General features: G+C 44.5%; 1 protein-coding gene across 3 annotated transcripts; it reads left to right on the forward strand.

Annotated features, from left to right (window-relative positions):
- Window positions 1-13,201: 13,201 nt before the first annotated feature.
- Window positions 13,202-108,841, forward strand: UGT8 (UDP glycosyltransferase 8). 3 transcript variants are annotated; one of them, XM_030192724.1, is made up of 3 exons: window positions 13,202-13,506; window positions 63,066-63,892; window positions 108,690-108,841. In XM_030192724.1, the coding sequence occupies exons 2-3, from the start codon at window positions 63,068-63,070 to the stop codon at window positions 108,834-108,836; spliced, it is 972 nt and encodes a 323-aa protein (XP_030048584.1). In that variant the 5' UTR covers window positions 13,202-13,506; window positions 63,066-63,067; the 3' UTR covers window positions 108,837-108,841. The 3 variants fall into 3 exon arrangements, with proteins under 3 accessions (XP_030048584.1, XP_030048586.1, XP_030048585.1); XM_030192726.1 differs by lacking the exon at window positions 13,202-13,506 and adding an exon at window positions 41,439-41,481; XM_030192725.1 differs by lacking the exon at window positions 13,202-13,506 and adding an exon at window positions 58,943-59,044.
- Window positions 108,842-137,789: the final 28,948 nt, after the last annotated feature.

Raw genomic sequence — 137,789 nt, forward strand, 5'->3', positions numbered from 1 at the left:
ATTGGATAGCTTCCTAAAGAAAAGTCCATAAGCCATTATTAAAATGGGCTTGGGGAAAATCCATTGCTTATTTCTAGGATAATCAGCTTAAAATGTATTGTACTATTTAGGGATCTTGCCAGGTGCTTTTAACCTGGATTGGCCACTGTTGGAGACAGGATGCTGGGCTTGATGGGCCTTTGGTCTGTCCCAGTATGGCATTAGTTATGTTCTTATGATAGCCAGCATGGTTAAAAGGTGAAGTAAAAAAGGCTATTACAGCCAAAAGATTGTCCTTCAAAGAATGGAAAAAGGACCCAAATGAAGAAAATAAGAAGCAACATAAGTACTGGCAAGTCAGATGCAAAGGATTAATATAGGATTAAAAGAGAATAGGAAAAGAAACTTGCTGCAGAGGCTAAAACTCACAGTAACAACTTTTTCAGGTACCTCAGAAGCATAAAGCCTACACGGGAGTCCGTGGGCCTTTAGATCATGAAGAAGCAAAAGGAGCGCTCAGGGAGGACAAGGCCATAGTGGAGAAACTGATGGAATTCTTTACTTCTGTCTTTATGGAAGAAGATATAAGAGATCTGCCTATTCCAGAAATGGTTTTCAAGGGTGATGATGCTAAGGAACTGAAAGAAATCTTAGTGAACCTGGAAGATGTACTGAGCCAAACTGACAAATTAAAGAGTAGTAAATCTCCTGGACCGGATGGAATACATCCAAGGGTACTCAAAGAACTCAAGCATGAAATTGCTGATCTGTTGTTAGTAATATATAACCTGTCGTTAAAATCATCCGTAGTAACTGAGGGTTGGAGGGTGGCCAATGTGATGCCGATTTGTAAAAAGGGTTCTAGAGGTGATGAGCAATAAGCACAAATGCTCGTAGTCTAAGTAAAAAGGTTCAAGACTTGCAAGACCTGATGTTTGAAGAAAACTTGGATATTGTTCCTATTACAGAGACGTGGTTCAATGATTCCCATGAATGGCATGTGACCATACTGGGCTATAATCTTTTTAGGAATGATAGAGAGGGCTGAAGAGGTGGAGTGGCACTGTATGTGAGAGACAATGTCAGAGTGGCTGAAATACGGGGAACCTGGGGAAAGGAAGAATTTTTTTGTCAGGTTTTCAAGGCAGAAACTAGGTTTGTGAGCCCTTGGGCCACTGCTGAAGAGCGGCAGTGGTAGGCAAAACCACCCCACACCAGAGACAAGGCAGAACTCTGACTGAAACAGCTAGACTTCACCTGCACTTGACCGTCCTTCCCCAGGAGTTGAGCCCCTGGGTGCAGGCAGCCGGCAGGACTTACCAGACAGGGCAGGAACTGAATACCAACTAGGCTGAACAGAGACTGAGGGTCAGAGGGAAAGGAATATACATGGGCAACAAAGCAGGAAACTGGGCTAGGAGTCACAGACAGACAAAACTACACAAAGCAGGAAATGGACAAGCTAAAGGACAGGAACTGAAAGCTGCCAGGCAGCCACTAGCAAGAAACACAGACAGAAAAGAATCAGGACTGAAAGCTGCCAGGCAGCCACTAGCAAGAAACACAGACAGAAAAGAATCAGGACTGAAAGCTGCCAGGCAGCCACTAGCAAGAGACACAGACAAACAGAAACTAGACCAAGAAATACAAACAAGAAACAAGACTAGGAAACAAGCAATAAACCTAAGCTAAACTACACACAGACTAACTAGAATCAGACAAGGAACTATACAAGAAACCAGACTAGGCAGAAGTGCAACAAAGCACCAACAAACCAGGGACCTTAGACGATGCAAAGGTAAACACAGAAGTTTCCAGGTGATTAATAAAGCCCATCAGCTGCTGAAGCTCAGCTGCAGGAATCACAAGGCATCTACGAATGCTGTTCAGGCACAAAACAAGAAAAGCAAGTCTGGAAGTTCGGAAGATCTGGACCGGACTGGGCTGAAGTCTGGAACGGGTGACAGTCCATAGCAGCCACCGGTTCTGGCCACCAGAGCACAAACAAGGAAACATTCACATACGTGACACTTTATGGATCATTCTGGAAAGAGAAGACGGAACCTATATCCACACGGGGTTATCTACAGACCTCCAGCACAAACAGAGAAGTTAGACAAAGATCTGATAGAAGATATTCATAAGTACATAACTCTTGCCATACTGGGAAAGACCAAAGGTCCATCAAGCCCAGCATCCTGTTTCCAACAGTGGCCAATCCAGGTCACAAATACCCGGCAAGATCGCAAATATGTACAAAACATTTTATACTGCTTATCCCAGAAATAGTGAATAGTGGATTTTCCCCAAGTCCATTTAATAACTGTCTATGGACTTTTCCTTTAGGAAGCTGTCCAAACCTTTTTTAAACTCCGCTAAGCTAACCGCCTTTACCACATTCTCTGGCAACGAATTCTACGTTGAGTGATGAAAAATTTTCTCCGATTCGTTTTAAATTTACTACATTGTAGTTTCATCGCATGCCCCTTAGTCCTAGTATTTTTGGAAAGCGTGAACAGACACTTCACATCTACCCTTTCTACTCCACTCATTATTTTATAGACCTCTATCATAGCTCCCCTCGGCCGCCTTTTCTCCAAGCTGAAGAGCCCTAGCCGCTTTAGCCTTTCCTCATAGGGAAGTCGTCCCATCCCCTTTATCATTTTTGTCGCCCTTCTCCGCACCTTTTCTAATTCCACTATATCTTTTTTGAGATGCGCTAACCAGGGGCGTATCTGGACTCCGGCGGTAGGGGGGGCCAGAGCCAGAGGGAGGGGGCACATTTTAGCGCCCCCCCCGCCCCCCCCGCCGCCGCCGCCGCCGCCGCCGAGCCCCCACCGCCACCAATAACTTAGTCTCTCCACCCCCCTCCCGCCGCCAACCCTCCCCCGCTGCCGTTCTTACTTTTGCTGGCGGGGGACCCCAACCCCCGCCAGCCGAGGTCTGCTTCCACCTGCCGCTGCCTTCAAAACTTCTTCTTCAGCCGGCGGGGGACCCCAAACCCCCGCCAGCCGCCCCGCGCTGTTTAAAATTCATCTTCGGCCTCCGTGGCCGTGCTGCTGGGATAGGCGGCGCTGTTGAAATCCACTTCGGAGTCTGACGTCGTTGTACGTTGTACGTGCTGCGACGTCAGACTCCGAAGTGGATTTCAACAGCGCCGCCTATCCCAGCAGCACGGCCACGGAGGCCGAAGATGAATTTTAAACAGCGCGGGGCGGCTGGCGGGGGTTTGGGGTCCCCCGCCGGCTGAAGAAGAAGTTTTGAAGGCAGCGGCAGGTGGAAGCAGACCTCGGCTGGCGGGGGTTGGGGTCCCCCGCCAGCAAAAGTAAGAACGGCAGCGGGGGAGGGTTGATGGCGGTAGGGGGGTCCAGGGCAAAATCTGCGGGGGCCCAGGCCCCTGAGGCCCCACGCAGATACGCCCCTGGCGCTAACCACAATTGAACACAATATTTGAGGTGCGGTCGCACCATGGAGCGATACAAAGGCATTATAACATCCTCATTTTTGTTTTCTATTCCTTTCCTAATAATAGCTAACATTCTATTTGCTTTCTTAGCCGCAGCAGCACACTGAGCAGAAGGTTTCAACGTATCATCAACGACGACACCTAGATCCCTTTCTTGGTCTGTGACTCCTAACGTGGAATCTTGCATGACATAGCTATAATTCGGGTTCCTCTTTCCCACATGCATCACTTTGCACTTGCTCACATTAAATGTCATCTGCCATCAAAAGATTGGTATGAAAGAGGAGGTGCTACTGTTGGGACATTTCAATTTGTCTGACGTGGATTGGAACGTCTCGTCTGCAGAGTCGGAAAGAAGTAGGGAGATTGTGGATGCCTGCCAAAGTGCTTTGCTCAGACAAATGGTGACAGAACCCACGAGGGAAGGGTTGATGCTGGATCTAGTGCTCACGAATAGAGGGAGTGTTTCCAATATCTGGGTGGGTGCCCACCTATGTAATAGTGATCATCACACCATATGGTTTGATATAAGGGCAAAGGCGAAAAGTGCAAATGCACAAGTACTGGATTTCAGACGTACTGATTTTGATAAAATGGGGGAATACCTGAAGAAGGAGCTGTTGGCATGGGAAGGCGTAGGAGATGTGGAATATCAGTGGTCAAAGCTAAAGGCTGCTATAAATATGGCAACTGATCTTTATGCAAGGAAAGTAAACAAGAGAAGCAGGAAGCCTATATGGTTCTTCAAACAAGTCGCTGAAAAAAATAAGAGCAACAGAGGCTGTGTTCAAGAAATGCAACAAGATTATTGGATTAAACTCAAAGAAGCCAAGAGGGAAATATAGCTAGTGAAAGCGTAAGAAAAAATAGCTAAAGATGTAAAGAGAGGTGACAAGACATTTTCAGATATATTGGAGAAAGGAGAAGAGATAGGAATGGAATTGCGATACTGAAAGATAATGGGAATGGCTATCGGAGAATGATGAAGATAAAGCAAACATGCTAAACAATTATTTCTCTTCGGTGTTCATGGAGGAAAATCCTGGAGAAGGACCATGGTCAGCTGCCGAGGGAACATCTGGGAATGGAGTGGATACTGGGCCGTTTACGGAAGAAAGAGTTTGTAAACAACTTGAGAACCTGAAGGTGGACAAAGCTATGGAGCCGGATGGGATACATTCCAGGATACTGAAGGAGCTCAGAGAGGTCCAGGCGGGACCACTTAAAGATTTATGTAATAGCTCTTTAGGGATGGAAGAGGTTCCACAGGATTGAAGATGATCGGATGTTGTCCCTCTTCACAAAAGTGGAGACAGGGAAGAAGTGGGAAACTACAGACCGGTAAGTCTCACTTCGGTGGTAGGAAAAGTAATGGTGTCACTGCTGAAAGAAAAGATAGTTAACTTTCTAGAAGCCAGTGGGTTACAGGACCCAAGGCAACATGGCTTTACCAAAGGAAAGTCCTGCCAAACAAATCTTATTGACTTCTTTGACTGGGTGACCAAGAAATGGTTGAAGGATATGCGCTAGATGTAATCTACTTGGATTTCAGCAAAGCCTTTGGTACGGTCTCCCACAGAAGATTCGTGAATAAGTTGAAAGGGTTGAACTTAGGACCAAAAGTGGTGAACTGGATTGGAAACTGGTTGACTGACAGGTGGCAGAGGGTGGTGGTAAATGGAATCCACTCGGAGGAAAGGAAGTGGAGTTCCTCAGGCAAATGAGTGGATACTATTTTAAAGAATAAAATTACAGAACACATAGACAAACATGGTTTAATGGGACAGTCAGCATGGGTTCAGCTGAGGGAAGTCTTGCCTCACCAATCTGCTTCATTTCTTTGAAGGTATCAATAAACATGTGGATAAAGGTGAGCCAGTTGATGTCATATATCTAGATTTTCAGAAAGCTTTTGATAAAGTTCCTTCTGAGAAAATTAGAGTCATAGGATAGGAAGCAAGGTTCTGGTGTAGATTAGGAATTGGTTATTTGACAGAAAACAGAGGGTAGGGTTAAATGGTGATTTCTCTCAATGGAGGAGGCTGTAGTGTCGTAGGGATCTGTATTGGGAATGGTGCTATTTAATATATTTATGATATAGAAATCAGAACGAGTGAGGTGATTAAATTTGCAGATGATACAAAACTATTCATCTGCTCGCCATAACAGAAATATGGCTCTGCCCTGATGACTCTGCTTCAGTCGCAGCCCTCTGCCATGGCGGTTATCTTTTTTCACATACTCTTCGCCCTGCTGGTCGAGGGGGCGGTGTTGGACTACTTCTCTCTCCCTCCTCCAGATTTCAACCCCTTCTTCCACCTCAATCTCACTGTTTTTCCTCCTTTGAAGTCCACTCTATCCGCCTTTTCTCTCCTCTGCCTCTTCGAATAGCGGTCATTTATCGTCCCCCTGATAAGTCCCTTTCATCCTTTCTTAGTGACTTTGATGCCTGGCTTGCCTTCTTCCATGATCCTTCCTCCCCCTCTCTCATCCTTGGTGACTTTAATATTCCTGCTAATGATCCTTCCAACTCTTATATTTCCAAGTTACTCACTTTAACATCCTCCTTTAATCTCCAACTATGCTCCACCTCCCCCACTCATCAAAATGGTCACTGTCTTGATCTCATCTTCTCCTCCAACTGTTCACCCTCTAGTTTCCTTGCCTCTGATCTTCCCCTCTCTGATCACCATCTTATAACTTTCACACTTAAATCTCCTCCCTCCCAGTCCCATCCTATCTTATCTAATTTATCTAGGAATCTTCACGATATTGACCCTTCATCTCTATCCTCCCATGTTTCAAACCTCCTCTCTACTGTGGCACCAACCACGTCTGTCAACGAGGCTGTTTCTTCTTACAACATTACTCTATCCTCTGCCTTAGACACTCTTGCACCTTTGATGACCCGCCCTATAAGGCATACAAAACCCCAGCCTTGGCTGACTTCTAATATCCGCTACCTAAGTTCCTGTACCCGCTCTGCCGAACGCCTCTGGCAGAAATCTCGGGCCCTTGCTGATTTCTTACACTTTAAGTTCATGCTGACCTCCTTCCAATCTGCTCTTTTACGCGCCAAACAGGATTATTATATCCAACTGACCAACTCTCTTGGCTCTAACCCTCGACTTCTCTTCACCACATTGAACTCTCTCCTCAAGGTGCCCCCTCCCCCAACTCCCCCTTCATTATCTCCTCAGACCCTTGCTGAATTCTTTCACGACAAGGTTCAAAAGATAAACCTTGCATTCTCTACCTCGCCACCTCTCCCTCCACTAGTCCATTCCCCTCTCTCTCCTTCCCCTCATTCCCTTTCCTCCTTTCCTGAAGTTACTATTGAGGAAACTACACTTCTCCTTTCTTCCTCAAAATGTACCACCTGTTCCTCTGATCCCATTCCCACCCACCTTCTTAATGCCATCTCTCCTGCTCTTATTCCTTTTATGTGTCACATTCTCAACCTCTCACTTTCCACTGCGACTGTCCCTGCTGCCTTTAAACATGCTGTGGTCACACCTCTCCTTAAGAATCCTTCACTAGACCCTACTTGTCCCTCTAATTACCGACCCATCTCCCTCCTTCCCTTTCTCTCCAAATTACTTGAGCGTGCTGTTCACCGCCGCTGCCTTGATTTTCTGTCCTCACATGCTATTCTTGACCCACTACAATCTGGTTTTCGCCCTCTCCACTCAACCGAAACTGCGCTTACCAAAGTCTCCAATGACCTATTACTGGCTAAATCCAGAGGTCTCTATTCCATCCTCATTCTTCTTGATCTTTCCGCTGCTTTTGACCCTGTTGATCACAGCATACTCCTCGATACCCTGTCCTCACTTGGATTCCAGGGCTCTGTCCTTTCCTGGTTCTCTTCCTACCTCTCCCTCCGCACCTTCAGTGTTCACTCTGGTGGTGGATCCTCTTCTACTTCTATCCCTCTGCCTGTCGGCGTACCTCAGGGTTCTGTTCTTGGTCCCCTCCTCTTTTCTATCTACACTTCTTCCCTTGGTTCATTAATCTCATCCCATGGCTTTTCCTACCATCTCTATGCTGATGACTCCCAAATCTACCTTTCTACCCCTGAAATCTCACCTTGCATCCAAACCAAAGTTTCAGCGTGCTTGTCTGACATTGCTGTCTGGATGTCTCAACGCCACCTGAAATTAAACATGACCAAAACCGAGCTTCTCATTTTTCCCCCCAAACCCACCTCCCCACTCCCCCCGTTTTCTATTTCTGTTGATGGCTCTCTCATTCTCCCTGTCTCCTCAGCTCGAAACCTTGGGGTCATCTTTGACTCTTCTCTCTCCTTCTCTGATCATATCCAGGAGATCACCAAGACCTGTCGTTTCTTTCTTTACAACATCTGTAAAATCCGCCCCTTTCTTTCCGAGCACTCTACCAAAACCTTCATCCACACCCTTGTCACCTCTCGTTTAGACTACTGCAATCTGCTTCTTGCTGGCCTCCCACTTAGTCACCTCTCCCCTCTCCAATCGGTTCAAAACTCTGCTGCCCGTCTCATCTTCCGCCAGGGTCGCTTTACTCATACTACCCCTCTCCTCAAGTCGCTTCACTGGCTCCCTATCCGTTTTCATATCCTGTTCAAACTTCTTCTGCTAACCTATAAATGTACTCACTCTGCTGCTCCCCAGTATCTCTCCACACTCGTCCTTCCCTACACCCCTTCCCGTGCACTCCGCTCCATGGATAAATCCTTCTTATCTGTTCTCTTCTCCACTACTGCCAACTCCAGACTTCGCGCCTTCTGTCTCGCTGCACCCTACGCCTGGAATAAACTTCCTGAGCCCCTACGTCTTGCCCCATCCTTGGCCACCTTTAAATCTAGACTGAAAGCCCACCTCTTTAACATTGCTTTTGACTCGTAACCACTTGTAACCACTCGCCTCCACCTACCCTCCTCTCCTCCTTCCTGTACACATTAATTGATTTGATTTGCTTACTTTATTTTTTGTCTATTAGATTGTAAGCTCTTTGAGCAGGGACTGTCATTCTTCTATGTTTGTGCAGCGCTGCGTACGCCTTGTAGCACTATAGAAATGCTAAATAGTAGTAGTAGTAGTAGTTAAAACACGTGCGGACTGTGAAATATTGCTGGAAAACCTTAAGAAAATTGGAAGGCTGAGATACGGTGACCAGAACTGAATGCAATATGCAAGGAGCACCATGGAGCGAAACAAAGGCATTATAGTATTTTTGGTCTTATTTACCATCCCTTTCCTAATAATTCCTAGCATCCTTTTTGCTTTTTTGGCTGTTGCTGCACGCTGAGCACAAGATTTCAGCGTGTTATCTACAATGACACCCAGATCTTTTTCCTGAGTGCTCACCCCCCAAAGTGGACCCTAGCATCAGGTAACTGTGATTCAGATTATTCTTTCCAATGTGCATCACCTTGCATTTGTCCACATTAAATTTCATCTTCCATTTGGATGCCCGGTCTTCCAGTTTCCTAAGGTCTTCCTGTAATATTTCAGTCTGCACGTGTTTTAACAACCTTGAATATTTTTCTGTTATCTGTAAATTTGATCACCTCACTCGTTCCAATTTCCATATCATTTATAAATATGTTAAATAGCACTGGTCCCAGTACAGATCCCTGCGGCACTCCACTCTCCTCCGTTGAGAAATTACCATTTAACCCTACCCTCTGTTTTCTGTCCAATAACCAATTCCTAATCCACACCTGAACCTTGCCTCCTATCCCATGACTCTTTAATTTTCTCAGGAGTATCTCTTGAGGAACTTTAGCAAAAGCTTTCTGAAAATCTAGATATACTCAGATCGGTTGGTTGTAGTGTATCAGTACACACCCACCGTAAAATACTTACCTGTGGAAAGTTGGGGTGTGTGTGAATTCGCTGAAACCTGTAAAGGAAAATTAAGATTTAGAACAAAGAATCAGGTTCCTAGTGGACAGAATTGGAATTACGTTAAGGCAAAAGTAGTGTGGAAGCGTATTTTCAAAGCAGTTAGACTTATAAAGTTATGTGGAGGGGCATTTTCGAGAGGGACGCCCACATTTTGATTTGGACGTCCTCGCAAAACGTCCCGATCCAGGGGTGGGGAAACCCATATTTTCAAAATAAGATGGATGCCCATCTTTCGTTTCCATAACACGGTCAGGGACGTCCAAATCCTGAAATTTGGTCATTCTGAGAGATGTTTGGACCTAGACATGGACGTTTCTGATTTTCTGCAATTTTCAAAACCAAGGACCCCCATCTCAGAAACAACCAAATGCAAGCCCTTTGGTCATGGGAGGAGCCAGCATTTCTAGTGCACTGGTCCCCCTAATATGCCAGGACACCAACCGGGCACCCTAGGGGGCACTGCAGTGGACTTCATAAATTGCTCCCAGGAACATAGCTCCCTTACCTTGTGTGCTGAGCCCCACAAAACCCACTACCCACAACTGTACACCACTACCCTAGATTGTAAGCTCTTTGAGCAGGGACTGTCTTTCTTCTATGTTTGTGCAGCACTGCGTATGCCTTGTAGCGCTATAGAAATGCTAAATAGTAGTAGTAGTAAGGGGGCACCTATATATGGGTATAGTGGGTTTGTGGTGGGTTTTGGAAAGCTCGCTGTTCCCTCCACAAATGTAACAGGTAGGGAGGGTATGGGCCTGGGTCCGCCTTTCAGAAGTGCACTGCAGTACCCACTAAAACTGCTCCTGGGACCTGCATGTGCTGTCACAGACCTGAGTATGACATCTGAGGCTGGCACAACATATTTGAAAAGATGTTTTTTGAGGGTGGGAGGGAGTTAGTGACCACTGGGGGAGTAACAGGAGGTCATCCCCAATTCTCTCCGGTGGTCATCTGGTCATTTCAGGCACCTTTTTGTGCCTTAGTCGTAAGAAAAACAGGTCCGGGTGGAAACATCCAAATGTTCGTCAGGGACGTCCTTGTTTTTTTCGATTATGGGTCAAGGACGTCCAAGTGTTAGGCACGCCCAAGTCCCGCCTTCGCTACACCTCCGACATACCCCCTTGAACTTTGGCCATCCTTGTGATGGAGTGCAGTTGGAGATGTCCTAAATCGGGTTTCCACTATACCGATTTGGACATCTCTGGGAGAAGGATGCCCATCTTCCTATTTATGTCACAAGATAGACGTCCTTCTCTATTGAAAATGAGCCCAATAGTAGCCTATGCAACTTTGTAAGTCTAAGGGCCCAAATGCTCAGAAGCAAATGCAGGTGCTTGAGTCCAGATTAATGCCCGCATTTGCCAACACATAAAGTTCAGAAGGCCCTTACCGGGGCAAAAAGGAGCTTACCAGCGATCAGCGCTAATCACACGCTAATGTAGGCAACAGAGGTCATATTGCATTCCCTCTGATGCTCAGAAAACAGCACCGTGAATTAGGGTGCCCATACCATGCAAAACCCTATGCCAGCTTGGGGTCGGTATTAGGTTTGTGAAGCTGCTTGGCCAACCTGGAAACTCTGCTGGATTGGGTGAAACTTGGAGGGGCGGATGAGATCCGCTGCTCTCTGCCCTCTGCTTCCCATCCAGGCGTGCTCGGCTGTCTGAGGGCAGTCAAATACGTGATGGTTGCTCCCCTTTCTCCTCTGCTGCCAAAGCTGCAAAAACAGTAGAACTTTTATTTTTGTAGGTAGGCGTTGGTAACACTGCACTGCCTCGACCCCCCTCCCCCCCCCGTTAGAAACCAGCACCTCTTCCTCCTCCTTCCCTCTTCCCGTCTCGCTGTTCTTGAATACGCGCTGAAGAGCTGTGCTTAACCCAAAAGTCTTGAGCACCTGCGGCTGGCACCATTCTTCCCCTTACTTCCTAATGCTCGAAGCTAATAGTGTGCATATCATTTGCATACTGCTAGCATTGAGTATTAGGAAGTAATTTCTCAGTGCTGTTGTGGTGGTATTTTCCAGAGCTTTTTCGTACAGCGCCAGAGTTTTGAGCATCTGCACCTAAGTGCTTTGAAAATGAGCCCCTTATGTACTTCTGTGATTCTCCTGTGGTCATGGAAAGCTGCTGACTTCAGTTACTGATACCCTTATGATCAAAAGCAAATGCCGGTGGTAGAGGCTGTTAGCGCCATACTAGTGCCGGCGTTTGCTAGCCTCGCATGATCAGAGCCCTCGAGCACGTGAAACAACGCACTCGAGGGCTCGTAGCGCAAGTAACATGCGAATGCATGCTAAACAGGGCTTTAGGTATTCCTCCCCAATGATCAGCGGCCAGTGCACCAAAATTTGGGTCACTGGCTGCGGCAAACCCTAAGCCAGCTCCGAGCTGGCATTAGGGTTTGCCGAACATTGGGGAGGAATGGTGAGCCCTGTCCAGCATGCAGTTGCATGCTGGCAGGCCCCCGTTCCCCCCCAAAGCAAACGCCAACAGGGAGCTGGAGGTCCGGTGGACCTCCGATCCCCCCGACTATCCCACCCCCCCCAGGTTCAGGGAGGGCTGGAGATCCGGTGGGTCTCCAGCCCCTCAAACCCCCAGAAAATGTCCATTGGCCACCGGCCAAACCCTCTCCCACCCAGTGAGCGACGGGGGGGGGGGGGGGGGGGGCTGGAGGTCCTGGGATGCGCTGGGCGGGGCTACAGACCATATCCTTATATGGTCTGTAGCCCCGCCCAGCACATCCCAGAATGCACTGGATGGAGCTGGGCGCCGCCATTTTGTGGCAGCGTCACCCATGGAAGAGGAGGGAAGCAGGCTACCTCCCTCCTCCAACCAAGGTAGGGGGGCTGGGGGGGTATCTTTTACTACCACTGCTGGACCACCAGGGAATTTGGTAGTCAACGCTGGAGGGAGGAGTTGGGGTGGGCCGGAGGTCCGCTGGATCTCCAGCCCCCCCCTCTCACCCAGCGAGATCCATGCTCAGCACAATTCGCCTGCACTTCTATCTGATGATGAGAGATAATTGCGCTGCTTAAATTTGCATGCATTATCTCTGATCCTCCACGCGGTAAAGCCCTGCGGTGTTCCAGTGGTATTTTTAGAGCGCTGTTTGGAACAGCGCGGGGCTTTGATCATCTGCCTGTGAGTTCCAGTAGCCAAGGTACCGAGGGAACCAAGCAACAACTAAGTTTTGTGCAAACATTTGGGATTTTTGTGTGTTAGTACAGAAGTTAAATGGAAATTGTGGTAACTTTAATTGCAAAGTTGAACATCATGTTGCCTTTGTAATTAATTGCAAAGTATTTAACAGCTTGCACCATTTTCTTTAATACCATCAAAACTTTAACAATTGGTACTAACTTAAAGAAAATATTCAACTGTTTCCATTTATTACTACTTAATAAAATATCTAAAAGTTTTTCTAGTCAAATCCCTTGGTTGTGAGGAGAATTTTTAAAGAGCTTTCACTTTGGCTGATTCTTTTCAGTTTTCTGGATGTCTTGATAAAATGAATAAACCAGCCACTATTTTTCCTGCTTGGGCTGTCTGTAGGTTAACCTTGGTGTGCAGTGAGCAGAGATCTTCCTCGGGGAAGGTTCGGATTTACATGCATAATTTGGGATTTCTTATTGCAAGAATTTTCAAGACCGCTTTTGCCCATGCTAAAAAGCGGGTGCACACAGCCTGCTGTATTTTTTTGTGGGTTCTGTTTGAAAGATTACGTGCGTACTTTCACGTTGAAAACAGGTGTATTTTAATCACGTGTTAGCTTTGGGGAGAGCTGAGACTCCAGATAAAGGAAGAGCGGAGGGAGGGGAGGATTAAGAGGGTGGGGTGGAAGGGGAAGCGCAGGTGGGGAATTAGAGGCGGGCAGTTAGGAGCGAGACAGAGACAGAGACGAGACAGAGACACGCAGGGCAAGAAGAAAGCAGAGACAGAGACAGAGACACGCAGGGCAAGAAGAAAGCAGAGACAGAAGGATATTTGTACCCACGAACTGGAAGAGGAAGATGAAGCACTAGAAATTGTGGGAGCTTCAGCATTTTTCTGAGAAGAAAAGATCTGCCTTAACTTCAAATTGTTTAAAGAGACAAGGACATTTCCTTCCAACTCACAGACAGAGAAAGTGAAAAAAAATAAGAGAGAGCAGAACGGAGAGCCAGGAAACAAGGTAAGACACTGGCAGTTACTGGAGAATGAGCTCAGATATTAGTATTTTTGAAAGAAAATGTCCCAGAGTGGCAGGGCTTCTTTCCCTACAAGTCCTCATCCCCTTTATGTTGCTGTGTAGTTCATAAATAAATCTTCCAGTGATTACCTAAGCTATACCGGTCCGATCTATCCTGGTGATATTCAGACCCTCCTGGGACTCTGGGTTGCACTAGTGATTTTCAGACCCCCCCCCCCTGAACTGTGCTGCTGATATTCAGACCCTCCTGGGACTCTCTGAGTTGCACTAGTGATAGTCTGACACTCCTGATCTATGCCGGTGATATTCAGACCTCCCTGATTTCTTTGTGTTGTCAGTGAAGTTGAGGAGTGTGGTAGCCGTGTTAGTCCACTCTTAAGGTTATCAATAGAAATCAAACAAAATAAAACATGGAAAAGAAAATAAGATGATACCTTTTTTTATTGGACATAACTTAATACATTTCTTGATTAGCTTTCGAAGTTGAAACCCTTCTGGTGATCTAAGTGCTGGAGTTTGTATTATCATTTCAGTATTTAAAAACTACTTTTAAATACCACACTTTACAACAAAATACAGTCATATTCCCTGAATCTGTGTTCAGTCTAAGGGTAATGAAGTGGCTTTGCCTAAGGTTATGCCTTGTTTCAGTGCTGCTTGATGAAATGATTATTATTATTTTTTGCATATGGTGATTTTTCTGGGGATCTAGAAACATCAGGTGGATTCTTCTGGATTCTGTAAGTCAGGTGCTTATTGTACTGATGTAGAAATGACAGATTCCTGTGACAAGCAATCCAAATTACAGACATCGCAAAGCCTTTGCGTTGAAGAGAATATGGACATTGAATCTTAGCCAAGATCAGTGAATCATGAGAATATGGCTGTGTCAGGCAGCTAAGGTCTGATATGTCCAAAACTTGAACATAACCCACAGCTTATCTCATTATACACTGAATGTCACACCTTTAAGGTTTTAGATATGCAGGATATTATGTGGTCACACTTTCAAGGAAGTTCAGAAGGAATGGATCCTAAGGAGCTTAGCCGAGATTGGGTGGCAGAGCCAGAGCCAGAGGCGGGGATGGTGCTGGGCAGACTTATATGGTCTGTGCCCTGAAAAGGACAGGTACAAATCAAGGTAAGGTATACACAAAAAGTAGCACATATGAGTTATCTTGTTGGGCAGACTGGATGGACCATGCAGGTCTTTTTCTGCCGTCATTTACTATGTTACTATGAAAGCAGTATGGATCAAAGGGTCTGTAGTCTCATTTTCAATTAATCATTCCACATTTCAATATATTAATGGCTTTGCATATTGTTACATCCCTTATTACTATTAATTTGTTTATTTTTTACAGGGGGGGACTATCTTTTTTGTATCCCAAAAATCTTGTGCATGTCAATAACCTGTGTCACAATGTTACAAAAACTAGAGGTAGAAGTAATTATCTTAACATTTTATTTATTTATTTGTAGCATTTTTATCCCACATTTTCCCACCTATTTGCAGGCTGAATGTGGCTTACATTGTTCCATAATGGCGATCACCAATTCCAGAATGAGAAATACATAGTTATACTGCAGGTGACAGAATGGATTAGGCAATCAAGTAAAGAGAATTCATTTTTGTAAGAAGAAATAAAAGGTATTGGGTTAAATTCAATCATGATAAATTAGCTTAAACAGTTCTGGTATGAATTTTGTTCTCTGGTGCCTTATTGAATAGGTTGGTTTTTAGTAATTTTCAAAAAGTACTGAACATGAGTTCCTGCTTCAGGAAACAGAAGAACATATTCTCAGATAAGTGGTATGAAAGAATGTGATCTTACTCGTTCATATTGTGTGTCTTATAGGTCCCCTCTTTTTGTTACATTTGTACCCCGTGCTTTCCCACTCATGGCAGGCTCAATGCAGCTTTGTTTAGCATCTCATATGAGACTTGGTCCTGCTTCCCATGTGCTCACTAATCCTTCCTATCCACACCCCTAGCAGGTCTGTGAGTCAGGGGTGTGTTTCTCTGTGTTGCATGTGGTGATTCAGTAATTGCATAAAATGTTTTGTACTTTTTTTTTGGGATCTTGCCAGGTATTTCTGACCTGGATTGGCCTCTGCTGGAAACGGGATGCTGGGCTTGATGGACCTTTGGGCTGTTTTTTTTTTTTGTTTTGTTTTGTTACATTTGTACCCCGCGCTTTCCCACTCATGGCAGGCTCTATGCGGCAGGCAATGGAGGGTTAAGTGACTTGCGCAGAGTCACAAGGAGCTACCTGTGCCGGGAATCGAACTCAGTTCCTCAGGACCAAAGTCCACCACCCTAACCACTAGGCCACTCCTCCACTGTCCCAGTATGGCAGCACTTATGTACTTGTGTGTGTGTGTGGTGACTGGCTAATATCACTGATTGGTGGGGGAAGGGCATGCCTAACTTTTTATAGCTGTTGTAATTGCTGGTGCATGAATGTGATGAGATCACACGTATTCTGTGAGTTTTGCATGTAGCTGGGAGCTCTTTCTGTCCTGTTCCCTTACAGAATACTGCCTGCGGTACTAATGCACATACGTGTTTCTCAGCGTTTACATGCACAGGTGTCACACCATTTTAGCAGAGAATTACAGAAGAGTATTTTGACTTGTTATTGGATGGCAGCAGGCTATAAATTTAAAGAATGAGGGGGATAATGGCATTTACCTGGACAAATGAGCTATGACAAAATGGTTAAAAGTGTTTGGTGATAGCTTTTTCACTTATTTCTTTCATTTGGCTGTGGCTGCTCCTTATTGCTTCCTGGAAGCTGCCCTTCCAGGCAGTCACCTACTCTGCCTAATAGTTGTCAGCCCTGAGGACCTCTTTTCTTCTCACAGGGCAAGTAACTCTTACCTCTGCCCTCTCTTCCCCACCAGCTGCTGACTCACTGCACCAGACACCCATGTGCACATCCACTCCCTGAAAATCTTACCCCTCTTTCTTCTGATCCCAGCCTCATTGGCGTTTTAGCCATTCAGTTCATCAATTAAATTTACAAAGTCTTTTCTGTATGTTTTTCATAAATATATTGTATGATCTATTGAGCGGGGATTTTCTTTTACAAGTACTGTATTTGCATAGTTCTAAGTACAGAAATGATAAGCAACCCCCCCCCCCCCCAATTCCTTATGGTGAGTAATGACAAATCCAAACCCAGGTAACAGAAGTAGCATAGTCTGGATCTGAGAAGTCACTCTAAATGCTTGCTTTCATGGTCTTGTCCTCAATGTTTTTTTACATTCTGCAATAACTAGTAGCAAACTAAGTTCTCTTTAATGAGAATTGACAGAGGTCATAACATTTTAAAAAGAATTAGAAAGAATCCCAGTAACATTATCCAGACTCTTGCATTCAAGCCACCTTTCCTCTGCCTACACAGCATCTGCTCGCCCCACTGTCTGGCTTCTCTTTTCTACATCTTTACTTTCATCTCATCTCCCCTCCTTTCATCTTCCTGCACCCTCTCCATCCCTCCTTGTCCAGCTTCTTCCCTCTGTTTTCATCCTCTTATTTACATACTGGGACAGACTGTGAAGGTCCATCAACCCCAGCATCCTATTTCCAACAGTGGCCAATCTCGGTCACAAGCACCTGGCAAGATCCCAAAACAGTACAATACATTTTATGCTGCTTATAAGCAGTGGATTTTCCCCAAGTCCATTTTAATAATGTATTATGAACTTTTCCTTTAGGAAACCATCCAAACCTTTTTTTAAACCCCACTAAGCTAACCACTTTTACTACATTCTCTGGCAACGAATTCCAACGTTTAATTACATGTTGAGTGAAGAAATATTTTCTCCAATTTATTTTAAATTTACTACTACTTAGCTTCATTGCGTGCCCCCTAGTCCTAGTATTTTTGCAAAGAGTAAACAAGTGATTCACGTCTACCCGTTCTACTCCACTCATTATTTTAAAGACATCTATCATATCTCCCCTCAGCTCTCTTCTCCAAGCTGAAGAGCCCTTTCTGCTTTAGCCATTCCTCATAGTGAAGTTCTCCCATCCCCTTTATCATTTTCGTAAACCTTCTCTGTACCTTTTCTAATTCCACTATATCTTTTTTTTGAGATGCAGTGACAGAATTGAACACAATATTCGAGGTGTGGTCGCACCATGGAGTGATAAAAAGACATAATGTCCTCATTTTTGTTTTCCATTCCTTTCCTAATACCTAACATTCTATTTGCTTTTTTAGCGGCCGCCACACACTGAGCAGAGGCAGGGCCGGTCTTAGCAATTGTAGGGCCCTGTGCAGACTAGTTCAGGGAGGCCCCACGCCCACCCCCACCCGACCACCCCCGTCAACATAAGCCATAATTTATCAGAGTTTAAAAGTAGGTTTAGAGCTATCAGAACCCCATCTCACCCCGTACCATGATGTGCATCCACCATGTTTCAGTACAGAGCGGCACACAGCGGAAGTGATTTTCATATCCCATCAGCTGCCGATCCCAGAGCCTCCACTGCTGCATACCGCCCTTGCAGAAGCAGGATGTGACATCAAAAGGGGGCGGGACGTAGCAGCAAAAAGGCTCTGGGCTCGGCTGCCGCTGCCTAATTCTCTCTATTAAAATGTGGATGCACATTAAGGTACGGAGCAGGGAGGTGTTCCAAGACTGAGGAAAGATGTGCCAAAGTTGCGGGGTCCCTAAAAGCACAGGGCCCTGTGCGACTACCCCTGCCTAAGACCAGTCCTGAGCAGAGGGTTTCAATGTATCAACGAAGATGCCTAGATCCATTTACTTGCCGGTGACTCCTAATGTGGAAACTTACATTGCATTACATAACTATAATTTGGGTTCTTCTTTCCCATATGCATCACTTTCCACTTGCTCACATTAAACATCATCTGATATTTAGATGCCCAGTTTCGTAAGGTCCTCTTGTAATTTTTCACAATCCTCTTGCGATTTAACAACTTTGAATAACTTTGTGTCGTCAGCAAACTTAATTACCTCACTAGTTACTCCCATCTCTAGGTCATTTATAAATATGTTGAAAAGCAGCGGACCCAGCACAGATCCCTGGGGAACCCCACTAATTACCCTTCTCCATTGAGAATAATGACCATTTAATCCTACTCTCTGTTTTCTATCTTTTAACCAGTTTTTAATCCACAATAGGACACTAACTCCTATCCCATGACTCTCCAGTTTCCTCTGGAGTCTTTCATGAGGTACTTTAACAAACGCTTTTTGAAAATCCAGATACACAATATCGACCGGCTCACCTTTATCCACATATTTGTTCACTCCTTCAAAGAAATGTAGTAGATTGGTGAGGCAAGATTTCCCTTCACTAAATCCATGTTGACTTTGTCTCATTATTCCATGCATTTGAATATGCTCTATAACTTTATTCTTTATAATAGTCTCTACCGTTTTGCCCAGCACTGACGTCAGGCTCTCCAGTCTATAATTTCCCGAATCACCCTGGAACCTTTTTCCTTTCCTGAGTTCTCCTTTCCCATATCTTTCCTTATGTACTCATCTCCCTTCCCACCTTTTTTCTCATCCTTCTCCTCTCCTCCCTTCCCTTGCCTAACTATGCTTTCCCTTGCCTGCCTTTCCTATCCATCCTTTCTCTTATCCCCCTTCCACTCCCCTTCTCTTCCCTCCTCCTCCTGTCCCCTTCCCTTTCTTTCCTGCTCTGTTCTGTCCCATTCTTTCTTTCTTCCCACATTTTGGTTTTTTTCTTCATTTCCTCTTTCCTTCTTCCTATTTACTCTCTGCAGTCTCTTCCCTTCCCTCTTCTCTGCCCCTGCATTTTTTAAATTTGAGGACAGCACCATTAATAATAGAGCAGTCAGTGCTGTTACTACCTGTTTGTCCAAGGTATATTATTACCCACAGTGAGCTCAAGTTCCTTCCCAGGCAGACTGCAGCTCCTGGAATGAAGGCAGCCAACACCCACCATGAATTCCTGCATATTCAAAGATTTCTGCCTCTGCCCTTTTCTTGCAGTGGTGGGACAAGGCTTTGATTCTTGCTTTTCATTCCTCCTATGTGGCACTAAGTCCTCTTACTTCCCCTCCTTCCAGCTCAAGTTCTATATAATGAGATTGTTGTGGCATCACAATCAGAATTGCCAACTCATAGATTTGATTTTTACAGAGACTAGTTTTAATATTAGAAATTTGTGCATAATATAAAATATTATTTCAAACCACTAAATCCATGTTGGCTTTGTCTGATTAATCCATGCTTGTGTATAAGCTCTGTAATATTGTTCTTTATAATAGTCTCTACCATTTTGCCTGGCACCGAGATCAGGGTCACAGGTCTACAATTTCCTGGTTCACCTCTGGAACCCTTTTAAGTCCTGGACCTTGTGAAATATCTTTAATTTGGTGGCATTCCATCCTTATGTCCTGAATCATTAAAATTTGCTGTTGCTGGAGAGTAGTTCTGCCCTCTGAGTGCCAGGTCTGCAGGATGGATTTAATGCCAAACACCAAGCACCACAAAAACCAGTTGCTCCCTTGCCTTGTTGGAGTTCCCAGTGTATAAGCCCCAAACAGGAATATTGGGGTGTTCGCTACTGATAAAGACCACAAAATCTTATAATCGGATACGCTCAGAACATGCCCAAGATTTTTTTTTGTTACATTTGTACCCCGCGCTTTCCCACTCATGGCAGGCTCAATGCGGTAGGCAATGGAGGGTTAAGTGACTTGCCCAGAGTCACAAGGAGCTGCCTGTGCTGGGAATCGAACTCAGTTCCTCAGGACTAGGCCACTCCTCCACTCTAGATGAGCTGCAGGAGCTCTACACTTGGGGCATTGTCCTGTGGACTCAAAGCCCATCCTACAGGCAGGGCCGGTCTTAGGGCGAGGAGACCGAGGCGGCCGCATAGGGCCCCGCGCTCAAGGGGGCCCCGCGCGGCGGGCCTGGGGTCGCCCCGCCTGCCGCTCGATTGCTCTTCAGTAAAAAAATTGAGAAGCGCCGAGTAGCAGGCAGCGCCTCGTGTCTGCCCTGCTACAAATCTCCTGCACATCGTCGGGCCGGCCTTTCCGCATTAAGTCCCGCCCTCCTCTGAGGTAATAGGCTATTACCTCAGAGGAGGGCGGGACTTAATGCAGAAAGGCCGGCCCGACGATGTGCAGGAGATTTGTAGCAGGGCAGACACGAGGCGCTGCCTGCTACTCGGCGCTTCTCAATTTTTTTTTTTAAGTTAGTGGGTGCAGCAGAACAGAGTTCTTAGGTGGGTGGGGTCGGGGGGGGACTCAGATGGGAGAAGGGTGTGGATGGGGGTTCTCAGTTGGGGGAAGGGGGTAAGGGGGACTCAGATGGGAGAGGGTGTGGGATGGGGGTTCTCAGATGGGAGAAGGGGGCTGGAACTGGGGTTTGAGAAGGGCCATATGGGAAATGGGGGCCATGCATGGGGCTGGTGGGAAAATGGGGCATGCATGGGTCAGGTGGGAGAATGGTTCTGGGGCTGAAAAGGGTGGTTCTAATACAAGGCATGTGGATGAAGGGGGCTGATAAGGGGGCTAGTACTGGGACTGGAGGCGGAAAAGGGGCAGGGGCTGAAACTGTGGGTACTGGGGGCTGAAAAGGAGATAGGGAGAAGTGGCTGGGGCTGAAGCTTGGGACTGGTGAGAGAAAAGGGCTGGGGACTGCGGTTGAAACTGGGGGCTGAAAAGGGGACAGGGAGGAGTGGTTGGGGGCTGAAGCTCGGGACTGGTGGGAGAAAAGGGCTGGGGCTGAAACGGGGGACTGGTGGGATAGTGGGGCTGGAACTGGGGGCTGAAAAAAGGGGCAGAGAGAGGGGCAGATCCTAGATGGAAGGGGGAGCGAGAGGGAGGGCAGACCCGGATGGATGGGAGAGGGAGGGCAAATGGTGGATTGAAGGGGCAGAGAGAAGGGGAAGACAGTGGATGGAAGGGATAGAAAGGGCAGGACAGTGAATGGAAGGGGCAGAGATAGAGGGCAGATGTGCACGGAAGGGGCAGGGAGAGAGGGCAGACATTGGATGGAGGGGACAGCAGAGAGGGCAGACACTGGATGGCAGAGAGGGATGGAAGACAGTGAAAAGAAGATGAGGAAAGCAGAAACCAGAGACGACAAACTGTAAATAAAATATATATTTTTATTTTTTTGCTTTAGGATATTAGTATTGTAGCTGTGTTAATAAATGTTTATAATGGAACATGTAAATAAGGTAATCTTTTTATTGGACTAATTTTAATACATTTTGACAAACTTTCAGAGAACAAAGCCCCCTTCCTCAGGTCAGGATAGGATACTGTAACAGCTCTATACTGTATTGACCTGAGGACGGAGGTTTTGGCCTCTGAAAGCTAAATGTATTAGTCCAATAAAATGGTATTATTTTATTTTCTATATTTGTTTTATTTCTATTGTTAATTTGTAAAGTGGTGATTGGTATTTGTTAGTTTTTTTTTTCAAATTTACATCTGTTGTCTTTATATTTTGCACAGTACTAGGGGACATTTTCTGTTTCTGTGGTGTTGTATGCAGAGTCTGGCATCTTGGGGGTTCAGTTTAATTTTTGTCTAAATAGAAAGTTTAAATATTACTACTTATTCTATAGTGGATTAGGGTGTATCTGTGTTTGTGAAAAAGACATGGTTTTCAGTTGGCATTGACTGTGCAGGATCGACAAGCCCTGGAGCTGGGGGCCTTGGAGCTCGGAGGGAGGGGTGGCCGGCTCTGGAGCTAGGGTGGGGCGGAGCTAGGGTGGGGCCCCGTCAAATTGGTCTGCATAGGGCCCCGCACTTGCTAAGACCGGCCCTGCCTACAGGTGCTATGGGACGGTATGTATAAGCATAAAGCATTTACACTCCAGTCGATCGGTATCTATTCAGTCATGATCAGGGCACAGACCGTAGCAGTCTGCCCAGCATTGGTTTTATTTATTTATATTTTATTTATTTATTGCATTTGTATCCCACATTATCCCACCTATTTGCAGGCTCAATGTGGCTTACATAGTTTTGTTATGACATTTTACTCTCCAATTACTGGCATTGCCACTCAATCTTGTTAAGAGTCCAAAGATCCATTCCTTTGTGTTTATCCCACGCATGTTTGAATTCCATTACCATTTTCATCTCCACCAGGGCATTCCACATATCTACCACCCTTTCTGTGAAAAAATACTTCCTGACATTACTCCTGAGTCTGCCCCCCTTCAACCTGTTGGAAACAGGATGCTGGGCTTGATGGACCTTTGGTCTTTCCCAGTATGGCACTACTTATGTACTTATGTACTAACCTCAATTCATGTCCTCTAGTTCTAACACCTTCCCGTCTCTGGAAAAGGTTAGTTTGCGGATTAATACCTTTCAAATGTTTGAACGTCTGTATCATGTCACCCCTGTTTCTCCTTTCCTCCAAGTCTCTCCTATGTTTTGCAAGGCAAATCCCATACCATTTTTGTAGCTTTTCTTTGCACCACTTCCAGCCTTTTCACATCTTTAGCAAGATACGGCCTCCAAAACCTCACTTGTAGAGGGGCATCAACACCTCCCTTTCTTCTGCTGGTTGTACCCCTCTCTATTCAGCCTAGCATCCTTCTGGCCATGGCTGTCGCCTTGTCACATTGTTTCTTCACCTTCAGATCCTCGGACACCAACAACCCAAGGTCTCTCTCCTGAGTTGAGCTTACTAATCTCTCCCCTCCTATTCGGTATCTCTCTCTTGGGTTTCTGCACCCAAAATGCATCACTCTTCACTTATTACCATAAACTTTAACTGCCAGACCCTCGGCCATTCTAAGTTTGGGAGATCCCTTCTCATCGTTTCTACTCCCTCCAGGGTATCTACGCTTTTGGCTACCTTCATGTCATCCGCAAAAAGGCAAACCCTCCCCAAGCTTCTGGAATGCTCTCTGTGCTGTAAACTTGCTATTGTTAGCCAGGTCATTTGTCCCCAGTTGAATTACAACATCAGTATTTGAAGCCTTGCTCTCTTCTCGAATCATTTTCAGTATTTGGTCAGTACATCTGATAGAAGATCCTGGAAGGCATTTCACTAGGTTGGAACACTTGAACTGTGTTCCTAAGTTAATGACTCTGATAATGGAGTCTCAGAGCAGTAAGAATTTTCTGTTTTCACCAATCTGTCATTGTTTGGGGAATGTTTCTTGGGTTGTGCTACTTTCATTGCCCCTGGTTCCACCACAGTAGTTATTTTGTCAGCATCAAAATGATGCAACACAGCAAAAGAATTTGACAGGGGCAAAGTTTGGGAAGGTGAGTGCTTCTTTGTCACAGATCTTACTCTACCAGAGTCTCCACTTATTATTTTATAGACCTCCGTCTTTTCTCCAAGCTAAAGAGCCCTAGCCTCTTTAGCCTTTCCTCATAGGAAAGTCGTCCCATCCCCTTTATCATTTGTCGCCCTTCTCTTCAGCTTTGAATACCATTCTGGCATTGGTATCTCTCCCAAATCTTCCTTGGTGAAGACCTGTCATGGTTGTGGCCATGCCCTTATGTTCAGACCTACTGTTTCTCAGTATCTAGCTCTGTGACCTCTCCAGACTGCCTTTTTCCCTATTGTTGTTCTTCCTGTAATCCAAGCCTCGATTTGGTCTCCCTGCTTCTGCTTCATTTCCTACTTGTGACATCATCAGCAAGTCCTTTATAAGCACCTGGGAACCATCATGCTTTGCCTTTGCAAGAGGTCTCTTAATCTTGTGTTACCTGTTTAGAGCATTTCCCTGCTTGGCTCCTGAGTGGCTTGCTCCTGAAGGTCTGTTCTGTGTTCCTCAGAATCTTGTGTTTCAATGCTTTGCTTTGTTTCTGTGTGTTTTGCTTTTGTACCTTGATCCTGAAAGCCTGGCTCTAGAGCCACACCCTGCCCTTGGTGTCTGTATCTGTTTAACTCTACCCTTGGCTCCTGCTTTTAGCCTAGCCCTGCTTTTGACTCTTGCTATAGTTAAGCTCTGTGTTTTAGCTAAGCTCTATTCCTATTTCCCCTGTTCTGTTTCCTGTGTGTGTAGTTCTTGTCTGTTAATTCTGACAGTCTGTAGAAGCCAGCATTGTCCCTAATTAACTCACTGCTATGCAGCTGGATCTGCTGCTTATCAATCTGCCTGGCCTCTCCCTTTCCAACTGTGGATGCTGGTAAGCACATTGCTTCTTTGTTTTTGTCTTCCCTTAGTCTGCTTAATCCTTTGCCTGCTATGTTGCTTCCTGGCTCTTGAGCTCTGTTTCTGTTGTGTGTTTGATCCAGGTTCTGCTCCTGCTTTGTTTGAGCTAGTTCTGCGCCAGTTTCCTGCTAAGCCAAGTCCCTTTCAGTAGCCTATTCCAGAATCCGGTTCCAGAATTCAGTTCCCGCCAAGCCTATTTGAGAATCCTGAATCCTGTTCCTCCCCTGTTTATTGTCTTCTGTTATTCTTGTTGCCTAGCTCCTACCCTGTCTTGCCTGTCTAGGTGTGCTTTGTCTTGTCTCTTTCAGTCTTGTCTGGATCCAGTTCTTGTCTTGCCCTTTTCTGGACCCAGTTTTAATCTACTTCCGTGTGTTGTCTTGTCTTGCATTTCTGGGTCCCAGTTTTAATCCAGTTCAGAGTTTTGCCTTGTCCTGTCTAGGTTCCAGTTCTGCCCTCTACCTTCTTTTCCTTGCCTCGTCTGGATCTGGTTCTTGTTGTCCATTGTGTTTAGTTATCTCTGTCCTGCCTTGTTGAGTCTGTTCTGATTCCTGCCTGTGCCAGCCCAGGTGATTTTCTCTGCCAAAGCTCTGGCTTTGGTCTAAGGGCTCACCATTCCTGACAGTTGTGACAACACCAAAGCAAAGAATTCATTTAATCTCTCCACTTTGGCTTTGTCTACCATGAGCACCCCTTTTATCCCCTCTGTCATCTAGTGGTCCAACTGACTCTTTTGCCGGCTTCTTGCTTTTAATATACTTTAAAAAAATGTTACTATTTAATTTTGCCTCCAAAGCAAATTTTTTTTTTTTCAAACTCCTCTTTGTCTTCCTTATCAGCGCTTTGCATTTGACTTGCCGTTCCGTATGTTGTTGTTATTTTCAGTCAGTTCCTTCTTCCATTTTCTGAAGGATTTTCTTTTAGCTGTAATAGCTTCCTTCACCTCACTTTGTAAACCATGCCAGCTGTTGTTTAGTCTTCCTTCCTCCTTTTTTAATATATGTAATATATTTGGCTTGGGATTCCAGGATGGTATTTTTGAACAGCATCCATGCCTGATGTAAATTTTGACCTTCACAGCTGCTCCTCTAATTTTTTTCACCATTCTTCTCATTTTATCATATTCTCTTTTTTGAAAGTTAAATGCTAACATAATGGATTTCCTGTGTGAATTTACTTCAAAGCCGATAACAGATCTGATCATATTATAATCACAGTTATCAAGCGGCCCCAGCACCATTACCTCCTGCACCGGATCATGTGCTCCACTAAGGACTAGATCTAGAATTTTTCCTTCTCTAGTTGTCTCCTGTACCAGCTGCTCCATAAAGCAGTCCTTGATTTCGTCAAGTAATTTTACCTCCCTAGCATGCCCTGATGTTACATTTACTAAGTCAATATTGGGGTAATTGAAATCACCCATTATTATAGTGTTGTCCAGTTTGTTAGCCTCCCAAATTTTTGATAACATTTCTACATCAGTCTGTCCATCCTGGCCAGGTGGACAGTAGTATACTCCTATCACTATCCTTTTCCCTTTTACACATGGAATTTCAATCCATAGGGATTCCAAGATGTGTGTTGTTTCCTGCAGAATTTTCAATCTATTTGATTCAAGGCCTTCCTTTACATACAATGCTACCCCTCCACCAATTTGATTCACTCTATCACTACGATATAGTTTGTACCCCGGTATGATGATGTCCCACTGGTTATCCTCCTTCCAGCAGGTCTCAGAGATGCCTGTTGTATCTAGTTTTTCATTCATCAGTGAATACATTAGCTTTTCTTATCCGTGAATTACTATTCTTCACGTTGATACTCATAATATTTTATTTATTTTATTCAAAAACTTATATCCCACCAATCTACTATTCTTCGCAGATCACAATCGCACATTATAAAAGAAATACTAACATTATATATCTCTAAATGCATACACAATATTCATCTATCCATTGCAAATATCTTATTAAATCTCTCTGAGAAAAGTATTGGTAGCAAGCTCTCAATAAATTAGAATATTGTACTACTGACAGCAGGCATTGACGCCAAAATACGGCCGTGACGAGTCTGGTTTTTCAATTTGTGAGCTTTGATTTGCCCCATGGACACTGTCTTTCATTGTGTTTTATAAAGAAATAGAAGTGACCTTTATACATATTTTGGACTACTTGGTTCTCCTTTCTTGACCTCATTGCAGTTCTATTCTGGTTGCTACCCATGAGGATCTTGTTTTGTTCTGCTGTTCATAATTTGGACATTTTAGTTTATAAAATGGATGTTCATGCTATACCTTTCCAGTGCATGGACATCCACCTCACAAGTATTTCAGAACAGGCCGCGTCAATTTGTGACCTTCAGAGTTGGATACTCTTTCTAAAACGCCTCTTCACATCCGGCAAATATCAAGTTTTGAGTCTTGGAATTGTGTTGGATTTGCAATTAACCATGGAAGCTCATGACTGGAATTCTAGTCACTTGTTTCAGCTTTGTGTGCAAAGTAAGAAAAGACCATATGTATCTAAAAATGGCTTTCATATAGTGGTGCTGAGTTTTAGTCCTGTCAAAATTAGACTTTTGTAGTGTTTTTTATATTTGTGTTCAATACAACATCCGCTCTAAGAATCCTTGTACATGGGTAATCCCCCATTAGAATGTGGATTATGAAAGATCATAAACTCTCCAGATTTTCTTAGGGGAGGAGTCTGGAGTTGTGTGTGGTAAAAGATCCAACCCAAAGGGGGTGGGTCCTGAGAAAATTAGTCATGGGATAGGGGGCAAGGTTCTGGTGCAGATTCGGAATTGGTTATCGGACAGAAAACAGAGGGTAGGGTTAAATGGTCATTTCTCTCAATGGAGGAGGGTGAACTGTGCAGTGCCGCAGGGATCTGTACTGGGACCGGTACTATTTGACACATTTATAAATTATATGGAAATCGGAACGAGTGAGGTGATCAAATTTGCAGATGATAGAAAACTATTCAAGGTTGTTAAAACATGTGAGGACAGTGAAATATTGCAGGAAGACCTTAGGAATTTGGAAGACCGGGCATCCAAATGCCAGTTGAAATTAAATGTGGACAAATGCAAGGTGATGCACATTGGAAAGAATAATCTGAATCATAGTTACCTGATGCTAGGGTCCACCTTGGGGGTCAGCGCTCAAGAAAAAGATCTGGGTGTCGTTGTAGATATGATGAAATCTTCTGCTCGGTGTGCGGCAGTGGCCAAAAAAACAGGATGCTAGGAATTAGGAAAGGGATGGTGAATAAGACAGAAAATACTATAATGCCTTTGTATCACACCATGGTGCGTCTACACCTTGAGTATTATGTTCAGTTCTGGTCGCCGTATCTCAAAGATATAGCAGAATTAGAAAAGGTTCAAAGAAGAGTGATCAAAATGATAAAGGGGTTGGAACGCCTCTTGTATGAGGAAAGGCTAAAGAGGTTAGGGTTGTTCAGCTTGGAAAAGAGACAGATAAGTAGAGATGATTTGAGGTCTACAAAATCCTGAGTGGTGTAGAAGTAAGTCGATTTTTTTTTTTTTTTTTTTACTCGTTCCAAAAGTGCAAAGGCTAGGGGACACTTGAGGCAGTTACATGGAAATACTTTAAAAACAAATAGGAAATATTTTTTTCACTCAACGAATAGTTAAGCTCTGGAACTCTTTGCCGGAGGATGTGGTAACAGCGGTTAGCGTATCTGGGTTTAAAAAACGGTTTGGACAAATTCCTGGAGGAAAGGTTCATAGTTTGCTATTGAGACAGACATGGGGAGGCAGCTGCTTGTCCCAGGACTGATAGCATGGAGTGTTGCTAGTAATTGGGTTTCTGCCAGGTACTTGTGACCTGACGGCCACTGTTTGGAAACAGGATACTGGGCTAGATGGACCATTGGTCTGACCCATTATGGCTTCTCTTATGTTCTTATGAAATAACTAATGTTGGAGTGCACGTGGTCTTTGGTTGACTGTACCCCCACCAGGACCCTAGGTGGAGAGGGGGAGTCCTGGATGGACTCAAGAAACTAAGGCTGACCAAAAAGGAGGTTTTTGCAGATTCCAGCATTAACCGTTAGAAGGAGGCATGCTCCAGGTGGGAAATAGGGGATCCCAGCCTGGGAGCAGAAAGAGTGAAGAGCTATTTGGAGTCAAAGGTGGTAGCCTGTAGGGGTTCTTCTTTGAAGGCGAGGAGTGTGGACAGACAAGGAAGTCTGATCCAAAAGGACATCCGCTTGCTGCAGAAATGCTGCAGGCCCAGCCTTAGGTTGTTTCACTCGGAAGGAATGGGGATGAACAGGAGGAGCTGTAAGATTATAAATGAGAGAACATACCTCATATCCCTATGTTTGTTTTGGATTTAGTTTGCATCTGTTAAGATGGATTATGAATTGACTGTTTTGAACTGCCTTGCAGAATATTAGTAAAGACTGGTTATTTTGCATAACTCTCTGGATTACTGGAGTCTTTTCTTTGAGTGAGGGAGACTTATTTTACTGCTGGACATGCAAAGGAAAGATTAGATAATAAAAGAGAGAAGAAAAGCTCCTGCTCTTAACCCTGTGGCCTCCCAGATTTTTATCTGGCCCTGGCCTTTGCCCAACGTAATGTTTGTGACTAGAAAAGCAGCATTGCCTTTGAAAGAAAGATTTAGTCTGGTCTCTGGTGCTGACCTGCAACAAGTTAGTTGATGTCGGGACAGTGTCCTGTGAAACTAGGGTTACAATGCTTTTGTAATCAGCTGCTTAGATTATTGCAACATAAGTAATGCCAAACTGTGACAGACCAAAGGTCCATCAAGCCCAGTATCCTGTTTTCAACACTGGCCAATGCAGGTCACAAATACCTGGCAAGATCCAAAAAAGTACAAAACATTTTAAACTGCTTATCCCAGAAATAGTGGATTTTCCCCAAGTCCAATTTAATAATGTTCTATGGACTTTTCCTTTAGGAAGCCATCCAAACCTTTTTTAAACTCTTCTACCACATTCTCTGTCAACGAATTCCAGATAATTGCACGTTGAGTGAAGAAAATTGCTCCGATTTGTAGCTATCATATCTCCCCTCCGCCATCTTTTTTCCAAGCTGAAGAGTCCCAGCCACTTTAGCCTTTCTTCATAAAGAACTTGTCCCATCCCCTTTATCATTTTCGTTGCCCTTCTCTGAACCCCTTTTAATTCCACTATATCTTTTTTGAGATGCTGTGACCAGAATTGAACACAGTATTCAAGGTGTGGTCGCACCATGGAGCGATACAAAGGCATTATAACATCCTCATTTTTGTTTTCCATTCCTTTCCTAATACCTAACATTCTGTATGCTTTCTTAGCCGCCGCCACCACACACTTAGCCGAGGATATCAACGATGATGCCTAGATTCCTTTCCTGGTCGGTGGCTCCTAATGTGAAACCTTGCATTGCATAGCTATAATTCGGGTTCCTGTTTTCCACATGTATCACTTTGCACTTGCTCACAGTACATGGCATTTGCCATTTAGATGTCCAGTCTCCCAGTCTCGTAAGGTCCTCTTGTAATCTTTCACAATCCTCTCGCGATTTGACAACTTTGAATATCTTAGTGTTGTCCACTAATTTTAATTACCTCACTAGTTACTCCCACCTCTAGACCATTTATAAATATGTTAAAGCAGCTGTCCCAGCACAGACCCTTGGGGAACCCCACTATCTACCCTTCTCCATTGAGAATACTGACCATTTAACCCTACTCTGTTTTCTATCCTTTAACCAGTTTTTAATCCACAAAAGGAGACTACCTCCTATCCCATGACTCTCCAGTTTCCTCTGGATTCTTTCATGAGGCACTTTGTCAAATGCCTTTTGAAAATCCAGACACACAATATGACCGACTCACCTTTATCCACATGTTTGTTCACCCCTTCAAAAAATATAACAGATAGTGAGGCAAGATTTCCCGTCACTAAATCTATGTTGACTATCAGGCTTATTTTCGAAAGAGAAGGACGCCCATGATTTCGACACAAATCGGAAGATGGGCGTCCTTCTCACAATAGAACACTACCTCCTATCCCATGACTCTCCAATTTCCTTTGGAGTCTTTCATGAGGTACTTTGTCAAACACCTTCTGAAAATCCAGATACACAATATCAACCAGCTCACCTTTATCAACATGTTTGTTCACCCCTTCAAAGAATTGTAATAGATTGGTGAGGTAAGATTTCCCTTAACTAAATCTGTTTTGGCTTAGTCTCATTAATCCATGCTTTTGAATATGCTCTGTAATTTTGTTCTTTATAATAGTCTCTACCATTTGCCCAGCACCGACGTCAGACTCACCGGTTTATAATTTCCTGGGTCTCCTCTGGAACCTTTTTTAAAAATGGGCGTTACATTGGCCACCCGCCAATCTTCTGGAGCCATTCTTGATTTTAAAGATAAATTATATATTACTAACAATAGTTCCACAAGTTCATTTTTTAGCTCTATCAGTATTCTGGGATGAACACCATCTGGTCCAGGAGATTTGCTTCTCTTCAAGTTGTAGAACTGCCCCATTACATCCTCCAGGTTTATAGAGATTTGATTCAGTTTCTCCGACTCCTCCGCTTTGAATACCATTTCTAGCACCGGTATCTCTTCCAAATCTTGCTCGATGGAGACTGAAGCAAAGAATTCATTTAATCTCTCTGCTATGGCTTTGTCTTTCTTGATCACCCCTTTTACCCTTTGGTCATCTAGTGGTCCGACCGATTCTTTTGCCGTCTTCCTGCTTTTAATATACCTTAAGTTTTTACTATGTGCGTTTGCCTCCAATGCAACTTTTTTTCAAAGTTCCTCTTTGCCTTCCTTATCAGTGCTTTGCATTTGACTTGACATTCCTTATGCTGTTTCTTATCAGTCGGTTCCTTCCTTCAATTTCTGATGGATTTTCTTTTAGTTCTAATATTTCCTTCACCTTACTTTTTAACCATGCCGGCTGTCGTTTGTCTTCCGTCCTTTTTTACTATGTGGAATATATTTGGCCTGGCCTTCCAGGATGGTGTTTTTGAACAGAATTCACGCCTGATGTAACTTTTTGACCCATGAAGGTGCTCCTCTTCTTTCCCCCCCCCCCCCCCCCCCCCCCCCCACCGTTCTCCTCATTTTATCATAGTCTCCTTTTTTAAACGCTAATATTTTGGATTTCCTGTGTATACTTCAAAGCTAATATCAAATCTGATCATATTATGATCACTGTTATCAAGCGGCCCCAACACCATTACCTCCCACACCAGATCATGCACTCCACTAAGGACTAGGTCTAGAATTTTTCCTTCTCTCATCGGCTCGAACTCCCATCTTATTTCTTAGGCTCCTGGCATTCGCATATAGACATTTCAAAGTATGTTGTTTGTTCCTATTTACATCATGCTTAGTACTTGACAGTAGTAATTTGCAATCTTTTGTCTGATTTTTTTATTTTTATTTAAGGACACCTGATCTACTACGGTCTCTTTTGCAACCTCACTATCTGGATACCTTATCTTTCCTGTTTTGGTGATATCTTTGAAAGATACCTTATCACGAACCATGCACTTTTGAGCGACTGTTGGCCTTCCCCCCAGTTTCTGGTTTTAAAGCTGCTCTATCTCCTTTTTAAATGCCCATGCCAGCAGCCTGGTTCCACCCTGGTTAAGGTGGAGCCCATTCTTTCAGAATAGGCTCCCCCTTTCCCAGAATGTTGCCCAGTTCCTAATAAATCTAAAACCTTCCTCCCTGCACAATCGTCTCATTCACATTGATACTGTCAGCCTGCACCTCTCCGTGCTGTCCGCTTTCCACTCAACACCTCTCCGTGCTGTCTGGTCTCGACTTAACACCTCTTCGTGATGTCCGCCTTCACCCACACAATTGGGGCTAATCCACCTAAGAGGAACTGTTTCTGCTCACTTGCAAAAAGTAATTATTCACAGTATTATATTTATTCTGCAGAGTACTTTATTTCACAGCGGTACCAGCGGGAAAACAGTATGGCCACTGTACTACAGCTGCTGGCCTCTGTGCACCTTGCTTCCCTTCTCCAACACACCGCAATCAACAACAGTTCAGAACAGTTCAGTCTTAGAACTCGCTAACAACTTGGGATAAACCTGTGGATCAGTCTATTCCTCCTCTCTTTTCTTCTACTGCCTAGGAGTTGGAGGCATTTTCTCCACCCTCATTTGCCAGACACCAACCCTCTGACAACCTCCCACAAATGTTCAGACTGACCTCCTTCAGGTAATTAATTCCCACAGTTCTATGAAGCCAGACCGCATCTAGGCAATGTCACTTAGCGGCCTCAAATCTCTGGCTTCTCTCTCTCTGCAGTCTCTTCCTTTTCCACCTCTTTGTCCTGAGCAAAAGAACTCCATTTGCTCCTCCTCAACCTCTTTCCTTTCGCTTTCCTCCCCTAGTTCTGCTCCTCCCCCTGATTATCCTCCATCTCCCAATCACCCCCTGACTCTACTACCTGCTGGGAGTTATGGTACTGTTTCTCTTGTTCCCTCCTCCCTTGCAAGTGTTGCTGGGCTCTGTAGTTCTCTTCTCTTTTCATCAGTCTCCTACTCCCTTTTCCCCTCTGAGGGTTTTTCTCCTTTCCTCGCTTACTGTCCCTATCAGCTCTTCTCTGCCTTCTTTCTACCTCCTCCTTACAATACTCTGGAGCTCTGCCTATGTCTTTGGCCCTGCGCGTAGAACGGGTAGCACTTCAGAAAATTCTATCCTAGAGGTTCTGGATTTGAGCTTTCTTCCTAAGAGCCTAAATTTGGCTTCCAGAACTTCTCTCCCACATTCTCCTAGGTCATTGGTACCCACATGTACCAATAAAGCTGGTCTATAGTGATAGAAAACAACAACATAAGATATAAGGCATCCTGAAATAAAAAGTTTTTAATTTCTTTTTAAATGGGGGGAGTGGTCAAGATGGCGCCGGCACGCTGAGAGAAGTGAGAGAGCCAACGCTTAGCTGTACAAAATTCTTCGTTGAAAAATGCCCCATACTAAAAGAAAAGGGGTGGTAAGAGCTTTACCTTCTCCAGCTCTTGCTTCTTCTCCAAAACAGCGAACGCTGGATACTTTCACACTCCGACGCCCACTTATTGAATCTGGAGTCGAGATTCCTTTAGACGCCGGGGAAGGGAACCAGACGTCTCTGGAACATGAAACCACGCTCTCTTCTCCGACAGCTGGAGCACCGCCGTGCCCCGCCGAAACACGAGAAGAGAAGGCAGGCTCACAGGATGCGGAAGGCGTGAAGACTGGGACCTGCAGAGAGGGTTCTTTCTCTGAATTGCCTTCAGCAATTACTATCAACTTGGCTGGGAAAGGAGTTTTGAATCCTCCCGCGGTGGTGACTCTTGAGATACTATTTGGCAGGCTATGGAAAGTATGAAAGTGATGATAACAAAATCTACTCAAACGAAGAATCTGGTAGTTACGGTGGAACAACTTTCTAAATCAGTGGATATCAATAGAAATCAAACAAAAGAAAATAAGAGACCTTTTTTATTGGACATAACTTAATACATTTCTTGATTAGCTTTCGAAGGTTGCCCTTCTTCCTCAGATCGGAAATAAGCAAATGTGCTAGCTGACAGTGTATATAAGTGAAAACATTCAAGCATTACTATGACAGTCTGACAGGGTGGGAGGATGGGGGTGGGTAGGAGGTATGCATGGGGACATCAAAGCATATCATTGCTATTCTAACATGATGGGTGTGGGTAGGTGAGGGGTGGGGTGATCAACAGAGACATACAGCTTTATGGTTTATAATGGGCTAGGAATCCCAATAAAAAAGGTATCATCTTATTTTCTTTTCCATGTTTTATTTTGTTTGATTTCTATTGATAACCTTAAGAGTGGACTAACATGGCTACCACACTCCTCTACTTAAATCAGTGGACAAATTGAAACCAGAATTTCAACGATCAGGTACAGAAATCTCAAAAAGATATTTCTAATTTTAAAGAAAATGTATCAGCGCTTACAAAAGAATTCCATTATTTGTCAAAAAGTAGAACAAATAGAGAACTATAATAGACCTCTGAATATGAGGATTTTGAACTTTCCAAGACCAATAGGAATCCTCCCTATAGAATTGTTTAAAAAATACCTAGTTGTGATTTTGAAAATTTCTCCTCAAAATATTCCTCCAATAAATAAAATATTTTTTACCTGAAAAAAAGAATCAGGGAGGGAGTCCTGAAGAATTGAAGGACATTTCATTGATTTTAGAGGACTCATTGACCGAAGTGACAAATAATAGCTACACTTCTGATCTCATTTGTCTTTGAGCAAGACTTTAATGCTATATTGAAACTGTATTTTAAAAATACGCATCAACAGTTTTGTGGTCAAAAATTAAGGATTTTTCCTGATGTAACTAAAGTTACTCAAGAGAGAAGAGAGAAATTCCTAGATATGAGAGAAGAGACGAGGTCCTTAGGGGCAACTTTCCTGTTAGTATACCCATGCAAATGTATGGTGAAATATTTGGGAATTTTTAAATGTTTTCTTTCTACCAGATCAATTGAGATTTTTCATAGACCTGAACAAAGTAACAAGATAATAACATCAGTACGGCATAAGAAATAGAAGGTGGGAGGGCATTGAGCCTTTTCTTTAATTTTGATATATTCGTTGTTTACATAAGTAATGCCACACTGGGAAAAGACCAAGGGTCCATCGAGCCCAGCATCCCGTCCACGACAGCGGCCAATCCAGGCCAAGGGCACCTGGCAAGCTTCCCAAACGTACAAACATTCTATACGTGTTGTTCCTGGGATTTTGGATTTTTCCAAGTCCGTTTAGTAGCGGTTTATGGACTTGTCCTTTAGGAAACCGTCCAACCCCTTTTTAAACTCTGCTAAGCTAAGCTGATCTATTTTCCACTCCCCCTTTGCTTTTTGTGGTCTAAGGAAGAGACAAAAGAGGTTTTTTTTATTTCCTGGTTTGAACAAATCTCTATGTAAGAGTATATGCTATGTATTTGAACTCTTTTGTTTCCTGTGTTGCATGTAACAAGTTGATTTGTGTATATAATTATTGCATAAAAAAAGTTAAACGCTAACGTATTTGATTTCCTATGTATACTTCGAGCTAATATCAGATCCGATCATATTATGATCACTGTTATCAAGCGGCCCCAGCACCATATCATGCGCTCCACTAAGGACTAGGTCTAGAATTTTTCCTTCATTCGTCGGCTCTTGTACCAGCTGCTCCATAAAGCTGTCCTTGATTACATCAAGGAATTTTACCTCCCTAGCATGCCCCTATGTTTATTTATTAGGATTTATTTACCGCCTTTTTGAAGGAATTCACTCAAGGCGGTGTACAGTAAATAGATCAAACATGAGCAGTAGGCAATTAGAGCAGTAAAAATATTCGAACAATACAAAATATGGCATGGTTCACTGCTTGGAAAACAAATGCAGAGTGGAAGAAAATCCAATCCAAGAAACCAGTCAGTACTTACGGAATGAGAACTCCAAATAGACTTTATTAGGACCCTACACGGTCCGTGTTTCGGCTATATAGCTTTCATCAGGGGTCTAAAAACATAACATACAAATAGAATGAGAATAATATATATGTTAAAAATCAAAAATTAAAATCATGTTAAACACAACATGAAGAATATTGTTTCAAGCAAAAGCATATTACACATAACATAGGAAACAATGTCTCAAAATAAAAACTGATATTTAAAAACTAATGTTTAAAAAAACACAGAAAATATAACATTAGCCGTGTAAAATGTCCATATGCCGCCTAATGAATTTAATTTAGAACATCTTTGAATTGTATAAATTCAATACACTATGGCATTTGGATGAACCCACAAGCCGAGAATAAATGACATCCAGAATATCTCTACAAATGTCTTTATATTTATTAATCATACATTGCTCCATTTTTGTTACAGTACAAAAATGCTGGAATATATTAATCATAGAGGGGCATAATTGAACAAAAACGTCTATCTCCATGGGCGTTTATCTCCGAGAAGGGGCGGACCGAACCGTATTTTCGAAAAAAATAGACGTCCATGTTTTATTTGACAATTTGTGAGCTGGGCGTTTTTGTTTTTCAGTGATAATGGAAAATGAAAGCGCCCAGCTCAAAAACGAATAAATCCAAGGCATTTGTTCGTGGGAGGGGCCAGGATTCGTAGTGCACTGGTCCCCCTCACATGCCAGGACACCAACCGGGCACCCTAGGGGACACTTTTACAAAAACAAAAAAAAAGGTAAAAGAGCTCCCAGGTGCATAGCACCCTTCCCTTGGGTGTTGAGCCCCCCCAAATCCCCCTCAAAACCCACCGCCCACAAGTGTACACCATTACTATAGCCCTAAGGGGTGAAGGGGGGCACCTACATGTGGGTACAGTGGGTTTGGGAGGCGGTTTGGAGGGCTCCCATTTACCAGCACAAGTGTAACAGGTGGGGGGGGGGGGGGATGGGCCTGGGTCCACCTTCCTGAAGTCCACTGCACCCCCTAATAACTGCTCCAGTGACCTGCATACTGCTGCCAGGGAGGTGGGTTTGACATTTGAGGGTGAAAATAAAAAGTTGTGAAATGGCATATTTTGTGGTGGGAGGGGGTTTGTGACCACTGGGGGAGTCAGGGGAGGTCATCCCCGATTCCCTCCAGTGGTCATCTGGTCATTTAGGGCACTTTTTGGGGCCTTATTCGTGGAAAAACAGGGTCCAGGAAAAGTGCCCTAAATTCTCGCTAAAAACTCATATTTTTCTTCCATTATCGGCGAAAGGCGCCCATCTCTGATCGCCAGATAACCACGCCCCAGTTCCGCCTTCGACATGCCCTCATCAACTTTGTCCGCATCCGCGACGGAGTGCAGTTCAAAACGTCCAAATTCGGCTTTCGATTATACCGCTTTATTCGTTTTTGTGAGATAAACGTCTATCTCCCAATTTGGGTCGCAATATAGGCGTTTTTCTTTTTCAATTATAAGCTGGATAGTGAACTATAATAATGTATTACTGGTATGTATATATGTTGGTGTATAAACTAATCATATTATTGAAAAACATAATAAAATACAAATGTATATAATGAAAACATATGTATGTAATTATATGTATAAATCAAAATTTATACGTATAATTTTATTTTACAATTTTTATTTTGGAGTTATGATTTTTTTCATTTCTATCACTACTTTTGACTTTTTACCATTTATTAAAACACTAGTAAAAAAGGCCCGTTTCTGACACAAATGAAACGGGCGCTAGCAAGGTTTTCTTCGGAGTATGTATGTTTGGGAGAGTGTATGTGAGAGTGAGTGTTTGAGAGTCAGAGTGAAAGTGAGTCTGGGTGTGAGTGTGAGAATGAGAGTGTGTGCAAGTGTGTATGTGAGACACAGTGTGATAGAGAGTGTGTGTGTGTGGCCATCCATGCTCCTCTGTCCCCTGCCCCCTCCATTCATCCCTTTCCAGCATTTCCCCTCTTTGCCTGAGGTCTGTCCTGCAATCCATATCCATCCATGCCCATCTGTCCCCTCCATTCATCCGTATGCAGCAATTCCCCTTTCCCTGAGCCCTGCCGTCCCAATCCATGGCCATCCATGTTACTCTGTCACCTGCCCCCTCCATTCATCCCTATCCAGCATTTCCCCTCTCTGGCTGAGGCCTGCCCTGCAATCCATGCTCCTCTGTCCCCTGCCCCCTCCATTCATCCCTTTCCAGCATTTCCCCTCTCTGCCTGAGGCCTGTCCTGCAATCCATATCCATCCATGGCCATCTGTCCCCTTCATTCATCCCTATCCAGCAATTCCCCTTTCCCTGAGCTCTGCCCTCCCAATCCATGGCCATCCATGTTACTCTGTCCCCTGCCCCCTCTATTCATCCCTTTCCAGCATTTCCCCTCTGTGCCTGAGGCCTGCCCTGCAATCCATATCCATCCATGCCCATCTGTCCCCTCCATTCATCCGTATGCAGCAATTCCCCTTTCCCTGAGCCCTGCCGTCCCAATCCATGGCCATCCATGTTACTCTGTCACCTGCCCCCTCCATTCATCCCTATCCAGCATTCCCGTCTCTGCCTGAGGCCTGCCCTGCAATCCATGCTCCTCTGTCCCCTGCCCCCTCCATTCATCCCTTTCCAGCATTTCCCCTCTCTGCCTGAGGCCTGTCCTGCAATCCATATCCATCCATGGCCATCTGTCCCCTTCATTCATCCCTATCCAGCAATTCCCCTTTCCCTGAGCCCTGCCCTCCCAATCCATGGCCATCCATGTTACTCTGTCCCCTGCCCCCTCTATTCATCCCTTTCCAGCATTTCCCCTCTGTGCCTGAGGCCTGCCCTGCAATCCATATCCATCCATGCCCATCTGTCCCCTCCATTCATCCGTATGCAGCAATTCCCCTTTCCCTGAGCCCTGCCGTCCCAATCCATGGCCATCCATGTTACTCTGTCACCTGCCCCCTCCATTCATCCCTATCCAGCATTTCCCCTCTCTGGCTGAGGCCTGCCCTGCAATCCATGCTCCTCTGTCCCCTGCCCCCTCCATTCATCCCTTTCCAGCATTTCCCCTCTGCCTGAGGCCTGTCCTGCAATCCATATCCATCCATGGCCATCTGTCCCCTTCATTCATCCCTATCCAGCAATTCCCCTTTCCCTGAGCTCTGCCCTCCCAATCCATGGCCATCCATGTTACTCTGTCCCCTGCCCCCTCTATTCATCCCTTTCCAGCATTTCCCCTCTGTGCCTGAGGCCTGCCCTGCAATCCATATCCATCCATGCCCATCTGTCCCCTCCATTCATCCGTATGCAGCAATTCCCCTTTCCCTGAGCCCTGCCGTCCCAATCCATGGCCATCCATGTTACTCTGTCACCTGCCCCCTCCATTCATCCCTATCCAGCATTCCCGTCTCTGCCTGAGGCCTGCCCTGCAATCCATGCTCCTCTGTCCCCTGCCCCCTCCATTCATCCCTTTCCAGCATTTCCCCTCTCTGCCTGAGGCCTGTCCTACAATCCATATCCATCCATGGCCATCTGTCCCCTTCATTCATCCCTATCCAGCAATTCCCCTTTCCCTGAGCCCTGCCCTCCCAATCCATGGCCATCCATGTTACTCTGTCCCCTGCCCCCTCTATTCATCCCTTTCCAGCATTTCCCCTCTGTGCCTGAGGCCTGCCCTGCAATCCATATCCATCCATGCCCATCTGTCCCCTCCATTCATCCGTATGCAGCAATTCCCCTTTCCCTGATCCCTGCCGTCCCAATCCATGGCCATCCATGTTACTCTGTCACCTGCCCCCTCCATTCATCCCTATCCAGCATTCCCGTCTCTGCCTGAGGCCTGCCCTGCAATCCATGCTCCTCTGTTCCCTGCCCCCTCCATTCATCCCTTTCCAGCATTTCCCCTCTCTGCCTGAGGCCTGTCCTGCAATCCATATCCATCCATGCCCATCTGTCCCCTTCATTCATCCCTATCCAGCAATTCCCCTTTCCCTGAGCCCTGCCCTTCCAATCCATGGCCATCCATGTAACTCTGTCTCCTGCCCCCTCCATTCATCCCTTTCCAGCATTTCCCCTCTCTGCCTGAGGCCTGCCCTGCAATCCATATCCATCCATGCCCATCTGTCCCCTCCATTCATCCCTATCCAGCAATTCCCCTTTCCCTGAGCCCTGCCGTCCCATTCCATGACCATCCGTGTTACTCTGTCACCTGCCCCCTCCATTCATCCCTATCCAGCATTTCCCCTCTCTGCCTGAGGCCTGCCCTGCAATCCATGCTCCTCTGTCCCCTGCCGCCTCCATTCATCCTTTTCCAGCAAGTCCCCTGTCTCCCTTCCATGACCCCTCCTCGCATCCATGCTCCTCTCTCTCCCATGTCCCAGCCTGGCCCGCCCTCTTCTCCTCCTCCCCTTCGCTTCCATGCCCCCCCCCCCTTCGCATCCATGCCCCCCCCTTCGCATCCATGCATTGGGTTTTGTTTTTTTTTTTCTTCTTTTAAAATGTACCTCCGTGGCGGTTCCGGCAGCGAAGCGTCAGGGAAGGAGGCGGCGCTCTCGGCGTCTAGCCTTCCCTTCGCTGTGTTCCGCCTTCTTTTGACGTCATCCTTGACGTCAGAAGAAGGCGGAACACAGCGAAGGGAAGGCTAGACGCCGAGAGCGCCGCCTCCTTCCCTGACGCTTCGCTGCCGAGCGATGCGATTGGTTGAGTGTCATTGCTCCGCCCTCGACGTCATCACGTTTGACGCGTGGGCGGGGCAGACACAATGGGATCTCACCCCCTTCACCTTTGGCTAAAAGAGGCTTCATAGAACGTTGGAGGTGCGTTTTATATAGAGAGATTTTTCACCAATATTTTTTTCACCCTTTATTTTTATTTTTAATTTTATTTTTAATTTTCATTTTATTATAATTTATTCATCTCTTTTGCAGGTCTATTTTCCTTTTTATTTTATTTACATTTATATTTTTATGGTTTTCTATATTTGGATGTATAGGTTCTGAAGGATATGTGTTTCATACATACACATACAGCTAGTACCCGATGGTGATTACAGCTCAGTGGTGATGTCATTTTGAATATTAGGAGAGGTTTATGTTTTCATTGGACCGCAGTTCTGTCAATCAGGTTTAAGATTGATGTTGCATTCTCCTTTTGTATTGGACATGAGATCCATCAGTTTGGATTAAGCCTGTTGGTGGGTGACACATCATTTGTAGCTGGTATATATTCTGGGATGTTCCATTCCAGTGGCCATCTTTTCTTTGCAGTTGTATTAGTTCGCAATGACCTACTATCTCTCTCTGATTTTGACTTTGGTAAGTTCCCCTTATAGGGGAGTTTTTAATTGTCATTTCAAAACTTTGGTCATTGAGGGAAACCACATGATTCATACCTTGGTTTTTAATTTATTGGTATATTTTGTTGTTAATGGGGTTTCATCTTGCAGTTCTTTTTAAATGACGTGCTTTGGATGTGCTATTTTTAGAGATTTAGTTTTCTGCTGTTCTTTTTAAGAGGTTTTCATCAGCACTGTATGATTTTAATCTGGAACTTTCTGGTGATGGTTTTTATTTTATAGCCATGTATACTTCCCACATACTGGTTATCCACCATTTTGGTTAATTAGCAGCACTTGGTTTTAAGTGACATGTCCGGCACATAGTGGTGTCTTGTATTGTTACTGTTCATTTTGTTGTTTCCTCTTTTTACTTTTATCTTTACCATTTCACAGTGTTATTTTCAGTGCTCCAGTAGTATCATATGCTCAACAGAACATCAGCATATCGATGTGTGTGTTTTTGGAATATCCATATTTTTTGCAATTTCTAATTTTTGTAATTTCAAAATTTGATTTATACGTATAATTACATACATTTTCATTTTATACATTTATATTTGTATTTTTATTATGTTTTTCAATAATATGAATTGTTAGTTTATACACCCACATATATACATACCAGTAATACATTAATAATTATAATATATTCCAGCATTTTTGTACTGGGAACTAAAATGGAGCAATGTATGATTAATAATTATATAGAGAGATTTGTAGAGAGATTCTGAAAATGGTAACTGAATTGAAACATGCGTGGGATAAACATAAAGGAATCCTCCTCAGAAGGAAGGGATTCCCCAGAAGCTTAGCCGGCGGTGGGAGGCAGGGCTGGTGGTTGGGAGGTGGGGAGAGTGTTGGGCAGACTTATATGGTCTGTGCCCTGAAAAAGACAAGTAGAAATCAAGGTAAGGTATTGTGAGGAATGGGTGGATAAGCAGAAGCGGCAGGGGAGAAAAGGTGCCCTTCTTCCATGTAGGGAGGAAAAGGGGAAAGAGGGAGACTACAGAAACTACCGAACCCAGAAGGCCGAGCAGGGCCGAGGGAGGGAGGAGAGGGGAAACTACAAGTCCCAGGAGCCTGAGTTGAGGAAGAAACAAGAGAGGGAGGACTTTCCTTCGCAGAGGAGCCAGGGGGAGGAGGCTGATTGGGAAATGAGATCTGAGGAAGGGAATGAGGAACACCTGCTGGGGGAGGGAGGGACCGAGCATATGGACTGGCAAGTGGGAGAAGAGGAAGGGGGGCAAGAGGAGATGGATATCTCAGCTTTTGCTCGTGGCCAGAGGGAAACTGAAGAAAAGTAAGTCCTGGAAAACACACGGTATGAATTCTAGACCTGAGCAGGAGGTTGTCAGGAGTGAGTGCTGACAAATGAGGGAGGTGGGTCTCTGGGTTTAGCTGAGAAGTCATTGCTAAACCTAGGGGAATTCATACAGCAGTGAGAGAGTTTGGGACTGGAAAGCTGAACTTTGTTGTAGAACTCTGCATTGGGTAGAGAAATGAACTGAAGGTGCCTGTGCCAGGAACAGGACCAGTACGGAGGCATTTTTGCTTGGTAGCCTGGCTGGAGAGAAGCCAGGGATCAGATCGGCTGAGTTGCTGGCCTAGAACTGTGAATGCTTGGTCTGCTCAAAAGTAGAGGACGGCTGGCTAGAGTGAACCTAGCAGAGGAAGCATGATCTGTGTTTGAGTAACAGCTAGGAGGAATACTAGCGGTGCGGAGGTGGTTCCCGGAGCGGAGCAAGAAAGGGCCAACACCTAGAGGTGTCGACTGATATGACAAGCTGACAAGTGGTGGCAGCGGTGGGATCGATCGAGCCCAGGTTCCAGTGAGCTGAAAGCGGACGCGGAGGCGACACCGGGAGTCACGCCCGAGAGCTGGGGAGCTTAAACCCGAAAGCTGATAAACCTCCAGCTTCTGGTGAGCATATCGGGAGCTGGGAGAGGGTGGAGTGAAAACTTAGAGTGTTGTGAAAAGACCACACTTGGTGTTTTTTTTTCTCATTTCCTTGCAGGTGGAAGGTCAAGGTGGTCAGGATGGATCCGAAGGAGATGTTTGCCTTTATGACGCACCAATTCCAAAAGCAACAAGAGATGGCACATAAACTTATGGAGGAGTCGTTGGCGGCTTCCAGAGCTCAGCAGCAACCACTTTTGGACCTGTTTCAGGAATTCCTGCGAGCCGGAGGAAGAGTGCCGGGGCCTGGCGAGAGTGGTGCAACTTTTCGGGGCGAAGGGCCAGCTGGACTGGTAGGACACGCGGGGGTGAACTGGCTTCCGTGGGGAAAGTTGACTGAGGCTGATAATATTGAAGATTATCTGGGGGCTTTCGAGAGGGTGGCGGTGGCCGCGGGGTGGCCGCAGGAGCAATGGACAATAAGGCTAGCTCCTGCACTGTCCGGGGAGGCGTTAGCCGCTTTCCGGGCCCTACCTACTGGACATATAACAGATTACCCAAGGCTGAAAGCAGCTATTTTGGACAGGTTTGGACTAAGCAAACATGCATACAGGAGGAGGTTTAGGGAATTCAAGTGGGTGGAAGGGGAAACTCCAAGGGTGCTGGCTCAAAAATTAAGAGATTTGGTGGGGAAATGGTTAGAGCCAGAACGACGGTCAGTGCAGCAAATAATGGAAGAGCTGGTGCTGGAACAGTTCTTGGAGTCCTTGCCCAGGGGTCTTCAAGTAGATTTGATTAAAAGGGGCTGTGGAAACCTTGAGGAGGCAATTCAGAGTATGGATTGCTTCCTAGAATCACAGCATTGTGCTCGCAAAGTGGCCCAGCAAGGGGGGGGTTTAGGTAGCCCTAAGCTGAGTAAGGTACCTGAAGTAAAGACCCCGAGGAGTTGGGAGGGAAGTAAGGTGGACGAGAGAATGTGTTATCGTTGTGGGAGGAAGGGCCATGTGAGGAGGGACTGTGTGGTTAAACTGCAATTGGTGGCCGGCGGGAGGAGGGGTGGCGGGCATGAGTTCTGTCAACAGGTTGAAGTGATGGGGGTGGAGGTGGAAGGACTGTTGGACTCAGGAGCGGATCAAATCATGCTGGCCCAGTCCTTGTGGGAACAGATCAGGGTGAAGGGAGCGGGGAGAGTGGGGAGGAGGGGACAGGAGGTCACAATACAATGTGTGCATGGGGCGTCTAGTAGATACCCGCTGCAGCATGTTAGGATAGTAGGCCCTTTGGGAGCACATTGGGTCTGGGCGGCGGTTCTGCCTAGGTTGCCGCAAGCCCTTATTTTGGGAAGGGATTGGCCCCCATTTTCGGAGTATTTGAGAGAGAGAAGGTTTAGTCGTTACCCGGTCCCAGCGAAAGGGGGAGGCGGGGCAGGAGCAGTCTTTATCCCATATATTTCCTTTTCAGATGGAGGTATTGGGTGACCCGGGGAAAACCAGAGATACCGGGGGGCATAAGAAGACAGTTCAGCGTCAGAGGGCTCTATCTATGAAAGAACTGGAGCAGGAGGCGGATTTCCCTGAGGAGGCAGGCGAGGTAAGGGAGCAGTTCCCTTCTTTTGAGAGGGAGCAGCGGGCGGATCCCACTCTGCAGTATGCCTGGGAGCGAGTAAGGGATGGGGGCAGATGGGCTCAGGGCCCAGGTTTTGTGATAGACAAGGGGCTGCTTTTCCGCGAACCTGCAGGGGAGGGGATGGGGGAAGTCCGGAGGCAGTTAGTAGTGCCGCGGGGGTTTCGGAACCTACTGTTACGGTTGGCTCACGATCACCCTCTGGGGGGGCATAAAGGAGCCCAGAATACTGTCTCCCAGTTGTTAAGACGGTTTTATTGGCCGGGTGTATATAAGGAGGTTGAAAAATATTGTGAGTCTTGTCCTTTATGTCAGAAGGTATCCGAACAGGGTCCAGGGAGGGTTCCTTTACATCCATTGCCCCGAATAGGGACTCCGCTTGGGCGGATTGCGATGGATATAATTGGACCGATTCAAAAATCTACACGGGGGTTCTCTTATATTTTAGTGATTATGGATATGGCCACTCGCTTCCCTTGGGCAGTTCCTTTACGTAACATTTCGGCTAAAGTTATTGCTGCAGAACTGATTCACCTTTTCTGCGAAGTGGGGTTCCCTCGGGAGGTACTCACTGATAGGGGGTCCAATTTTAGATCCCGGGCACTGGCCCAGGTATGGGAGGCCTTTGGCATTGTCCACATTTGTACTGCTGCAATGGACTGGTAGAAAGATTTAATAAGACCCTGAAGACCCTACTTAGGAAGGGATTGGGCTCTAGCTTAGATAAATGGGATCAGTTACTGCCGTTTGTTCTGTATGTAACAAGGGAGTGTGTCCAGGCCTCCCTAGGGGTGTCCCTATTTGAGTTGTTCTTTGGTCGAGCCCCAAGGGGAGTCTTGGATATAGTGAAGGAGCGTTGGGTACCCCCAGAGCTAGAGGATAACACAGTAGTAGCTTACCTGCAGGATTTAAAGGGGCGGTTAAGGCGGTTGGGGGTCTACTCTAGGGACAAATGGCAGGCCGCGCAGCAATATCAGAAAGCTGTATATGATAAAAAAGCCCAGGAAAGGGAGGTGGGAATAGGGGATAAAGTGCTGATTATGGTCTCTGATAATCCGCACAAATTTAGTGGTAACTGGAGAGGACCTACGACGGTAATCAGGCAGTTGGGGCCAGTTACGTATGAGGTGAGGAATGATCAGGGAAGGAAGCAGACTTATCATATCAATTTGATAAAACCGTGGCATGCCCGAGAGGTATGTTGGGCCACTGCAGAGGACTTAGCGGAGGAGGACCTGGGTCCCCAGATATCCGAGATGGATGCCCAGGGGGAGTTGCAGGTGGGAGGGGTGTTAGACGGGCACCAAAAGGAGCAGATAAGGGCTCTTTTGGGGGAATTTGAGGATGTGCTGACCCCTTTCCCAGGGGAAACGCGTCTGATTATGCATGATATACGTACTGGGGAAGGGAAGGTGGTAAGGCAGAGGCCACATAGGTTGTCACCCCTAAAGCAGCAGGAGGTGAATAGGCAAGTTAAGGAAATGTTGAAGTTTGGGGTGATTGAGGAATCACACAGCCCCTGGGCAAGCCCGGTCGTGCTAGTGCCCAAGTCGGACGGAACATGGCGTTTTTGTATTGATTTCCGCCAAGTTAATGCCCTCTCTGTTCCGGATGCGTATCCGATGCCGAGGATAGAAGAATTGCTGGATAGGCTAGGGACAGCCCAGTTTTTGTCAACTTTGGACTTGACAAAAGGCTATTGGCAGATTCCGCTCTCTGCGGAAGCCAGGCCGAAAACAGCATTTTGTACGCCTCTCGGCCTGTTTCAGTTCAAACGGATGCCATTTGGCTTGAATTCTGCTGCGGCATCCTGTCAACGCCTGTTAGATCAGGTGTTGAGACCACATCAGGCATATGCAGCGGCCTATCTAGATGTCATTCATAGCCAGGACTGGAAGTCACATCTGTGTCAGGTGGGGAAGGTCCTGAAGGCTTTCCGGGACGCAGGGCTGACTCTCAACCCCCAGAAATGTTATTTTGCTCAGAGGGAGGTGAAATATTTGGGTTATAGGGTGGGGAATGGGCACATAAGGCCATTACAGGGTAAGGTCGAAAGTATTCAACTGTTTCCCCGCCCGGAGTCCAAGAAACAAATGCGGGGGTTTTTGGGGCTAGTGGGATATTATTGAAGGTTCATTCCTCACTTTGCTACTTTGGCCGCTCCTTTGACCGGAATGTTAAAAAAAGATAAGCCCAATCGGTTAAGGTGGGGGGATGCAGAGCAGGGGGCATTTGTGGCACTTCGGCAAGCACTGTGTGAGGAACCAGTACTTAGGGCCGTGGATTTTGACCGGGAATTTGTTCTGCACACGGATGCTTCTGGCACCGGGTTGGGGGCAGTGCTATCACAGGTTTACGGGGAGGAGGAACACCCGGTGTTGTATTTGAGCAGAAAGTTGCTCCCTCATGAAACCAAGTATGCAACCATTGAGAGAGAATGTCTGGCAGTAAAGTGGGCCATACAGAAATGTCAGTTTTATCTGGAGGGACGGCCATTCAAGTTGTTTACTGACCATGCTCCTTTAAAGTGGTTAGCGCAGATGAAGGATAGCAATGCTAGACTGACGAGGTGGTATCTGGCATTGCAACCCTTTCAATATCACATTGAACATAGAGCAGGGAGGTTGCTACCACATGTGGACGTGTTGAGTAGGATTGCTAGCCCTGAAGGAGAAGGAAGGGGGAAGAAGCGGGCTAGCCATCACTTAAGGGGGGGGGGTATGTGAGGAATGGGTGGATAAGCAGAAGCGGCAGGGGAGAAAAGGTGCCCTTCTTCCATGTAGGGAGGAAAAGGGGAAAGAGGGAGACTACAGAAACTACCGAACCCAGAAGGCCGAGCAGGGCCGAGGGAGGGAGGAGAGGGGAAACTACAAGTCCCAGGAGCCTGAGTTGAGGAAGAAACAAGAGAGGGAGGACTTCCCTTCGCAGAGGAGCCAGGGGGAGGAGGCTGATTGGGAAATGAGATCTGAGGAAGGGAATGAGGAACACCTGCTGGGGGAGGGAGGGACCGAGCATATGGACTGGCAAGTGGGAGAAGAGGAAGGGGGGCAAGAGGAGATGGATATCTCAGCTTTTGCTCGTGGCCAGAGGGAAACTGAAGAAAAGTAAGTCCTGGAAAACACACGGTATGAATTCTAGACCTGAGCGGGAGGTTGTCAGGAGTGAGTGCTGACAAATGAGGGAGGTGGGTCTCTGGGTTTAGCTGAGAAGTCATTGCTAAACCTAGGGGAATTCATACAGCAGTGAGAAAGTTTGGGACTGAATAGCATTTGAACTGGAAAGCTGAACTTTGTTGTAGAACTCTGCATTGGGTAGAGAAATGAACTGAAGGTGCCTGTGCCAGGAACAGGACCAGTACGGAGGCATTTTTGCTTGGTAGCCTGGCTGGAGAGAAGCCAGGGATCAGATCGGCTGAGTTGCTGGCCTAGAACTGTGAATGCTTGGTCTGCTCAAAAGTAGAGGACGGCTGGCTAGAGTGAACCTAGCAGAGGAAGCATGATCTGTGTTTGAGTAACAGCTAGGAGGAATACTAGCGGTGCGGAGGTGGTTCCCGGAGCGGAGCAAGAAAGGGCCAACACCTAGAGGTGTCGACTGATATGACAAGCTGACAGTATACACAAAAAATGACACGTGAGTTTATCTTGTTGGGCAGACTGGGTGGACCGTGCAGGTCTTTTTCTGCAGTCATCTTCTATGTTACTATGTTGTTTATTCTCGGTTTGTGGGTTCATCCAAATGCCATAGTGTATGTATACAATTCAAAGATGTTCTAAATTAAATTCATTAGGCGGCATATGGACATCTTACATGGCTAATGTTATATTTTCTGTGTTTTTTTAAACATTAGTTTTTAAATATCAGTTTTTATTTTGTTTGAGACATTGTTTCCTATTGTCAGGCTTTCAAGGCAGAAACTAGGTTAGTGAGCCCTTAGGCCACTGCCGTGGAGCAGCAGTGGCAGGCAAAACCACCCCACACCCAGACACAAGGCAGAACTCTGACAGATACAGCTAGACTTCACCTGCGCTTGACCGCCCTTCCCCGGGAGTTGAGCCCCTGGCTGCAGGTGGCTGGCAGGACTTAAAGGACAGGGCAGGCACTGGATACCAACTAGGCTGAACAGGGACTGAGGGTCAGAGGGGAAAGGAATATACATGGGCAGCAAGGCAGGAAACTGGGCTAGGACTCACAGACAGACAATACTACACAAAGCAGGAAATGGATAAGCTAAAGGACAGGAACTGAAAGCTGCCACGCAGCCAGTAAAACAGGGTACAAATACTGACAGACAAGAGACAGGACTGAAAGCTGCAGAGCAGCCACTAAGCAAGAGACACAGACAAACAGAAACTAGACAAGGAATACAGACCAGAAACAAAACTAGGGAAGTAAGCAAATAAACCTAAGCTAAACTACACACAGACTAACTAGAATAAGACAAGGAACAATACAAGAAACCAGACTAGGCAGAAGTGCAACAAAGCACCAACAAACAAGGGACCTTAGACGATGCAAAGGCAAACTCAGAAGGTTTCCAGGTGGTTAATAAACCCATCAGCTGCTGAAACTCAGCTGCTGGAATCGTGAGGCTAGCTGCCAAACTTCAAACCAACTCTGGAGGGCTGGATTATCTGGACCGGACCTGACCAGAAAGAAAGTCTATGGCAGCCACCGGTTCTGACCACCATAGGGCGAGAGGAACACAAACCAAGACCCAGGCAGAAAGCAAACAAGCACAGAGAGGTGTTGTGTAATATGCTTTTGCTTGAAACAATATTCTTGTTTAACATGATTTTGATTTTTAACATATATATTATTCTCATTCTATTTGTATGTTATGTTTTTAGACCCCTGATGAAGGCTTTATATCCGAAACACGGACCGTGTAGGGTCCTAATAAAGTCTGGAGTTCATTCCGTGAGTTCTGATTGTATTTTTTTCCACTCTGCATTTGTTTTCCTTGTTGGATTTGTGGAAGGTGTGAACCCCTTCCTTTTTCTTCTATGGTATACTGCTTGCAATGACAACACAATATGTACTAGAACATTATAATTGGTAGTGAGGAGTAAGGCAAAGTTGTAACATATAGATTTATTTATTTATTGCATTTCTAGCCCACATTTTCCCACCTATTTGCAGGCTCAATGTGGCTTACATAGTACCGTGATGGCGATCGCCAATTCTGGTATGGCAAGTACAGCGTGGTATTGTTAGAGTTCATGAGTGACAGAATAGATTAGGTAATCAAGGAGCAATAGTTAGGTTTTGTCCAGTTCTAGTATTAATTTCGTTATGTTGCAGGGTTCAGGTGTTTAAGTTGGCTCGTTTGGGTATGCCTTTTTGAACAAGTTGGTTTTTAGTGATTTCTGGAAGTTTGTTAGGTCGTGCATTGTTTTCATGACATTTGGTAGTGCATTCCATAGTTGCGTGCTTATATAGGAGAAGCTGGATGCATAGTTTGTTTTATATATTAGTCCTTTACAGCTTAGGTAGTGGAGATTTAGGTATGTGCGTGTTGATCTTTTTGTATTTCTGGTTGGTAGGTCTTTGAGGTCTGCCATGTATACCGGGGCCTCACCATGAATAATTTTATGAACTAAGGTGCAGATTTTGAACGCAATTCGTTCTTTGATTGGGAGCCAATGCAGTTTTTCTTGTAAGGGTTTGGCGCTTTCGAATCTCGTTTTTCCAAATAAGAGTCTGGCTGCAGTGGTTTGGGCAGTTTGGAGTTTCTTAATTTGTTCTTTGCAGTGGCGTTCCTAGGGGGGCTGACACCCGGGGCGGATCGCTGATGCGCCCCACCCCCGGTTGCAGCGCCCCCCCCCTGGGTGCATGCCGCTGGAGGGGGGGGGGTGCCGCACGCCTGCCCTCCATTGTTCCATGCTTCTTCTTTGCCCCGGAACAGGAAGTAACCTGTTCCGGGGCAGAGAATAAGCATGGAACAATGGAGGATAGGCGCGCGGCACCCCCCCAGTGCCGTGCACCCGGGGCAGACCGCACCTACCACCCCCCCCCCCCCCCTAGGAACGCCACTGGTTCTTTGCATTCCACTGCAGTAGTCTAGGTGACGTGGAGGGGCATTATCGAACGGCGGCAGCCATCTCTAAGGCCAGCCCCGGAAGGCGGCGTACCTGAGTGTATTATCAAAACAAGATGGGCGGCCATATTTCATTTCGATAATACGGTCGGGGCCGGCCAAATCTCAACATTTGTGCCGCCCTTAGAGATGGCCGAGGTTAGAGATGACCGGCATTAGTTTTTGCCGATAATGGAAACTAATGCCGGCCAAATCCAAGGTATTTGGTCATGGGAGGAGCCAGCATTTGTAGTGCACTGGTCCCCCTCACATGCCAGGACACCAACCGGGCACCATAGGGGGCACTGCAGTGGACATCACAAATTGCTCCCAGCTGCATCGCTCCCTTACCTTGTGTGGTGAACCCCACTACCATAGCCCTTACAGTTGAGGGGGGCACCTACATGTGGGTACAGTGGGTTTTAGTGGGCTCACATTTACCACCACAAGTGTAACAGGTGGGGGGGGGGGGTGGGCCTGGGTACGCCTGCCTGAAGTGCACTGCACCCACTGAAAACTGCTCCAGGAACCTTCATACTGCTGTCATGGAAGCTGGGTATGATATTTCAGGCTGGCATAGAGGCTGGCACAAAATGTTGTTGTTTTTTTTAGGGGGGTGGGGAAGAGGGTTGGTGACCACTGGGGGAGTAAGAGGAGGTCGTCCCCAATTCCCTCCGGTGGTCATCTTGTCAGTTTGGGCACCTTTTCGAGGCTTGGTCGTGAAACAAAAGGGACCAAGTAAAGTCTACCAAATGCTCGTCAGAGCTGGCCTTTTTTCCATTATCGGCTGGGGGCGCCCATCAGTTAAGCACGCCCCCGTCCCGCCTTTGGTACACTGCCGATACGCCCCCTTGAACTTTGGCTGGCCCCGTGATGGAAAGCAGTTGAGGCCGGCCAAAATCGGTTTTCGATTATGCCGATTTGGCCGGCCCTGAGAGAAGGGCGGCCATCTCCCGATTTGTGTCGGAAGATGGCCTCTCTTCTCTTTCGAAAATAAGCAGGTTAGTACCATTGGTTGTACCAGGTTACGGAATATTTCCCTTGGGAAGAAAGGCTTTACTCGTTTGAGTAAGAAAGTAGGAAGAATTAGAAAGTAATGTGGCTGATTTGAAGAAAGTTGCACATGAGGTCGGAGAGATAGTTAAATATTATCTCAACTAGGGTAGGAGTGGATAAACATGTCCCACTGCAGTATGTGCAGCCCGAGTCAATCCTTGTGTGTGAGCGAGACTAACAAGTTAGTTACTTCTATTAAAGGCTTGGTTGAAGAGCCAAGCTTTAACCTTCTTCCTGAAGTAGAGGTAGTCTTGTGTTAAGCGGAGCCTTTCAGGCAATGCATTCCAGACTGTGATAGTTATATTTACCCAGTCAATATCAGGGTAATTGAAATCACCCATTATTATTGTGTTGCCCAGTTTGTTTGCGTCCCTAATTGCCTTTAACATTTCTGCATCCATCTGTTCATCCTGGCCAGGTGGACGGTAGTACACTCCTATCACTATCCTTTTCCCCTTTACACATGGAATTTCAATCCACAGTGATTCCAAGAAGTGTCTTGTTTCCTGCAGAATTTTCAATCTATTTGATTCAAGGCTCTCGTTAATATACAATGCTACCCCTCCACCAATTCGATCCACCCTATCACTACGATATAATTTGTACCCCGGTATGACAGTGTCCCACTGGTTATCCTCCTTCCACCAGGTCTCAGAGATGCCTATTATATCTAATTTTTCATTTAGTGCAATATATTCTAACTCTCCCATCTTATTTCTTAGGCTCCTGGCATTTGCATATAGACATTTCAAAGTATGTTTGTTTGTTCCTATTTACATCATGCTCAGTACTTGACAGTATTAATTTGCAATCTTTTGTCTGATTTTATTTTTATTTAAGGACACCTGATCTACTACGATCTCTTTTGCAACCTCACTATCGGGATACCCTTTCTTCCCTGTTTTGGTGATATCTTTGAAAGATACCTTATCCTGAACCATGCACTTTAGAGCGACTGGCTCCCCCCCCCCCCCCCCCCCCCCGTTTCTAGTTTAAAAGCTGCTCTATCTCCTTTTTAAATGCCGATGCCAGCACCCTGGTCCCACCCTGGTTAAGGTGGAGCCCAGCCTTTCCGAATAGGATCACCCTTCCCCAGAATGTTGCCCAGTTCCTAGCAAATCTAAAAACCTTCCTCCCTGCACCATCGTCTCATCCACGCATTGAGACTCTGGCGCTCTGCCTGTCTCTTGGGCCCTGCGCGTGGAACGGATAGCATTTCAGAAAATGCTACCCTAGAGGATCTGGATTTGAGCTTTCTACCTAAGAGCCTAAATTTGGCTTCCAGAACTTCTTTCCCACATTCTCCTATGTCATTGGTACCCACATGTACCAAGACAGTCAGCTCCTCCTGGATATGAGGTTTTAAAATAGCAAGCCACAGCACAGATAGTAATGCTGTTGCACTTTGATCCAGAGCAGTGTCTGTTAACAAGCACAGTAAGTAGATAGCTTGAATCTATGTGATGTTTGTGAGATGGTAGCATGGAGTAAAGTAGATGTACAAGTATATCTAGTAAGAATGAGCTTGTTTGGTGATTGAGGGAGAAATAGTGTGTTCTCTTTTTTTTTTTTTTTTTTTTTTTAAATGGGAAGCCACAGCACAGATGGTATTGCTGTTGCATTTTGATCCAGAGCAGTGTCGGATGACAAGTAGTCAGCTTTAATCTGTGATGTTATGGGAGATGGCAGCATGGAGTAAAGCAGATGTATAAGTATATTTACTATAGAATGAGTTATGGTCTTTTGAAAGTTAGTTTCATTTATGCAGCCATGTCTTTTGATGTTATATAGTAAAGGCTGATAAAGTTTTAGGATTCAAGGTGGTCTATTTGTAGAAGATTTATAACAGTGAGTAATTGAATGCTTTACACCATAAAATATAGTCAATTGTTGATATGATGTGAATTTTAATTGAGCTGACTGGTGAGATGTAGAGTTTGTGATACATGGGCTGATCAAGATGGAATTAATGTATATCTTTTTAAATTTTTTAGGCTTTTTTTGAAGGGGTATGTTGATCACCCCTGATTTTATACACTTTTATATGTTTGGAAAGTATCTTGTCTTATCTCCTCCTCCATTTTACTTTTGAATGTGTAATGCATTTATTGTATTTTATTTTATCATTTGCTGTTATGACTATATATATATATATATATATACAGTGGGGGAAATAAGTATTTGATCCCTTGCTGATTTTGTAAGTGTGCCCACTGACAAAGACATGAGCAGCCCATAATTGAAGGGTAGGTTATTGGTAACAGTGAGAGATAGCACATCACAAATTAAATCCGGAAAATCACATTGTGGAAAGTATATGAATTTATTTGCATTCTGCAGAGGGAAATAAGTATTTGATCCCCCACCAACCAGTAAGAGATCTGGCCCCTACAGACCAGGTAGATGCTCCAAATCAACTCGTTACCTGCATGACAGACAGCTGTCGGCAATGGTCACCTGTATGAAAGACACCTGTCCACAGACTCAGTGAATCAGTCAGACTCTAACCTCTACAAAATGGCCAAGAGCAAGGAGCTGTCTAAGGATGTCAGGGACAAGATCATACACCTGCACAAGGCTGGAATGGGCTACAAAACCATCAGTAAGACGCTGGGCGAGAAGGAGACAACTGTTGGTGCCATAGTAAGAAAATGGAAGAAGTACAAAATGACTGTCAATCGACAAAGATCTGGGGCTCCACGCAAAATCTCACCTCGTGGGGTATCCTTGATCATGAGGAAGGTTAGAAATCAGCCTACAACTACAAGGGGGGAACTTGTCAATGATCTCAAGGCAGCTGGGACCACTGTCACCACGAAAACCATTGGTAACACATTACAACATAACGGATTGCAATCCTGCAGTGCCCGCAAGGTCCCCCTGCTCCGGAAGGCACATGTGACGGCCCGTCTGAAGTTTGCCAGTGAACACCTGGATGATGCCGAGAGTGATTGGGAGAAGGTGCTGTGGTCAGATGAGACAAAAATTGAGCTCTTTGGCATGAACTCAACTCGCCGTGTTTGGAGGAAGAGAAATGCTGCCTATGACCCAAAGAACACCGTCCCCACTGTCAAGCATGGAGGTGGAAATGTTATGTTTTGGGGGTGTTTCTCTGCTAAGGGCACAGGACTACTTCACCGCATCAATGGGAGAATGGATGGGGCCATGTACCGTACAATTCTGAGTGACAACCTCCTTCCCTCCGCCAGGGCCTTAAAAATGGGTCGTGGCTGGGTCTTCCAGCACGACAATGACCCAAAACATACAGCCAAGGCAACAAAGGAGTGGCTCAGGAAGAAGCACATTAGGGTCATGGAGTGGCCTAGCCAGTCACCAGACCTTAATCCCATTGAAAACTTATGGAGGGAGCTGAAGCTGCGAGTTGCCAAGCGACAGCCCAGAACTCTTAATGATTTAGAGATGATCTGCAAAGAGGAGTGGACCAAAATTCCTCCTGACATGTGTGCAAACCTCATCATCAACTACAGAAGACGTCTGACCGCTGTGCTTGCCAACAAGGGTTTTGCCACCAAGTATTAGGTCTTGTTTGCCAGAGGGATTAAATACTTATTTCCCTCTGCAGAATGCAAATAAATTCATATACTTTCCACAATGTGATTTTCCGGATTTAATTTGTGATGTGCTATCTCTCACTGTTACCAATAACCTACCCTTCAATTATGGGCTGCTCATGTCTTTGTCAGTGGGCAAACTTACAAAATCAGCAAGGGATCAAATACTTATTTCCACCACTGTATATATATAATACTTGAGATATCACTCTTTTTATTTGTAGTTTTACCCCTGAAGCAGCCTGAGGGCGACACGTGGCCACGTCGGGTACTGCTTTTATCTTGGTTTGAATAAATTATTTCTTTGTTTTTATATTTGTGTATCGGTCTACTTTTTATAACAGACTTTTATGTAGCAAGTAGACGGTTGCCTTTTTTGTTTTTCTTTTTAAAAGGTGAACTAGAACATGTATAAAAGAGACACATTTCACATGCTCCCAAGTATGAGAGAGATTTCAGTATGAAAAAGGAGCTAATGCAGCACCTGAAAAACAATAAAACTGGACCATGTAAAAGTATAGAATATAGGAAAAGCTGTAACAATAAAGTAAACATTACAGAATATCAGAAAAACACTGATAATAGAATATTTTCATGTCCTGGTTATGATAGTAGCTTCAACCAAGAAAAAAGCTCCACTGTTTACATGTACTGAATGTAGAAAAATGTTGTTCACAAATCACAGCTAACAAAGCACCAGAGAACACACACAGGATTAAAACTGTTAGCATGTGCTGAGTGTGGTAAAAGCTTCTGTCAGAAGATCCTCTTCACTATTTACAAAATGAAGCATGCAGGATTAAAACTGTTAGCATGTGCTGAGTGTGATTAAAAACTTCTGTTATAAGCACCAGAAGGGCAATGAACATGGAAAAGCTGATGGTCTTTCCAGGAAGGAAAAGCCAGAACTACCCTGACATTGGACTGTCGAGACCCAATCAGCGGTCTGTGGAGGCTGCAGTGCAGGGTTTCTCTCTTGAGGAGGGAGGTATGAAGAAACAATTTACAGGCTTAAAACACACTGTATTAGATATTTTCCTGTTTTAATTATGTCCTGAAGTGTATTTCTCCTGTTTGGCCAGCAGGTGGTGTTTCTTTGCTGTAAAGCTGTTACAGGGAACTGAATGTTCTTTTCCTTTAACATAAGCAGGAAGCAAGCACCAGTATACGTTTAAATCTTGTTGACTGGGCTCTAATTGGCCTGGAGTTTGAAAAATTACCTAGTAGTACTGACTGTTGCTTCAGTCTTAGCCCTGGAGAAAAGAGAGACAGATCTCTTTGCTGAGGCTTGGTGAATTACATGTCCTGATCTTCCCAGGTACAATTTAGACCGTATGTAAATGTTTAGTTAGCATTATAATTGATCCATAATTCAGTTACCTGTTGTTGTTTGCTGATTGCATATATTTTTTTTGTTCATTGTTCCAATAAACCTGTTTAGTTTGTTAAAGAATCCTGGTGGTTTGTGTGTTAGGTCTGGGAGTGATTTCTGGGAACTGTGGCACCACTGGGAGTGTGGACCCAGTAACCTAGAAATCACTGGGAATAATTTGAGAGCGGGAGACTTGCCCAGAGGCTGTTGTGACCCAGTTGGTGGGAGGAGGGTGCTAGTACTGGAGCACAAGTGGCAGGTGCAGGTGGATCTGAGCTGTTCTTGGGATAAACCAGTGATGGCCAACCTATGGCACAGGTGGCTAGGCATTTCGTGATAGGATGAAACTCCTCTCGTATGATGAAAGGTTAAAGGGGTTAGGGCTCTTCAGCTTGGAAAAGAGAGAGATGAAGGGAGACATGATTGAGGTCTACAAAATCCTGAGTAGTGTAGTACATTTTTTTTTCTTATTTGTTCCAAAAGTACAAAGACTAGGGGACACTCAAAGCTAAATGGAAATACTTTTAAAAGAAATAGGAAGAAATATTTTTTCAAGCTCTGGAAACTTTTGCCGGAGGATGTTGTAAGTTTTGTCAGAATAAAGTAAAAGCAAATTGGGTGGGACCTTACAAGGTTATCGTATGTGGGTTTAAAAAAGGTTTGGACAAATTCCTGGAGGAAAAGTCCATAGTCAGCTATTGAGACAGACAAGGGAAGCAACTGCTTCCCTGTGAATTGTAACATGGAATGTTTCTGCTAATAAGAATAGAAGAGTAGCCATACTGGGCCAGACCAATGGTCAGTCTAGCCCAGTATCCTGTTTTCCAAACAGTGGCCAAGCCAGGTCACATGTACCTGGCAGAAACCCAAATCATGGCAACACTCCGTACTACAAATCCCAGGGCAAGCAGTTGCTTCCCATGTCTGACAATTATGTTAGGAAATACTTTGATCACAAAGCATTTCATTCATTCATTCTATCACTATTAATTTCCAGACTGTAATATTATTTATCTAGGGGTCCCATGTTATATCCTTAAACATTTGCAAACACTACAAAATAGTGCTGAGTTTAGTTTCACGCTAAAAAATCAGATCAAATTACTCCTCTATTTCAGAAATATCATTGGCTTTCAATCAGACAAAGAATTATCCACAAACTTAACCCATTGCCATAACAGTATTGCCATACTAGGACAGACTGAAGGTCCATCCAGGTCACAAGACAATGCTCTTGTCCTAGAAATAAGCAGCAGATTTTCCCCAAGTCCATTTTAATAATGGTCTATGAACTTTTCCTTTAGGAAGCCATCCAAACCTTTTTTTTTAAACCCTGCTAATCTAACTGCTTTTACTGCATTCTCCAGCAACACATTTGAGAGTTTAATTGCTTCGTTCCATAAATGACTATCGTTTAACACTCCCCAACCATAAAGAGGCTATACTCAAATCTACCAGACGCTGTGTTTTCTACTTAACTGCCCCATTTCACTGGAAATCCATTGCCACTTGAAATCTGAGCCGGATCTCTATTTAAAAAGTTTAACCCTGCAATGAAAAATGGCACCTAGGGAGTTCTGCTGCTATGGGTACAACCTCTCTCTACGAACTCAAGGTTTCTTTGCTATCCTCTTCTCTTTACGCCTCTGTTACTAATTTTCATTTAGTATGAATGAATGAAAACTTTTTCCTGTCAGAAATATTGGAGCTCTTTTCATATTATTTACATTTTTATTGTAAACCCTTTAGATCTACCCATTAACCTTAGGTGGTATATCAAGTTTATCTAAATAATTTTCTGTTTCTCTTCACCACCATTTAGCTAGTGGGAACTGAAGGTGACGGCCAAGAAGAGCTGTGATACCAACCTGCAAGATTTTATAGCGCACATGCGTGTGTGAAAATGTCACAAAGTCACAGTTATACAAGTAGTGTCAGTTTCAGGTATCCTATTACCTAACACAGAAATATTTTCCATTTTGTTAGAATGCGTGAATTAAGTAAGTCTAAGATAAAATACACCACTTCCAAAAAATATATATAAATGAAACATTTTTAAATACTTGTTCACCTTAGGCCAGTTGTAGCTTTTGCCTTGGTACAAAATCTGTTAGACTAAACTTGGCATCAGGTGGTTGTGTAATTTCAGTTCTACATTTCCCTTCATTGGTCGCAAAGCTGACTTCAGAGTGATTTTTCAGATATTGTACTCCAGTAATGGTCTGTGGTGGAGTTTTATAAGCATTACCTCACTGCACTGAAGGATTATTTGAGATTCTTTCTCTTTTGTGTGTTTTGGGCTCAGATCGTGGGTAGTTTCAATCCTTTCAGATTGTAGTTAGCTTAATTCTTCAGCATAATTGGTCAAACCTTTCCATCTAATATACACCAACTGACTGTATAAGTGAAGAGATTAATAATTAAACCTTTTTCTTTAACACTTCACCCATAGGAGAGGTATTGCCTGGCACGTAAAGTTAATGAGTAGCAGAGGCAGGGCTGAATACCTTGACCTCAGGCAGGTGTTCCTCTCGGGCAAAGCTGTCCAGCTTCTGACACATTCATGACACCTGCATAATTTCCCCATTCTGTAGCTCAGGCTTCTCTCTGATTTCATTACCACCCTTTCTCTTTTACCGTCTACTTCCCTCTCATCCTTCTATCTCCCTTTATTTGTAGCCCCTCTATATACAGTGTTTCTGCATTAAACAATAGTAAATAGTTATAAAACGGAAAAGATGATTGGTGGGGGTGTCCAGGGATCTACACCGGTACCTTTAACATATTCATTTCAAAATGCAAAGCCAGTTATTCATTCACTGGTGGCTGGGCATACAAAGTGCTGCATTACAGATATTATAGAGTCAAAAGTCTTTCTAAACATGCTAATATCTATAAGGAGCAAAGCTGGGCCTGAAAATGACCTGTGCAGAGACCATTTCCTTTAGGCCTAAAGTAATCCCACTGCTGCTCCTTGTGATCTTGGGCAAGTCACTTAACCCTCATTGCCTCAGACACAAAATTAGATTGTGAGCCCTCCAGGGACAGAGAAATACCCAGTATACCTGAATGTAACTTACCTTGAGCTACTACTGAAAAATATGTGAGTAAAATCCAAATAAATAAATATTTTGCACGCACTATACATTTTTGTAACACCACCATAGGCAGTGCTAGACATTTTCTTCTGCAGACACTGAAATTATACCAGGGTCCTGCAGGGACCTCATGAATGCTATATACTTGTCCAATGGGAGCAGGGCATAATGGTGTGGGCTCATGTGAGTGATTTTCAGCTTCATGGGAACCCTTGGCTGCACTTCTCTATTTACACATTTCACAGTGCAATCTTTAGAGACATTGCTGTTCAGGTGCCATATGTTTTTGATAGGTTTTTTTTATGTCTTCTGGGGGCAGAGAAATGTCATTTTTACAATATGCTTATACATCCAGCCCTACATTTGTAAAACATGTCACAGGCTGTAGATGTTTTGCCTTTTAAAAATGCTTATAAGTGATCTAGAGATGGGAATAACTAGTGATGACACAAAGTTATTCAAAGTTCTTAAATCTCAAGAAGATTGTGAAAAATTAGAAGAGGACCTTAATGAGACTAGGAGACTGGGCGTCTGGCAGATGACGTTTAATGTCAGCAAGTGCAAAATGATGCATGTGGGAAAGAGGAACTCGAATTATTGCTACGTCATGAAAGGTTCCACATTAGGAGTCATCAACCAGGAAAGGGATCTAGGTGTCATCATTAATACTTTGAAACCCTCTGCTCAGTGTGCAGCAGCGGCTAAGAGAGCAAATAGAATGTTAAGAATTATTAGGAAAGAAATGAGAATGTTTTATAATGCTCTTCTATCGCTCCTTGTTGTGACCACACCTCCAATTTTGTGTGCAATTCTGTTCACCGCATCTCAAAAATTGTATAGTGGAATTAGAAAAGGTATAGAGAAGGGCGATGGAAATGATAAAGGGGATGGGACGACTTCCCTATGAGGAAAGACTAAAGCAAGCTAGGGCTCTTCAGCTTGGAGAAAACACCGCTGAGGGGAGATATGATACAGGTCTATAAAATACTGAATGGGCTACTCTCTCTCCATGGGAAACAAATGCAGCACCCCAGAATTGGCTAAAACCCAATTGCTTTCCCATGTATACCCTTGAGTGGTATAAAAGACTAATACCCAGATAGCACCTGTTTGCAGCTGGAATTGATTATACATGCCACTTGTATATTCTTTGGTGTCTCAGAAATAAAGATGATTTCATGTAAAAATATCCTGTAATAAGCTTTGGGTAAGTAAGAATTAAACTTATAATCTTTAGAACTAAACTATCTCTCCTTCTCTTTATTAATATCTGTTAACAATCCCTTGGTTTGATTAAAGAATAAATGAACTGTTCTATTCAGGGATGGAGTCAGTTTTGAGATGTAATCAGCCTTCTCGAGGTTCTCTCTGGTATTAGACAGCTGAACTGCAGAACCTAGGGGACAATTAAACCCCAAATTAATTCAAACTGGTGAAGTTATTTCTTCATTCAATGTGTAATTAAATGCAAGTTCGTTGCCAGAGAATGTGGTAAAATCAGTTAGCTTAGCAGGATTTAAAAATGGTTTGGATATATTCCTAAAAAAAAGTCCATAAGCTGTTAAGATGGACTTGGGAACATCCACTGCTTCTTTCTAGGGTAACCCACATAAAATCTGTTTTATTCTTTTGGGATCTTGCCAGGTATTTGTGACCTGGATTGGCTACTGTTGGATACAGGATACTGGGCTTGATAGACCTTCAGTCTGCTCTAGTGGAGAACGTGGTACGGGCGGTTAGCTTGACGGAGTTTAAAAAGGGGTTAGATAGATTCCTAAAGGACAAGTCCATAGACCGCTATTAAATGGACTTGGAAAAATTCCGCATTTTTAGGTATAACTTGTCTGGAATGTTTTTACGTTTGGGGAGCGTGCCGGGTGCCCTTGACCTGGATTGGCCACTGTCGGTGACAGGATGCTGGGCTAGATGGACCTTTGGTCTTTCCCAGTATGGCACTACTTATGTACTTATGTACTTATGTTCTTAGGTCTATAGTCAGACTAACAATTTTTCTACAATGGCACTGCACACGTGGTGTTATTGAATACGCATATTAATTTTAGCACTTGCGCTGCTGTTTTCTTTTAATATAGTTACTGTGTTTTACCCTTTTTCAAATTCAGGGCAAATAATTTGGTAGGCGTTTAGCCGGCAACATCAGTGACACCTTGGCAAATGGTATGAAGTTGCTCAGTGTGACATAGAGCAGAGATGTAAAAATCATAATACACCTACATTAATTTAGTTGAGTACACCATGATTCCTGGAGAACTTTGGCTACCTTCCTGTATGGTCCTCTTTTTTTTTTTACCTTCATATTTAACACCTCTCTACCTCTTCTGACTTTCACATCTTAACTTCCCCATCTATTGTCCCATTCCCCATCAAGCTGTTTCTTGCTCCCTTCCTGCCACTTTCCCTTTGTCTGTCATAGCACAAGAAGCTAAACAGTAACTACTACTACTATTTAGCATTTCTATAGTGCTACAAGGCGTACGGAGCACTGCACAAACATAGAGCTTACAATCTAATAGACAACAAATAAAGTAAGCAAATCAATTAACGTGTACAGGGTGGAGGCGAGTGGTTACAAGTCAAAAGCAATGTTAAAGAGGTGGGCTGGCACTCTGCAATGATTAGTGTTCTGGCTACTGTCCCTCAATAAAGTGATAATTTGGGAAAAGGAACAAATAATGAAGCGATAACAGTCATTATATATGCCCATGCCAGAGACAATGTGTAAAACTAGAAATAAGCAGAAGCTTAGTACTTCCTGGATTGTCCTTATGCCAAAAATAAGGTGAGCATTGAGAGTATAAGCGTCACTTCATATGTAAAGCTAAACAATTTTCTGTTTCTGATTACAGCCATGACCCTTTGCATGCTACCCTTCATACTCTTCTTGAGTACCCTTGGAATTACAAAAGCTGCCAAAATTGTCATTGTGCCTCCAATCATGTTTGAAAGCCATCTCTATATTTTCAAGACCTTGGCATCAGCACTGCAAGAACAAGGCCATGAAACAATATTCTTGGTGTCTGAAGGCAGGGATGTACCTCCATCAAATCATTACGGGCTACAGCGGTACCCGGGAATCTTCAACAGCAGCACCACCATCGATGACTTCCTGCAGTCCAAAATGCGGAATATTTTCTCTGGTAGGCTGACGATATTGGAGTTCTTAGACATTCTGGATCACTATTCCAGGAACTGTGATATGATGGTTGGGAATCAGGAGTTAATGAATAATCTCAAACAGCAAAACTTTGACCTTCTACTAGTGGATCCTAATGAGATGTGTGGATTTGTTATAGCCCATCTTCTTGGAGTTAAATATGCCGTGATCTCAACTGGCCTATGGTATCCTGCTGAGGTTGGTGCACCAGCTCCTGTAGCTTATGTTCCAGAGTTTAATTCACTTCTTACTGATCACATGAACTTATTGGACAGGATTAAAAACACAGTGGTTTATGCTATTTCCAGATTAGGAATTACTCTCATAGTTCTCCCAAAATACGAACAGATAAAGCGGAGGCATAAGGTGGCGCCAGAGCAGTCCATGCTCGATCTGATCCACGGATCAAGCTTTTGGATGCTGTGCACAGACATTGCCTTAGAGTTCCCAAGGCCAACCCTACCCAATGTTGTCTATGTGGGAGGAATTCTTACGAGACCAGCCAGACCATTACCAGAAGTAAGCCACCTTGCTCTTTAAGTATTCGTTTCACAGAAAAATATCAGCTCTGAAATCTGAGTAATGTTTCGTATCACACTAAGGTTCACAGAGGTGAGTGGTATTGTATGGTCCATAAAGAATCATAGTACTGAAAGGTGTTACACTCAACTCCCTACAAGGGACACTTCTTAAGTAAACAGTAAAAAAAAAAAAATTCACAAACGAAGGTGACAGTATTAATCTGGTATGTACAAATATAGGAAGTATTTCTAATGTCACAGTAGATTGTCGGTGATCAGGCAATGTAAGAACAAAGGAAGAAAGGTATCACAGGAAGATCAGGACCCTGGACATGTACCACAGCAATTTTGTTAAGCGATAGGAGTAGCTAGGGAGTCACTGGGGTGGGTGTGTAGGTAAATACAAGTAGAGATTTCCAAAAGAGGTGGATGAAAAGGCATCACTGAATGAAAGAATATCTGAAACCAGAAATGTAGCAAAGCCAGTAGGCTGAGGAGAAGCATGTTTGATATTTCAGTTGGTCAGGGGTGGAATGTGAGAAACAAAATCAAAAACATTGAACAAATATTTTCTTTCACCATCTATCAAAGTATTGAAGAAAGAGAACTGGTGGCTATTAGAAGAGACACTTTGCATGTAAATAAGGAAAACATATCTTTGCATATTAAGGGAGATCAGAAAGGTTCAGCTTTATTGATAATGCTATTGAACAAGCAGTAATTCTGAAGCACTAGAGATATGATCTGATGACCCTAAAGTGGACCCAGAGAGAAGTCTGGTAACTTTGGTTCAACAGAGGAGAAGTGGAACTTGGGAGAAGAGAGATTAAGATGGGGAGGAGATCTTTTCCTTCCTTATAGTAACCTAGTAGATGACGGCAGAAAAAGACCTGCACGGTCCATCCAGTCTGCCCAACAAGACAACTCATGTGTGCTACTTTTGTGTATACCCTACTATGATTTGTACCTGTGCTCTTCAGGGCACAGACCGTATAAGTCTGCCCAGCACTAGCCCCGCCTCCCACCACCGGTTCTGGCACAGACTGTATAAGTCTGCCCAGCACTTATATTCCACCCTTCCATTCCTCTGCCCCCTTCCACCACTTTTCCTAGATTTAAGTTCTGAAAATGTTTTTTTGCACAGAAGTCTGTACATGTTGCTAAAGTTTATTTTGAAATCCCCACATCTGCTTTACTTGTAAAGAATGTGAAATACAGAATTGGTCTATGTTTCACTTTGAAAACCAGCTTGCTTGTCCTATGTGCAGAAACCACCTAAGTGTACTGCAAGGAGTTTGATAATATGGTTGGCCCCAGCCAAATGCCAGAGATGGCCGGGATCGATTTTCAGCGATAATGGAAACCGAAACCGGCCATCTCAAACCCAGCCAAATCCAAGCCCTTTGGTCGTGGGAGGAGCCAGCATTTGTAGGGTCCAAGAAAACAGCAAGGCAAATGATCTGCAAACTCCAAGATGGAAGGACAAGAAAAGCAGATCAATCAAAGAAAATAGTTTATTGAATGGCAACCTAACAAATCAGCTGATTTGTTTGGTTGTCATTCAATAAACTATTTTCTTTGATCTGCTTTTTTTTGTCCTTCCAGCCAGCATTTGTAGTGCACTGGCCCCCCTCACATGCCAGGACACCAACCGGGCACCCTAGGAGGCACTTCTAAAAAAAAATAAAAAATAAAATAAAAAATAGCTCCCAGGTGCATAGCTCCCTTCCCTTGGGTGCTGAGCCCCCCAAAACCCACTCCCCACAACTCTACACCACTACCATAGCCCTAAGGGGTGCAGGGGGGCACCTACATGTGGGTTTGTTTTTTTTGGAGGGCTCAACATATACCACCACAAGTGTAGCAGGTGGGGGGGGGATGGGCCTGGGTCCACCTGCCTGAAGTGCACTGCATCCACTAAAAACTGCTCCAGGGACTTGCATACTGCTGTCATGGAGCTGGGTATGACATTTGAGGCTGGCAAAAAAATGTTGTAGTTTTTTATTTTATTTTATTTTTTTTAAGGGTGGGAAGGGGTTGGTAACCACTGGAGGAACAAGGGGAGGTCTTCCCCGATTCTGTGCGGTGGTCAGTTGGGATACTTTTTTGAGGCTTGGTCGTGAATAAAAAGGGACCAAGTGAAACCGGCGAAATGCTCGTCATCGCCATTTTTATTTTTTCCATTATCAGGCAAAGCCGGCCATCTCTTAAACACGCCCATGTCCCGCCTTCAGTACCCTGCCAACACGCCCCCTTGAATTTTCACCAGCTTTGCGATGGGAAAGCGGCGAAGGTGTCAAAATCGGCTTTCTATTATACCGATTTCGCTGGTTTCAGGAGATCGCCGGCCATCTCCCGATTTATGTCAGAAGATGGCCGGGGATCACTTTCGAAAATGAGCGGGATAGTAACATAGTAGATGACGGCAGAAAAAGACCTGCATGGTCCATCCAATATGCCCAACAAGTCCCAAAAAAGTGCCCTAAATGACCAGATGACCACCGGAGGGAATCGGGGATGACCACCCCTGACTCCCCCAGTGGTCACTAACCCCCTCCCACCAAAAAAAAAAACAACTTAAAACTTTTTTTTTTCCAGCCTGTATGCCACCCTCAAATGCCATACCTAGCTCCATCACAGCAGTATGCAGGTCCCTGGAGCAGTTGTTAGTGGGTGCAGTGCACTTCAGGCAGGTGGACCCAGGCCCATACCCCCCCTACGTGTCACACTTGTGGTGGTAAATGGGAGCACTCCAAACCACCCCCCTTCAGCCATAAGTGCTATGGTAATTGTGTAGAGTTGTGGGGAGTAGGTTTTGGGGGGGATTTGTGGGGCTCAGCACCCAAGGGAAGGGAGCTATGGACTTCGGATGTAGTTAGTTCTTTTTTTTTTTAATTGTTAGAAGTGCCCCCTAGGGTGCCCAGTTGGTGTACTGGCATGTGAGGGGGACCAGTGCACTACGAATCCTGGCCCCTCCCACGACCCAATGCCTTGGATTTTTTTTGTTTTTGAGCTGGGCGCCTTCGGTTTCCATTATCGCTGAAAAACGAAACCGCCCAGCTCAAATCCACACAAGTCCAATGCATTTGGCTGGCACAAACCGTATTATCGGAAAAAAGATGGACGCCCATTTTTTTCGAAAATACGGTTTATCCCGCCCCTTCATGTACCCGTTCTCGGAGATAGACGCCCATGGAGATGGGCATTCGCATTCAATTATGCCCCTCCACGTGTATCACTTCACATTTCTTCGCATTGAATTTGAATTGCCAAACCTTAGACCATTCTTCTAGCTTCCTCAGATCCTTTTTCATGTTTTCCACTCCCTGGGTGTCCACTCTGTTACAAATCTTAGTATCATCCGCAAATAGGCAAACTTTACCTTCGAACTCTCTGGCAATGTCACTCACAAATATATTGAACATAATCAACTCCAGCATCGATCCCTGAGGCACTCCACTACTCACCTTTCCCTCATCAGAGCAAATTTCATTAACCACCACCCTCTGGTGTCTGTCCGTCAACCAGTTCCTAATCCAGTTCACCACTTCGGGCCCAGGTCCTATCTTCAGCCCGCCCAGTTTATTTAAGAGCCTCCTGTGGGGAACCGTGTCAAAAGCTTTGCTGAAATTTAAGTAGATTACGTCTAAAGCACGTCCCTGATTCAATTCTCTGGTCACCCAATCAAAGAATTCAATGAGATTCGTTTGGCACGATTTCCCTTTGGTAAAACCATGTTGTCTCGGATCTTGCAATTTATGGTGCATCTGTTTGGGATTCTGCCAGATACTTGTGACCTGGATTGGCCACTGCTGGGAGTAGGATACTGGGCTAGTTGGACCAGTGTTCTGACCCAGTATGGCTGCTGTTATGTTTGACAGCTCATAGTTTCCATGTTGTGCAGACCTTGGCAGACTCTGGGTGACACATTGGTGGGATTCATGAATAAACGTATAACTTATAGAACAGAATAGCTCTGGGATCTATGCACAAACATTTAGACCAGCTGTGTGGCTTGGAGCAAGTGCTGACACACAGTTACACTTATATTCTGTTAAGGAAAGTCAAATGGCCTCTAATAGACTTCCTCTATGCAACTCCATGTGGGAGCTCCTTTCTAGAACTGGCTTCTTACTCTATATAGGACAGAGGGGAATCTCGAAGGTTTGACCCCTTAACCTTTTATCCCCCCACCGTAGCTGAAGACTCATTTTCCTCAGAAGCGCCTTTGAAAATTGCCCCATAGTATTTTATATAAAAAGAGAAAAATCATGATAGCCTTAACAGTGATACATTTTATTTCTTTATTTAATGAGATTTATTAACTGCTTTTCTGAAGACGGTCACCCAGGACGGTGTACAGCAGGTAAAGCTTAACATAAAACGTACAGTTACAAGTAATAGTAAAATGATCAAATATAAGCATAAATACAGTCACTGAGGTGAACTTGGAAACAGCAGATTGAAACCTAGTAATAGGACTGTAGAACAATCACGTAACAGAGATATGATCAATGTCAGAATATTTATGATCATATAACAGATACAAATGAAAAACCATGACAGGCACGCATTTGAACATTCAATCAACATAGATATGATGCTAACACTGGTACATTTTAATAGGTACAGAAGTGGGGGGCAAGTACAGTTGACTGACAAACTGAAGACAAATTTTCTGTACGGTTGAATATGACAGAGGATTTAGCCTAAAGTTACAGGAGTGACTAGCTAGTCATTGCTGCTTTTCCCGTTTCCTCTGGGATTATACAGAGTTTCATTTATTTAATGAGATTTGATATTTTTTCTCTTTGTTTTCTGAAAGGCATATTGTGGATGAGTTTAATGTTAGGTTACAGATTACTAATGGGTCCATATGATTTGCTGCTCTGTCTAATGTTCCCGTAATAAGCCATATGGGAACAGATTGATAGGAACATTGGACACTAAAGGGTTAATTTGTCAATTTCTATTACCACATCTCCCAGGTTCTCGGAGATTTGTTTCCGTTCCTCCATATTGTCACCCTTACATTCTCCTCAGAGTTCAAGGTTCAGTTTATATTGACAAACCCCGAATCATGAAAATATCTAAGTGGTTTACACAGTCAATATGGTGGGGACAAATTTAGCAAAAGGAGAATACAGACATCATAAAAAGGAGCAGAGGAAGATAGAAACATTACTTTTGCAATCTCTCCTAAAAAGATAAAGGATTAGCGGGAAGGAGGGAAACAAAAGGTTATCTAAAGTCACCATGGGTGATCATAAGCCCACCAAGTGTATGATTGTGGGAACCTGGGTAAAATGATGTCTTCTCCACCACCGCTAACTCCAGACTCCGCCCCTTCTGCCTCGCATCACCATATGCCTGGAACAGCCTTCCTGAGCCCATACGTCATGCGCCCTCCCTACCCATCTTCAAGTCCTTACTCAAAGCCCATCTCTTCTCCCTTGCTTTTGGTGCATAACCATCTTCCCCGTTCATGATACCTACACTGACTACATAGTTTGTAACCTTTAGATTGTAAGCTCTTTTGAGCAGGGACGGTCCTTCCCCATGTTAAACTTGTACAGCGCTGCGTAACCCTGGCAGCGCTATAGAAATGCTAAGTAGTAGTAGAACCTGGGTAAAATGATGTGTCTTAAGGGCACTTTTGAATTTCAAAAATGAAGATTCAGTTGTGAACATAAGCATTGTCACAATGACATAGTAACATAGTAGATGAGGGCAGAAAAAGACCTTCACGGTCCACCCAGTTTGCCCAAAAAGATAAACTCATCTGTGCTACTTTTTGTGTATACCTTATCTTGATTTGTATCTGTCATTTTCAGGGCACAGACCGTATAAGTCTGCCCAGCACTATCCCTGCCTCCCAACCACCGGCTCTGGGACAGACCGTATAAGTCTGCCCAGCAATATCCTCGCCTCCCACCACCGGCTCTGCCACCTGATCTCAGCTAAGCTTCTAAGGATCCATTCCCTTGGAACAGGATTCCTTTGTTTATCCCACACATGTTTGAATTCAGTTACCGTTTTCCTCTCCACCACCTCCCGTGGGAGAGCATTCCAAGCATCCACCACTCTCTCCGTGAAAAAAATACTTCCTGACATTTTTCTTGAATCTGCCCCCCTTCAATCTCATTTCATGCCCTCTAGTTCTACCGCCTTCCCATCTCCGGAAAAGGTTAGTTTGCGGATTAATACCCAGTGGCGTAGGAAGGTGGGGCGGTCCGCCCCGGGTGCCCGCCGCTGGGGGGATGTCGGCTCGCTGGTTCCCTGCTCTTTGTGCCCCGGAACAGGTTACTTCCTGTTCCGGGGCAGAGAAAGCAAGGAAGCAGCAGAGCTGACGCAGCTCCCAGTGACGTGCACTGGGGGCGGATCGGCCCTCCCGCCTGCCCTCCGCTGCAAGGTAAGGGTGCGTTTCGGGGGGTGGTGCACTCCGGAGGAGGGGGGAGTGCACAGCGGCAACCCGCCCCGGGTGTCAGGCACCCTCGCTACGGCACTGTTAATATCTTTCAGATATTTGAACGTCTGTATCATATCACCCTTGTTTCTCCTTTCCTCCAGGGTATACATGTTCAGGTCCGCAAGCCTCTCCTCATACGTCTTGTAATGCTAATCCCATACCATTCTCGTAGCTTTTCTTTGCACCGCTTCAATTCTTTTTACATCCTTAAGAAGATACGGCCTCCAATACTGAACACAATACTCCAGGTGGGGCCTCACCAACGACTTATACAGGGGCATTAAAACCTCTTTTCTTCTGCTGGTCACTCCCCTCTCTATACAGACACAGACCAAAGGTCCATCAAGCCCAGCATCCTGTTTCCAACAGTGGCCAATTCAGGTCACAAATACCTGGCAAGATCCCAAAAAAGTACAAGACATTTTATTTTGCTTATCCTAGAAATAAGCAGTTGATTTTTCCCCAAGTCCATTCCAGAGTTTAATTACACCTTCAGTGAAGAGATATTCTCTCCAATTTCGTTTTAAATTTACTACTTTATAGCTTCATCGCGTGCCCCCTAATCCTAGTATTTCCGGAAAGAGTAAACATGCGATTCATGTCTACCGATTCCACTCATTAGAACTCTATCACGTCTCCCCTTATCCGTCTCTTCTCCAAGCTGAAGAGCCCTAGCTGCTTTAGCTTTTCCTCATTAGGGAAGTCATCCCATCCCCTCTATCACCTTCGTCGCCCTTCTCTGCACCAGGGGCGTATCTGCGTGGGGCCACAGGGGCCTGGGCCCCCGCAGATTTCGCCCTGGCCCCCCTCCCCGCCGTCAACCCTACCCCGCTGCTTACTTTTGCTGGCGGGGGGCCCCAACCCCCGCCAGCTGAGGTCCGACCCGCAATCTCCATATTTCGTCTTCCTCCGTGGCCATGTGCTTCAAGGAAGTAACGCTGCAGTGCTGATTCGTTGAATCCAGTTCGTCGTCTGACATGGCCACGGAGGAAGACGAAATATGGAGATTGTGGGTCGGACCTCGGCTGGCGGGGGTTGGGGCCCCCCGCCAGCAAAAGTAAGCAACGGGGGAGGGTTGACGGCGGGGAGGGGGTGGAGAGAGGCGGGGGGGGAGGCAAAAATGTGCCCCCCCTCTCTGGCTCTGGCCCCCCCCTACCGCCGGATTCCAGATACGCCCGTGCTCTGCACCTGTTCCAATTCCATTTTATCCTTTTTGAGATGCGATGCCCACAGTTAAAAACAATATTTGAGATATGGTCGCACCATGGAACAAATCAAAGGCATTATAATGTCCTCATTTTTGTTTTCCATTCCTTCCCTAATAATACCTAAAATTCTATTTGTTTTCTTAGCTGCCGCCACCGCACACTGAGCAGCGGGTTTCAATGTATCATCAATGATAACACCTATTTCCCTTTCCAGGTTGGTGACTCCTAATATGGAAACTATTGTTCGGGTTCCTTTTTCCTACATGCAACACTTCTTGCATTTGCTCACATTAAGCATAATCTGCCATTTGGATGCCCAGTCTCACAAGGTCCTCTTCTAATTTTTCACAATCCTCTTGCGGTTTAACAACTTTCAATAACTTTGTTTTCAGCAAATGTAATTACTTCACTAATTACTCCCATCTCTAGGTCATTTTATAAATATTTTAAAAAGCAGCGGTCCCAGCGGGGAACCACACTAACTACCCTTCTCCATTGAGAATACTGACCATTTAACCCTACTCTCTGTTTTATATCCTTTAACCAGTTTTTAATCCATAATAGGACGCTACCTCCTATCCCATGACTCTCCAATTTCCTCTGGAGTCTTTCATGAGGTACTTTGTCAAACGCCTTCTCAAAATCCAGATACACAATATCAACCAGCTCACCTTTATCCACATGTTTGTTCACCCCTTTAAAGAAATGTAGTAGATTGGTGAGGCAAGATTTCCCTTCACTAAATCCATGTTGACTTTCTCATTAATCCATGCTTTTGAATATGCTCTGCAATTTTGTTCTTAATAATAGTCTCTACCATAGGAGCCAACTTTTCAAAATGATTAGGGGTGCTGACTTTTTTTTTAATGGTGCATTCCCCCTTGCCCCGTCCCTCCCTCTCTGCCCCCTCCCTCCCTCTTCCAGGGTCATCATCTCTCCCTTCCTCCCTCCCTCTCTTCGAGTTCCAGGCCCCCTCCCTCCGAATTTTAAGTCATCTTGACTTACCTCGTCGGGGTTATGGTGGCAACAGCGGTAAAAAGTGTGCAGGCTCAGCACTTAGTTCAGTTTTCCCTTTCTCTCAGCTCTGGTCCCGCCCTCATTTCCTGTTTCCGCAAGGGCAGGACCAGAGCTGAGAGAGAGAGAAGGGAAAACTAAACAAAGCGCCGAGCCTGCATGCTTTTTACCACTGCTACTGCCGTAACCCGTCCCCGACGAGGTAAGTCAAGATGACTCTTAAAATTTGGAGGGACTCGAGGGAGGGGGGCCTGGAACTCGAAGGGAGGAGGGATGGAACGAACTTCCAGTGTGTGAAATATTGGGGGTGCTTGAACACCCATGGAGTCGGCGCCTATGGTCACAAGTACCTGGCAATATCTCAAAAGAATAAAACAGATTTTATGGTACTTATCCCAGGAATAAGCAGTGGCTTTTCCCAAGTCCATCTTAATAATGAAATTTTTTTTTGGGAACGTGTCCAAACCTTTTTTAAACCCTGTTTAGCTAACTGCTTTTACTACACTCTCTGGCAATGAATTATAAAATGTAATCGTATGTTGAGTAAAAAAATATTTTGTTTGATTTGTTTAAAATTTACTACATAGTATTCTTGTTGCCTGCTCCCTAGTCTAGTATTTTTGGAAAGATTAAACAAGTGATTCACGTCCACTTGTTCTACTCCACCCAGTATTTTATGAATGGGTTTTGGGGGGTTTTGGAGGGCTCCCATTTACCACCACAAGTGTAACAGGTAGAGGGGGATGGGCCTGGGTCCACCTGCCTGAAGTGCACAGCACCCACTAATAACTGCTCCAGGGACCTGCATACTGCTGTCATGGAAGCTGGGTATGACATTTCAGGCTGGCATACAGGCTGGCAAAAATTTTTGTAATTTTTTTTTGTGTGGGAGGGGGTTGGTGACCACTGGGGGAGTAAGGGGAGGTGATCCCTGCTTCCTCCGGTGGTCATCTGGTTAGTTGGGGCACTTTTTTGGGACTTGGTCCTAAAAATAAATGGACCAAGTCCAGCCGGCGAAATGCTCCTTTTTTTTTTTTTCCATTATAAGGGGAAACCGGCCATCGGATAACCACGCCCCCTTGAAGATTGGCTGGCGACACAACGAAAAAGCAATTGGGGCCAGCCAAAATCGGCTTTCGATAATACCTATGACTTTCCAATTTCCTCTGGAGTCTTTCACGAAGTACTTTGTCAAATGCCTTTTGAAAATTCAGATACACAATATCGACTGGCTCACCTTTATCCATATGCTCATTCACCCCTTCAAAGAAATGTAGTAGATTGGTGAGGCAAATTTCCCTTCACTAAATCTATGTTGACGTGGAGGGGCATAATCGAACGCATATCTCCATGGGCGTCTATGTCCGAGAACGGGTACATGAAGGGGTGGGACAGACCGTATTTTTGAAAAAAAATGGGCGTCCATCTTTTTTTTCGATAATACGGTTTGTGCCGGGCAAATGCATCGTATTTGAGCTGGGCGGTTTTGTTTTCCAGCGATAATGGATATCGAAGGCGCCCAGCTCAAAAATGAACAAATCCAAGGCATTGGATTGTGGGAGGGGCCAGCATTCGTAGTGCACTGGTCCCCCTCACATGCCAGGACACCAACCGGGCACCCTAGGGGGCACTTGTAAAAAGTAAAAAAAAAAAATTAAATACCTCCCCAAGTCCATAGCTCCCACACCTTGGGTGCTGAGCCCCTCAAATCCACCCCCCCCCCAAACCCACTGCCAAATCTACACCATTACTATAGCCCTTATGGCTGAAGGGGGGCACCTACATGTGGGTACAGTGGGTTTTGGGGGCGGTTTGGAGGGCTCCCATTTACCAGCACAGCTTGCCAGGTGCCCTTGGCCTGGATTGGCCACTGTCGTGGACAAGATGCTGGGCTCGATGGACCCTTGGTCTTTTCCCAGTATGGCATTACTTATGTACTTATGTAGGTATGGGGGACGGGCCTGAAGTGCACTGCACCCACTAACAACTGCTCCAGGGACCTGCATACTGTTGTGATGGAGCTGGGTATGGCATTTGAGGGTGGCATACAGGCTGGAAAAAAAAGTTCTTAAAGTTCGTTATTTTATGGTGGGAGGGGGTTAGTGACTACTGGGGGAGTCAGGGGTGATCATCCTCAATTCCCTCCGGTGGTCATTTAGGGTACTTGTTCGTGGGAAAAAAAGGTCCAAAAAATGACCCAAATTCGCGGTAAAACCACCTTTCTTTTTTCGATTATCGGCCGAGGACGCCCATCTCTCCTCGGCTGATAACCACGCCCCAGTCCCACCTTCACCACGCCTCCGACACGCCCCGTCAACTTTGCCCGTTTCTGCGACAGATTGGAGTTGAAGACGCCCAAAATCGGCTTTCGATTATACCGATTGGGCGCCCAAAGGAGAAAGGCGCCCATCTCCCAATTTGGGTCAAAATCTGGGCGCCCATCACTTTCAAAAATAAGGCGGTTTGTCTCATTAACCCATGCGTTTGAATATGCTCTGTAATTTTGTTCTTTACAATAGTCTCTACCATTTTGCTCAGCACCGATGTCAGGCTCACTGGTCTGTAATTTCACGGATCACCTCTGGAATCTTTTAAAAAAAATCGGTGTTATATTGGCCACCCTCCAATCTTCTAGTACCTTGTTTGATTTTAAAGATAAATTACTAATTACTAACAATAGTGCCGAAAGTTCATTTTTCAATTCTATCAATACTTTGAGATGTATTCCTTCTGGTCCAGGAGATTTGCTACTCTTTTTAATTTTTCAAATTGCCCCCATTACATCTTCCATGTTTACAGAGATTTGATTCAGTTTGTCTGACTCATCAGTATTGAATACAATTTCTAGCACAGGTATCTCTCCCACGTTTTCCTCAGTGAAGGCCGAAGCAAAGAAGTACATAAGTACATAAGTAGTGCCATACTGGGAAAGACCAAAGGTCCATCTAGCCCAGCATCCTGTCACCGACAGTGGCCAATCCAGGTCAAGGGCACCTGGCACGCTCCCCAAACGTAAAAACATTCCAGACAAGTTATACCTAAAAATGCGGAATTTTTCCAAGTCCATTTAATAGCGGTCTATGGACTTGTCCTTTAGGAATCTATCTAACCCCTTTTTAAACTCCATCAAGCTAACCGCCCGTACCACGTTCTCCGGCAACGAATTCCAGAGTCTAATTACACGTTGGGTGAAGAAAAATTTTCTCCGATTCGTTTTAAATTTACCACACTGTAGCTTCAACTCATGCCCTCTAGTCCTAGTATTTTGGATAGCGTGAACAGTCGCTTCACATCCACCCGATCCATTCCACTCATTATTTTATACACTTCTATCATATCTCCCCTCAGCCGTCTCTTCTCCAAGCTGAAAAGCCCTAGCCTTCTCAGCCTCTCTTCATAGGAAAGTCGTCCCATCCCCACTATCATTTTCGTCGCCCTTCGCTGTACCTTTTCCAATTCTACTATCTTTTTTGAGATACGGAGACCAGTACTGAACACAATACTCCAGGTGCGGTCGCACCATGGAGCGATACAACGGCATTATAACATCCGCACACCTGGACTCCATACCCTTCCTAATAACACCCAACATTCTATTCGCTTTCCTAGCCGCAGCAGCACACTGAGCAGAAGGTTTCAGCGTATCATCGACGACACCCAGATCCCTTTCTTGATCCGTAACTCCTAACGCGGAACCTTGCAAGACGTAGCTATAATTCGGGTTCCTCTTACCCACATGCATCACTTTGCACTTGTCAACATTGAACTTCATCTGCCACTTGCACGCCCATTCTCCCAGTCTCGCAAGGTCCTCCTGTAATCGTTCACATTCCTCCTGCGACTTGACGACCCTGAATAATTTTGTGTCATCGGCGAATTTAATTACCTCACTAGTTATTCCCATCTCTAGGTCATTTATAAATACATTAAAAAGCAACGGACCCAGCACAGACCCCTGCGGGACCCCACTAACTACCCTCCTCCACTGAGAATACTGGCCACGCAATCCTACTCTCTGCTTCCTATCTTTCAACCAGTTCTTAATCCATAATAATACCCTACCTCCGATTCCATGACTCTGCAATTTCTTCAGGAGTCTTTCGTGCGGCACTTTGTCAAACGCCTTCTGAAAATCCAGATATACAATATCAACCGGCTCCCCATTGTCCACATGTTTGCTTACCCCCTCAAAAAAATGCATTAGATTGGTGAGGCAAGACTTCCCTCACTAAATCCGTGCTGACTTTGTCTCATCAGTCCATGTTTTTGTATATGCTCTGCAATTTTATTCTTAATAGCCTCCACCATCTTGCCCGGCACCGACGTCAGACTCACCGGTCTATAATTTCCCGGATCTCCTCTGGAACCCTTCTTAAAAATCGGAGTAACATTGGCTACCCTCCAGTCTTCCGGTACTACACTCGATTTTAGGGACAGATTGCATATTTCTAACAGTAGCTCCGCAAGTTCATTTTTAGTTCTATTAATACTCTGGGATGATACCATCAGGTCCCGGTGATTTACTACTCTTCAGCTTGCTGAACTGACCCATTACATCCTCCAAGGTTACAGAGAATTTGTTTAGTTTCTCCGACTCCCCCGCTTCAAATATTCTTTCCGGCACCGGTGTCCCCCCCCAAATCCTCCTCGGTGAAGACCGAAGCAAAGAATTCATTTAATTTCTCCGCTACGGCTTTGTCCTCCTTGATCGCCCCTTTAACACCATTTTCGTCCAGCGGCCCAACCGGCTCTTTGGCCGGTTTCCTGCTTTTAATGTATCTAAAAAAATTTTTACTATGTATTTTTGCTTCCAACGCTAATTTCTTCTCAAAGTCCTCTTTTGCCCTCCTTATCTCCGCTTTGCATTTGGCTTGGCATTCCTTATGATCTATCCTGTTACTTTCAGTTGGTTCTCTTCTCCACTTTCTGAAGGATTGTTTTTTGGCTCTAATGATTTCCTTTATCTTACTGTTTAGCCACGCCGGCTGACGTTTAGTCTTTTTTCCCTTTTTTCTAATACATGGAATATATTTGTCCTGAACCTCCAGGATGGTGTTTTTAAACAGCATCCACGCCTGATGCAAGTTTTTTACTCTGCGAGCTGCTCCTTTCAGTCTTTTTTCACCATTTTTCTCATTTTGTCGTAATCACCTTTTCTATAGTTAAACGCTAGCGTACTTGATTTCCTAGTTTCACTTCCTTCAATGCCAATATCAAAACCGATCATATTATGATCACTGTTATCAAGCGGCCCTCGTATCGTTACCCCCCTGCACTAGATCATGAGCACCACTAAGGACTAAGTCTAGTATTTTTCCTTCTCTTGTCGGCTCCTGAACTAGCTGTTCTATGAAGCTGTCCTTGATTTCATCAAGAAATCTTATGTCCCTTGCGTGTACAGATGTTACATTAACCCAGTCTAAAGCCAAATCTAAAGCCCTCCTCCCTGCACCATCGTCTCATCCACGCATTGAGACTCTGGAGCTCTGCCTGTCTCTTGGGCCCTGCGCGTGGCACAGGTAGCATTTCAGAAAATGCTACCCTGGAGGATCTGGATTTCAGCTTTCTACCTAAGAGCCTAAATTTTGCTTCCAGAACCTCTCTCCCACATTTTCCTATGTCATTAGTACCCACATGTACCAAGACAGCCGTCTCCTCCCCAGCACTATATAAAATCTATATAAAATCTCTCCACTATGGCTTTGTTTCCCTCCCTGAGTACCTTTTTACCCCTCGGTGATCTAGCGGCCCAATTGATTCTTTTGCTGGCTTCTTGCTATGTGTGTGTGCCTCCAATGCAATCTTATTTATTTATTTGTGACATTTATATTTCACATTATCCCAAACAAGTTTGAGTTTGAGTTCAATGTGGCTTACAATAAACAGTAAAGGATATAACAAAGAATAATGCATAAAGTAATTTGTTGTAAGAATCCAATTTTACAATGCAGTATCATAAACGTACTGGGAGAGCCATGGATGTTGTGAGGGTGCAGGTGAAAGGGGATCCGGGAAGGCACGAAGAAAGGGGGTACAGGGTATCGGGGAATCCCAACGGGGCAGATGTCATGTGCACAACACCCACATCCAGAAAGCTGGGCTACCGGAGGCAGAGAGGTTGGCTGGGTTAAGGAAGAAGGGGAGGAACTACCAGTCCCAGAATCCTTCTCTTCCCCACCCAGCTGTGCAAGAGTTAGGGGAGGAGATAGAAGATTGGGAAATAGTCTCTGAGGAAGGTGATGAGGGCCAGCTGGAGAGATTGGGGGCGGAGGAAGTTGGAGAGGAGGATAAAATGGAGATTATTGAAGGGCTAGGAGAGGAACAGATGGAGATTGGAGCCCTGGCTCAAACCCAAAAAGCTGCTGTAAGAGGGTGGCTAGCTGTACCTTGGAGAGTCTGGTGGAAGATCGGAGGAGAGCAGCTAAGGCACTGGGGGAAATCTCTACTAAAGAGGAAACAGGTGCAGCCTGTGGGAGAGAGAGAGAGAGCTGGGCACAATTGAAACCCCAGCCTGAACCAGGTGGGAATGAAGCTGTGTAACGGTGCTGTAAGAAGGTGCAAGAAAGACTGTGTAAACTGATTCATACTAAAAAGGTCTGGGCTGCAACCTACCAAGCTATTGGGTTTTTCCCTCTGATATTGTACTGTTCCCTAAGTGAAGTAATCTGAGCTAAAGGGAAGTGAAGTTATATGGACTGTTTTTGAACCTGAATTGTGCTCTGGGTTGCTAGCCTAAACAACCTGGAGTGAAGGGGGTCTTGTTGATTTGAAGGAAGAAAATAAAAGCTCTTATAAACATTGGGCTTTGAATGTGCCTCTGTGAAAGGAACGGAGAGAGGGAGGAGGGAAGTCCTGGGAGTTCGCAGGGCCTGGAGCCAAGGCTCAGAGGAGCCAGATTGCTGTGGAGTGAAGGCAACAGTCGTGTGGAGGAAGAGGCAGCTAAGCAGGGTCGAGCCTGGCTGGGTCCTGGATGGGTGACTCAGCTACAATGTTTAACATTTAGAAAATCGTTATGATAAATTGTACATGAAACAAAGAGAAAGTTAATGGTAAACAGAGTAATAACCAATACAGGTAATTGTTTGAGATATGGTTGTTTGAATAGGAACAATTTCAGGATTTTGGAGGGAATCTAGTATATTCCTGTATTTCTTATTTTGGGTGGAAAGGAGTTCCACCATTTGGCAACTGCGTGCCCTGGGATTTGTAGTATGGAGTGTTGCCATGATTTGGATTTCTGTCAGGTATTTGTGACCTGGCCTGGCCACTGTTTGGAAAACAGGATACTGGGCTAGATTATTATTTATTGCATTTGTATCCCACATTTCCCCACCTATTTGCAGGTTCAAAGTGGCTTAGAGTGTGGTTATGACATAATCATTTAATGATAACAGGTGCAATTCTTATAGTTTGAATGTTGGTAAGAGAAGATAGGCATAGTCATTTCATGATAACAAATACATTTCATGATAACAAATACAGTTATTGCCGTTTAAAGATTAGGTAAGGGAGGATAGACGGAAAGTGTTAGGTAGGTTAGAGGTGAACTGCGGTAACTGTGTGGATTGTTGAAGTAGTTTTGTAGGCCTTTTGGAAGAGAAGTCTTCAGGGATTTGCAGAAGTTAATTATTTTGTCAATAGCTTTCAGGTCTGTAGGTAGAGCATTCCACAGCTGCGTGCTCAAGTAGGAGAAGGTGGTGGCATGTGTCAGCTTGTATTTTAATCTTTTAAAGCTGGGGAAGTGCAGATTGAGATATTTGCGGGATGATCTTACAGCGTTTCTGGGAGGCAAGTCCACTAGGTTTAGCATGTAGATTGGGACGTCTGCATGTATAATTTTGTGTACAATCATGCAAATCTTGAACTCGATGCATTCTTTGAGTGGGAGCCAATGGAGTTTCTCTTAGGGGTTTAGCACTTTCATATTTATTTTTTCCAAATACGAGTCTGACTGCTGTATTCTGGGCTGTTTGGAGTTTTTTGATGGTTTGTTCTTTGCCACAGGTCTGATCCATTATGGCTATTCTTATGTTCGTAGGTAAGTGACGTCTGCAAAATGGACAGTTTTGTAGATCACTTTTTTGCAATTTGAGAGGTGTAGTCTGAGACAGCTTCTTGCTTCATATTTAGTGTTTCTTTCAGGTAAGTTTATTAATGGTACCATATAGTCTGGAGCTGTGCCATTTAGTATTTGAAAGATAAAGGTATATAATCTTCTTTTCAAAGTCTCTCTTTGCTTCCTTATCAGCACTTTGCATTTGACTTGCAATTCTTTGTAGTTTCCTATTTTCAGTTGGATCCTTCTTCCATGTTCTGATGGATTTTCTTTTAGCTCTAATACCTTCCTTCAGCTCACTTTTTAACCATGATGGCTGTCGTTTGATCTTCCTTCCTGCTTTTTTAATAGATGGAATATATTTTGCCTGGGCTTCCAGGATGGTATTTTTGAACAGCATCTACGCCTGATGTAAATTTTTGACCCTCGCAGCTGCTCCTCTTTTTTTTTTTTTTTTCCCACCGTTCTTCTCATTTTATCATGGTCTCCTTTTTTTAAAGTTAAATGCTAACCTATTGGATTTCCTACATGTACCTACTGCAGAGCTTATATCAAATCTGATTACTACACTCATTTGACTAATTCCCTCAGCTCTAACCCTCGTCGTCTCTTCGCCACCCTCAACTCCCTCCTCAAAGTGCCCTCCGCTCCCACCCCCCCTCACTCTCTGCTCAATCACTGGCTGACTACTTCCGCGACAAGGTCCAGAAGATCAACCTCAAATTCACCACTCAACCTTCTCCTCCTCTTCATCCTATCACCCACTCCCTCATCCAATCAACCCAGGCCTCCTTCTCCTCTTTTCCTGATATCACCGAAGAGGAAACCGCCCATCTTCTCTCCTCAAAATGCACCACCTGTTCCTCAGACCCCATCCCCACCAACTTACTTATCACCATCTCTCCTACTATCACCCCCCCCCCCATCTGTCATATCCTCAACCTCTCTCTCTCCACTGTCCCGGACACCTTCAAGCATGCTGTGGTCACACCACTCCTCAAAAAACCATCACTTGACCCTACCTGTCCCTCCAACTACCGCCCCATCTCCCTCCTACCCTTCCTCTCCAAAATACTTGAACGCGCCGTTCACAGCCGTTGCATTGATTTTCTCCCCTCTCATACCATCCTCGATCCTCTTCAATCTGGCTTTCGCCCAGTTCACTCGACAGAAACGGCACTATCCAAAGTCTGTAATGACCTGTTCCTTGCTAACTCCAAAGGTCATTACTCCATCCTCGTTCTCCTCGACCTAGCCGCCGCTTTTGACACTGTCAATCACAACTTACTTCTTGACACACTGTCCTCTTTTGGGTTCCAGGGCTCTGTCCTCTCCTGGTTCTCCTCTTATCTCTCCCATCGTACCTTCAGAGTACACTCTCATGGTTCTTCTTCCACCCCTATCCCGCTCTCTGTTGGAGTCCCTCAAGGTTCTGTCCTTGGACCCCTTCTTTTCTCTATCTACACCTCTTCCCTGGGCTCCCTGATCTCATCTCATGGCTTCCAGTATCATCTCTATGCTGATTACACCCAGCTTTATTTCTCCACACCTAACATCACTGCAGACACCCAGGCCAAAGTATCGGCCTGCTTATCCGACATTGCTGTCTGGATGTCCAACCGCCACCTGAAACTGAACATGGCCAAGACCGAACTTCTTGTCTTCCCACCCAAACCCTCTTCTCCTCTACCTCCACTCTCTATTTCGGTTGCTAACACCCTCATCATCCCCGTCTCTTCTGCCCGCAACCTCGGTGTTATTTTCGACTCCTCCCTCTCCTTCTCTGCGCATATCCAGCAGATAGCCAAGACCTGTCGCTTCTTCCTCTATAACATTAGCAAAATCCGCCCTTTCCTCTCTGAGCACACCACCCGAACTCTCATCCACTCTCTCGTTACCTCTCGCCTTGACTACTGCAACCTACTCCTCACTGGTCTCCCACTTAGCCACCTATCCCCCCTTCAGTCCGTTCAGAACTCTGCTGCACGTCGTATCTTCCGCCTGAACCGATACACTCATATCATCCCTCTCCTCAAGTCACTTCATTGGCTTCCGATCAGTTACTGCATTCAATTCAAGCTTCTGCTACTAACCTACAAATGTACTCGATCTGCAGCCCCTCCTTACCTCTCAACCCTCATTTCCCCTTACGTTCCTACCGTAACCTCCGCTCTCAAGACAAATCCCTCCTTTCAGTACCCTTCACCACCGCCAACTCCAGGCTCCACCCTTTCTGCCTCGCCTCACCCCACGCATGGAACAAGCTCCCTGAGCCCATATGCCAGGCCCCCTCCCTGCCCATCTTCAAATCTCTGCTTAAAGCCCACCTCTTCAAGGTCGCCTTCGGCACCTAACCTCTTCACCTCTACCCAAGAAATCTAGACTGCCCCAACTTGACATTTTGTTTTTTAGATTGTAAGCTCCTTTGAGCAGGGACCGTCCTTTTTGTTATTTTGTACAGCGCTGCGTAACCCTAGTAGCGCTCTAGAAATGTTAAGTAGTAGTAGTATGTTATGATAACTGTTATCAAGAGGCCCCAGCACCATTACCTCCTGCACCAGATCATTCGCTCCACTAAGACTAGATCTAGAATTGTTCCTTCTCTTGTTGGCTCCTGAATCAGCTGCTCCATAAAGCAGTCCTTGATTCCATCAAGGAATTTCACCTCTCTAGCATGCCCTGATATTACATTTATCTAGTCAATTTAGGGGGAAATTGACATCACTCATTATTATCGTGTTCCCCAGTTTGTTAGCCTCCCTAATTTCTGATAACATTTCCACATCTGTTTCTTCTTCCTGGCCAGGTGGACGGTAGTACACTCCTATCACTATCCTTTTCCCATTTACACATGGAATTTCAATCCACAGGGATTCCAAGATGTGTTTTGTGTCCTGTAGAATTTTAAGTCTATTTGATTCAAGGTCATCCTTAACATACAATGCTACCCCTCCACCAATTCGATTAACCCTATCACTGTGATACAATTTGTATCCTGGTATGACATTGTCACACTGGTTATCCTCCTTCCACCAAGTCTCAGAAATGCCCAATATATCTATTATTTCATTTAGTACAATATATTCTAACTCTCCCATTTTATTTCTTAAGCTTATGGCATTATCATATAGACATTTCAGATTGTTTGTTCTAATACATCTTGTGTTCAATTCTGGTCACTGTATCTCAAAAAAGATATAGTGGAATTAGAAAAGGTACAGAGAAGGTCGACGAAAATGATAAAGGGGATAGGACGACTTCCCTATGAGGAAACACTGAAACAGCTAGGGCTCTTCAGTTGGAGAAAAGACGGCTGAGGGGAGATATGATAGAGGTCTATAAAGTAATGAGTGGAGTGGAACGGGTAGAGGTGAATTCACTCTTTCCAAAAATACTAGGACTAGGGCATGCAATGAAGCTACAAAATAGTAAATTTAAAATGAATTGGAGACATTTTTTCTTCAATCAACATGTAATTAAACTCTGGAATTCATTGCCAGAGAATGTTAAAAGCAGTGGATTTTCTCCAAGTTCATTTTAATAATGGTCTATGGACTTTTTTAAAACCCCAGTATCTTAACTGCCTTTACCACAGCAATGAATTCCAGAGTAAACAGACGCTTCATGTCTACCCGTTCCACTCCACTCATTATTTTAGAGACCTCTATCATATCTCCCCTCAGCCATCTTCTCTCCAAGCTGAAGAGCCCTAGCCACTTCAGCATTTCCTCAAAGGGAAATCGTCCCACCCCCTTATTTTCATTGCCCTTCTCTACACTTTTTCTAATTCCACTTTCTTTTTTGAGATAAGGTGACCAGAATTGCGCACACTATTCGAGGTGCTGTCTCACCATGGAGCGATACAAAGGCATTATAACATCCTCATTTTTGTTTTCCATGCCTTTCTTATTAATACCTAACATTCTATTTGCTTTCTTATGCGCCGCAGCACACTGACCGGAGGGCTTCAATGTATCAAGTACGACGCCAAGATCCATTTCTTGGTCTGTGACTTCTAACATGGAACCTTGCATTATATAGCTATATTTTGGGTTCCTCTTTCCCACATGCATCACTTTGCACTTGCTCACATTAAATGTCATCTGCCATTTAGACGCCCAGTCTCGTAAGGTCCTCTTGTAATAAGTACATAAGTAGTGCCATACTGGGAAAGACCAAAGGTCCATCTAGCCCAGCATCCTGTCACCGACAGTGGCCAATCCAGGTCAAGGGCACCTGGCACGCTCCCCAAACGTAAAAACATTCCAGACAAGTATACCTAAAAATGAGGAATTTTTCCAGTCCATTTAATAGCGGTCTATGGACTTGTCCTTTAGGAATCTATCTAACCCCTTTTTAAACTCCGTCAAGCTAACCGCCCGTACCACGTTCTCCGGCAATGAATTCCAGAGTCTAATTACACGTTGGGTGAAGAAAAATTTTCTCCGATTCGTTTTAAATTTACCACACTGTAGCTTCAACTCATGCCCTCTAGTCCTAGTATTTTGGATAGCGTGAACAGTCGCTTCACATCCACCCGATCCATTCCACTCATTATTTTATACACTTCTATCATATCTCCCCTCAGCCGTCTCTTCTCCAAGCTGAAAAGCCCTAGCCTTCTCAGCCTCTCTTCATAGGAAAGTCGTCCCATCCCCACTATCATTTTCGTCGCCCTTCGCTGTACCTTTTCCAATTCTACTATATCTTTTTTGAGATACGGAGACCAGTACTGAACACAATACTCCAGGTGCGGTCGCACCATGGAGCGATACAACGGCATTATAACATCCGCACACCTGGACTCCATACCCTTCCTAATAACACCCAACATTCTATTCGCTTTCCTAGCCGCAGCAGCACACTGAGCAGAAGGTTTCAGCGTAATAATTTTCACAATCCTCTTGCGATTTAACAACTCGACTTCTCTTCACCACATTGAACTCTCTCCTCAAGGTGCCCCCCTCCCCCAACCCCCCCTTCATTATCTCCTCAGACCCTTGCTGAATTCTTTCACAACAAGGTTCAAAAGATAAACCTTGCTTTCTCTACCTCACCACCTCTCCCTCCACTAGTCCGTTCCCCTCTCTCTCCTTCCCCTCATTCCCTTTCCTCCTTTCCTGAAGTTACTATTGAGGAAACTACACTTCTCCTTTCTTCCTCAAAATGTACCACCTGTTCCTCTGATCCCATTCCCACCCACCTTCTTAATGCGATCTCTCCTGCTCTTATTCCTTTTATCTGTCACATTCTCAACCTCTCACTTTCCACTGCGACTGTCCCTGCTGCCTTTAAACATGCTGTGGTCACACCTCTCCTTAAGCCTTCACTCGACCCTACTTGTCCCTCTAATTACCGACCCATCTCCCTCCTTCCTTTTCTCTCCAAATTACTTGAGCATGCTGTTCACCGCCGCTGCCTTGAGTTTCTCTCCTCACATGCTATTCTTGACCCACTATAATCTGGTTTTCGCCCTCTCCACTCAACCGAAACTGCGCTTACTGAAGTCTCCAATGACCTATTACTGGCTAAATCCAGAGGTCAGTATTCCATCCTCATTCTTCTTGATCTTTCCGCTGCTTTTGACACTGTCGATCAGAGCATACTTCTCGATACCCTGTCCTCACTTGGATTCCAGGGCTCTGTCCTTTCCTGGTTCTCTTCCTACCTCTCCCTCCGCACCTTTAGTGTTCACTCTGGTGGATCCTCTTCTACTTCTATCCCTCTGCCTGTCGGCGTACCTCAGGGTTCTGTTCTTGGTCCCCTCCTCTTTTCTATCTACACTTCTTCCCTTGGTTCATTAATCTCATCCCATGGCTTTTCCTACCATCTCTATACTGATGACTCCCAAATCTACCTTTCTACCCCTGATATCCCACCTTGCATCCAAACCAAAGTTTCAGCTTGTCTGACATTGCTGCCTGGATGTCTCAACGCCACCTGAAATTAAATATGACCAAAACCGAGCATTTCCCCCCCCCCCCCCCCCCAAACCCACCTCCCCGCTCCCCCATTTTCTATTTCTGTTGATGGCTCTCTCATTATCCCTGTCTCCTCAGCTCAAAACCTTGGGGTCATCTTTGACTCTTCTTCTCTGCTCATATCCAGCAGATTGCCAAGACCTGTCGTTTCTTTCTTTACAACATCCGTAAAATCCGCCCCTTTCTTTCCGAGCACTCTACCAAAACCCTCATCCACACCCTTGTCACCTCTCGTTTAGACTACTGCAATCTGCTTCTTGCTGGCCTCCCACTTAGTCACCTCTCCCCTCTCCAATCGGTTCAAAACTCTGCTGCCCGTCTCGTCTTCTGCCAGGGTCGCTTTACTCATACTACCCCTCTCCTCAAGACCCTTCACTGGCTCCCTATCCGTTTTCGCATCCTGTTCAAACTTCTTCTACTAACCTATAAATGTACTTACTTTGCTGCTCCCCAGTATCTCTCCACACTCGTCCTTCCCTACACCCCTTCCCGTGCACTTCGCTCCATGGATAAATCCTTCTTATCTGTTCCCTTCTCCACTACTGCCAACTCCAGACTTCGCGCCTTCTGTCTCGCTGTACCCTATGCCTGGAATAAACTTCCTGAGCCCCTACGTCTTGCCCCATCCTTGGCCACCTTTAAATCTAGACTGAAAGCCCACCTCTTTAACATTGCTTTTGACTCGTAACCACTCGCCTCCACCTACCCTCCTCTTCCTTCCCGTTCACATTAATTGATTTGATTTGCTTACTTTATTTTTTTTTGTCTATTAGATTAAGCTCTTTGAGCAGGGACTGTCTTTCTTCTATGTTTGTGCAGCGCTGCGTACGCCTTGTAGGGCTATAGAAATGCTTAGTAGTAGTAGTAGTAGTAATTACCTCACTAGTTGCTCCCATCTCTAGATCATTTATAAATATGTTAAAAAGCAGTGGTCCCGGCACAGACCACTGGGGAACCCCACTAACTATCCTTCTCCATTGAGAATATTAACCGTTTAACCCTACTCTCTGTTTTCTATTTTTTAATCAGTTTGTAATGCACAATAGAACACTACCTCCTATCCTATGACTCTGTAAAGGTATCCAGGCAGATTGCATTTTGTAATGGGTAGCCCTTACTGAATATCAGCAGCACCCACATAACGTCTGGGTTCACTGATGATCTGGATTCTCCGTGATTGTGCTGGACATGGTCCAACTTTGAATATTCCGGTTTAATTTAGCCAGTGGCAGCATTTATAGAATAAATGGATAGACAGTAGCTGTGGATATACATGGCGAGCACTCTCTGCGCAAAACTGTTTCTACAGAACACTACTGTAAGTGGTTGGAAACGCAGGTTCATTTAGATGCTCCCATTTACTCCAGGTCTATGGCCAGTATAAATATTGCACCTAGTTGTGGTACCGTAGTCTGCAGGTTGTGCACTTAAATGGAGATACACTCATGCCCCACCCTTACGGATGCCTCCCTTGTTATATATATTATAGAAACTCTACCGAGCGCGTATCACACACACACGAGCGTACATTATATGAGCACATGGGCTAGAAATCTATAATACACATTCATTAATAATGCCTACCTGTAAGTGCCCTGTCATAGCATGAGGGGGGTGTTTACGACTGAGTTGTTTAGCGCAGAACAGCGTCCCTCTAGTTGTGCCAACTGCCGTTGAAGTATAATCACTTTTTTGTAAGGTGATGAGAAGCTTCAATTTGAATATAATTTCATTTGTATATATTACAATTTCAAGACACGTGTGAGTTGCAATGTACTTCATTTGTATATTAAATATATCTTATGCATAAATCGTACAATGTAAAATATATGCAATACTAGTGAGAAATGCCCGTTTCGGATAAAAATGAAACAGGCGCTAGCAAGGTAATCCCCTCCCCCTTCCCTCCCTTCCGATTTCCACACCCCCCTCTCCCTCCCTCCGTCCTTCAGTCACTTGGTTGCGAGTTTGTGATTAAAGTTCGCAGCGTTCTCCCTGCTGCTGTCACAGAATGTGGAACTCGTGCGTTGTGCCTTCCCCACCCCGCCCCCTACGTCATCGCGTTTTGACGCGAGGGCAGAGCTACACTGACTGCAGGCCAAACCGGATATCTCTGGCGCTTCAAGTTTCCGGCTTGAGGCTTCATTGGAACGTTGGAGGTGCCTTTTATATATATATATAGATTCTTAAATTCGTAACAGTGCTAATACATTAAAACATAGCATTTAGAAGGCTGTTTCAGAAGGGCTAAATACAATTTACATGTGTAAAAAATCTGATCTATATATGTAAATTGTCACATGCATTTAAGTACTGATTTTAAGAAGGTGAGTTCTGTTTTCCCCTTTGCCTCTTGGGAGGGGAAAAAACTTCAGCCTCGGAGGTACTTCTACTACTAATCTTTTCTATAGCGCTACTAGATGTACGCAGCGCTGTACACTTAAAAATGAAGACAGTCCCTGCTGGACAAAACTTACAATTTAATTAGGACAGACAAACAGGACAAATAAGAGATAAGGGAATTTACTAAGGTGGAGATAAGGGTTCTGAACAAGTGAGTAAGGGTTAGGAGTTAAAAGCAGCAAATGTGGGCTTTTAGCCTAGATTTGAAAACAGCCAGAGATGGAGCTTGACGGACTGGCTCAGGAAGTTTATTCCAGGCATATGGTGCAGCAAGTTAAAAGGAACGGAGTCTGCAGTTAGCGGTGGAGGAGAAGGATGCAGATAAGAGATTTACCCAGTGAATGGAGTTCCCGGGGAGGAGTGTAGGGAGAGATGAGAGTGGAGAGGTATTGAGGAGCTGCAGAGTGAATGTACTTATAAGTCAATGAGAGTTTGAACTGTATGCGGAAACGGATAGGAAGTCAGTGAAGTGACTTGAGGAGAGGGTTAATATGAGCATAGTGACACTAACAGAATATTAGTCGTGCAGCAGAATTTTGAACAGATTGAAGAGGAGAGAGATGGCTAAGTGGGAGACCTGTGAGAAGCAAGTTGCAATAGTCTAAGCGAGAGGTGATAAGATAAGGGTTCTGGTAGTGTGCTCAGAAAGGAAAGGGCAAATTTTGGTAATATTATAGAGAGAGAAACGACAGGTTTTAGCAGTCTGCTGAATATGTTCAGAGAAGGAGAGAGAGAAGATGACCCCAAGGTTACAAGCTGATGAGACAGGGAGGATGAGTGTTATCCACAGAAATAGAGAATGGGGGAAGAGGAGAGGTTGGTTTAGGGGAAAGATAAGAAGCTCAGTCTTGGTCATGTTTAGTTTCAGATGGCACTGAGACATCCAGGTGGCAATGTCAGACAGGCTGAAATCTCTGGTGTGGAGAAGTAGATCTGGGAGTCATCAGCATTAAGAAAATATTAAAAACCATGGGATGAGATCAGAGATCAGAGACAAATCCCTCCTTTCAGTACCCTTCTCCACCACCTCCAACTCCAGGCTCCATCCCTTCTGTCTCGCCTCACCCCATGCCTGGAACAAACTCCCTGAGCCCATATGCCGTGGCCCCTCCCTACCCATCTTCAAATCAATGCTCAAAGCCCACCTCTTCAATGTCGCCTTCGGCACCTAATCACTACACCTCTTCTCAGAAAACTTATCTACCCCAACTTGACATTTCGTCCTTTAGATTGTAAGCTCTTCCGAGCAGGGACCGTCCTTTATTGTTAATTTGTACAGCGCTGCGTAACCCTAGTAGCGCTCTAGAAATGTTTAGTAGTAGTAGTAGTACCAAGGGAAGAAATAAAGATGGATAAAAGAGGTCCCAGGACAGATCCCTGAGGGTACACCAACTGACAGTGGGACAGAAGTGAAGGAGGATCCACCAGAGTATACACTAAAAGTACGATGGGAGAGATAAGAAGAAAACCAGGGAACAGAGCCCTGAAATCCAAGTGAGGACAGCATATCAAGGAGTAGGCTGTGTTCAACAGTGTCAAAAGCAGCAGATAGATCAAGAAGGATGAGGATAGAATAGAGACCTTTGGATTTGGCCAGGAACAGATCATTGGAGACTTCAGCAAGCGCTGTTTCAGTTGAATGGAGGGGGTGAAAGCCAGATTGAAGTGAATCAAGAATAGCTTGAGATGAAAAAGTCAAGGCAACGGCGGTGAGCAGCACATTCAAGTATCTTGGATAGGAAAGGGAGGAAGGAGATGTGGAGGTAGTTGGAAGGACAGGTAGGGTCCAATGAAGGTTTTTTTAAGGAGTGGTGTGACTACGGCATGTTTGAAGGCATCAGGAACAGTCGCAGTGGAAAGAGAAAGATTGAGGATATGACAGATAAAAGGGATGACAGTAGGAGAGAGTGTTAAGTAGATGGGTGAAAATAGGATCAGAGGAACAAGTAGTTAGTTTCGAGGAGGAAAGAAGATGTGTAGTTTCCTCTTCAGTGATTTCAGAAAAGGAGGCAGGGGTTGGAGGGTTGAGAGAATGGACTAAGGGAAGGAGAGGTGGAGGTGACTTGGTTGAGAATTCAAGGTTAATCTTGTGAACCTTATCATGAAAGTACTCAGCCAGAGTCTGGGGAGAAAGTGAAGGGGGAGTTGGAGGTGAAGGCACTTTGAGGAGAGAGTTCGGTGTGGCAAAGAGACGTCGAGGGCAGTGGTGTACCTAGGGTATTTGACACCCGGGGCCAGTCATTTTTTAACACCCCGCTCCAAAATCCTGTACTAGGCATACTGAGAATACAAAACACTCATAGTAACATAGTAGATGACAGCAGAAAAAGACCTGCATGGTCCATCTAGTCTGCTGAAGATAAACTCATATGTGTATACCTTACCTTGAATTTGTACCTGTCTCTTTCAGGGCACAGACCGTATAAGTCTGCCCAGCAGTATTTCCCGCCTCCCATCACCAGCTCTGGTACAGACCGTATAAGTCTGCCCTCCCCTATCCTTGCCTCATAACCACCAACCCCTCTTCCCCCCACCTGCTCCGCCACCCAATTTCAGCTAAGCTTCTGAGGATCCATTACTTCTGCACAGGATTCCTTTATGCATATCCCACGCATGTTTGAATTCCGTTACCGTTTTCATCTCCACCACCTCCCGCGGGAGGACATTCCAAGCATCCACCACCCTCTCCATGAAAAAATACTTCCTGACATCTTTTTTGAGTCTGCCCCCCTTCAATCTCATTTCATGTCCTCTCCTTCTACCGCCTTCCCATCTCCGGAAAAGATTCGTTTGCGGATTAATACCTTTCAAATATTTCAACGTCTGTATCATATCACCCCTGTTCCTCCTTTCCTCCAGAGTATACATGTTCAGGTCAGCAAGTCTCTCTTCATACATCTTGGAACGCAACTCCCATACCATCCTCGTAGCTTTTCTTTGTACCACTTCCATTTTTTTAACATCCTTCGCCAGGTACGGCCTCAAACGGAACACAATACTCCAGGTGGGGCTTCACCAACGTCTTATACAGGGGTATTAAAACCTCCTTTCTTCTGCTGGTCACTCCTCTCTCACTCGGGACCTATGGAGTAATTCTACCATACCATAAGCAGTAATTTCTATGAGTCACACAAGGAAAAGGAAAGCATCTTAAACACTACAGTGAGCACTAGAACATCAATTCACCTATTGTAAAACGAAACCAGACAGAATAGTACAGATCATCGATCCTGCACAGTCAATGCCAACTAAAGCCCTGTCTCTTTCACAGACACACCCTAATCCACTATAGAATAAGTAATCATAAACTTTCTATTTAAACAAAAATTAAACTGAACCCCCAAGATGCTGGATTCTGTATACAATGCAACACACAGAAACAGAAAATGTCCCCTAGTACTGTGCAAAATATAAAGATAGCAAATGTAAATTTGAAAAAACTAACAAATACCAATCACCACTTTACAAATTAACAAATAGAAATAAAACAAATATAGAAAATAAAATACCATTTTATTGGACTAATACAGTTAGCTTTCAGAGGCCAAAACCTCCTTCCTCAGGTCAATACAGTATTCTGCTGTTACAGTATCCTATCCTGACCTGAAGAAGGGGGTTTTGTTCTCCGAAAGTACATAAGTAGTGCCATACTGGGAAAGACCAAAGGTCCATCTAGCCCAGCATCCTGTCACCGACAGTGGCCAATCCAGGTCAAGGGCACCTGGCACGCTCCCCAAACGTAAAAACATTCCAGACAAGTTATACCTAAAAATGCGGAAAGTTAGTCAAAATGTATTAAAATTAGTCCAATAAAAAGATTACCTTATTTCTATGTTCTATTTATAAACATTAACACAGCTAAAGTACTATTTTTATCCTAAAGCAATAAAAAGAAAAAATATATATTTTATTTACAGTTTATCTCTGGTTTCTGCTTTCCTCATCTTCGTTTCACTGTCTCCCCTCCATCCAGTATTTGTCTTCGCTCTCTCCCTACCATCCACTGTCTACCTTCTTTCTCTCCCTGCCATCCACTGTCTGCCCTCTGTCCTCCATCTTCCATCTAGCATCTGCCCTCTATCTCTGCCCCTTCCATCCACCATCTGCCCATCTCCCCTCTCTCTCTCTCTCCCCCTTCCATCCACTGTCTGCCCCTTCTCTCTGCCCCTTTGATCCACCATTTGCCCTCCCGCTCCCATCCATCCAGGGTCTGCCCTCCCTCTATCTCCCCCCTTCCATCCAGGATCTGTCCCCTCTCTCTTTCTGCCCCATCTTTTCAGCCCCCAGTTCCAGCCCTTTTCTCCCACCAGTCCCAAGCTTCAGCCCCAGCCACTTCTCCCTGTCCCGTTTTCATCCCCTAGTTCCAGTACTAGCCCCCTTATCCCACCTACCCTCCTCTTCAGCTCCCTTAATCCACCTGCCTTGCATTAGGGCCCCCCCTTTTCAGCTCCAGCCCCATTCTCAGACCCCACTTCCAGCTCCAGCCTCCTTCTCTCACCTGAGCCCCCTGACCCCAGTCCCCACCTGCCTACCGTCAGCTCCCTCGACAGCCCCCTTCTCTGAGTTCTCTCTGCCACCCAACTGGAGCCCTGGGTGTAAGAATGGGGGGGGGTGCTCCGCTCCCGCTGTGCCTGACCGAAAGGCTGCTGGCACCGCAGTCAGCTCCTTCGACAGCCCTCCGACCCACTGCAGTTTTAAAATCACTGAATTGGGGGCACAGCTCTAGCGTGTAGAGAACCGCCTCTGCCTGTAAAAGAAGTGGATCGCCTCATCGGCCCTTCTCTCACTGTGTCCCACCCTCCTCTGATGCAACTTCCTATTTCCATGAGGGCGGGACACAGTGAGAGAAGGCCCGACGAGGTGGTTCACTGCATGCTACAGCTGCGCCGCCGATTCAGCGATTTTAAAACTGCAGCGGGTCGGGGGGCTGTCGAAGGAGCTGACTGTGGTGCCAGCAACCTTTCAATCAGGCGGAGCGGAGCACTCCCCCATCGTTCTTATACCCGGGGCAGACCGCCCCCACCGCCCCACCCTTGGTACGCCACTGGTCGAGGGTTTGAGCCAAGAGAATTTGCCAACTGGATGTAATAGTCCTGTTTGGCAAGTAAAAGAGCAGACTGGAAGGAGGTCAGCAAGAATTTGAAATGTATGAAGTCAGCATGGGATATCAGCCAAAGACATTCGGCAGAGCGGGCACAGGTAAATTCCTTGGCTGGAATAAGAGAGAGAATCAGACTCAGATAAGGCGCAACCAAGTAAAATCTTTATTGGTATTTCTCTAAGCCAATACAAAATGTGATATGGTCCCTCTGGAGCAGTTTGTCACTCAGTAAGCAAGTCGCTAAAACTGAGTAGCAAACAAATCTGCTCAGTTAGCCTTTCTTATCCTGCACTTATATACTATTATAAGTTTCATTTCTTCTAAATCATGTGATTTTCTTCGATTCTAACTTATTGTTCATATTGTATCATTTCTGGTCACACCTAGAGAACTTTTTTTTGAGACAGGGATCTGGGTGTCGTCGTCTATTAATTCACTGAAACCTTCTGCTCAGTGTACTGCTGCGGCTAGGAAAGCGAATAGAATGTTGGGTATTAGGAAAGTTATGGAAAACAGGTGTGAGGATGTTATAATGCCGTTATATTGCTCCATGGTGTGACCGCACCTTGACTATTGTGTTCAATTCTGGTCGCCGCATCTCAAGAAAGATATAGTAGAATTGGAAAAGGTGCAGCGAAGGGTGACTAAAATGATAGCGGGGATGGGACGACTTCCTTATGAAGAAAGACAGACTAAGGAAGCTAGGGCTTTTCAGCTTGGAGAAGAGACGGCTGAGGGGAGACATGATAGAGGTATATAAAATAATGAGTGGAGTGGAACAGGTGGATGTGAAGCGTCTGTTCACGCTTTCCAAAAATACTAGGACTAGGGGGCATGCAATGAAACTACAGTGTAGTAAATTTAAAACAAATCGGACATTTTTCTTCACCCAAACGTATAATTAAACTCTGGAATTCATTGCTGGAGAATGTGGTGAAGGCGGTTAGCTTGGCAGAGTTTAAAAAGGGGTTAGACGGTTTCCTAAAGGACAAGTCCATAAACCACTACTAAATAGACTTGGGAAAAATCCATAATTCCAGGAATAACATGTATAGAATGTTTGTACGTTTGGGAAGCTTGCTAGGTGCCCTTGGACTGGATTGGCCGCTGTCGTGGACAGGATGCTGGGCTCGATGGACCCTTGGTCTTTTCACAGTGTGACATTACTTATGTACTTATGAGACAGCACTTGGCTGACTCACTGTGACGTAGACTCACTGTGACGTAATCACTGCACAGCAGGAGGCAGGTGGGCTCTGAATGGGGAGACACAGATTACTGTGTTTGTAGCATTCCATGTGCTGGACCTGAATCAAAAATACTGCTAAGTGATTTCTGATTATTTTATTCTAATTTCTCAACTTTTTGGCTATAGGTTTAGCTACCTGATATATCTATTCTATGGAATTTAATGCTTATTTCTTAATTAATTTGTCCTGTGAATCTGTATTGTGGTGCACTTCTGTGTCTTCTAACCCTGCCCCCTTCCCAAAAAGACAAAAAAAAAACAAAAAATACTCTTTCCTGTCCTGCCTAGCTCTGATAGAGGATTGGCGTTTCTAACGACATTTTGTCCTGTAGCATTCTAACTTTGTGGAAAGGTTCTGCCAGTCCTAGGCAAAAACAAAAACTTAGTCTCCCAACAGGTTATACCTTTGCATTTTACATTGATGAAACTGCTATAATTAGGAATATTTAGATTTATTTACTAAAGGAAAGTTATATTCTAGTGGAATTTGAGAGTTAAATCAACTGAAAATTGTTTGATAAGACTGTATCAGTTCTGATCATACCTAGTGAACTTTTTTTGAAACAACACTTGCCTGAGTCACTGGGACTTATAATCCCACCCACCCCAGGGTTTTCCAGTCATATATAAACAAGCCAAAACACATTAACTTTACTCCTCAGTCACACAGGCAATCTTACAGACTGCTAACCCCATCATAGTACACCTGTTCATACCCATTTCAACCAATCAGGATGACTTTTATTCTCTGTAATAATTGTGGTGCTTTAGTTTCAAGGCCTATCATCTGGAGACTTAAGGCTTGTCCCACCTGTCTTCAGATTGCTAGTTTAAAACAGGAGCTCAGTAAAGTAAAGCAGGAATTGGATGCACTTAAAGCAGCTTCTCTGACTGCACAGAATCATACCAACTTCTCACCACTGCCTCAAATGATAAAACCACCTAAGAATAGGTGGTTCATGGTAGGCTCAGGCAGACTACGTTATGTGGCACAGAAGCATCTGCCCTCACAAGTGTTGCCCATACAGAATTCTTTTGCTCTATTACAGCACTTTGATGTCCCTGAAAATACAACTGAGGCGGAAGAAAAAGCAATGAAGGTGGAACAAAAAGATTTGAAGGTGCCCAAAGAGAGAAGACACCCCCAAACCACTCATGTTGAAATTCTTACCAGGAAACTGTTGCTACTACGGGATTCCATTATCAGGGGCATTAACTTTGAAACACAGTACATGTTGACGTAGCATCTTTACTATTCCAGCTCTGTTCTCCCTCTTGCCCTTTCCAACCCGTCCAAGCAAATTGAGTAAGCCTAACTGTCAGGTTCTCAGGTTCAGAGCCCGCGGGGCTGGGCTCTGGAGCAAACGTGAGCCCTTGGGCTGCTGACGAGGAGCGACAGCAGCATGCAAAACCCATCAACCAACGCTGGGCAAGCGCACCGGCAGGGACTGCAGGCACCGCTCAGCGAGCCAGAACACACAGACTGGAATCCCCCGGACTGGAGGACACAGGACTGGAACACACTGGACTGGAATCCCCCGGACTGGAGGACACAGGACTGGAACACACTGGACTGGAGCGCACCAGACTGGAACACACACCGGACCACACTGGACTGGAGCACACTGGACTGGTCCGTACAGCTTCACCTGCACTTGGCCACTACCCCCACCAAGGGTTCAGCCCTTGGGTTCGAGTGTCCGGCAGGACTTACCGGATGACACAGGGACCAGGACTGGAAACAGAAGTACTCCTAAACCTAACTGATCTAAGTGCTCCCAAGCCCTAAACCAGCAGGAGTGTTCCTAACAGTAAACTGACAAAAGGACTTCCTAAGCCCTATACTAAACAGAAGCTCCTAAGCCCTGCTCAACAAAGGGACTTCCTAAGCCCTAAACTAACAGAGCAGGGAACTAAATACACAAGCTAGCAAAGGAGCTTCCTAAGCCCCCACGCTACAGCAGTGCACCATCGCACTAACCTATCCCAGGTGCCACTAAGCACCAAGCTACCGGAGAACTTCTCACAGCGAACTGAAGTGCCTCTAACAGCACCAAACCCAGAAGTACTTCTAACAGCAACAGAGCTTCCAAAGCCCTACACAAGAAATGCTTCCAAAACCAAGAGGGAAAAGCAGGGGAACCACAAGGGAAAAACAGGAAAGCTAAACACACAGGCGCCAGTGCACACTGCACTAACACTAACCTGGACCTTAGCAAAAGCAAGCATGGAAACTAGACACAGTCAGAAGTGCACACTGCACCACCCTACCTAAAGCAAACACAACCGTTGCAAAGGCCCTGAAGGAAAGAACACCACTTCCTTATCAAGGCCCTCCCATATGATGTCACACTCCCTAAACCCAGGCAGCACCCTGAAACACAGAGAGCACACTGAAACCCATAGAGGCCCAACCCACACCAATGCAGCACCCTGAAGCACTTGAAGCCAGTACACCCAAAGAGAGGTAGAGCTAACTCAGTCCACACACACAGCTGTAGGAAAGTGAAACCATTAGAGTCATGCTGCTGGAAGCTGCCAGCACAGAGAGAGAGAGAGAGCCAGCTCAGGACAGACAAAAGAAACAGAAGGCAGCTAAGCTGACCACCAGGAAAAAGGTAAGTTTGAGAGGGGTTATGACCACAATCATAACACTAACACCATGCTGCATGCCAAATCCCACCCCCAACTTCCATATCAAACCAATAACAAAACCCAAACCCAATCCCCAAACACACATTCAGACCCCCAACCATCTCCAGGCCGAGGCCTGGCGATGCACAGAGTCACCTGGCTTGCAGAAATCCCTCGCCCTGGACTCTGATTTATTCACCACTCACTATAGTTATTTGTTCAAATCTCGTATGCCCAACAGCACTTACTAAACACATCAGTCTTCTTCAATAATGTTGTGTTCTTGCAGTGCTGTTTTAGCATCTACAACTGATTTATAAACTCGCCACTGCCCTTGGATATGGATTTTCAAGTGTGCTGGGTATTGAAGTGTGAATCTTATTTGTTTCTGTGCCAGCTTAGCGCATATGGGATGAAATTTTCTCCATTGCTCTTGTACTCCCACAGAGTAATCTTGAAACATCAAAACATGCTGTCCCTCTTAGGTTAAGTCCGCTCGATGTATTTTGAATCCATTTAGAATTTCAACTTTGTGTCGGTAATTAAGCAGCTTTGCTACTATCACTCTCGGCCTATTTTGCAGGTCTGATTTGCGGCCTACTCTGTGCGCCCTCTCTATCACCACAGGTACCAAGGAATCGGAAAGCACCAGCTCCTTAGCCAGCCAATCCGTCAGCCATGGCACCAAGTTTCGTTCAGGTATGCTTTCTGCTAGGCCCACTATTCGGATGTTATTCCGCCGAGAGCGATTTTCTAAGTCTTAATTTTTCTGCTTGCTCCTGCAATTGCTGTTTGATCACAAGCAAGTCTGTGCTGTAACCCTGGGAATCATCCTCTAGGGCCGAGACTCTTTTCAAGGTCCTCTGTTCTAGTCTCTAGTCCCTCTAATTTTGTGTGAAACAGATCCAATTTTTGGTCGAAAGCTTCCCATTTAGGTTTCCAAGCCTTTTCAACTGCTTCTGTTAGCTGCACAAGTTGTAACTCAGAGAAGGACTGCTCGGTCACCATCTTGGCTTCCGGGGTGACGAGCTTGCTTTTATCTTTCTCCTTTTTTGCAGCTCTAAGTGTCATCCCACCTGGAGTTTTATTGAGGTATTTGTCCATAGAAGTTAGGGTTAACAGCCTCAGTAATTAAAGTTAATGGAGCGGTTTCCAGCTTTAACAGGGCGAGGGCTCTCAAGCTCCAGCTAGACACAGCTGCTCAGCTCATTGCACCACGTGACTCTCAGACCGATGCTTTTTAATATATTTATAAATGATTTAGAGATGGGAGTAACTAGCAAGGTAATTAAATTTGCTGATGACACAGTTATTCAAAGTCGTTAACTCGCGACAGGATTGTGAAAAATTACAGAAGGACCTTACGAGACTGGGAGACTGGGCGGCTAAATGGCAGATGACGTTTAATGTGAGCAAGTGCAAGGTGATGCATGTGGGAAAAAAGAACCTGAATTATATCTACGTCATGCAAGGTTCCACGTTAGGAGTTACGGACCAAGAAAGGGACCTGGGTGTCGTCGTCGATAATACACTGAAACCTTCTGCTCAGTGCTGCTGCTGCGGCTAGGAAAGCGAATAGAATGTTGGGTATTATTAGGAAAGGTATGGAAAACAGGTGTGAGGATGTTATAATGCCATTATATCGCTCCATGGTGTGACCGCACCTTGAGTACTGTGTTCAATTCTGGTCGCCGCATCTCAAGAAAGATATAGTAGAATTGGAAAAGGTGCAGCGAAGGGCAACTAAAATGATAGTGGGGATGGGACAACTTCCCTATGAAGAGACTAAGGAGGCTAGGGCTTTTCAGCTTGGAGAAGAGACGGCTGAGGGGAGACATGATAGAGGTATATAAAATGAGTGGAGTGGAACAGGTGGATGTGAAGCGTCTGTTCACGCTTTCCAAAAATACTAGGACTAGGGGGCATGCGATGAAACTACAGTGTAGTAAATTTAAAACAAATCGGAGAAAATGTTTCTTCACCCAACGCATAAACTCTGGAATTCGTTGCCAGAGAAAGTGGTGAAGGCGGTTAGTTTAGGAAACCATCTAACCCCTTTTTAAACTCTGCTAAAGGACAAGTCCATAAACCACTACTAAATGGACTTGGGAAAAATCCACAATTCCAGGAATAACATGTATAGAATATTTGTACGTTTGGGAAGCTTGCCAGGTGCCCTTGGCCTGGATTGGCTGCTGTCGTGGACAGGATGCTGGGCTTGATGGACCCTTGGTCTTTTCCCAGTGTGGCATTACTTATGTACTTTTCAGGAGCTGGGAGAGGGGTTAAAACCTTTGATACAAACAATAGCTTTCTCTGAAGTACTACCTACCTACCTTTGGAAAGGGAGAGAAAAGATTGCAAAGTACTGAGAATTTCAATAGCTGGCTCAAAGTCTAGTGTCACTAAGAAGAATTTAGGTACATAGGAGGATGGAGAAATACATGGAAAAACAAAAGCCTATATTGTAACGATGGTCTGCATCTCACTGTGGCAGGAAAAAAATCCTTGGGGAGAAATTCAGACAACATATTTCTAGGCATTTACACTAGAAGGTGGGGGTGGCATATGGAGGCAGTTCACTTCAAGTGGTCATCCCCAGCTAAAGACAAGATGCGACAGTAGAAAAGAGAGAAATGAAAACAACAATCTTAGCAAATTATTTCTTACCAACACAGCAGGAAGTGAAACTAAACAGAAGAGAAAAATGCCATTGAAATATAGATGGAAAACGATGACCACAAATGCTCGCAGTCAGTTCATGACCTTCAAGCCCTGATGTTAGAGGCAGACTTAGACGTTGTTGCAGTCACAGAGACATGGCTCAATGGTTCCCATGAATGAAATGCAAACATACCAGGTTATAATCTATTTAGGAAGGATAGAGATGGTCATAAAGGTGGAGGAGTAGCTCTGTATGTGAGAAATGATATCGCAGCGACTGAAATGACAGGGACTTGGGGAAAGGAAGAAGCGATATGGATTACCTTAAAAAAAGAGGATAGAACCTCTGTCCACGTGGGTGTTGTCTACAGACCTCTGACACAGTTGTAGGAACTAGATAAAGATCTGATCACAGATATTCAAAAATTGGGAGAGAGAGAGATGCTGTTGCTGGGAGATTTCAATCTGCCGGATGTAGATTGGAAGGTTCCATTGCAGAATCGGAAAGAAGTAGAGAGATTGTGGATGCTTTCCAAAGTGCTATGCTCAGACAAATAGTGATGGAACCCATGAGGGAGGGAGTGACACTGGATCTGGTGCTCACAAATGGGGACAGTGTGTCAAATGTCCGAGTGGGTGCCTCCTGGGCAGCAGTGACCATCAAACAGTTTGGTTTGATATGAGAGCTGAAGTGGAGGGCAGCTACTCAAAGTCCTGGATTTCAAGCATGCTGACTTTAGTAAAATGGGGGAATACCTGAGAAAGGAGCTGATGGGCTGGGAGGACATACGAGAAGTGGAAGGACAGTGGTCCAGGCTGAAAGAAGCTATAACTATGGCCACAAACCTTTATGTAAGGAGAGTAAATAAAAGCAAGAGAAAAAGGAAACCGATATGGTTCTCCAAGCAAGTGGCTGAGAAAATAAAGGCTAAAGAGTTGGCGTTCATGAAATACAGAAAAACTCAAGAAGAGGAACACGGAGAGGAATACCGGATGAAACTGAAAGAAGCCAAGAGAGAGAGAGATGTCTGGTGAAAGCACAAGCAGAAGAACAAATGGCTAGAAATGTAAGGAGGGGCGACAAAAATTTCTTCAGGTATATTAGTGAAAAGAGGAAGACTGAAAGATGCTGCGAACCGCTATGTAGATAATGATGAAGAAAAAGCAAATTTGCTAAATACACTTGTTCTGTTTTCACAGAAGAAAATCCTGGAGAAGGACCCCGATTGACTGGCAAAAGTACATATGAGAATGGAGTGGATATAGCACCGTTCACAGAAGAACTTGAAAAGCTAAAGGTGGACAAAGCCATGGGACCGGACGGGATCCCCCCCCCAGGATATTGAGGGAGCTCAGAGAGGTTCTGGCGGGTCCTCTTAAAGATTTGTTTAATAAATCCTTGGAGACGGAAGAGGTTTCCGTGGGATTGGAGAAGAGCGGATGTGGTCCCGCTTCACAAAAGTGGTGATAGGGAAGAAGCTGGAAACTACAGGCTGGCAAGCCTCATTTCGGTTATTGGAAAAGTAATGGAAGTGATGCTGAAGGAAAGGATAGTGAATTTTCTGCAAGCCAATAAGTTGCAAGATCCAAGACGACATGGTTTTACCAAAGGTAATTCGTGCCAAACGAATCTCATTGAATTCTTTGGGTGACCGGAGAATTGAATCATGGACGTGCTATCGAAGTAATCTACTTAGATTTCAGCAAAGCTTTTGACATGGTTCCCCACAGGAGGCTCTTGAACAAACTTGACAGGCTGAAGATAGGACCTGACGTGGTGAACTGGATTAGGAACTGGTTGACGGACAGACGCTAGAGGGTGGTGGTTAATGGAAGTTGCTCAGATGAGGGAAAGGTGAGTGGTGGAGTGCCTCAGGGATTGGTGCTGGGGCTGATAATATTCAATATATTTGTGAGTGACATTGCCGAAGAGTTAGAAGGTAAAGTTTGCCTTTTTGCGGATGATACCAAGATTTGTAACAGAGTAGACACCCCGGAGGGAGTGGAAAACATGAAAAAGGATCTGCAGAAGCTAGAAGAATGGTCTTAAGGTTTGGCAATTAAAAATCAATGCAAAGTGATGCACTTAGGGAGTACAAATCCACAGGAGACGTGTTAGGGGGTGAGAGTCTGATATGTACAGATGAGGAGAGGGATCTTGGGGTGATAGTATCTGAGGATCTGAAGGTGACAAAACAGTGTGACAAGGCGGTGGCCGTAGCCAGAAGATTGCTAGGCTGTATAGAGAGAGGTGTGACCAGCGGAAGAAAGGAGGTGTTGATGCCCCTGTACAAGTCGTTGGTGAGACCCCACCTGGAGTATTGTATTCAGTTTTGGAGGCCGTATCTTGCTAAGGATATAAAAAGAATTGGTGCAAAGAAAAACTGCAAGTATGGGATTTGCGTTACAAGACGTTTGAGGAGAGACTTGCTGACCTGAACATATATACCCTGGAGGAAAGGAGAAACGGGTGATGATACAGACATTCAAATATTTGAAAGGTATTAATCCGCAAATGAACCTTTTCCGGAGATGGGAAGGCGATAGAACTAGAGAACATGAAATGAGATTGAAGGGTGCAGACTCAAGAAAAATGTCAGGAAGTATTTTTTCACGGAGAGAGTGGTGGATACTTGGAATGCCCTCCCGCGGGAGGTGGTGAAGATGAAAACGGTAACGGAATTCAAAAAAGTGTGGGATAAACATAAAGGAATCCTGTTCAGAAGGAATGGATCCTCAGAAGCTTAGCGGAGGTTGGGTGGCAGAACCGGTGGTGGGAGGTGGGACTAGTGCTGGGCAGACTTCTAGGGTCTGTGCCCTGAAAATGGCAGATACAAATCAAGATCAGTTATAAACATAAAGTAGCACGTATGAGTTTATCTTGTTGGGCAGACTGGATGGACCGTACAGGTCTTTCTCTGCTGTCATCTACTGTTACTATGTTATAAGGATTTTCCTGTTTTCTATTACACATATGTTACTTTTTTTTCTATTATACAAAATTGGCAATTTCCTTTATTCCACCATCCTCTCCTGCATGTGTTCACATGCACGCTTAGTGGCCATTGGTTAATCCCTTATCTGTAAAGCATGATCCCACCATGCAGCAACAGCAAACAAACAAGTTGTATGAAACACCTGTCTTCCCTGTTCCCTATGCACATATTTGTGGAGCAACATCTCCTTCTTTGGAGGGGTCCTCAGTCTCGCTCACTATCAAGGTTATATCAGTTTTTGTCTGCCATATATGGGCCACTTAGAGGCATTTTCGAAAGAAACGTCTGTTTTGGATTTGGACGTCTTTGTAAAACATCCAAATCCGGGGCGGGGAAAACCTGTATTTTCGAAAAAAGATGGACGTCCATCTTTCGTTTTGAAAATACCAAGGACATCTTTGAATTTGGACGTCCCTAGACATGGACGTCTTTGACTTTCGGCGATTTTCGAAACCAAAGTGCACTGGTCCCCCTGACATGCCAGGACACCAACCGGGCACCCTAGGGGGCACTACAGTGGACTTCATAAAATGCTCCTAGGAATATAGCTCCCTTACCTTGTGTACTGAGCCCCTCAACCCACTACCCACAACTATACATCACTACCATAGCCCTTATGGGTGAAGGGGAGCACTATATGTGGGTACAGTGGGTTTGTGGTGGGTTTTAGAGAGCTCGCTGTTTCTTCCACAAATGTAACAGGTAGGGGGGGGGGGTATGGGCCTGGGTCTGCCTGTCTGAAGTGCACTGCAGTACCCACTAAAACTGCTCCAGGGACCTGTATGCGCTGTCATAGACCTCAGTATGACATCTGAGGCTGGCACAACATATTTTTAAAGATGTTTTTTGAGGGTGGGAGGGGGGTAGTGACCACTGGGGGAGTAATGGGAGGTCATCCCTGATTCCCTCCGTTGGTCATCTGGTCATCTCTGGCTCATTTTTGTGCCTTATTCGTAAATAAAACACGTCCAAGTGTCCGTCATGGACATCCTTGCTTTTTTTCGATTATGGGTCAAAGATGTCCAAGTGTTAGGCACACCCAAGTCCCACCTTCGCTACGCGCCCTTGAAATTTGGATGTCCTTGCGACGGACTTCAGTTGGAGACATCCAAAATCGGGTTTCGATTATACCGATTTGGACGTCTCTGGGAGATGGACGTCCATGTTTTGATTTGTGTCGAAAGATGGACGTCCTCTTTCAAAAATGAGCCTGATAGCCTCTGTTCCTCATGTGTTTGTCTTTGTCATGTGATTTACCAGAAGTGCACAACAATATTTTCTGTTTACTAAGAAATAAAGCTCGTGCACTCGATGTACAGGCAGTAGGGAGAAATAAAACTTATGTTGATGACAGCAGATCTGAGTGCTTACAGGCCAAGCCTGCAGACCAAACAAAGGGAGTAATATACAGTTCAAGAGGGGTTGGGGGGACCTTTGAAGTACACATACATTCAGTAATTTGCAATGGAAATGCTTGTTTTATTCAATAAATTTCACTGGCAGAATTTATACCCACTTCAAGGCATAGCTTTCGGCGAAATGCTAGTTTGGACCTGGGGTTTGGAGAATTAATTGAGGGGCGAAGTTGTGATAACATTGTAAATAACGGCAGATAAAAACTCACATTGTCCATCCAGTCTGGCCAAGAAGGCAGCCAGAGCCACATCCACCTTCATGATACAAAACTGCCATTATGAACAGGGCAGTTGGCAATATGTCACCATGCCAAACATCAATAGGAAGTTATATACAATGCAATCGCATTCAACAGTCCAACAATTTACTGTTTAATTTCTGCCTTAAGATGTCTTCTCCCCCCCTCTCCCCACCTTAAGATGTACAACATGTGCACAGCAGTACCCATACTCATAAGTACATAAGTGTTGCCATACTGGGACAGACCGAAGGTCCATCAAGCCCAGCTTCCTGTTTCCAACAGTGGCCAATCCAGGTCACAAGTACCTGGCAAGATCTCATAGCATATGATATGATCATGTGATATAAACTACACATTCTTGATCCTGATTTGTCTGCCATTTTCAGGACACAGACCTTAGACGTCTACCTGGTACTGGCCTTACTTCCCAACCACTGGAGTTCTCGTTGAAGTCCCCTCCTCCTCCCCCCCCCCCCCCACCGATCTTGATCAGTCCTTCCCATTTTCAGGGCCCTAGACCATAGAAGTCTGCCCAGCACTTCTGGAACAGCCAAAATTGTACTCATTAATTGGTTTCCTTTAGACATGAAGTTTTGCAGAATCCAGTAGTTATCGTGTGTTGATGTCCCTATTCCCCATGTATTAATAACTTAGAGGTAGGTATTCATCCAGTGGGGGTGAGCATTTTTTGTAGCTGCTGTTGGCATTCTTCTTGAATTTTCAATACCTGTTCACTTCACAGACTGAGTATAGTAAGAAAAGCAGGCAGTAAGGGCTCCCGTGTTAACTCAGAGACGGGACTGCCAAGAGACAGAACTGGGCCCGGAGCAGGACTGCCACAGCTGCTGCCCGCCCTCGTCCCCTTGCCTTCCTGCGTCTGCTTCTCCCTTTGTCTGTCACTCTCCTCCTCCTGTGTGCTGGGACTAGAACCTTCTGGCACCGGTCCCCTTTTGGAGGCCGGGCCCGGAGAATCGCCTCCCCCTCCCTCCCGGTCAGAGTTCTTCAGTTAGCGTACGTTAATGTCAGCATGCTGGTTGAATAGCGCTTACACAGCCATTCTTTGCCTGTTATGCCTCTCTGAAAACGTCATGTGCAGATGGCAAAACTAATGCTGAAATCTTTGGAATGTCCCATGTTAGGCCATTATTGCTGTGATAGGCATGCTTTAATGTCTAGTGCAGCTTAGTAAAAGGGCCTCGTAGTCTAGCCTTGTCCTTGACTGCCCCTTTTACCTGTGGATCATGTGGAAGGGCATTATCGAAAGACGTCCAAGTTACGATTTGGACGTCCTTGCAAAATGGTGAAATCCAGGGGCGGGGAAGCCCGTATTTTCAAAACAAGATGGACGTCCATCTTTCGTTTCAAAAATACCGTCATAGACGTCCAAATCCTTAAATTTGGACGTCCTTAGATTTGGTCGTCCCTGGACATGGACGTTTCTGACTTTCGGCGATTTTCGAAACCAAAGACGTCCATGTCAAAAACGGCCAAATGCAAGCCATTTGGTCATGGGAGATGCTAGCATTTGTAGTGCACTGGTCCCCCTGACATGCTGCTGCTGCTACTACTACTACTACTTCTTATCATTTCTATAGCGCTACTAGACATGCGAGCACAGCAACCGGGCACCCTAGGAGGCATTGTAGTGGCCTTCATAAATTGCTCCCAGTAACATAGCTCCCTTACCTTGTATGCTGAGCCCCCCAACCCCTCCCCCAAAACCCACTACCCACAACTGTACACCACTACCATAGCCCTTACGGGTGAATGGAGGCACCTATATATGGGTACAGTGGGTTTGTGGTGGGATTTGGAGAGCTCGCTGTTCCCTCCACAAATGTAACAGGTAGGGGGGTATGGGCCTGGGCCTGCCTGTCTGAAGTGCACTGCAGTACCCACTAAAACTGCTCCAGGGACCTGCATGCACTGTCATGGACCCGAGTATGACATCTGAGGCTGGCACGACATATTTTGAAAGATGTTTTTAGAGGGTGGGAGGGGGTTAGTGTCCACTGGCGGAGTAATGGGAGGTCATCCCTGATTTCTCTTCAGTGGTCATCTGGTCATTTCAGGCACCTTTTTGTGCCTCAGTCATAAGAAAAACAGGTCCAGGTGAAAACGTCCAAGTGCTCGTCAGGGACGTCCTTGTTTTTTTCGATTATGGGTCAAAGATGTCCAAGTGTTAGGCACACCCAAGTCCCGCCTTCGCTATGCCTCTGACACGCCCCCTTGAACTTTGGCCGTCCTTGCGATGGAGTGCAGTTGGAGATGTCCTAAATCGGGTTTCGATTATATCGATTAGGATGTCCCTGGGAGAAGGACGCCCATCTTCCGATTTGTCGAAAGACGGACGTCCTTCTCTTTCGAAAATGAGCCCATTAGTGGCCCAACTGATTCTCATACCTATGTTTTTACCTCTAAAGCAATTTTTTTCAAAGTCTCCTTTTGCATTTCTTATCAGCGCTTTACATTTGACTTGTTCCCTGGGCTTATGCTGTTTCCTATTATCTTTGTTCGGATCCTTCTTCCATTTTCTGAAGGTTGTTCTTTTAGCTCTAAAAGCTTCCTTCACCTTACTTTTTAACCATTCTGGCTGTCGTTTGGCCTTCTTTCCACTAATTTTTAATACATGGTGTGGGCTGCCTTGGTTCCAGCAGTCCATTCAACTCTAAATGCCTCTCAGTCCTCCCATTAATTTACTCACCCAGAGGTCAAACTAACAGGTCTGTAATTCCCACTTAATCCTTCTGCTTTTGTGGAGAGGAAACACATTCACCATTCTCCGGTCCTCCGGGTCCACTCCAGATTCTAAAGAAACATTGAAAAGGTCCAACAGCAGCGTCATCAGAACTTCTCTGAATTCCTTCTGTGCTGAAGTAGGGATGAATTACTGATTTGTGATCTGCTGTGTTTCTATGTTTTGTATTTATAATGGGTTTTATTGTTATGTTTCTTTTGGTGATGACTAGTTTTAATATTGCATTTTACTCTTCTAATACATCGTGCACTGTGTTGGATGACTCTGTATTAGACTGGGAACATTTTCTGTAAACTGCTGCCTATGAAGTGGCCTTCAATACCTGACTTTGCTTGTCCTGCCTCTATTCCCTGACACTCAGTCTCTGCATGATCACCCCATCTTCAGCTCATCTTTCAGAGCAAACTTCTCATAGGCCAAACTTATGGACAGTTGATAGAGCAAGAAGGTGGTGACATCAAGCAGTGAATATTGTTAGCCATGATAACCTACGGTAGGATTCATAATCTGAATGTGATTTAATTAATTCTCTACACTTTGATCCAAATCTTGATTCCTTGCCTTCCCGCTCTTTATAATGCTGACTGCAATTTCATTTTTTCAAGGACCTTCAAAAGTGGGTGGATGACAGTCGGGCACATGGCTTTGTTCTGGTCTCTTTTGGTGCCGGAGTGAAATACTTGTCAGAAGATATAGGGAACAAATTAGCAAATGCTTTGGCAAGACTTCCTCAACAAGTATTGTGGAGGTAAGTCTGAACTAGTTGCTGTTCCAAAATTTGTCTCAAATCCTAAACACTGAACACCAGTTAGATTTCTTTGTATGGAACCTGATGTTTAACGCTCAGAAGGAGGTTTCTAGATTTTATTTATATACCAGTAGAAAGCTTGGATAGAAAATGCCACATGAATCGCAAGCTATTTTCCCTTGCTGTGATGCATTTATGTATTTTTTCAACATTTTTTTGGGAGGGGGCCTAATGAATTTGCATTCATTTTCCTTTGTTCTACTATGAAAATCGGACTGAATTATACTGCTTTCTTATTGGTTACTCTTTGTAGCTCTTGTTATGGACAGGGCTACAAAATCTTGAGTGGTGTAGGATGAGTAGAAGTGAATCAATTTTTTACTCGTTCAAAAAATATTAAGACTAGGGAACACTCAAGGAAGTTACATGGAAATACTTTTAAAACAAATAGGAGGAAATATATTTTCACTCAATGAATAGTGAAAATCGGAAACTCTTTGCCAGAGGATGTGGTAACAGCGGTTAGCACAGTGGTTCCCAAACCTGGTCCTGGAGGCACCCTAGCCAGTCAGGTTTTTAGTATATCCACAGTTAATATTCATGAGAGATATTTGCGTGCAGTGGAGGCAGTGCATGCAAATCTCTTTTCTGCATATTAATTATGGGTATCCCCAAAACCTGACTGGATGGGGTGCATCCAGGACCAGGTTTGTGAACCACTAGGTTAGCGTATCTGGGTTTAGAAAAGGTTTGGACATGTTCCTGGAGGAGAAGTCCATAGTCTGCTATTGAGACAGGTGTGGAGAAGCCACTGCTGTCCCTTAGACTGGTAGCATAGAATGTTGTTACTATTTGGGTTTCTGCCAGGTACTTGTGACCTGGATTGGCCACTGTTGAAAACAGGATACTGGGCTAGATGGACCATTGTTCTGACTATAGTCTTATGTTTTTATTTTTATCATATTGTTTATGCTTATCATGCACTTGATATATCAACTATCTCAAATGGTAGTTGTCAGACTAGAAAATAAATAAATTCTCAGAGTAAAGCTGTCATGTGGACAGATAATTTTTTGCCTCAGTTAATAGTATCAGTCCCAGTACAGGACAGTTCGTCTAGAATTAGAGAAATGTACACAGTGAGGAACGCCTATAAGCCTGAACATCTGATTAACTCAGACTGTATAATTGAATTAGCTATGGAACAAGCTCGACAAGTTTGGCTGTCTTCATTAAATACCAAAATTACTAATCAGGGGATAACTTTTAATTCCAGAGTCACTTTTAATATCAACTACACAAAGACTCCAGTCTTTTTTTTCTTTATCACAAAAACATTTTATTATATTGCAATGCCCGCTAACCTCACTAGCACTGCTGCCTACTATTAAAACCTCACACATTCACTCCTCCGCTCACCTTGCACACCTGTATTTAAGTACAAAACAGTTGATTTTACATTTTAAACTGCATACTTATACTGTTTCATATTGTGCATATGTTTTGCCATGCTTATACATTATATCATATATACACCCTGTGCAAACAAATTTTTTTTTTCGGCAGAAGGTAAAAAACGGATACAGCGGAACAAAGTGCCCCAGTCTTAAGGTAGTACTTAATAGATCCGGACGGTCCCGCAGACCCGGCTTTTACACCGTCCCTTTTTTTTCTGCTCCCTCGAGTCCCTCCTGAGTCCTATCTCTTCTGCCTGTCTTCTCCCTCCTGCGCAGCACCGGCAGTTCAGACTCAACCTTCTGCCAGCATCGGGGCCTCTTCTCAGGTGCGTCCCGCCTACTCTACTGCAACTTCCTGTTTTCCGTAGAGGTGGGACGCGCCTGAGAAGAGGCCCCGACGCAGCCTGGCAGAAGGTTGAGTCTGAACTGCCGGTGCTGCACAGGAGGGAGAAGACGGGCAGAGAAGAAGGTTTGGGCACCTAGACTTGCACAAGCCCTTCTATCAGCTTTTGCAGATGTGAAGATTTACTCCTTAATAAGGCACTTGGAGAATGCAGAAACCGCAAAGTGGTTGGTAAGTCTGAGCCGTCCAGTGTTATAATCTCAAAAAAAAAAAAAAAAAGCCAAACTGTTAACGACAGAAAATCCTAAACAACCAAAGGCCGTATATAGCCACCAAAATACCTTGAAACAGTATTTTAAAAAATACAAACAAAAAACACATATGTATATATTTTTTAAAGTTTGCATTAACTATCTTCCTCTAAGCACTCAAAATGCTGTGGAACTCGTGAAATAGCCACAGTGAGCATTCAATGGCTGGCATAACGAGGTCTCAGTATTTGCCAACAAATCGGTTATGAAATAGCAACTTCTTATTAAAAATTTAAAATATGCAAATTTTTGATATCCTGAATTTATGTATTAGGATTTATTTACTACCCTTTAACAAATTCACCCAAGTCAGTATACAGCAAGAATAACCCAGACAAATATTTTATTGTTGGCCTTGTATATTGCCAATAGGTAACCGTTCACATTAAATCCCGGCAGTGGCACATGGCAACTGCAAATGACATTAGCAGACAACCTAAAAAATAAAAAATGCCCTATTTTTTTGGATGCGCTATAAATGACTTAAGAGTGCGGAGAAGTCCTGCATTAAGACCACCTGAGCCCTTTCATAGCACATTTTACCGCCATTTCGGCAAATGTAAGCCACATTGAGCCTGCAAATCGGTGGGAAAATGTGGGATACAAATGCTACAAATAAAAATAAAGATGCAACACTCGGGGGGGGGGGGGGGGGGTGCTGGAGAAGGGAGAAAGTGGACAGGCAGTGTGTGTGGCTGGAGAAGGGAGAAAGTGGGCGGGGAAGGTTTAATTGATCAGAGTGGAAGTGAGTCTATCTAGTCCACTTTAACAAGGGAGCCAAACTTACTTTCCTTATCCCATCACTATCCTCTTGAAAGGTGGAGGATAAAGGATTTGTTTTTAATATATTTATATCACACATTATCCCAAGCAAAGTTGGATTCAGTGTGGCTTACATTTTAAAATACAGTGACAGAGTAATAGAATTTAGTTATATCATGGGAACAACTAGATGGATGTGTCTGAAACATTTAAAAAAGTTGAGATTAGCATATATACCCAACTGGGCATTTAAAAGTTTGTCCTTTATTCATACCACATGTTCAGAAATCATAGCCATAAGTATAGACAGTTATTCAAAGATTATCACATGGGAGGGGAAGGAGATAGGGACACAGAGGGCACTACTGGAAAGGGGAGGAGGAGATAGGGACAGAGAGGGGCACCACTGGAAGGGGGGATGGGGATATGGGGACAATGGTGAAAAATGAGTGAGATGGGGACAAAGAGGTAATGCTGGAAAAGGGGGAAGATGGTAACAGCGGTAATGCTGGAAAAAGCAGGAAGATGGGGACACGGGACAATGTTAGAAAAAGGGAGAGGTGGGGGACACCAGGACGGCAGATGCTAGAAAGTGGGAGATGAGGAGACCAGGTAGGCATGTGCTGAAAAAGGGAGAAGATGGGGACACCGAAAGGGCAGATGCTGAACTTGGGGGTAGGATAGGGACAAGGAACACAGAAGGGAGATTCTAGACAGGACAAATAGTGGTGCAGAGGAAAAAAGGATGGTGCACTTGGAGACAGAAGAAATGTCAGATGGGCAAGAGACCCTGTAAAGGCAGAAGAAACAGAGAAAAACAAAAGAGACAGTGGGACCAAAGCAAATGAGAAAACAGTAGAGGGGTTCGAGTGCATTTTCTTAAGTCATTTTGAATGTACTGCAGCACAGATTTTGATGGGTAGAATCAGGGACTGCAAATCCCACATGAATTTGGGATGTGAGTTCATACTAGGACTGGTTGAAAAATCTCCCTTCTGGAACTGGATCACTTGGCAGCTCTAAACACAGCTATTTGATAGTGGGGACATAAAATGAAAGATCAGAGCCAAACAGATGTAGAGAATGAAAGGAAGAAGACAAGAGGCGAGAGAAGAAATAGGTCAACCTGGAAAAGAATTTGTAAGGCTGACTCATGGAACATGGAAAAAAGACTATTCCCAGACAAAGGTAGAAAAATATTTTTATTTAATACTTTGTAAGCACTGAGATGTACCTGCTTTGTAAAATGTACATTTTTTTCTATTTTTATTTTGCAAAGTACAGGAGAAAATGCATTTCTGCCTCTTTTTGTTTTTTTTTTTTTTTAACTAGTATTGCACTGTTTAGAGCCTGGCTTCCTTGGGCAGGGGGTCTCTATTTCAATTTTTGTTTTGGGTTTTTTTTGTGGCTCCCTATTCTGCATTAGATTGGTAGCATGGAATGTTGTCACAATTTGGGTTTCTGCCAGGTGCTTGTGACTTGGGTTGGCCACATTGGAAACAAGATACTGGGCTAGATGGACCATTGGTCTGACCCAGTATGGCTACTTTTATGTTATATAGATAGATGAGGGTCTGTCCATGTTCTGCATGTGTGACTGGGGTGAAGGATTCTGCCAGCATGTAGCATCTATGTAAGAATGTGTAATAGTGCAGCTTGTTCCAGTTTCCCAATAGTAGGTATATTGGTGTTTTAGAGCCCAGTGTAATATATATAACACTGTCTTCTGATAGGTGGTTTAGGGCTGTTATGGTGTGGTAAGTTTTGTGTTCTAGGGCAGTCCTGGAGTATCCCCCTGCCAGTCAGGTTTTCAGGATATCCACAATAAATATGCATGACATTGATTTGCATATACTGCCTCCATTACATGCAAATCTTTTTCATGCAGATCCATTGTGGACAGCCTGAAAACCTGAATGGCAAAGGGGTACTCCAGGACCACCTAGGGAAACACTCTAGGTTCCACTGTAATATTTATAGCATTGTCTTTTCTGTTGGCATAATGTATTGTATTTTACATGCATTGCCTGTCACCAATTTTTTCTCTGTGATTACTCTGTGACCTCTGATGTAAATTGCTTAGAGAGGTCACACCCATGCAACTTCCTGTGGGGGTTAGGCACAGCACATGCAGCTCATGATCTCTCCTAAGCTGAGAGGATCTATGGTGGTGTGAGCATCCATTACCATCTAAGCACATGGAAAGAGCTGATAATCCAAATGTATAGTATTATGTATATATAAGCCTGTCTGAATATAATCTAACTACAAACTGTGAGTAAACAGATGTTTTGTTACTTCAACTTTAAAGTGACTCAGCAGTGAATTATTCTGGGGTGTATGAGAGAGATGAAGAAAAGAAATTAACATTTCTAAAGCTGAAGCTGTGTGTATAAAATCTGCTAATTATTTACTACAAATAATCCAACAAAAGGGTTATGGGCCCAGGGCCAGGAATTGAAAAAGAAGAGAAATATTACCAGGCAGTAAAAAAGCCACATTTTTCTCTTAAGTTTTAAAAGAAAGATTCAGTCTGTCTCTCTCTCCCCCCACACACCAGACAGAAGGCTAAGAAAATGGCTGAGGGAGGAAGTTCACCATTTTTCTACTCTCTCAAGGTGCCTAAATTAACTGAATTTAATTATCAGCAGTGGGAACTAAGATTCAGATGTCTCCTTCAAGCAAAGAAATTAAATATATGCTTAGACCAAAACAGAACAGCTGAAAATATGGCTGAATGGGACAATGCAAACTATTATGTGAAGTGCATGTTTTTGGAAGCTCAGAGAAACAAGCCATATTAGTGGAGGGAAAAGATACACCAAAGGACATTTTATATAAACTGAGAACTATGTATGCAACTACATATGCAAAACAGCAACCAATTTGGTTGGCAGAGTTGAATGAAACCAAATTAAGGGATAAAAGTAAATGTAATGATCACATTATGCATCTTATGTCTTCATTTCAAAAGTTAGAACTTTCTGGAATTCCCATGTGTGATGCATTGAAAAGAGCATTTCTTTTTACCTCACTATCAAAGAAGTTTGATGTTTTTAGGTCTGTAAATGAAGCCATTGAAGGGCAATCTTTTGAACAGGCAGCATCAAAACTGAGGCAGGAATGCATAATTAATGATTCTGAGGAGATGTGTTCTCAAAGACAGTCAGAGAGAAATGAAACAAATTTCTTGGCAAAGAATGGAGGAAGGCGGAGCTATGGGAAAACTCCACCTAAGGGCAAGCTGATTTGCTATTCATGTGAAAAGGAGGGACATGTATCTAAATGGTGTAAGGAAACACAAAACACTCCCTCTAGCTCACCTAAGCCAATGGAACAAAAGAATTTTCCAAGCAGAAAATGTACAAAAGACAATGATAAACATAAGAGCTTTCTAATGGTAGAAAAATCTTTGACTATGGTAAATAATAATTCAAATGAAAGTACTTGGATTTTGGATTCGGGGAGCACATGCCATTTAACCAATTGTAAGGATTTCTTTCAGGAAATGTGTCCAGAAGAAGGTATTCTTAAAACTGCAAACGCAGGGACTGCTAAGATCCAAGCAAAAGGCATTGGATTCTTAAAATGCAAAGTGTCTAATGAAGTTAAAGAAATTCCTGTAAGTGATGTCTTGTATATTCCCCAAGCAGTTTGCAATATGCTTAGTGTATCTACATTAGATAAGAAGGGATTTGTGATTCATTTTGAAAACAGTAAGTGCACAATCTCTAAAAATGATGAAGTGTATGCTGAAGCTTTTATGCATAATGAGGTTTATAAACTGAGCATTTCAGGTGAAGCCTCACATATGGCGCAAGTAAGGAAGAATGATGGTAAATGTAGTCTGGAAATCTGGCACCGCCGCCTGGGACATCGTGATTTTAAGGTGATCCAGGATCTTTACAGTAAGCAACTAGCCACTGGCATTCAAATCAGTGCAGGTACTGGTAAAATGGAGAAATGCATAGACTGTGTTACTCAAAAAGGTGTGAGACCCTCATTTCCTGCATACACAGGAAATAGGAGTAATAAAGTACTGGACTTAATACACAGTGACTTATGTGGACCGTTTAATATCCCATCATTGGGAAATAACAGATTTGTGCTAATATTCTTGGATGATTTCTCTAGATACTGTGTGGCCTATTTGCTGAAAGAAAAAAGTCAAGTCACAGACATGCTGAAGAAATACGTAGCCATGGTGAGCAATAAATTTGAAAGAAAACCAAAGGTTCTTCAGACCGACAATGGTGGTGAGTTCACTTCACAAAGCATGCGCACATTTCTAGAACAAGAAGGCATTCAGCATATCACAACAGTAGCTTATACACCAGAGCAAAATTCTGTTGCAGAGAGAAAATTTAGGTCACTTGTGGAAATGACCAGATGTATGCTGTCAGATAGCAATCTCCCTAAAAGACTATGGGGGGAAGCCATTCTCACAGCAGTGTACCTACAAAACAGAATGCCAACTAAAGGCGCTGAGCGCACACCACATGAGACATGGCATGGTAGGAAGCCAAACCTGTCACACATAAGAACATTTGGAAGTACAGCATATGCTCATGTACCAAAGCAAAGAAGGCATAAGCTGGATTCCACAACAGAAAGGGGCATTTTAGTTGGCTATGCTCCAGGACACAAAGGATATAGAATTTTGAATCTGAAAACTGGCATTGTTGGCATAAGACATGTTACATATTTTGATGAAAACAAAAGGGTTGATAAAGGCTGGATTATCCCAGATGAGCCTTATCATCCAGAATATGAAACTAGAACCATAATAGACATGCCAGTGTATATAAATGCCATACCAAGGCAGATGTCTGAAAGCAACTCATCTGTATCTAACGAGGAACAGGCAGAGGAAGCAGACACAGAAAGGATCATCGCAGGAGACAGTACAGTTGGAGAAGGGGAATCAATTGGAGAAGGACTCTGATTTAGAGGATGCGGAAAGGTCAGACCAACCTGTTGTCAGATGCTCATCCAGGGAAAACAAAGGTGTTCCACCCCCAAGACTGTCTTACCTAACAAAGTCAGCAGAAGCTCAAGAGCCCTTAACATGGGATGAGATTGAGAAAATGCCAGCAGAAGAAGCTGCTGAATGGCATAAAGCAGCACAAGAAGAAATTGATGCATTGGATAAAAATAATACTTGGATTCTTACAAAATTACCTCCTGGCAAGAAAGCTATAGGATGCAAATGGGTATTCAAGTTAAAAAGGAATGCACAAGGAAAAGTGGAAAGGTATAAAGCCAGATTAGTCGCAAAGGGATATCTTCAAAAATATGGAGAAGATTTTGATGAAGTGTTTGCACCTGTAGTGAAACACACGACAATTAGAACACTTCTGAGCATTGCAGTCTCAAAAGGCATGCAAGTCAACCACATTGATGTGAAAACAGCATTTCTTCATGGAGATATAACTGAAGACTTGTACATGGAACAGCCAACAGGTTTCATAAATACAAAACAAAGACAGCTAGTGTGTAAATTAAACAAAGGTCTTTATGGATTAAAGCAAAGTGCAAAATGTTGGAATGACAAATTGCATGAAATATTGACAAATTTAGGATTTAAGCAAGGTGAAGCAGATAAATGCTTGTACACTAGGTGCAGAAATGGACAATATGCATACATTTTAGCTTTTGTTGATGATCTGCTCATTGCAAGCGAAAGTGAGCAAGAGTACAAGGACATTGTAAAATATTTAAACCTGAATGTTGAGATAAAAGAACTTGGTAATGTGTCATACTATCTTGGTATAGAAATTGAGAAACAAAATGATGGTTCTTATCTTCTAAGCCAGAAGCAGAAAATAAATGAGCTTATTGAAAGTTTAGGTATGCAAGATGCCCAAGTTGTAAGCACTCCCATGATCACTGATTTTCTGAAGGATGAAACAGTAAGAGAACCTTTACCAGATAACATCCAATATAGATCAGCCATAGGTAAGCTTTTATATCTAACTACCACATACAGGGCTGATATAGCAAATGCAGTAGGAATTTTGAGCAGAAGGGTCAGCTCACCTACCAAATCAGATTGGACTGCAGTTAAAAGGATGGTAAGGTATTTAAAGGGTACCATTGATTGTAAATTAAAGATTTCAGCCAATAGTAATCCAAAACTAATATGTTACTGTGATTCAGATTGGGCAGGGGATCATTCTGATTATAAATCCACAAGTGGATATGTGTTTATGTATGGAAATGTACAAATTTCATGGGCCAGTCATAAACAAAGTATTGTGAGTCTGTCTTCTACAGAAGCTGAATATGTGGCTGTATCAGAAGCATGCAGAGAACTGATGTGGATTGAAAAACTTTTGCTGGATTTTGGAATAGCTGAACAGAGACCAATCCAGATAATGGAAGATAATCAGAGCTGCATCAGACTGTCACAGAATGACAAGGTTCAGTCACGCACCAAGCACATCGCAACGAAATACCACAACGTGCGAGAGTTGGCGAAAGAAGGGGTCATCAGTCTACACTATTGTCACACCAGTAAGATGACAGCTGACATCATGACCAAACCGTTACCCAGAGAACGTTTTGAGAATCTGCGTATAAAGCTTGGACTTTGTGTGAATTAATAATTGCATGACAGTTATGCATGAGAAGGGGTTTGTTGGAATAATGTATTGTATTTTACATGCATTGCCTGTCACCAATTTTTTCTCTGTGATTACTCTGTGACCTCTGATGTAAATTGCTTAGAGAGGTCACACCCATGCAACTTCCTGTGGGGGTTAGGCACAGCACATGCAGCTCATGATCTCTCCTAAGCTGAGAGGATCTATGGTGGTGTGAGCATCCATTACCATCTAAGCACATGGAAAGAGCTGATAATCCAAATGTATAGTATTATGTTTATATAAGCCTGTCTGAATATAATCTAACTACAAACTGTGAGTAAACAGATGTTTTGTTACTTCAACTTTAAAGTGACTCAGCAGTGAATTATTCTGGGGTGTATGAGAGAGATGAAGAAAAGAAATTAACATTTCTAAAGCTGAAGCTGTGTGTATAAAATCTGCTAATTATTTACTACAAATAATCCAACATTTTCATAGGAGGGTTAGGGCTGTTTTGGTGTGGTAAGCTTGAACTGTATGCGTTACCTGATCGGAAGCCAGTGAAGTGACTTGAGGAGAGGAGTGATGCGAGTATATCTGTCCAGGCGGAAGATAAAACGTGCAGCAGAGTTCTGAATGGACTGAAGGAGGGATAGATGGCTGAGTGGGAGGCCAGTGAGGAGTAGGTTGCAGTAGTCAAGGCGAGAGGTAATGAGAGAGTGGATGAGAGTACGGGTGGTGTGCTCAGAGAGGAAAGGGCGAATTTTGCTAATCTTATAGAGGAAGAAGCGACAGGTCTTGGCTATTTGCTGGATATGCGCAGAGAAGGAGAGGGAGGAGTCGAAGACACCGAGGTTGCGGGCAGATGAGACGGGGACGATGAGGGTGTTATCAACAGAGAGAGAGTGGAGGGAGAGGAGAAGTGGGTTTGGGTGGGAAGACAAGAAGTTCGGTCTTGGCCATGTTCAGTTTCAGGTGGCGGTTGGACATCCAGGCAGCAATGTCGGATAAGCAGGCCGATACTTTGGCCTGTGTTTCCGCAGTGATGTCTGGTGTGGAGAGAGAGAGCTGGGTGTCAGCATAAAGATGATAGTGGAAGCCATGAGATGAGATCAGGGATCCCAGGGAAGAGGTGTAGATTGAAAAAAGAAGGGGTCCAAGGACAGATCCCTGAGGGACTCCAACAGAGAGCGGGATAGGGGTGGAGGACGAACCATGAGAGTGTACTCTGAAGGTACGATGGGAGAGAACCACTAGGTTAGCGTATCTGGGTTTAGAAAAGGTTTGGACATGTTCCTGGAGGAGAAGTCCATAGTCTGCTATTGAGACAGGTGTGGAGAAGCCACTGCTGTCCCTTAGACTGGTAGCATAGAATGTTGTTACTATTTGGGTTTCTGCCAGGTACTTGTGACCTGGATTGGCCACTGTTGAAAACAGGATACTGGGCTAGATGGACCATTGTTCTGACTATAGTCTTATGTTTTTATTTTTATCATATTGTTTATGCTTATCATGCACTTGATATATCAACTATCTCAAATGGTAGTTGTCAGACTAGAAAATAAATAAATAAATTCTCAGAGTAAAGCTGTCATGTGGACAGATAATTTTTTGCCTCAGTACAGGACAGTTCGTCTAGAATTAGAGAAATGTACACAGTGAGGAACGCCTATAAGCCTGAACATCTGATTAACTCAGACTGTATAATTGAATTAGCTATGGAACAAGCTCGACAAGTTTGGCTGTCTTCATTAAATACCAAAATTACTAATCAGGGGATAACTTTTAATTCCAGAGTCACTTTTAATATCAACTACACAAAGACTCCAGTCTTTTTTTCTTTATCACAAAAACATTTTATTATATTGCAATGCCCGCTAACCTCACTAGCACTGCTGCCTACTATTAAAACCTCACACATTCACTCCTCCGCTCACCTTGCACACCTGTATTTAAGTACAAAACAGTTGATTTTACATTTTAAACTGCATACTTATACTGTTTCATATTGTGCATATGTTTTGCCATGCTTATACATTATATCATATATACACCCTGTGCAAACAAATTTTTTTTTTCGGCAGAAGGTAAAAAACGGATACAGCGGAACAAAGTGCCCCAGTCTTAAGGTAGTACTTAATAGATCCGGACGATCCCGCAGACCCGGCTTTTACACCGTCCCTTTTTTTTCTGCTCCCTCGAGTCCCTCCTGAGTCCTATCTCTTCTGCCTGTCTTCTCCCTCCTGCGCAGCACCGGCAGTTCAGACTCAACCTTCTGCCAGCATCGGGGCCTCTTCTCAGGTGCGTCCCGCCTACTCTACTGCAACTTCCTGTTTTCCGTAGAGGTGGGACGCGCCTGAGAAGAGGCCCCGACGCAGCCTGGCAGAAGGTTGAGTCTGAACTGCCGGTGCTGCACAGGAGGGAGAAGACGGGCAGAGAAGAAGGTTTGGGCACCTAGACTTGCACAAGCCCTTCTATCAGCTTTTGCAGATGTGAAGATTTACTCCTTAATAAGGCACTTGGAGAATGCAGAAACCGCAAAGTGGTTGGTAAGTCTGAGCCGTCCAGTGTTATAATCTCAAAAAAAAAAAAAAAAAGCCAAACTGTTAACGACAGAAAATCCTAAACAACCAAAGGCCGTATATAGCCACCAAAATACCTTGAAACAGTATTTTAAAAAATACAAACAAAAAACACATATGTATATATTTTTTAAAGTTTGCATTAACTATCTTCCTCTAAGCACTCAAAATGCTGTGGAACTCGTGAAATAGCCACAGTGAGCATTCAATGGCTGGCATAACGAGGTCTCAGTATTTGCCAACAAATCGGTTATGAAATAGCAACTTCTTATTAAAAATTTAAAATATGCAAATTTTTGATATCCTGAATTTATGTATTAGGATTTATTTACTACCCTTTAACAAATTCACCCAAGTCAGTATACAGCAAGAATAACCCAGACAAATATTTTATTGTTGGCCTTGTATATTGCCAATAGGTAACCGTTCACATTAAATCCCGGCAGTGGCACATGGCAACTGCAAATGACATTAGCAGACAACCTAAAAAATAAAAAATGCCCTATTTTTTTGGATGCGCTATAAATGACTTAAGAGTGCGGAGAAGTCCTGCATTAAGACCACCTGAGCCCTTTCATAGCACATTTTACCGCCATTTCGGCAAATGTAAGCCACATTGAGCCTGCAAATCGGTGGGAAAATGTGGGATACAAATGTTACAAATAATTAAAAATAAAGATGCAACACTCGGGGGGGGGGGGGGGGGTGCTGGAGAAGGGAGAAAGTGGACAGGCAGTGTGTGTGGCTGGAGAAGGGAGAAAGTGGGCGGGGAAGGTTTAATTGATCAGAGTGGAAGTGAGTCTATCTAGTCCACTTTAACAAGGGAGCCAAACTTACTTTCCTTATCCCATCACTATCCTCTTGAAAGGTGGAGGATAAAGGATTTGTTTTTAATATATTTATATCACACATTATCCCAAGCAAAGTTGGATTCAGTGTGGCTTACATTTTAAAATACAGTGACAGAGTAATAGAATTTAGTTATATCATGGGAACAAATAGATGGATGTGTCTGAAACATTTAAAAAAGTTGAGATTAGCATATATACCCAACTGGGCATTTAAAAGTTTGTCCTTTATTCATACCACATGTTCAGAAATCATAGCCATAAGTATAGACAGTTATTCAAAGATTATCACATGGGAGGGGAAGGAGATAGGGACACAGAGGGCACTACTGGAAAGGGGAGGAGGAGATAGGGACAGAGAGGGGCACCACTGGAAGGGGGGATGGGGATATGGGGACAATGGTGAAAAATGAGTGAGATGGGGACAAAGAGGTAATGCTGGAAAAGGGGGAAGATGGTAACAGCGGTAATGCTGGAAAAAGCAGGAAGATGGGGACACGGGACAATGTTAGAAAAAGGGAGAGGTGGGGGACGGCAGATGCTAGAAAGTGGGAGATGAGGAGACCAGGTAGGCATGTGCTGAAAAAGGGGGAAGATGGGGACACCGAAAGGGCAGATGCTGAACTTGGGGGTAGGATAGGGACAAGGAACACAGAAGGGAGATTCTAGACAGGACAAATAGTGGTGCAGAGGAAAAAAGGATGGTGCACTTGGAGACAGAAGAAATGTCAGATGGGCAAGAGACCCTGTAAAGGCAGAAGAAACAGAGAAAAACAAAAGAGACAGTGGGACCAAAGCAAATGAGAAAACAGTAGAGGGGTTCGAGTGCATTTTCTTAAGTCATTTTGAATGTACTGCAGCACAGATTTTGATGGGTAGAATCAGGGACTGCAAATCCCACATGAATTTGGGATGTGAGTTCATACTAGGACTGGTTGAAAAATCTCCCTTCTGGAACTGGATCACTTGGCAGCTCTAAACACAGCTATTTGATAGTGGGGACATAAAATGAAAGATCAGAGCCAAACAGATGTAGAGAATGAAAGGAAGAAGACAAGAGGCGAGAGAAGAAATAGGTCAACCTGGAAAAGAATTTGTAAGGCTGACTCATGGAACATGGAAAAAAGACTATTCCCAGACAAAGGTAGAAAAATATTTTTATTTAATACTTTGTAAGCACTGAGATGTACCTGCTTTGTAAAATGTACATTTTTTTCTATTTTTATTTTGCAAAGTACAGGAGAAAATGCATTTCTGACTCTCTTTTTTTTTTTTTTAACTAGTATTGCACTGTTTAGAGCCTGGCTTCCTTGGGCAGGGGGTCTCTATTTCAATTTTTGTTTTGGGTTTTTTTTGTGGCTCCCTATTCTGCATTAGATTGGTAGCATGGAATGTTGTCACAATTTGGGTTTCTGCCAGGTGCTTGTGACTTGGGTTGGCCACATTGGAAACAAGATACTGGGCTAGATGGACCATTGGTCTGACCCAGTATGGCTACTTTTATGTTATATAGATAGATGAGGGTCTGTCCATGTTCTGCATGTGTGACTGGGGTGAAGGATTCTGCCAGCATGTAGCATCTATGTAAGAATGTGTAATAGTGCAGCTTGTTCCAGTTTCCCAATAGTAGGTATATTGGTGTTTTAGAGCCCAGTGTAATATATATAACACTGTCTTCTGATAGGTGGTTTAGGGCTGTTATGGTGTGGTAAGTTTTGTGTTCTAGGGCAGTCCTGGAGTATCCCCCTGCCAGTCAGGTTTTCAGGATATCCACAATAAATATGCATGACATTGATTTGCATATACTGCCTCCATTACATGCAAATCTTTTTCATGCAGATCCATTGTGGACAGCCTGAAAACCTGAATGGCAAAGGGGTACTCCAGGACCACCTAGGGAAACACTCTAGGTTCCACTGTAATATTTATAGCATTGTCTTTTCATAGGAGGGTTAGGGCTGTTTTGGTGTGGTAAGTTTTCAGTATAGGTTTTGGGTGTCTTTTTGCAGAGGTTTATGTTATTTCACAAAGTGTCTAACCATATTTGAAAGTGGGCTCTGGGGCAAGGGCCCTTGTCACCCAAAATAAAAATGCTCAAGACTAGTGTTCTTCACATCCTGTAGAGTCACAACAAAAGTCCATCTTGATTTAAACAAGGTGTCTCGCAGTGGAAGGACTGAGTGTGCTATTCCTTAGGTGATGGTCATGATTTGAATATTTTTATTTGAAGTTAAGAAAGGTTGCCTGCTCTGGTCAGTCCAGGGACCTCTTCTGCGTCCTGCCTACTTATGTAACTTACTGTTTCCTTGTAGGCAGGACGCAACAGAGACAGCCTGTATTAATCATTGCCCACCACAGCCCCTGAGCAACAACACACACACTGCTGTCTAGCTGACACCAACCGGCGCCTATTTTATAAAAGTCTGCTCCCCCTGAGATCAAAACCTGGCTACGCCTCTGGTCTCCATATCTCACCTACCCACCCCCATCCTGTTAGACTGTCACTGAAATGCTTTGATGTTCCCATGCATATCTCTACTACTGCTACTGCTACTTAACATTTCTAGAGCGCTACTAGGGTTACGCAGCGCTCTACAAATCAACAAAGGAGGAGCTTACAATCTAAAGGACGAAATGTCAAGTTGATGCAGTCTAGATTTCTTGAATAGAGGTGTGGTGGTTAGGTGCCGAAGGCGACATTGAAGAGGTGGGCTTTGAGCAATGATTTGAAGATGGGCAGGGAGGGGGCCTGGCGTATGGGCTCAGGGAGTTTGTTCCACGCATGAGGTGAGGTGAGGCAGAAAGGGCAGAGCCTGGAGTTGGCGGTGGTGGAGAAGGGTACTGAAAGGAGGGATTTGTCTTGAGAGCGGAGGTTACGGGTAGGAATGTAAGGGGAGATGAGGGTAGAGAGGTAAGGAGGGGCTGTGGATCGAGTGCATTTGTAGGTTAGTAGGAGAAGCTTGAACTGTATGCGTTACCTGATCGGAAGCCAGTGAAGTGACTTGAGGAGAGGAGTGATGCGAGTATATCTGTCCAGGCGGAAGATAAAACGTGCAGCAGAGTTCTGAATGGACTGAAGGAGGGATAGATGGCTGAGTGGGAGGCCAGTGAGGAGTAGGTTGCAGTAGTCAAGGCGAGAGGTGATGAGAGTACGGGTGGTGTGCTCAGAGAGGAAAGGGCGAATTTTGCTAATCTTATAGAGGAAGAAGCGACAGGTCTTGGCTATTTGCTGGATATGCGCAGAGAAGGAGAGGGAGGAGTCGAAGACACCGAGGTTGCGGGCAGATGAGACGGGGACGATGAGGGTGTTATCAACAGAGAGAGAGTGGAGGGAGAGGAGAAGTGGGTTTGGGTGGGAAGACAAGAAGTTCGGTCTTGGCCATGTTCAGTTTCAGGTGGCGGTTGGACATCCAGGCAGCAATGTCGGATAAGCAGGCCGATACTTTGGCCTGTGTTTCCGCAGTGATGTCTGGTGTGGAGAGAGAGAGCTGGGTGTCAGCATAAAGATGATAGTGGAAGCCATGAGATGAGATCAGGGATCCCAGGGAAGAGGTGTAGATTGAAAAAAGAAGGGGTCCAAGGACAGATCCCTGAGGGACTCCAACAGAGAGCGGGATAGGGGTGGAGGACGAACCATGAGAGTGTACTCTGAAGGTACGATGGGAGAGAAGAGGAGAACCAGGAGAGGACAGAGTCCTGGAATCCAATAGAGGACAGTGTGTCAATAAGTAAGTTATGATTGACAGTGTCAAAAGCGGCGGACAGGTCGAGGAGGATGAGGATGGAGTAGTGACCTTTGGATTTGGCGAGGAACAGGTCATTGCAGATGTTCCCATGCATATCTCCTGGTCTCTCACCTATCCACCCCATCCTGTTAGACTGTTACTGAAATGCTTTGATGTTTCACTTATATATACTGTCATCTATCAACACTTGCATATTTCTGATCTGACGAAGAAGGGCAACCTTCGAAAGCTAATCAAGAAATGTATTATCATGTTTTATTATTATCACCTTACCCTTAGATCCTTTTGCTATACTAACTCATGATGTATTATAAGCCACATTGAGCCTGCAAAAAGGTGGAAAAATGTGGGATACAATAAATAAATAAAAAATATTAAGTTATGTCCAATAAAAAATATCTTATTTTCATTTCCTTGTTTTATTTTGTTTTATTTCTATTGATTACCAATCCTTATTAAAACCCAGCTATATCAACTGCTTTTATCACATGCTCTGGCAATGAGTTCCAGAGATTAACTATACGTTGAGTTCTCTGTAACTTCAGAGAGTGTCCCCTACTCTATGTACTTTTTCTAAGAGTAAATAATCGATTCATAATATATTTGTTAACATAGTACATAAGTGTTGCCATACTGGGAAAGACCAAAGGTCCATCAAGCCCAGCATCCTGTTTCCAACAGCGGCCACTCCAGGTCACAAATACCTGGCAAGATCCCAAAAAAAGTACAAAACATTTTATACTGGTTATCCCAGAAATAGTAGATTTTCCCCAAGTCCATTTAATAATGGTCTATGGACTTTTCCTTTAGGAAGCCATTGTTACGTCTGTGCTTTCCTCGCCCTCTGGTGGCCAGAACGGGTGGCTGCTATGGACCATCACCAGTTCCAGATTTCTGCTCGGTCCGGATCTTCCAGGCTGCCAGGTTTGCTTGTGTTGTTTGAGCCTGCACAGCACCCGTAGCTGCCTGAAGATTGCAGCAGCTGAGCCTCAACTGCTTCTGGGCTTATTAGCCGTCTTGAAACATTTCTGCTTTGCCTTTGCATCGTCTAAGGCTCTGGTATGTTGGGGTGCTGGTGCACTTCTGCTGTTTCCAGTTTCTAGTTTATTCCTGCCTTGATTCTTGCCTGTTCTTGCTAGTCTGTGGATAGTTAGATTAGATTGTTGTTCGTTTGCTTGTCTTGTCTCTGAGTTGTAGTTCTGTGTGTAGTCCTTGTCTGCTTGTATTTTACTAGCTGCTCTGCAGCTTTTAGTTTTGTCTTGTTAGTCAGTATTTTGCTCCCTGTTTTAGTGGCTGTTTTCAGCTTTCAGTCCTGTCCTTTATTTTACCCATTCCTTGCCCTGCTGTCCCTGTATGTTCCTTTCCCCTCTGACCCTCAGTCCCTGTGCTGCCTAGCTGATATCCAGTCCCAGTCCTGCTGGCCACCTGAAGCCAGAAGCTCAACTTCTGGTGAAAAGCGGCCAAGTGCAGGTGAAGGCTAGCTGTTCATTAAAGCTCTGCCTTGTCATTGGTGTGGGGTGGTTTTGCCTGCCGCTCCTCGGCAGTGGCCCAAGGCTCACAACCTAGGTTCCTGCTTGTATACGTGACAGCCGTCCAAACTTTTTTTTAAACTCTGCTAAGCTAACCGCCTTTACCACATTCTCTGGCAACAAATTTGAGTTTAATTACATGTTTCACATTTACTACATTGTAGCTTCATCGCATGCCCCCTAGTCCTAGTATTTTTGGAAAGCGTGAACAGACGCTTCACATCTACCCGTTCAACTCCACTCATTTATTTTATAGACCTCTATCATATCTCCCCTCAGCTGCCTTTTCTCCAAGCTAAAGAGCCCTAGCCACTTTAGCCTTTCTTCATAGGGAAGTCGTCCCATCCCCTTTATCATTTTCGTCGCCCTTCTCTGCACCTTTTTTAATTCCACTATATCTTTTTTGAGATGCGGCGACCAGAATTGAATGCAATGTTCAAGGTGCGGTCGCACCATGGAGTAATACAAAGGCATTATAACGTCCTCATTTTTGTTTTCCATTCCTTTCCTAATAATACCTAACATTCTATTTGCTTTCTTAGCCGCCACAGCACAATGAGCAGAGGGTTTCAATGTATCATCAATGACGACACTTAGATCCCTTTCTTGGTCCGTGACTCCTAACGTGGAACCTTGCATGACGTAGCTATAATTCGGGTTCCTCTTTCCCACATGCATCACTTTGCACTTGCTCACATTAAATGTCATCAGCCATTTAGACGCCCAGTCTCCCTGTCTCGTAAGGTCCTCTTGTAATTTTTCACAATCCTCCCGCGATTTAACCACTTTGAATAACTTTGTGTCATCAGCAAATTGAATTACCTCTCTAGTTACTCCCATCTCTAGGTCATTTATAAATATGTTAAAAAGCAGCCATCCCAGCACAGAGCCCTAGGGAACCCCACTAACTACCCTTCTCCATTGAGAATACTGACCATTTAATCCTACTCTCTGTTTTCTATCTTTTAACCAGTTTTTAATCCACATTTCCATTCCTATTTGCATTTGTCTTCTGCAGTCCTGCTCTCGGCCGTTCAGCTGTGAGTACAGAACAGAAATATTTGTTAAGCAAGTCTGCCTTATCCTTATCAGCTTCTACATATTCCTCTCTTTCACCTTTGAGTCTTACAATGACACTTTAGCACTTCCTCGTATCACTAGCATATCTTTAAAAAAATGTCTTGTTTCCACATTTTACCGTATTAGCTATTTTTTCTTCTATTTGCATCTTGGCTTTCCTGACTGTTTTATCAGCTTCTCTTAACTTTTCCAGATATTGTTGCCCTTCTTTCTCTTTTGTGTGACCTCTTTATCCCTTACCTTTCCTGCTTCTTAATGTTCCCATCCAACTAACAAGTTCTTGAGGTAATTCTCCATCTTAACAAAGTTAGGGCCTAGCGGTTCTCACGAATGGGCTTTGTCTGCATTGCCTCACCTGGAAAAACTAGTGTAATTTGGTAAAAGAGGCCTGTAGTGTTTTGAAATCTGGAACCTTCTCTTTTTAATGAACTCTCGCCACACCCATGTTAATGTTGAACCACATCATTTAATGAGACTTACAATAAGAATCCTTCATAAAAGATTCTCTATCACATCTGCATTGGAACTAATTCAACATTGAACTCCTTAATTTGGTTACTTTAATCACACTGTTATTTACGCTAATATCTTACATTGTGCATATCTGATATGTATGTATTATTTCTTTACTCCCAATTTTCTTGACATCTAATGTACCTTAATTGTAACAATACTCTGTTATTCTCTTACCGCTAATGACGGTTGTTATTGCGGCATAATGTAAGCCACATTGAGCCTGCAAAGAGGTGGGAAAATGTGGGATACAAATGCAGCAAATCAATCATTCATTTAGTGCCTACTGAATTCCAACTGATCACCCACTATAACATCTGAATAAGTGTCCCTATTTCTAAGCACTAAATCCAGTATGGCTCCATCTCGCTTGGGTTCCATTTCCAAGTGCTAGAAGAGAGAATCCAGGATCTCCCTGCAATAAGGATACCCCAGTCAACATTTGGCATATTAAAATCACCTTCTCCTTTCACGGCTGTTTTCAATGTCTTCAACTAAGTCTCTTCCTCTGTCTGTATATTCTTGTTGAGATTAGGGATTAAGAATTGCAGGCAATACCTAAGTTGCCATCTGAACATGGAGTTATACAAACACATTGCTCCTGATATTTGTCGTTATTTAATTGGCCAGGGACATTTCCCGGTTAAATAGCTTTAAGCCAGCTAAGCGCTAATATTGAGCATGAGAGCCAGCTGTCTCTGTGGAATATTACCACTTAGCGGCTAGCCTGGTCACCAGCTCTGTCGCGCAACATAGTTGGTCAGCGCCGGTATTTGCAGCCAAATTGGGCCACCCAAATTTCAGGCTTATCTTTGGCCGCTGTGAACTTTGCCGGCCAGCGCTGTATATCAACTTGGCTGACTTTGTTCATAGCAGCCAAAAATAAACCAGATATTCAGTACTGATCACTTGAAATGACCTGACACTGAATATCCAGTATCACCTCCGACCGCAGGCTATTGGCCCCATTATATTTTGGGGTCTTTATTCATCCAGTGGTGCTCAGTATTTTGCTGACTGCCACTGGCGTTATTCCCAGAAATTCAATGGCATAACACGTCTGGGTCCTGTCATGGAATTTCTGGGTTTATGGAGCCAGTTATACCGTAGCTGGTTAAGTGCAATATTCAGCACTTCACCGGTTATGGTGAACCACATAAAAGTAGGACTGACTTTTGTACAATCTTATTTATGTGGTTCCTTACTACTACTACTACTACTTATCACTTCTATAGCGCTTCAAGGCATACGCAGCGCTGTACATCATACACGAAAAGACAGTCCCTGCTTAGGTGACTCTGCCCCCAGTTGCCCTTAAAATAGCCAGCTTTGAGTTGGGCACTAAGTGGACATTTTCAGCAGGGCTAACCTCTGAACATGCGATTTATCCAGCCAGGAGCTGTGTACAGTGCTGTGTATGCCTTGTAGCGCTATAGAAATGATAAATAGTAGTAGTAGTAGTAGTTTCTGGCCAGTTAAATTACTTTCAATATTCACCCCTTTTATTTTTATTCTTTATTCCTTTTCATCATTAACATTGTTTGCTTTCATTTGCCACCACTGCACACTGAGCAGATTTTAATGGATTGTCCACGATGAAATGTAACTCCTTTTCCTCGGTAGTGACTTAGCACCATGTAGCTATAATTTGTTTTTTTTTTTTTTGTTTTGTTTTGTTACATTTGTACCCCGCGCTTTCCCACTCATGGCAGGCTCAATGCGGCTTCCATGGGGCAATGGAGGGTTAAGTGAGTTGCCCAGAGTCACAAGGAGCTGCCTGTGCCTGAAGTGGGAATCCAACTCAGTTCCTCAGTTCCCCAGGACCAAAGTCCACCACCCTAACCACTAGGTCACTCCTCCACTGTTGCTACTATCTGAGATTCTACATGGAATGTTGCTATTCCACTAGCAACATTCCATGTAGAAGTCAGCCCTTGCAGATCACCAAAGTGGCCGCGCAGGCCTCTGCTTCTATGAGTCTGACGTCCTGCACATACAGAAGCCTGCGCAGCCTTCTACATGGAATGTTGCTAGTGGAATAGCAACATTCCATGTAGAATCTCCAATAGTAGCAACATTCCATGTAGAATCTCCAATAGTATCTATTTTGTTTTGTTACATTTGTACCCTGTGCTTTCCCACTCATGGCAGGCTCAATGCTGCTTACATGGGGCAATGGAGGGTTAAGTGCCCAGAGTCACAGGAGCTGCCTGTGCCTGAAGTGGGAATCGAACTCAGTTCCCCAGGACCAAAGTCCACCACCCTAACCCCTAGGCCACTCCTCCACTCTTCCCAAGGTACATAACTTTGGACTTGTCCACATTAAATTTCGTCTGTCATTGAATGCTTCGTCTTCCAGCCTCTTGAGATCCTCCTGCAATTTCTCATAGTCCTCGTGTAATTTAAGAACTTTGAATAGTTGTAGTTAACCAGGGTACATTGAGTTATACTCTAGTCACAACAGTTGGGGCAGGAGAAATAAAGAAGAGAAGTTGGAAAAGAGCATGAAAATGCTTCTGTAGGATAGGAACCTTCATGATCAGACTTATTTTGACAAAATATCGGGATTTAGAAATTTAAAGCTCAGAAAAATTATTTTAACAACAAAATTATGTCAACAAATGCATGTACTAAATTTTTGTGTTCTATTGTGGATATTGACCTCATCTATAATTGATATAAAATGATTTGTCAGAATTTTGCTCATGAATTCCACAACAAGGTTAAGTATGTGACTTTTCCTGTGTTTGATAGACAGATTGATGACTTGTGAGTAGCAGCTGGGATGCTTTTACAGAGGTTACTGTGGCTCAAGTGGAAAAAAACGATAGTGGCTCTGAATGATTCAACATCACCTTTGAACATGTGTTCTACTAGGGTGTTGAGGATGCTGTAACGTGATATAGCAGAAGGCATTACTAATTAAGTGAAGGATTTTTGCCAAACCAATTAAAGATGGCATGGATATGCCCATTGCTGAAGAATCAGAAATTGGATTTTTCATACCCATTAAATTATAGACCAATTTCTTCTTTGCTTTTTTTGTCAATAATTATTGAGAACCCAGTTTTATATCAATTACAAAATTATGTTGAGAAACTATCAGGTGGAGTCAGGGAAAAGCATGGCACTGAAACTTTGTTGTTATCTTTGTTTAATACAGTTTGGAAGTGTTTTTTTTTTTTTTAATGCTGGATTTTTATGTCCTGGCTAGGCTGCCTTTGCAGCAGTTCATCACAGGATGGCTCTATAATTAGGTCAGCTGAGGCAGGAGACTCAGGAAGTACTTTTCAGGGAGTGGCACCTTCCTACCTGTCTGCTTGCCAGCTTTTGATCCCCTATCTCCAGAACTTCAGCCTCCACAGCCCTCCCTGGCATCCCTCCTTCCATCCCCTCCCCCTTGGACAGGCATCTTTACTCATTCCATCTCCTTCCCCTCCCCCCAGGCCAACATCTCTTTTCTTCCCCCAAGTCTACCTTCATTTATGTTACAAAAGTCGTCAGCTGTGGTCAGCGATTCACATATGCTGCCCTGCTGCCAGCTCCAGTGTCTTCTCTTTACTGTGGCCCGCTCTCTCTGATGGAACTTCCTGTTTCCTCAGGGGTGGGCTACAGTAGAGAGAAGATGCCAGGGCCTGCAGCAGGGCAGCATATGTGAATCCCTGGCACAGTCGGTAACTTTTGGAATGTAAATGAAGGTAGACTTGGGAGAAGGGGGTTTATAAAGGAAGGGGAGAGATGCCAGATTCTAGCCTTATGGGAGGGAGAGGGAGTGGGAAGAGAGTGGATGCTAGACAACAGAAGAGAGATGTTGGACTCTGGGGGGCTATAAAGAAGGGAGGGAGAAATGTCAGAGATGGGAAGGGGGTAGTAGAAGGGAGGGAGGGAGAAATAGACTTGGGGAGGTAGTGGCAGGAGGGAGGGGAGAGAGATGTCAGATTTAGGTAATAGTAGTAGGGAGGGAGAGCAGAGGTATAGCTTTGTGGGTCACCAGGGGAGTGACCGCTCTCCGAAATGGAGTTCCGACGGCTCCAGGCATCTATTTTTCGCTGGTGGTTGGGAGATGGGGATAATGCTGGGCAGACTACAGTCTGTGCTGGGGCTGGTGGTTGGGAGATGGGGATAATGCTGGGCAGACTTATATGGTCTGTGCCAGAGCCGGTGGTTGGGAGGCGGGAATAGTGCTGGGCAGACTTATACAAAAGGAGGGGCGACAAAAATTTCTTCAGGTATATTAGTGAAAGGAGAATGACTGACTAAAAAGGGAATTGTGAGACTAAAAGATACAGCGAACTGCTATGTAGATAATGATGAACAAAAAGCCAATTTGCTAAATAGATACTTTTGTTCTGTTTTCACTGAAGAAAATCCTGGAGAAGGACCGTGAGGGACTGGCAAAAGTACATCTGAGAATGGAATGGATAGAGCACCGTTCACGGAAGAGAGTGTGTATCAACAACTTGGAAAGCTAAAGATGGACAAAGCCATGGGACCGGACAGGATCCACCCCAGAATATTGAGGGAGCTCAGAGATTCTGGCGGGTCCTCTTAAAGATTTGTTTAATAAATTCTTGGAGACAGGAGAGGTTCCGAGGGACTGGAGAACGGCGGAGGTGGTCCTTCTTCACAAAATTGGTGATAGGGAAGAAGCTGGAAACTACAGGCTGGTAAGCCTCACTTCGGTTATTGGAAAAGTAATGGAAGTGATGCTGAAGGAAAGGATAGTGAATTTCCTGGAAGCCAATAAGTTGCAAGATCTGAGACAACATGGTTTTACCAGAGGGAAATCGTGCCAAACGAATCTCATTGAATTCTTTGATTGGGTAACTGGAGAATTGAATCATTGACGTGCTATAGACGTAATCTACTTAGATTTTAGCAAAGCTTTTGACACGGTTCCCCACAGGAGGCTCTTAAATAAACTAGATGGGCTGAAGATAGGTCCCGAAGTGGTGAACTGGATTAGGAACTGGTTGACGGACAGACGACAGAGGGTGGTGATAAATGGAGTTCGCTCGGAGGAGGGAAAGGTGAGTAGTGGAGTGCCTCAGGGATCGGTGCTGGGGCCGATTCTGTTCAATATATTTGTGAGTGACATTGCCGAAGGGTTAGAAGGTAAAGTTTGCCTATTTGCGAATGATACTAAGATTTGCAACAGTGTGTGGACACCCAGGAGGGAGTGGAAAGCATGAAAAAGGATCTGAGGAAGCTAGAAGAATGGTCTAAGGTTTGGCAATTAAAATTTAATGCAAAGAAATGCAAAGTGATGCATTTAGGGAGTACAAACCCACGAGAAACTTATGTGTTAGGCGGTGAGAGTCTGATAGGTACTGAGGGGGAGAGGGATCTTGGGGTGATAGTATCTGAGGATCTGAAGGCGACGAAACAGTGTGACAAGGCGGTGGCCGTAGCGAGAAGGTTGCTAGGCTGTATAGAGAGAGGTGTGATCAGCAGAAGAAAGGAAGTGTTGATGCCCCTGTACAAGTCGTTGGTGAGGCCCCACCTGGAGTATTGTGTTCAGTTTTGGAGGCCGTACCTTGCGAAGGATGTTAAAAAAATGGAAGCGGTGCAAAGAAAAGCTACGAGAATGGTATGGGATTTGCGTTCCAAGACGTATGAGCAGAGACTTGCTGACCTGAACATGTATACCCTGGAGGAAAGGAGGAACAGGGGTGATATGATACAGACGTTCAAATACTTGAAAGGTATTAATCCGCAAAAAAATCTTTTCCAGAGATGGGAAGGCGGTAGAACGAGAGGACATGAAATGAGATTGAAGGGGGGGCAGACTCAAAAAAGATGTCGGGAAGTATTTTTTCACAGAGAGGGTGGTGGAGGCTTGGAATGCCCTCCCGCAGGAGGTGGTGAAGATGAAAACGGTAACGGAATTCAAACATGCGTGGGATATGCATAAAGGAATCCTGTGCAGTAGGAATGGATCCTTAGAAGCTTAGCCAAAATTGGGTGGCGGAGCAGGTGGGGGAAGAGAGGTTGGTGGTTGGGAGGCGAGGATAGTGGAGGGCAGACTTGTACGGTCTGTGCCAGAGCTGGTGATGGGAGGCGGGACTGGTGGTTGGGAGGCGAGAAATACTGCTGGGCAGACTTGTACGGTCTGTGCCCTGAAAAAGGCAGGTACAAATCAAGGTAAGGTATACACATATGAGTTTATCTTGTTGGGCAGACTGGATGGACCATGCAGGTCTTTTTCTGCCTTCATCTACTATGTTACTGTACGGTCTGTGCCCTGAAGAGGACAGGTACAAATCAAGGTAGGGTATACACAAAAAGTAGCACTTATGAGTTTATCTTGTTGGGCAGACTGGATGGACCGTGAAGGTCTTTTTCTGCCATCTACTATGTTACTATTATGATCTGTCAACGTGAAAAATATTCACCTGCTCTCTGCTCCCCCTGATGCCTCAACCTGGCTATTCTTCTGAGGGAGAGATGTCAGATTTGAAGTAGGGGATGAGAGCACCGGGAGGCTGAGGAGCAGAAGGGGGAGAGGACGAGATGGTCTCTGGGGAGAGCAGAAGGGATTAGTAGAAGAGAAAGACATGGACCTGGGGAGGGTGGAAAGGGCTTATGGGGAAAAGGGAGAAATGGACTTAGGGAAGGGTAGAGGGGGACAAAATGGGGAGAGAGAGAGATGGACTCTTGGAGAGTAGAAGGGGAGGCGATATGGAATTAAGCGAGGGAAGAGGAAGAAATGGACTCAGGGGCAGAAGGGGGAGGGAGAGATGTCAGACTTAAGAAAATAAGAATACTCATACTGGTTCAGACCAATGGTCCATCTAGCCCAGTATCTTGCTTCCAGCAGTGGCCAATTCAGGTCACAAGTACCTGACAGAAACCCGAATAGTAGCAACATTTCATGCTACCAATCCCAGGGGGTGGAAGGGGGAGAGAGAGATGTCAGACTTGGGAGGGCAGAAAGAAGGGAAGTAGAGATGTCAGGAAGGAGGGAGAAATGTTGGACTCATGGAAGGGACGGAAGGGTGGGAGGAAGAGATCAGGTTTCAAGCGTGTGGGGGGGGGGGGGGGGGAGAAATAGTGAGAGACAGAGAGGAAATGCTGGGTTACAAGGGTGGAGCGAGGGATAGAAACATAGGAAAATCAAGGCAGATAAAGACCATCCCTTCAATATTCAGCCAGTGACAGTCAGTATTTTTATAAACGCTGACCATTACCGGCTAAATTAGCCCCCAGTATTCAGTGCTGGGCCATGTCCGGGCACAAACACTGAATATTGGGGGCTAAATATGGGCAGGCTGGGTGCCAGAACTTATGTGCGCCCAGCTGATATTCAGCCGGGACCTGCGTAAGAGTTATGCGGCCTAGCTGAATATTAGGCCAGGACCCGCGTAGTTAAAAATTTTTTTTTAGCATTCCTCTGAGCCCCCTTATCCCCCCGACAATTGCCCCACCTTCCTTCCTCTTTTCCAAGCCCACAGAAAGAAGAACCCCCCCCCCCCAACTCACCAATTGCTCAGGTAGTCCCCCCTGGACCTACCTGTATCCCTAATGGTCCAGTGGTGGTTGTTGGGGCCACTGCAGCTCCTTAGCTCCTGCCCCTTCTGTCGCTGATCCAAAATGGCTGCCTTAACCGCTTGGCTGGGCCCGCATAAGTTCTGGCCCGATATTCAGTGCCAGCACCTGCATAGATAAGTGGCCTAATTTAAGACAGCAGTGAATATTGCCAGCACCTGTATAATCACAGGCTCCTCCCCAGTGCTGTGCTCGGTGCCACACCTGTCTTGCCCACTTGGGCAGTCTGTGCTGCTGAATATTTCCACAATATACAAAGCCTGTCTTAGATCAGCTCAGATATAAACTATGTCCCTTGGTCTGAGAGTATTTCTTCTGGCAATTTTCTCTGATTCTATGGAGGATAAGGCTACCAAAGTCCATCACTGTCAATCTATATCTTTTCCCAATCCAGCTAGGGACAGCCAGAGGCCCCACTATATCCACAGCTATTCTTTCGAAGGGCTCACTGATAATGGGTAATGGTTTCAGGGGTAATTTCAGGGGTCTTACCCAGTCTTTGGCACTCAGGTTCAACAATAGTCAGCTACGGCTCGAGATACTCCTGGCTAATAGAAGTTCTGGGTCAGTCTAGTGTGTGTGTGTGCCGCCCCCTGATCTCCTGCTAGTGGAATGTAATGTGCAATCTGTAGAAGTTGCTCTCTGTATGCCCTGGGCACTATAAGCTCCTTGCCTGCTGTCCAGGGCCTATTAGGATCAGCAGGACCAGTCTCTCTGTACAACAAGTCCCTGTTCCTTAGGATACGATGGTTACCAGTCTCATTGGTTAGCTGACCAGCCCTCTGCCTCAGGGCTTCCAGATCAGGGTCAGAGCGCTGTGCTTCCTGAAAAGCATGTCTCTGTCCTATATCAGTATCCATATCTGGAAGGGTCTCTGCTGGTGACTCTGACAAATCAGGGTCATCAGTCTTATCAATAGGTGTGTCAGTTAAGTCAGGCTGTTCCATACTCACAGCCCCGATCACCTCTGGAACTGGTGCTGCTGGAAGCACTGGAATGACGACTCCTGTCGCTTTGTCAGCTGGTCCCCACCAGAACTGGAGAGGTGATCTCTGCTGCTTCTGCTTGTTGGGCCACCCTGGCCTGACTACGGGTCACTCCGCTATCAAGGGTAATGTTCATTGGACCCATGTCGGTCCCACACAGTATTGTTTTTCATTATTCTTACTTCTCTGTACCCAGGCTTGGTACCCCAATCTAGGAATACTCAAGCAATGGGTACAGTCTTTCTGGATCCATTGGTTAACACTACCTCTGCAGTGCACCCTGGTAGAATAGCATCTTCCGGCACTAGCTCTGGTCATAACAGTCATGCTAGAGCCAGTGTCGCTCTTCCTGTTCCCCTCACCGTTGTCACTCTTTTTTTTTCTTCTATCTTTATTAATAATTTTTTTTTTATTAATAAATTCAATTTTCACAACAAAGTGTAAATATGAAATCGGCATTATTTTACAAATGAAATTCAAAATACAACTTAACAGTTGAAAGAAAAATTCTTAAGTGCCTATTTGTCCACAAATTAAGAAATTAGGTACCAAGATTTAAAGAATTAAGATGAAATTAAAGAATATTAACGGCTGCCGCCTCGGGTTATCGACCCAAGCCTGCTTATTATGGTGGGCATACTACATTCACTTCGGCTCTAGTATCT

This window comes from Microcaecilia unicolor, chromosome 2 (assembly GCF_901765095.1).
Source record: "Microcaecilia unicolor chromosome 2, aMicUni1.1, whole genome shotgun sequence".
Lineage (NCBI taxonomy): Eukaryota > Metazoa > Chordata > Amphibia > Gymnophiona > Siphonopidae > Microcaecilia > Microcaecilia unicolor.

Excerpts from the sequence above, each read along its gene's own strand:
- UGT8 (XM_030192724.1), top strand. The coding sequence starts at position 63,068 with ATGACCCTTTGCATGCTACCCTTCATACTCTTCTTGAGTACCCTTGGA. Across the intron at positions 63,893-108,689 it reads CAGCCAGACCATTACCAGAA|GACCTTCAAAAGTGGGTGGA; the intron begins GTAAGCCACCTT and ends CATTTTTTCAAG.